Below are 135,512 nucleotides of genomic sequence, written 5' to 3' on the forward strand. Positions count from 1 at the left end.
TAGCTCAGAGAACGCGACTGATTCATCAAGAATTCTTCCTTCCAAGGCAGAAGGCATCGCATTGTGCGCCGCATTTATTTTGACATTTGTATTTATTGTTGTAGGAAACTTGCTCACCATTGTTCTGTTTGCAGTAGACAGGAGCCTTCGTAAGAGAAGTTTGTTTCTAGTCATCAATATGGCGTTTGCTGATCTGATGTTAGGAATCCTTTCGCTACTTATCTACATTTACAATGTTGGTTACAGTTTTGAACTTTGGAAAGGTGGTTGGTCGAAGTCTTTGTCAATTTTCTACGCAATCGTTGATACCTTTTTGTCGCAGGCGTCGTTAATTTCTGCAGCTTTCATATCTGGTGAGAGATTTTATGCGATTTACTGGCCGTTTAAACACCGAACACTGTCAATACGAGAATACCGTATTATTATTTTTACTGTGTGGGCACTGACTCTCGTCATCACCGCCCTCTTCAGTGCAACACATCTCTTGTTTTCATTTAAACGTTCTATGTATTATTGGACGCCATACGTCTTGATTCTAACAGTCATCATATGTGGTTGTAACATCGGCATTTGGAGAAAGTTTCGAAACGGAAATATCGCTTCACAACAGCAAAACAGAGACTCGCGAAACAAACGCTTAACAAAGACCTTGCTATTTGTGTCTGTTCTTGCTTTGCTAAGCTGGATCCCTTTAGTTATTTTGAACGGTTTAATTTTTGTGTATGATGTCCAAAAACCGTGGAAATTTTATGACCTGGTGAACGTTATAAATTACTCCAATTCTTTTGCGAATCCAGTTGTGTACGCATTAAGAATACCTGAGTTTAGAGAAGCCCTGGTTTTGTGCTGTTTAAGAAAACCAGCGGCACCAAACATGGTAAATGTTAATAGAAGAAGTAAGAAGATTTCGGCGACAGAGCTCAGAACTTTACGAACAGACAACAGTCTCCCACAGCTGAAGTTTAAACAGGAAGTTCTGGATACCAAAGTTTAGAAACTCTGAGTTGATAATGTAGATTATACGTTCTTGAATTGTAAAGCCACAGCTAAACTACAAGAAAATTTTAACTTGGTTCAGGACCATGTAACATATAAACTACTATTTAACAAATTTCTAACCAGTTTAAGGCAATAATGCATGGCATGTTAAGTGTGCGATTTCTTAACCCACAGTTATTCCGCTGAATAATTTTGCGGTTGGTAAAAATTATGTACCTCTTATTAACCGCGCAGGAGGTCTGTATGGGAGAATCTTGACCTAGGTCGTGAGTACAGACCGAACGCAGTGAAGTCTGTACACACCGGAGGTCAAGATTGGTTTATAAGATGTTTATTGTATGGCACAAACAAGGACAATTTGATTCGTTTAATGTAACTGGTTTGTACTAACTGACATTTTGCTTGCTAACGGCGATGAGCTCAATCTAATTCTGCCAAAGTCTGCTCGTCTTCTTTCCTTTTTTTTCCCATCAGGCTTTTTGGCTCTTCCAAAAATAAATATTGTTAGATGAAAATAGTCAATGATTTTGTTTTAGTTTGCATCTCTTTCACCGCAAAACATTACCGGTCTAGATGCCGGTTTAGATAGGAAAATCTACAATCATGGACAAAAGCAGTTGAGACACGCCCCGAATAAGACCTGTTTCGTCGAAGGGGTGAGTTTTTCACTCTCCAATTTTCACATTTCGACCCCCTCTCCCCTTTTCAATGTTGTAACCACATGACAGTGTCTACGGCGCGTATTTCAACATTGAAAAGGGGGAGAGAGGGGTTTGGCTGTCGACAAAAAAGATGTTTTTTGAAATTATGGAAGGACGCCGATAGAAAGTGTTTGTTTTGCTCAACTGTGTCAACACTTTTGTTAATGATTGTAGACCGCTTTCAATATCGATTTCAGCCAATCCAATTCGTGAATTTGGTAGTTCCCAGTCCTTGTGAGACAGAGCCATATAATAAATGTAAGTAAGAGAATTTGGGCTTGTGTCTCTGAACAAATCACAAACCTTGTGCTCTTCTGACATCGTCTTTCGAAAACTTATGTATGGCAATGCCTTCCGTGCAAGTGGTGTTTTTACAGCTCACCAAACAGGGCCCTCCGTTAACACAAAACTTCCCATTCTTTCGCTTGTTTCTGTCAGCTGCTGTGATGGCTGGGAGGTTTTACACACCAGTTATGACGTCAACGGTCCTAATTTGCATATTTTGACCGCCCGCGGAATGTCGCACATTTTTGATTCGAATTAGCCGACTTCGAAGCAGGAAAAAAAATTATTGCGCGCTTGTCCGAAGACCAAAATCAAAAATTACCAAGCAGAGAAACATAGACTTCAATATTTTAGGATAAAAAAGGTGGGGAAAAATTTCATTTCATTCAAAAATTATCAAATATAGTGAAATTTGATTTAGAAACAAAACTTTTTTGTATGCTATACTGAAAAGCTATCCTCCTTATGCATATTTTAATTGTATAATTTCTCAAGTAAGGAAAAGTTTACAGAGATCACATAAGTTTTAACATACAACTTATTTTTAGACAAGAAAAACTAAAGAGATCACATAAGGTTGTAACTCTTAATTTATGAAAAAAAGATCTTTATTTAAACGAAAGAATACTCGCAAGAGGAACGCTGTTCCTCATACATGTTAAGATGAAAAATCTTATTTTAAAAACCATTTCTAATATATGTATATAACTTTATTTCTACTTGTAGTCAGCATATCACTAGTACATAGAATTAAAAGTATATTTTTAAACCTTATGCATGTCAGTTTCTTGTTTTGTTTTGTTTTTTGTTTTTTTTTCTCATGCCGCCACCTTACAAATCAAAATCCCATTTCTTTAAATTTCCCGGGACATAAATTTCACTACCTAGCCAGTTTGGATCAGTCAAAGGATTGTTTTTCAATATCTAACTCGCATTCAAAGAAACTTTCGTTTATCATCTGAGTGGATCATATCTTACTTAATGGTACTTCACCAGACCTACTCACCTACCTCTCACAGCATTTTTGTACGCGCCATCATCATTCACCTGGCCTTCGACGAGTATCAAAAATAGAACGAACAATCCCACTTGTAATAAACCAACTGACTCCATCCATCATACACCGATTTCCACCTGGATATCAATTCCTCCACCTGGCCTCCTTAGAGCCTTTCGTCGAGTTTTTCTTCATATTCTAGCTTCAATCAAACCCTCCACACTTGCCTTTCTTCACTTCGTTCAACAATTCAAACGAAATGGCTGCCGCTGACCACTATTACTATAGGGTCTTACGTTACGTCATACAGATCACGCAATGATGGCGTGATCTTGTGAAAAACTTTTTACGCCTCGCAAACCACTTAGCGACTTGCGAAAAAACATTTTTTTTTCGTCAAAGTTTCGTTAGAATATTTGAAAGTAGTAAGATGAAGGAAACTACATTCCACACAAGGTATTTTTTGTTTATCCTTTTTTCCCACTAACAAGTTTTAAACTTCTTTCCTATTTATTTTTCGTAACACACATTCCCCCAAATTGTTATTTTGTTTTTTCGTCCCTTCCCCAGCTCCTTTTTATTATTCCATCGCTGATACAGCATACTTTTCTAAGAACCATTCTCTCATACGCCCAGTTTTATTATCAGTTTTTCCTTTTCATACATTTTTCTCTCATTATTCTTCCGTAATCTCCGTTGCCTCAGCGTTTCTTTTCTACAAGGACTCGGGACGAGGATGTCGGGAATTGACCTGGTGCCAGGTTAGAAACATCCTCGCTCAGTTGTGCTTTGCCCCTGACGACTCACAACCGTTAGGAGCCTTGGTGCCGATGCATCCTTCTTTCCTTTGCCCGGCCGGATGGTTTCCATTTCTCTCCATCTCTATCAGTCTTGAACCTTTTGTCGATACTTCGTTTCCTCGACCTCTACTCCTCAATCCAACTCCTTTAATAAAAAAATAATACAATTGGCTCATATTAATATGTATAAGAATTATATACCCCTATTCTTATTCCCCATTTTAAACCTCTAATGCAAAAAAGATTTTAATATTTTTATATTCCTCCTCTACAATATTTACTTTTGAAACCCGTCCCAGATCCCCAAGACAGACAACCAACTCCTTCGCCACCCTCAACCCTTATCAATAAACTAACCATAAACCGGATTTTACCTTGTCCTCTTTTTCAATATATTCCCAGGCAAATATTTTTACATTTACTACAACCTACATTTAAAGGGACACAGTCAGCTGGAGCACATGCGCATTAGATGTTATTTCGTAGCTAATTTGCCTATCACAGAGACGCGATCCATACTGTTTTTAGCCAAATATGATAAAAATAGCATCATAGAATGAGCAAAAGCACACTCAAAAACAGGCTATTCAGTAAACGATTGAAAATCAAGCAAAACACTGTGAAGATTAAAGCGGATGTACTTTGATTTCAGGTTGAGATGAACTTTTTTCAAAGTGAGAAAACTAGTGTCCAGGTTAGCGCGGTCCCAAAGCTGACTTTGTCCCTTTAAGAACGAAAATTGAAATGAAAAATAGTTCCTTTCTATTTATATGCCCAAGCAAATATCATCACATTTCCTGCAAACACCATTTAAGAACTAAAATATAAATGACATTGTTTCCTTTCTATCTCCACCCTTTTCCCTTCTAAAATATTTTCCCTTATAAACTATTTCCTGACCCCTAAACGAGGTAACCCGAACCCCAATATTTTTCCCCACTACAGATACCTCCTTTATTATTTTCCCACCCCCTTCGCACCATCCCACCCAACTTTCTAAGCTTGTACTATATAGTCCCAAGGGAAATTTTTGCTTTATCTCTTACAATTCCTTTGAATTTTAAACTTATCCCAAGGGAATTTTCTACCCAACCCTTTGGCCCTAAACTAACCCCAAAGAGGATTTTCTCTTAGCCCTTTCCTGAAAATAACCCTAAGAAATCGATTTACCCTGCTCCCAAACCCTTAACCTAACCCAAGATATATTTTTGTCCCAACTAAACGGAAAATTTTCCGACCAACCTTCAGACCTAAAACTAATCATAAGAAGATACCTGACATCAAGAAAATTTTTACCACGACCTTCAAGCAAAATTAACCCTTGGCTAGAATTTTCTTACCCTGCCTGTTAATACCCTTTTACCTTTTGTACAGCTACAACAACTTAACCTCTCATGGAACTAGATCACATCCCAACTTAACAGTTTTTTAACAACCGCATATGGTAACAATCAAGACAGCTTATTACTAATGAACGCCTGCATTTTTTCCACTCACTTAATGGAGACGTCTTCTACCCCATCCTAACCTGGTCCACCCACATTCAGCAGCTTTTCTGGAACAAACCAACAAGAGACAAAGACTCTTTCCAACTTATGTTATTTTTCATTGGCAATGGTTGTCCAACAGAATTAATAGCAAAATGGGTCCTGACCTCTCAACATTGGGCTTCACATTTCAAAGGAGAAAAGAGAACGAGGCAAATTGACTTCATTGTGCTAAACTTCACTTCTAAAGCCAACATCTGGTTCTATTTTGACATTCACCACGGTCAATGGCTATATCTGAATGGAGAAAAAAGAGATTCAATCAACCAATAATCGTTTATAAATTTGCATACATGGAACAGTCTTGTTTACTGCAATCTGCATCAGTCATATTAAATTTTGCACAGCACTGGTAACTATGCTTTTTCATTACGCTGATGGACAAGAACGATAATAATAACAACTAACTGACCAAATAAGCTGTTCCTCATACACGAAACTCACCCTCTCTAGCTATTTTGACATAATATACGCCCACTACCCAGACTATAATACCCTATTTTACATATTCACACCCTTCATACGCAAATAAAACAAACCTATATAGCTAACCCCGTTAAATAAAAATAACCATAACACAACAACCACCATAATTACCCCTTAAATTGCTGTTTTCCATGTAGAGAAAAATTCTCCTACCCTTACCCTCATAGAGATTTATTACCCCACCCCAAGGACCCATGCAAACCCCTAAAGTATTTCAACCAGACCCTTCATCAAACCTTCAGCATTTATTGCGCTATCTTTCACTCAATTTTTCTTAATTCTGCAAATGTTTTGTTTTCTATTAATTTATTTCCTATCATTATATTTTATTTATTTACTTATTTTATTTTATCTAATTTTAATTAATTAATTTTTTGTTGTTGTTGTTCTACCTTGTGGTTGACGTGGCTGCATTACAGTTTGTTGGTCCCTCAACGTTGGTGCAAGATTTAGCAACTAACCTTGACATCTTATTTTTGAATAATTTCCGCCTACACTCCCCCCCCCCTCCTCCCCCTAACCCCACCGACACACTTAACTTCAGAAATTAAACCAACCCTTCCAAACCTTGAAGTACCTTTCCACGAAACCACCAAACGTCTTCCCCACCACCACTACCTAACTTCCCTTCCATATCAATAACTTAAACTTAAGGTACTGAACATTTTTACCCCTTTCCTTACTATTTCATATGCTCATGGTTGCTTTGATTTAACATTTTTTTTCCTCTAACTATTTCATTTCTTCACCACAATTCAGCTGGAGTGTGCTGTGTTTCAGAGGTCGCTCCCTCGATTTTACCACTAACCTAAACGTTAATCTTTTGTCTATTTCATTTACATCCATAGGCATTCCCACCCTTGCATACATTTCTTTTTTCTGTTTACCCACTGATCACGAGATTTTTCATCAGTGGAGTAGGAACCCACATTCTTGGGATTCCATATATCAACACCAAAGGAAGCCACGAAGGTTGCTAGTGAAACTACTGACTAATATACTTAATACAAAATGAAAGGATTCCTTTCCCAACATAACTCAGATTTTATTACCATGCCACATTACCTTATACTTAGTATAATATAAGGTCGTGTTCTACTGGGATCAACCGTTTCGACTGGAACCGGTGTAGTTTGGGTTGATACGTGTGACGTTTCTCAATAGATCACTTTCCTAACCATTTATGGTTGAAACGCGGTAACTCCTGGAAACAGTCCTCACGCGAGCTACAATCACGTGGTATAATCACGAAAATGCTTTTTGAACTGTTTCAACCTGGTTTGAAGCCGGTTCAAAAAGCCTTGAGCAACCAAACCAGTCAAAAACGGTTTTCCCCAAATAGAAGACGAAAAAACCCACCAACCAGAAACGGTTGAACCCAATAGAACACGACCTAAATGTATTGTATATATTTTGCGTTTTTTTTTTTTTTCGCTTGGCTAGAGAGGCTAGGAGCGTGTTCCTAAGTCGCTAAAAGGACAATTACTAGCTCAAGAACAAGTTCATCACACTGTGTAACATTGAAATTTCTTTCCAAGTTTATCTTTAATGATTGGCGTATATTAAGGAAAAAGGTGACTACATGTCAATTGATGCCGTCAAACATTGTTAACTCCTTCGGCTTTGGGTATTAGCTGTTTCCTCGACACGTTTGAAAATTGAAGGCATCGCACGATACAGCACTTACACCTTGCTTTCACATAACAAACGTTCTCAAAGTTGTAATTAATTATTACTCGGGCGTCGGTAGGAAACCCCGAGTCATAAAATCCAAGCGTTTTGGTCGCCAAAAGGGAGTCATGGTCCCAGGCGTTCCATGCGTAGACCGTGGAAACTGGGGACGAGAAACGCGACATTGCTCGCTCTTCGTGACAGACTGCGGTGTTTTGCGAAGAACGTTTTAGCAAGAATCGCGCCTTATACGTTCATCTCACTTACAGAGATGTCGATCGTTTTCGGAAAGGGTCGGTCCACGAATTATATTGCTTGAAAGCCAGCCAGGTATGCAAAGTTCACGCTCGAAATATTTTAGCTATAGCGCTGTTAATTTTCACTTTCACTACAAAACTCGTAACCTCTATCGATCGATTGGTCAATGCTGCGAGGTCTCTTTTACACTCAACTTCCTGTTTAATGTTTTGGGAAATTAATTATACAGTTTTATTAAAGGGAACTATTTACACACGTTCGAGATAACCGTCAGTTCTTTACAAACTTTTCCGTAAAACCACCATGGAGTATATGAATAACAAGCTTACTCATTCACTGTTTTAGGGAAATAAAATGAAGCAAAACATCCCAACCATCATTTGAAAAAAAAAAACAGCAGATGTTTCTGTGTTGATCAACTTGTCAAATTTGAGGAACATGACATAAGCTTCGCGATGGATGACGCAACTTAGTCACGATTTATGGCAATCATTACAAAACTTTTCTGAAAAATTTTTCTTTCCCGTCTTTCAAACTAACACGGCCACTCTTTTGTTTTGTTTTATTTTTGGAACGAAAAAACAGAACAACCGATCTTAAGCGTTTTAAGCTTTTCATAATGACGTTTGTCGCAAAAAAAAAACGATTAAAATGATGATAAAATGATGAAGTGGGGAAATAAGTAAGGCTTTTATTTCATGGGCGCAATTTGCAATCACGTACAGAAAAGAACCCTGCCGTTGCTGATTCTTTGTTCCTGTCACGTTTATCTGGTTGCGTTACGATCTACGCTCATTATTAGCGACCGAAATAACACAATTCTAACAAGCGATTAATAATATCTGGAATAACTATCAAGCCCAACATTCACGAATTGAGGACCTATCTTGAAGTCCCTGTGTCGTTTTCTTTTCGCAGAAAGACCGTAGTGTCAACCTCATGTCCGTGTTGAAGCCGGTAAACATTGCAGTCATAACACGCTCGCAGACGCATTAAGTTGCACATGGGTGTTTATTAAGTCTTGACAAGTTGCGTCAGTGTAAAGTCAACTGAGACATGTCATGTGAAAGATTAGCCCACGATGATTGGTCTTAAAACGGTCAAAAAAACTACAAATTTGGTCATGATCTGTCACTCGCTCCTCTTTCTCATACATTGCGGTTTACAGAACTCCTATTTTTCCCATCAAGTAACGATACGTTATTATCGGCAAAGTTTAATCGACGTTTCAATCGTTCAGTGAAACTAAAATATGATGAGAACAGAAGCAGCTACGAATAGTTCAGAGAACGCCACTGGTTTATCAATAATTGTTCCTTCCAAGGCAGAAGGCATCGCATTGTGCGCCGCATTTATTTTGACATTTATATTTATTGTTGTAGGAAACTTGCTCACCATTGTTCTGTTTGCAATAGACAAGAGCCTTCGTAAGAGAAGTTTGTTCCTAGTCATCAATATGGCGTTTGCTGACCTGATGCTAGGAACTTTGGTTCCACCCATGTTCGTTTACGTTGTCGGGTTTGAATATCAGTTTTGGTCTGCCGGATTGCCGATGTATTTTACAGCTTTGCGCCGAATCGTTTATACCTTTTTCTCGCAGGCCTCCTTAACTTCAGCAGCTTTCATATCTTGCGAGAGATTTTACGCCACTTATTGGCCACGCAAGTATCGAAGACTATCATTACGAGCATACCGCATTGTTATTTGTTTGATCTGGGTAGTTTCTCTGGTTTTTGGCGCCATCTTCCCTGCATTGAAGCTCTTTATTTCAAGCAAACACACTATATATCCTTGGATGGTATACGCCCTGATTGTTATATTCATCATATGTGGTTGTAACATCGGCATTTGGAGAAAGTTTCAACACGGAGGGGTCGCAACACAGCAACCACGCAGAGCCTCGCAAAGCAAACGCTTAACAAAGACTTTGATGTTTGTATCTACTCTTGCTTTGTTGTCGTGGCTCCCTTTAATCATTTCGATCAATCTAAATTTAGTCTATCATGTCCAGATACCTAGCCTTTGGTATTACCCGGTGGTAGTTTTGAATATATCGAGCTCCTTTGTGAATCCAGTTTTGTACGCGTTAAGGATTCCTGAGTTCACAGAAGCCCTGGTTTTGTGCTGCTCTAAAAGGTCAGCGGCGCCGATCATTACAGCAACTAAAAGACACAGGAAAATAAGAATAGAGCCCGGTCCACTACAACTGGCGTTTGAACAGGAAGTGATGGATACCAAACTGTAGTGAAACGAGACAATAGAACGTCTAGGTTGATACTGCAGGTTTTACTTTCTAACATTTCATAACAAAACATTGTTTTGAACATTGTTAATAAATCATACTAATATTTGATTCTACGGTATGCAATGTTAAAAATATTGTGTATCGTCAGTGAACTCAACAAAAGGTTGAATAAGTGAAACTTTGGATATCAACTTTATTAGTACAGCATTAATGTACTCCCTATAAACACAGCACAAAATACAAGAGGTAATTAATTATCTTCATGCAATATCTTGTTACGATAATAGCTGGGAATTAAAATAAACCTCAAAATTAACAAGGATCCCTTAGAAAATTTTTGGGCTTGGCCAACGATTTTTTAATTCGCCTTAATACTAGGTGAACATAACTTTGTAGTTGATCAAAATATACAGGTACGAAAGAGAATTAGCAGCAGCTATGAATATTATGATAAATAAGGACGAAAATATCAAAAGATGTGTGCCCGTTTCTACATCTGTAATAGGAACCGTATTCCTTGAAGAAGTGTACTGAGTTTTCTTTAAATATAATTTTGTAGAGGCCTGAGTTGAAGTTTGGTGACTAATTTATGACCGTTGAAGCATGTAACTCCCAGAAGAAATTAAGTGAAAAGAGAACTTAATGTTTTTGTCCACACACGTCATGTGCGGACTTTTAAACTGTACTGATCATCCCGCTTCCAAAACCATTTAACTTTCTACAAAATCTCATGCAGCTTTCTAAGTAAGTTTTGTCCTTCGATTGAAAATAATGTACTTTTCTAACCATTTACGGTTGAAACGCGGTAACTCCTTGCAATAGTCCTCACGCGACCTACAATCATGCGTTTTGAACTGTTTCCCCCAGGTTTGAGGCCGGTTAAAAAAGCCTTGATCAAGCAAAGCAACAGAAAACGGTCTTCCCCCAATAGAACACGAAAAGACCCAACAGCCAGAAACGGTTGATCCCAATAGAGCACGACCTAAATGTATTCTATATATATATATATATATTTTTTTTTTTTTTTTTTTTTTTTTTTTCGCTTGGCTAGTGAGGCTAAGAGAGTGTTCCTAGGTCGCTAAAAGGACAATTACTAGCTCAAGGACAAGTTCAGCGCACTGTGCAACATTGAATTTTCATTCCAAGTCCATTTGTTTTACCGAAACTGAAATTTAAGACAAAGAGAGCGCCAATGGTTATTTGATGGTCATTATTCAAATTTGTGGGCCATAAAATGGACAACGAAAACAGATGCCGCATCTCCATCACTTCATTAACACTGGGCCGCTAACAATGTGCACTCAATTGCCAATCTAACTCCAAGTGGCATGGTAAAACCAACTCCAAATCTCTAAGTTTACTTTCCCCGTCGGAAAGGCTTATAACCATAACTTATAAACTCGAGTTAATAGAGAATTAAGCTGTAAGGTATGGTTCCTCAATGGTAAATACTTCTCGGAAATTCAATATCAAACAAGACATTGAGTTAATATGATTCTGTTCCTTATTCTTTTGTAAAGTTAGAACGGCAAATATTTCCTTTTTAAACTAAAATGTTTAATTACGTGCGCCGCCAGAGACTAAATATCGAGGATTAGCTTGTGACAGATGGCAATTCACGAACGCAGCAAAATTAGAAAGTCACAGTAGGTCTGGTGGATATATCTGCTGTTTTCGCTTATAAATCGCTCTGCACATGTAAATCACTTTATACATGTATTTTGTAAAAAGAAAAATGTCGAACACTCCTAATGTCAATGGATTGTTGAAGAACTCCATGAACTATAAAAAGTAATTATTCATGCAATATTCATGCAATATTCATACAATATTCATATTCATTCATATTTATGACGTACCCCTAGCCGAGCACCAATTTGTTGATTATTCTGTTTCGGACCAAGCTCATTGTGAATTTTAAATTCTTGCAAAAGGAATATGAAAGTCAGGATAATTTAGTACCCAGAAATGAGTGCTATTTTGATTGAGGACTTCCATTGCATTTTTTTGCAAAAATTTATTTCATAGTGAGTTTTAAAAGCAAATAGTTTCTAACCATTTGAAGAAATTCAAATTTAGTCTAGCAAGAACAGTGCATAAAAGCTGCGGACTTTTGATTGGTTAACCATTAATAATTCGCGTACATCAAGGAAAAAGTTGACAATATGCCACTTAGTGCCGTCAGACGTTGTTACGTAAACGCCCACGGTTTTGCGCATGAGCTGTTTCCTCGTCACGAGACAACACTTCAGACCTTGCTTTCTGTCAAAACTAACCTTCTTAGACTATTTTTTATGGATAACATTTTAAATTTTGAACATTTTAGCCTTAAATTTTGTTTAGAATTCTCGTGTAAACTTTCCAATGGATCTCCAATATGGTTGCAGTATCCTCATTATAATTTTGCATTGTACATATAGATCTGAATTGGAATTAGTGTTCAACAGAGCTTCAAGCCGCTCAAGCTATTGTTTTAACAAAGGATCGTTTCGCTTTCTCTTTGGTAACAGAGCAGACTTTTATTCCTACTCCAAGTTTCCTCAGCATAAATTTCCTCGATCGATCCATCGATGCTTCGCGATCTTTTTAATTATAAGCTGCCTGTTTAATCTTTGAAATAACTAATTCTATAATTTTATGGCCACTAACGTAAGCAATCCAAATTCCGAGTAACAAAAACAGTTTAAAAAGTTGATGTCACCTAAAATTAGCTTTTCACTAAATTTACTAGTTATTACAACGATGATTAGTAAATTTTAAAACGTGAAATGTCCATTCGTGTTGCCGCCTTAATTCGCTTTTTCTTTCAATCGCCTTGGGTCAAAAATTCCACTTAGCCGATAGTTATTTGCAGTGAGCACAAAATAACAAGGAGATAAACATGTTAAAGATATCGACGAGTTCCACAAAATATATAAGCACGTTTAGCCAGACAGGCTCAGTGACCCGTTAATAACTGTGCCTTAAAAAGTACCAATACAAGATATAAGCTACAATATAAGCTTTTCTTAAGAGGAATTCGTCCATCATTTCTAAGTTTTAATTTAATGATTGGCGTATATTAGGGAAAAAGGTGACTACATGTCAATTGATGCCGTCAAACATTGTTAACTCCTTCGGCTTTGGGTATAAGCTGTATCCTCGACACGTTTGAAAATTGAAGGCATCGCAAGAAACAGTACTTACACCTTGCTTTCACATAACAAACGTTCTCAAAGTTGTAATTATTTTATTTTGTAATCTTTTTTTAATACTTTAGCGCTGTTAATTTTCACTTTCCCTACAAAACCCATACTTTTGTTCCAATCAAATTACCTTATAATTAGTTAAGTTAAAATTAACCTCTATCGATCGATCGGTCGATGCTGTGAATTCTGTTTTACAATCAACTTCCTGTTTAATGTTTGGGAAATTAATTATACAGATTTATTGAAGGGAACTATTTACACGCGTTTGAGATCACCCTCAGTTCTTTACAAACTTTTCGGTAAAACCACTATGGAGTATATGAATAACAAGCTTACTCATTCACTGTTTTAAGGAAATGAAACGAAGCAAAACATCCCAACCATCATTTGAAACCTTTACTTAAATGCAAGGGGAAAAAAAACAGTACATGCTTCTGTGTTGATCACTGACTCCTCAAATTTGAGGAACATGACATAAGCATCGCAATGGATGACGCAACTTAGTCACGATTTATGGCAGTTATTGCAAAACTATTCTGAAAAATATTTTTCTTTCGCGTCTTTCAAACTAACAAGGTCACTCTTTTGTTTTGTTTTATTTTTGGAACGAAAAACCAAAACAACCGATCTTAAGCGTTTTAAGCTTTTCATAATGACGTTTGTCGCAAAAAAGTTAAAATGATGAAGTGGGGAAATAAGTAAGACTTTCATGGGCGCAATTTGAAGTCATGTACAGAAAAGAACCCTGCTGCTGCTGATTCTTTGTTCCTGTCACGTTTATCTGGCTGCGTTACAATCTACGCTCATTATTAGCGACCCAAATAATACAATTCTAACAAGCGATCAATAATATTTTGAATAACTATCAAGCCCAACATGCACGAATTGAGGACCTATCTTGAAGTCCCTGTGTCGTTTTCTTTTCGCATTAAGACCGTAGTGTCAACGTAATGTCCGTGTTGAAGCCGGTAAACATTGCAGTCATAACACGCTCGCAGACGTATTAAGTTGCACATGAGTGTCTATAAAGTCTTGACAAGTTGCGTCAGTGTAAAGTCAACTGAGACATGTCATGTGAAAGATTAGTCCACGGTGATTAGTCTTAAAACGGTAAAAAAACTACAAATTTGGTCATGATCTGTCACTCGCTCCTCTTTCTCATATATTGCGGTTTACAGAACTCCTATTTTTCCCATCAAGTAACGATACGTTATTATCGGCAAAGTTTAATCGACGTTTCAATCGTTCAGTGAAACTAAAATATGATGAGAACAGAAGCAGCTACAAATAGCTCAGAGAACGCCACTGGTTCATCAATAATTGTTCCTTCCATGGCAGAGGGCATCGCATTGTGCGCCGCATTTATTTTGATATTTGTATTTATTGTTGTAGGAAACTTGCTCACCGTTGCTCTGTTTGCGGTAGACAGGAGACTTCGTAAGAGACGTTTGCTTCTAGTCATCAATATGGCGTTTGCTGACCTGATGTTAGGAGTCCTGTCGCTACCTATCTACATTTACACTGTTGGGAGCAGGTTTCAACTTTGGAAAGGGGCTTCGCCGATGTCTTTGCCAATTTTCTACACGATCGTTGATATCTTTTTCTCGCAGGCGTCGTTAATTTCTGCAGCTTTCGTATCTGGCGAGAGATTTTACGCCATTTACTAGCCGTTTAAGCACCGAACACTGTCAATGCAAGCATACCGTATTATTGTTTTTACTGTGTGGGCACTGACTCTCTTTATCGCCGCCCTCTTCAGTGCAACACATCTCTTGTTTTCATTTAAACGTGCTATGCATTATTGGATGCCATACGTCATGATTATAACATTCATCATATGTGGCAGTAACATCGGCATTTGGAGAAAGTTTCGACGCGGAAATATCGCTTCACAACAGCAAAACAGAGACTCGCAAAACAAACGCTTAACAAAGACCTTGCTATTTGTATCTATTCTTGCTTTGCTGTGCTGGATCCCTTTAGTTATTTTGAACGGTTTAATTTTTGTGTATGATGTCCAAATACCGTGGAAATTTTATGACCTGGTGAACGTTATAAATTACTCCAATTCTTTTGCGAATCCAGTTGTGTACGCATTAAGAATACCTGAGCTTAGAGAAGCCCTGGTTTTGTGTTATTTAAGGAGACCAGCGGCGCCAAACATAGTAAATATTAATAGAAGAAGTAAGAAGACTCCGGCGACAGAGCTCAGAACTTTACGAACAGACAACAGTCTCCTACAGCTGAAGTTTAAACTGGAAGTTCTGGATACCAAAGTTTAGAAACTCTGAGTTGATGTTGTAGATTAGATGGTCTTGAATTGTAAAGCGAAACATATGTTCCGTGATCAGTGAAGCATTGCCAGTTGTGCATAAATTTGTTTACACGCATATTTTGTCTCTTAACTCCATTTGTGCACCGCCTCTAACCACAACTAAACTACAAGAAAATTTTAACTTGGTTCAGGATCATGTAACATATAAACTACTATTTAACAAATTTCCAACCAGTTTAGGACAATAATGCATGGCATGTTTAGTGTGCGATTTCTTAACCCATAATTATTCCACTGAATAATTTTAGACATCATTTTACGGTTGGTCAAAATTACATGTAAGTAAGACAATTTGGGCCGGAAACAAACATTGTGCCCTTCTGATGTCATCTTTCGGAAACATATGAATGACAATGCCTTGCGTTTAAGTGGTGTTTTTACAGCTCATCAAACCAGGTCCTCCGATAAAGCAAACCTTCCCGGCATTCTTTCGCTGGTTTCTCTCAGCTGTCGTGATTGCTAAAAGGTTTTACACACATTATGACGTCAACGGTCCTTAATTTGCATATTTTGACCGCGCGCGGAATGTCGCACATTTTTTATTCGAATTGCCCAACTTCGAAGCAGGGAAAAAATTATTGTGCGCTTGTCCGAAGCCCAAAATCGAAATTTACGAATCAGAAAAAAAATAGACTTCAATATTTTAGGGTAAAAAAAAAGTGGGCAAAAATCTCATTTCATAGGCACTTTAAGGACGTTCGCGCTAATTGTTTCTGCAAATCCTTACCACGCACGCAAATTCACAAGCCGCGTCATGCATCGAGTGCGCGCTCACTAATATCAAAGTGCTCTGTGAACAAACTCGTGAATTGAACAGATGAATTAAATTATTTTTTTTGGATTATCTGGTTAAGGGAATTTTGTGGTTGATTTTTATATTTAGAGTACGAGCAGAAGTTCAGTGTTCGCTGATATGGTACCAAAGAAACAAAGTAACATTTGGATAAGATGGTATCACAACAGACCTATTTCGCTTGGGCAGTTTGTTGTCCCATTACAGACCACGTGATATTCTCTAGAGAATTGTTCTTTTATCCATCTAAAAATTATTTATTCATACGCACGCGACTATTTGAAAATTTGAAAGGAAGAATTCTCAAGAGTATCATCACATGGTCTGAAATGGGGCAACAAACCGCCCAGTCGAAAAAGGTCTATTGGCACCATCATGTTATTACATGAAAAAATGAAGAAAATCTATCGATTAGAAGTTTGAATTTTTTGCAAAATGCACCATCGAATTTCGTTCTTTTTAGCTCTTCGTTCATCTGTGCGGCAGTTTCAACTGCCTTTTAAAGTGTTACGTTTTGTGAGAATTATCAACGCAACGGATTCACTTGTACAAAATATTGCTAGGGAACTTTGTCTCCGTTGATTCATCTTTGATGTTTTAAGCTAAAAACCCTGGGGACCAGGCTGATTTACATGCGCCAATTTTTCAAAATCAGACTAGTTTTCCACATGCTTTATCTCTGAAACGAAGTCCGTGAACCCCAATGTTTCTTCATTTATGAAACAAGTAATTCATGATCTGTCCGCAGTAGAAGTTTGAAGAAAATCTTTCGAGTAGAACATTTTCGCGCGAACGTCCTTAATTTAGCGTTTAATGTTTCAGCATTTGGTTTTCGGATTTTGGAGGTAAGCAAAGCGTTCGTCCATTTCCTGGACCTCTTTATTTCACCTCGGTACTGATCCGTGCAAGTTTATGAGGTTTGTTATATAGATGCTTCAACCGAAAGCTGAAGGCTAGCTAGATTGGGCGTCAAACCTCTTCAGTTCGCTCTCTCAATAGCTAACTGTAAAGCGAACACGTTTTATTTGGGGGTTCGCGACAGGCTAATAACGGGGAAAACCGGGAATAATTGACTTGGGGACTAGGAAGACAAACAGTCATTTGCTTTACATGAATTAGAAAACAAATTTTGATTTGCAGATTAGAATCATTTACTCTATACCTCGAAGTGGAAGGAAATGTTAGTTTGCCTGCTCAAAACAATTAACAGGGTTTTGTTGAAGATAGGCATTTATAACCTTGAATTGCCTTTGTAGGGAAAAAAATCTCGCAGGCGTGAGGCATTAACACTAACCTAAAAAGGTATAGTAGGGCAATGATTTCAAATGAAAATGTCTTGATCCCTCAAAAAATGAAAAGTACACATCTTTCTTGCTGTATCAAGCTAACTGTATTCAAGTTTGTGAAATGTAGATTCCATCATTATGCTCGGCGGTTTGCCGGTTTTGAGTGACTTTTTTTTTTAGCGGTTTTCAAGAAATTTTGAGAGGTTTCAGTCTGGTTTCTCGTAGGCCCAATGCCCCCTATATCGACGAGTTTTTTATTACTGAATTACACATGTCCGATTGTGTGTTACGTTTAATGCTAATTATAAAAGCACTCGTGCTAGTTAGGTATGAGATGGTTATAGCCAACTCAGATCCAAAACGCGCGCTGGTGAAAAAATTGTCTGATATAACGCTAGGATGATCTGCGACTAGACATTGCATGCGTACATGTATTTTGACATCGTTTGTCTATATTTTCATTGAGTATTTGAATTTGTTTTCCTACATTTTTATTAGTTCGAAGAAGCGAATTTTTCATCAACAATTTTCGAAACCAGATGAAGCGTTTTGGCACAACCGTCGCTCAACTTTTTGTGGCGTGTTTTTAACCAGTCAAAAGGATCCTTTGTTTTCCATCGCCGTGCACTGTGAGAACTTTGCAGTCAATCAAAATAAAACATGTCTTAGTGCTCAAGTTGTTGTCGCTACGTTATAAATGAATTGGCTCATGCTTTTAGCTTTGCGAATATCGAGTTATGGATGCACTTTGGAAGTTTGGAGAGTACTCAAGAAGCTACACTTCTCTCTTACTCTCCAAACTTCCCGCGTGCATCCATAACTCGATATACCCTGCACGCTAAGTATGAACCAATTCTCCAATACGTGTCAAAAAGTCTTTTTTTAACCACACATGAAAACCGCAGAATTTAGCGCGGTGAATATGTAAGAAATAATTCATGATCTTAAAAAAAAAAAAAGAAAAAGAAAAAAAGAAAACCATCGCCTTTCCACGAGCAAATGTAAATTGGTAGAGACTCCTAGCATGAAGTCAACACACGCCATATTGCTGAATAGAAACAGACTTCCCTTTCAAAGTCTCGGCCTGTCTGCAGCGAACGGAATTATGGTGTGCAAGTCTCCTACGACAATAAAAACAAACTCTAACCTACTAACGGAGCACAATGCAATGCCTTATGCCTTGAAAGGCGCAATTCTTGATGAAACCGTTGCGTACTCGGAACTTTTGTTTGAAAGCCAATAATCTGAAGCATTTTGCATCTCTAATGGAACATATTGTTGAATTAATCAACGATGATTGTCCCAGAAAAAGCAAAAAAACTACAAAGTCGACCGTGATGTGCCACTTGGTCACCCTTTAAATTTCTCCGGCTGCAACTGAACTTAGAAACCAATAAAAATTTAATCTTCGTAATTTATTCCTCCTCAAAGTTTCATTCCTCCGGCATGTCAAGTTATTTCATATCGCACGGTCCATTTGAAATACAATTATCAATCAAAAATGAAAAACACATTTACCGTTTTGTCAAGGTTGAACACACGTATACGTACATCTTGACAAAGTGCGTCAACTTTGAAAGTATGGTAGACCTAAAGCATAGCGTCTTAATGGAACATTATTCATTTAGTCCTCAGTGATCGGTCTTCAAAAACTGAAAAAGCTACACATTTAACACTTAATGACTGGTCCTGAGAGGAACAGTGCATTTTGTTTCCAGAGAATCTCAATGTGTCCCGAGACGAAGTCGAGAGAAACAAAATTCACTGTTCCCCAAGGGACCAGTCACTAAGTGATTTGTTGTATAGCAAAACCAAACAAAAGCAAATTTTGAAAAACGCGTTGAGATTCCAGCGACAAGATCAGGCCACCCTCGACCAACTGCACGCTCTGATCACGTGCAACAGCGGTCAACTTTTCGTGGTTAACAGTGAACTGTTTCTTGTTTGACGTCATCGTTTTTCTTGTTGCCCGCTCATGGCATTTGGCAGTAACCAGTTTCATTGTTAGATGAATGGGCGCGCTGTAGCAGGAAAAACGCCAGCTATACAACAACTGGCCTTGATGCCACTTGGTCTTCGATTCACTCGTATAAAGTGTGGATTATATAACTCCTATTTCCTGGTCTCATCTACACGTAGTCATCGGCTGAGTTTATTCAGCGTTTCAATCGTTCTGTCAAAACTAAAAAAAAAAAATTAATATTACAGCAGCAGCTAACACTTGCTCAGAGAACGCGACTGGTTCAACCAGAATTGTTCCTTCCGAAGCAGAAGGAATGGCATTGTGCACCGGTTTTATTTTCGAGCTTGCCTTTATTATTGTGGGAAACTTGCTCACCATTGTTCTTTTTGCAGTAAACAGGAGACTTCGAAAGGGAAGTTTGTTTCTGGTAATCAATATGGCGTTTGCTGACCCGATGTTTACTTTAAATTGTCGGGGCTGTTTATCTGTTTTGGCCGACTGAATTCGAATGGATATCTTTGTATATTTTCTCCATAGTCGCTAATCCATTTTTTATATTTGCCTCGATAATTTCTGCGGCTTTTATTTCTGCCGAAAGACGTTACGCCACGTATCGGCCACTAAAACACCGAACACTGTCAACGTGAGCATACCACATTGTTATATTTATGATCTGGACACTTCGTGTCGTTTTTGTCGCTATCGGCACTGCTTTGAATCTCTTTATTTCAGCTAAACACTCTACATACCTTTGGACGCTATACATCCGAGTCTAATATTCACCATGTGTGACTCTAACATCGTCATTCGTAACAAGTTTCAACAGAAAGCTGTAGCCACACGATAGCCAAGAAGATCTTCATAAAACAAGCCCTTAACAAAGACCTTGCTGTTTGTATCTATTCTTGCTTTGCTGTCGTTCTCACTGTAATTGTCATGCAATATATAATTTTTGCTTACCAAGGCCAGATACCTTGGAAATTTTGCCTTGACGCTTGCGCTGCACTTATTCCGCTCGTCCTGATCTCGAGCCAAATATCTCCCTATCCGGCCCTTCCACTCCGTCAATAAGTATTTTATCACATGACCATTTTGTGGCTTCTTCAATTGTGAGGAGTTTTGACTTTCCTTCTTCTCTCGAGGTAACGTGGCAACTGAAAACCTCCGTAGTTCTGCGTCGGACAGTTCTCCAGGACAGCATCGATTTTGCGGGGCGTACGTGTTCTAATAGGGCGTGCGCGTTTTTCAGACCCTCTTACTTCGACGAGTACGGCCCTGACACGGGACCTTTCGTTATGGTTTTGCAAAGAAATAGCGCACGGGGCTGCACGGGTCATATGATAAAAACCTACCATTTAACATACAGTCGAACCTCCCGTAAGCGACCAGCCAAAATGTCAAGCCTAGGAGGTCGCTTAGGGAGGGGGTAGCTTACGAGGGAATATTGGGCGAAAATTTTGCCTCATTAGCATATGGTAACTGCAGAGACTTACCCCATGTTTTAAATGTTTTTCAAAAGTCAATTTCGAGAAAAAAATACTCTACTTATCATTGAGAAATATCCGTCTCTTGTACTACCCAGTATTGCGCTAATGTTACAACAACTTATTATCCAATTTCTGCTCTATTATCTGTCAAGCTGTCGCTTACGGAAGGTCAAAAACAAAAGATAATTTCAAACTATTAGCTCTAAAAGTGGTCGCGGTCGCTTACGAGAGGTGGTCGCTTACAAGAGCTTCTAAATATAGTGATTTTTAAAAACTGTTGGTATTTTGGAAAACTGGTCGCTGAAAAGAGGTGGTCACACGTTTGACTGTAATCCTAAAATGTTTCAAGGCAATAAGGCCTTCTTGGCATGTTTTCTAAGTTTTCGCAACAGATACTTTTTTCTTTCCACAAAAAAACCATCAACAACAACACAGTAGCTTGAATAATGGGTGATTTCCAAAAACAGTAAAACTATAACTCGACACCTAAAACAAATATTCTGTAGTACGCTTTTAAATTTAATTTGAGGTAAGAGGTAATCCTAAGCTAAAAGGAATTTGAGAAAATTGCTTAGCAGCCACCTGCTTTTTCTAATACGCAAAATGACATTCATTATGTCGCGTGATGTTTAAAAGATATGTTATTACTGACATTAAGATTACATGTTTTACGCACCATTTGTAAGCTTCTAACGTGAAACTAATAACATTTCAGTTCTATACGCTGAAAGAGAAACTTAAAAAGGTTTTGTTAAGAATGCCCTACATTTTCCGTGGCGGACCAAAGTCTTAATAGCGTTTTTGTTATTTTATGGCTATGGAATTGAGCTCATATTACTGCTCGTTTACTATTTTTAATGCAGGTTTGTGTCAGATGAATGCCTTTTAAAAGAGAAACACTCTGGAAATGCGGTTTGATATCAACCACCTGGAATAAACCGAGAATTAAGCCACGCATCGTTTAGCTTTACTGGAACACTTCGGCGATATCACGCTCTTCCGATTTTTCATTTAACCACAAAAAATCCTCATCATTTGATTTATAATGCTGAATTTAGAAAATTATTCATGCATTCTGATTACCTTTTATCTATGGTCTATTAGAGGATAGACGTATAGATGACCTGATTGAAATTTTCTTTCGTTTCTTTGTTATATAAAAGAATTTAAAGGGACGATAGCGTCGTCATGTGATGTTCTTTTAAAAGATCAAATAACAGCAGCATCGAGAATCAGAATCAGATTTATGTACAATGTTCTAGTTCTGCAATTCAATTCATATCCTTCAACGTGAATGCTACAGTTTGGTGTCCATCTCTTCCTGTTCAAACGACAATTGAAGGTGACTAGGATCTGTTCGCAATGTTCTTAGCTGTGTCTCCAAAGTCGAAGTGGGAGCCATCTTATTTCTTCTTTTAATGTCTTCGATGTTGACTGCTGCTTGCCTTGCAAAACAGCACGAAAGAAAGGCTTGTTTCAACTCAGGAATTTTAAATGCATACACAATTGGATTTACAAAAGAGTTCGAAAAATTTTGAATGTTGGCGATAGTAAAATATCTCCAAGGTATCGAGATAGTTAACGCGTGTAAACAGCTCAAAACAATTAAAGGTGTCCATGACAGCAAAGCAAGAGTAGATACAAACATCAAAGTCTTTGTTAAGCGTTTGTTTTGCAAGGCTTTGCTTTCCTGTTGCGAAGCGACCCTTCCATGTCGAAACTTTCTCCAGATGCCGATATGACAACCACATATGACAAGTATTAGAATTAAAGTGTATGGTGTCCAAACAAACACGGAATGTTTGAACGAAATTAAATTGAATAACGCGTTGAACACTGCGGAGATAAGGACGGCTAGTGCCCATACCATACCAAGAACAATGCGGTATTTTTGCACAGTTAGTGTTCGGTGCTTAAACGGCCAATATATGGCGTAAAATCTCTCGGCGGAGATGAAGACCGCAGAAATAAGCGCCACCTGTGAGAAAACGGTGTCGATGATTCTGTTGACAGTTAGAAACTCTGTACTAGCTTCTGTCCATAGTTGATAATCATTACCGATAACGAAAATGTAGCCTGGTCGAGAAAACGCTCCTAACATAAGGTCAGCAAATGCCATATTGATGACGAGCAATAAACTTTTCTTACGAAGATTCTTGTTGAGTACAAAGAGAACAATGGTGAGCAAGTTTCCTGCGACAATGAAGATGGATATCAAAATAAGCGCGCTACACCATGCAATGCCTTCTGCTTTGGAAGGATCAAGCATTGATGAACTAGTCGCATTCTCCGGGCTCCTGTTAGCTGCCAATGTGCGGCTCATTTTTGGCGTTTTAGATGAACGATGAAAACGTTTCCACTCAGAAAAAGACCTGTGGCTTTACTAATGAGGGTCTAGGATCCCCTATTGAGTAGCCTGAAAGGGCGACAGACGGAGTACTCTGTTTGTTCTTTTTTGCCTGTATGGAGGCCGATCATCGGCAAATGTCCACAACGGAAACGTTTGGAGTTTCAATACCACATAGGGATAAGAAAACAGCTGTTCACTTGCGTTTTTCGTTCTTTCAAGGCCAATCATCGTGCCGGACTAATTCAACAATGATGCATCAATGACAAGCAATGCCGCAGTTGAATGTCTACCTTAATGTCAACGTTGATACAGTCTCTTAGAATATTAGCATACGCATCTACAATATAAATAAAGCTGCAAGTCTAATGTCCACACTTCTAAGAGTGGGCGGAAAGAATACGTCCTGTTCGACCTACCCTTTTAAACTGTTTTTGCGTGGAAAACATTATTATAGACTAGAAAATGAGACGAAAAAACAGGTAATAAATCTAAATAGGAAATAAAAGAAATGCCTACACTATTTGTTTGTAATAAAACAACCCTGTAGTTATAGATAACAGTACGTGATATTTACATATAAAAATAAAAATATGGAAACTATCTACGACATTGAGTGTTTAAATCATGGCAGGCAGAGGTCACCGAGACCACTATTATTCTCTGACAGCATTCTTGAAGGATTGAAGGCTAGTAGGTTATTGCTTTACTTAATCCTTTATCCATACTTGTAGAACAGAAATGGCATACAATAACTCCTGATAAAGTGTTGTCCCTTCTGTTCATCGTTTACTTTATGACAGTAAGTTTGGCTTTCATAATTTAAAAAAAGGCTTTACACTTTCATTTAGCAATAATCGCGTTCGAGAGAACGCAGTTCTAATCGGGTAATGCGGAAAAATTCAACATTTTGTGTATGTATCTTTCTATAGCCTCTTCCAGGTGTTCAGTTAGTTGGGGCGCAGCGCGAAATTCAGCGCGCGAAAAAAAAAAAAAGAAAAAAAGTGCGGTGAGAGGAAGCGAAAGAACTTTCTTTCGTTTCCTCTCGCCGCGCCCTTTATATTTTTTCGCGCATTGATTTTCGCCCGCTGTTTTCTGCGCCGAGCCCCAACTAACTTAACGCCTGGAAGAGGCTAATCTTTACATGGACACCAATTTGGCAGCCCAGAAAAATTCTTTAGGGGCGAATGAAGTCATGTCCATGTTTGTCCATGTGCTTTCTTTCGAGTGTTGTGCAATATTGCGGACTTTCGAGTGTCCAGGCAGCTTATTGAAGACTGTAGCGGATAAGTTGTTTATTTAAAGTTTGAAGTCAGTGTTAATGGCATTTAAAAACTTTGCAGACATGTCTTCATAAAATGTGTACGACTTTTCGTACGAACAGAAAGCTGTAGTTTGGTTGCGTGTTGTGTACCCTCTTCTCTTCGACCAAAACCAACGCTGCTTTCTGCTGAATAAACCAAAGGAGAAAATGTGTAGTTTCACTTCACTGGCCTAGATTTCTGTGCGCAAAATGTGTAATATAAACCCAGCAAAAGTGTTTTCATAGGACAAGAGTTCAACTCCCACAGGATTGCTTTGGTACACCAACATGTTCTCCGTTTCATTGTTTCGGAAGTAAAAATGCCCTGTAGCTGTTCCCCCAATGCCAAGGCGATTCAAAGTTGTGTTCGTAAATAGAATATAATTGTCCTAGTTTTGGTAATAAAAGCAGGTTGTCTCGCATACCGAAGGAACAGGCATCGTTGGTGTCGATTTACGTGGTCAGAATAAAACATGGACTACGGACTGCAGATTGCGGACTGCGGACTACGGTTTGGGTATAAGACACGGAGTTAGGTGTAAAACGCGGACTAAGCATTGCGGAATGGGTACAAAACACGGACTCAGGTATAAAACGCGCAGTGCGGACTAAATGTGACCTACCGACTACAGTCCGTGTTTTTTATTGACCGGTCGTAACTAATAATACGTAATACATGTACAAACGAGAACAAACCCTCTCGTATGCACTTGCTTTGCGATCAATGCATTTGTTCTCACCACTACTGGAGGGAGGCCAATTTCACGCCTACCTAACAGCTCACGCACAAAATGCTGTTCCCAAAATTTTTGCTTTTTTAACATACCAAACCTACCAAAACTCAAACGCACTCTTTAATCTACAATTACTACTTAACAATTAGACTATGAGCTCGAGATTTCTACGAGGTGAAAGTTGATTCGGCCTTCGGTCTCATCAACTATCGCCTCGATCATAGAAATCGAGAGCGAATAATCTACTTGTTTTAGTAGAATTCTAACTGAAATTTCCTTCGAAAAACGATTCCAATTATTTCTGGTCTGAGTATTAAACTTTACGCTTTAGACTATTCGCGCGGACTGAATTAATTGTCAATTTGACATTTGCAATTGTGTACGCGCGCTTATCAGTTTCTTTCAAAACTTTCGAGCTTCTTTAATTCAAGGAACCGTAAATGCCCTCCTTTTAGTCTTCTCGGGAATTTTGTTTATTCATTTGTTTCTAATTTTTTTTTCAAAACGTCAGAGAAACGTGGAAACGTTACAATTTTGTCGACTACACCAAGCCACTGCACCCAAATGGCTGATAGTGTGCAATGGCCTAAGCAATCAGCATTTGCATTAGTATACTAGTGGAATTCTACTAATAGTTATTAGTATAAATCTACTAGCGTTCTATCACGAATGCCGTTCTCTGATTGGCTACGCTACTCACTATCTATCCTGTGATAGATAGTGAGTAGCGTAGCAGCGTGCCCTTGTTAGCAAAATGACGGACGTTTCTTGGCATTTTCGAAGTGTCTGTGAAGAGAATCTAGATAAAGTTTTGAACGACTAGTAGATTTATACTAAAGCAATTAGATTATTCGCTCTCAATGTTTATGAAAAACGAGCTCCAACTAAAGTGAAGTAGTTATTACCCGTCTGCCAAATTGTATGGAATTTCACCGAAGGAAACGCGAGAAAATTCACTATCAGTTTTGCTTTTTGTGCTCATGTTGACGTCATAAAATATCAAAGATCTCTGACGTTTTCCTTTGAGCGCGGGCAGATTACTTGAGCCTTCGTCCTAAGCGCACGTGCGATCGTAAAACTATAGGGAGTCACCTTAAGGTGATTCCCTAGTAAAAGAACCCGCCATAGATTTCCCATGAAACTTGGTATGCTGTTGTTACAGGACAAGGAGTTATTAAAAACGTAATAAAAGGAAGGATCACCGTGCTTGTTTTCATGCCACAATGCTGAAAAATATGGTTATTTAGATGACTTTTGGTAATCTCCGTGCGCAACAAATAAGCTCGATTATTTTTCAATGCAGCGCGTTATATCACACAGAGTTTGGCTTTCTTTGATTGTTCATTCATCTACGTCCCAGAAAAAATGTCTTCAAATACCCTGCATTTTTTATCCTTTATTGGAAACATAATTTGGACATGCGCTGTTGGGCCCGTTATGTGTCCCTCTGTAGAATTTATTTCATTTGCCAAAAAAGTAGCCATAGATTTCTGCTAATTTTTTAAAATGCTGTTGCTGACCGTACATTCCTAATTGCACAATAATTCAACTTGAAATTGAAATAGGGCATTACTGCAGTGCACAGGTCAGGTGTGCCTCTTCCTGCCCTGCCATTCTTATGATGCTATGCTTCAATGATTTCTGAAGGTCCATAATGGATTATGGCTTTAACCTCTCATTTCAGGGGCGGATCTAGGGGGAGGATTGAGGGAGTGCACACCTACCCCCCCCCCCCCCTCCATCCCCTCCGAGATGAAGTCTTCTCAGGGGCTAGGGTTAGATCTTCCTTTATTATGTTTTATCTTACGGTAAATAATAAATACAAAATCAGAGTTAAGAAAAAGAGCAAAGGTCAGGTTTGCATCACCACTGACAACTTGAACAGAATACGCAATGTTCTTTTTATTGGGAATCTGATGAAGAATGACAGACTCTTCCATCTCCAAGGCTTAAATGGTTTTGTCTTTGGCTTTCTTAGTTGCTTTTGTGGTGAGCACAACAACAACTGAAAAGCACCTTTACAAACTTAATCAGCTGTCAATTTTTTGATGGGAAGAATTATTTTTGAAGGGCCAGTTAATAGTTTGATATCTGTATTTAATAGAAATTACATAAAGCCATAAAGAATGCTAAAAGGACTGACTGATCGCAAAGAAAAATAATTGTCACAACTAAATAAACTGTGTTGAACTAAAATGAGACATAATATAAGAATAGTATTGAATAATTTTGATTGTATTGTTAAAGAAGTTATTAAAGGCCCAAAACTGATGTACAGTTCTAACATATATTTGTCATTTATATATCTCTGCAATATCAAAAGACAATACAAACATTAAAATCAATGAGCCGATATTTTGAACCAGGAGAAGGTGTTACACAATTATGTTAAGTGTTTTACATTGTGGCGAGCGGTCAGAACTTGCCTTGACAAAACCCACATTTCATATACACTGTTTTCTTAAGATTAATTTGGAATAAACTACGAGATACACAGTGTCGGATACAATGGGCTTCATTAATGGGACTCGGCCGAAGCCTTTTCCTATAAGTTGCACTTGTAAATATGGATCGCCATCGGTTAAATCCATAAACGACTCCGGGGTCCCTAGCACGACTTGAAATAAACCGCCCTCAACTCCTTTTTTGCGTGTAACGTCCATCCCCAATAAAAGCTGCTTGTACACCTAGTGAAGTAAGGACCCTGGCTCGGTCCTGCATAAGCGAGTTAAACAGAGAGGTAGCCAAAGCACAACTAGTAAGCTTAAATCGGACTCATCCACGCAACATCGACGACACATGATCGGGAAAGACTGAAAACTTCCGAATTTTGCTGAGGCCATTTGTTGTGAAACTAAAACATCTTTCCCTTTTCACAAATTCAAAATAGCTGCCTGCTGTGTTTCCCTAAATTTGTTGATGTGAGAGAGATTTCAAACACACTTTAAAGCAAAAAAGAAAACCCATTAGAACTTCCATTAGAACTAACATCCACCATGTTGGATATACAAAACACTTCAACTGCTCACTCTCGGTTTCTATCGGCTTCAATGGCGAGTGTGAAGCCCCAAAGCAACTATCAGCTGGTAAATACCTATCGCAAGCACTCCCGCTGGCGAAAATAGCAGAATAAATAGCATAAATTAGCATTCGCGTAAATGTCTTTGTGTAAGCAAAAAAACCTACATCATCGGGAAGAAAGAAAATAATTTAGAAGGAGTATTTGACACTTTATTTATGCTCATTTTTTGGTTTTAGATGATGCTTCTTGCTTCGGGAAAACACATCCTTTGATAAGGTTTCACCACAGTCTCAGCAAATCGAGTTGCACCTCATAATTACAAACCGACTATTCGATATGTGACCATTGTTCAATCGGGCTCGTTTTTTGGCTATAATGTGTCTAATTGGGCTAGGTTTTTAAGCCATCACTTTGTAAAACGCCTTGGAAAATTGAGTAGTTTCACTAAAATTTGAACTAATTAGCATATTCCCGACACTTGACACTTTTAGCGCAAACACGTAATTAAGCCGAAAACACAGGTTTTGAATGAAATTATTGCGCTATACTCTGCTGCACAGCTTAAAAAGGATGACTTACTTTTACATGCCGCCCAGCTATGCTCCATTTTATGCTGCGGTCCAGATTCTGTAAGGATCAGTTCATTCGGTCAAGGGTCACGACTTGAAGCACACAAGGTAACGTCAGTCCGTGACGCTCCTTCACAATTGACTATAACGCACAGCAATGGAAATGAAATTTTCAAGATCAGGAAATGCATTATTGTCCCACGACAAATTTATTTCATCAATTTGTGGCCTCGCGGGAAACTCGAATTTAATGTGCTTTTGTACTCTTCTTGTTCGATGGCGGCTATTACAAGGTGTGGAAATACCATAATGAATGATTCGATTTAGCGCCCCGGGCGCTTATTTACTTTTGGTACCTCAAGGGAGGGCGCTTATTTCCTTTTTGAGAAACAACGGAATGTTCAAACGGATCGACTTGATGTCCATGGATCCGTCCTGGCCAGAACGACCAGCCGAGCAATCGCCACAAACTTTGACGTAGAGGTCACTCTTGTGAAGGAATTATGCACTCACATGGCCATAGTAGTTGAGAAACTCAGACGAAGACCAGCACCGTTGGTGTGGGAGGTGAACCTCCGTTGAGACAAACTCTGACAGCGCTGTTATTAATATTATAATCTAAGGAAAGGGTCGCTTATAAGAATGGAGGCGCTTATTGGAACAGGGGCGCTTATAAGAATGGGGGCGCTTATTGGAATGGAGGCGCTTATTGGAATGGAGGCGCTTATTGGAATAGGGGCGCTTATTAATAAAAACACATTCGAAGGGGAGGGACGCTTTTTCGAAAGGAGGTGCTTATTGGAAGGAAGCGCTAAATCGAATCATTACGATTAAGTTTTTTTTTTTTTTTTACTATTGCATGCAATACTAACATTACTTAGACTACTAAGCCTTCTTATAATACTAACATTACCTACAATACTTACATTACCTACAATACTAATATCACTTACGCCACTACTGACATTACTTACAATACGACCGTTACTTACACCACGATTACTACCAACACTACGATTACACACTACAACTACTACAGATACTCTGCCTACACAACTGATAATACAAATCTTGCTCTACATTGTACTCTAATTATACAATGACTTTTTGTGTTAACAAGATACTTTATATAAAATTACAATACAGGTATTTGAATTGTCATAAATGTACATATAAATGTACATAATTTACATAGTTCCATATGATAGAAAGAAAAGAAAACAAACAAACAAGCAGCACTTACTCCTTTACAAAAAAAATTGGATTGTTATTCCAAACTAGGTTTCATTTTGCTTGAAAATGTTTTAAGCTTAAGATGCTTTGAGTGGCTATAAGCTTTTCAATTTCATATTTTCTCTTGACCACATCTTCGAAAGGCAAAAAGAGAGGGATTTGTTTATTTTTGCGGCAATTCCATAGATAAATTTTACCTAAAATGATAAAGTAGTTGAGCAGGTTAGATCTCTGATCTAATATTCCTAATATAATGTTGATATATTCCAGTTTTATTTGCTCCCTGGTTACTGTCAACCAAAGGTTTTCAAATTTAGTCCAGAATTCTGTTGAGGAGCATCGATAAAAGAAATGTTCTAATGTTTCTCGAGAGGTTTGACAAAACGTACAAAGATCACTTTGAATCCTTCCGATTTTTGCTAATCGGGTATTCAAAAACAAAACGTCGTTTAAAATTTTGAACTGAAAACATTGTACAATATTTCAAGAGCAACTGATTTTGCCAGTACAAACGCTTTTCGAGTCTCTTCTTCACTTAGGTTAAAATCTGACCTTAGTTTATAGAACCTCTTAAATGTTTGGCTTTTTCTTGAATGAGAAAAGCATAAAAGTTTCTACGAAATTATTGGTTCTTAATAGTTTTGATAGTTTATGATAAAATTGAACAACTTCTGCATCTTTGTTGAGCCCGTAGATATTTGCAATTGTATAATTTTCCTCTTTGATCAAAGCTTCGAACAACAAAAGTCTTTCACTCGAATCTGTCTGAGACAACATTATATCAATGTCAAAGTCGTTCTTTATAAGCACCGCGACACCTCTGGCGTTTGTTCTCCCATGAGAAAATAATATCTCTGCACCCCATTCTTTTTTTCCACTGAGCCTCACGCTCCTTGCTTGAATGCGTTTCTTGTAAAAATATCAAATCGGCTTTTTGCTTTCTGCACCGGGAAAATATTGCTCTTCTTTTTTTTTTAATTACTTAGGCCTCTCGCGTTAAAGGATAATAATTTAATTGTATCAGGCTTCGAGTTTTGTTTACTCAGCATTTTAAACTATATACGGGAGGTTGTTTCATTGCCTGGAGTAACTGCCACTTTTTTAAATACAATGATGCTAGAGATAAAAATTGGTAAAAAAGGAAAGGAATTAAAAGGTTGTCACTGGCTAAAAATATGGTTATCGGACGTTTCGGCCACTACTGTTGCCTTCTTCAGCAAAAGATGGAAAATGCAAATGTTAAACGGCGTCCTGCTAGAATATGTAATAGATGTGTGATAAAACTAAATGAGCAATAGTCTCTAGAGTATTCTTAATGAGTGTAAAAATTCTTAATGCCATTGTACACGTTCGGTAGCGCTATGTGTTCGTTTATAGCGTTCCTGTCTCGCACGGAATGCCAAGCTTCAAGAATTAGTCTTTGTTTCCATACTGATGATCTGTCGACAATTTCAACGTTCTCCAAATCTATTTGGTGACCGTTGAGCATATGGTGTTTGGCCAATAAAGAGTTTTTGTCCAATGTTGCTATAGCCTTTGCGTGTTCTTTCATACGTGTTTTTAACGCGCGTGATGACTGACCAACATAAACACAGTCACAATCTTTACATTTGATCTTGTAAACAATGCCTCTGGAGGCCTCTTTCTCGATCTTGTCTTAAGGTTTTTTGAGTATGTTCGAGATGGTACGAATAGGTTTATGGGCGACCGTGATATTGAAACCTCGAAGAACGTTTGCGACTCTTTCGGAAAAACCTTTGGCGTAGGGGAGGATGACAAAACCACGATGGTCGGTAACATTCGTTTCTTGTTGTCTACTCAGTTGGCGGCCATTGTGAATGAAATTTGCAGGGTAGTTATTAGTGGCAAGGGCTTTCGTTACTCATTTAGTTTCCCGTGAAACTTCCTCCTCCGTGGAAGGAATGTTCCTTGCGCGATCCATGAGAGTGCGCACGACTGAGTGTTTATGCTGAGGATGGTGGTGTGATTTGAAATCAAGGTAACGGTCGGTGTTAGTAGCTTTCCTGTAAACAGACACAGCGATCGAGCCATCTTCTTGTCTGGTTGTTTTTGTGTCGAGAAAGGCAATGGAACCATCTGATTCTATCTCGATTGTAAATTTGATGTGAGGGTTGATGAATTGAGATGTGAGTGGAATTCATCTACGTGCTCTCTTTTAACACATACGTGGCTGTCATCTACGTATCTAAACCACCATTTAGGAGGGTTAGGGGTCGATGAGAGAGCCTTTTCTTCGACATGCCCCATGACGAGATTGGCCAAAATGGCGCTGACTGGGGATCCCATCGGACAACCGAAAATTTGTTGGTAATGGTTGCCTTGGAATATGAAAAAATTGTTGTCGAGGACAAACTGTAGAAGTGTCATGATATTTTGGATAGACAAGTTGGTTCTTTCCGGTAGTGATTGGTCAACGTCCAGTCTCTCTTTAACCACTTTGATTGTTAGGTGGGTTGGAATGCAAGTAAACAGTGACACGACGTCAAAAGATACTAGAATCTCGTCGGGATCTACTGACAAGGTGCGGATCTTTTCGACGAAAGATGCACTGTTTTTAACTGTGTATTCATTATTCTGAAGTGGCGCCAAGATGTTGGCGAGGTATTTGGATAGTTCATACGCGGGAGATCCAATGGCACTCATAATTGGTCTAATAGGGACGTTCTCCTTATGGATTTTAGGAAGGCCATAAAAAGACGCTGGTGTGGAATCGGTGCTGTGAAGTTTGTAGTAGAGCTTCGGTTCCAGCTGTTTCTTGTTGCTGTCATGCGAGGCTGGCTGATCTTTAATTTGTAGGAGAAGTTTGTTGAGGGATTTTTCGGTGCTCGATGTTGGGTTCCTTCTTTTGTCTGTTATCTTGTGGTAGGTTTGGTCGTCGTTAGAAGGTTGTTTATTTTGTATAACCCTAACCTTAACCCTAACCCTCCTAAATGGTGGTTTAGATACGTAGATGACAGCCACGTATGTGTTAAAAGAGAGCACGTAGATGAATGCCACTCACATCTCAATTCATCAACTCTCACATCAAATTTACAATCGAGATAGAATCAGAAGGTTCCATTGCCTTTCTCGACACAAAAACAACCAGACAAGAAGATGGCTCGATCGCTGTGTCTGTTTACAGGAAAGCTACTAACACCGACCGTTACCTTGATTTCAAATCACACCACCATCCTCAGCATAAACACTCGGTCGTGCGCACTCTCATGGATCGCGCAAGGAACATTCCTTCCACGGAGGAGGAAGTTTCACGGGAAACTAAATGAGTAACGAAAGCCCTTGCCACTAATAACTACCCTGCAGATTTCATTCACAATGGCCGCCAACTGAGTAGACAACAAGAAACGAATGTTACCGACCATCGTGGTTTTGTCATCCTCCCCTACGCCAAAGGTTTTTCCGAAAGAGTCGCAAACGTTCTTCGAGGTTTCAATATCACGGTCGCCCATAAACCTATTCGTACCATCTCGAACATACTCAAAAAACCTTAAGACAAGATCGAGAAAGAGGCCTCCAGAGGCATTGTTTACAAGATCAAATGTAAAGATTGTGACTGTGTTTATGTTGGTCAGTCATCACGCGCGTTAAAAACCCGTATGAAAGAACACGCAAAGGCTATAGCAACATTGGACAAAAACTCTTTATTGGCCAAACACCATATGCTCAACGGTCACCAAATAGATTTGGAGAACGTTGAAATTGTCGACAGATCATCAGTATGGAAACAAAGACTAATTCTTGAAGCTTGGCATTCCGTGCGAGACAGGAACGCTATAAACGAACACATAGCGCTACCGAACGTGTACAATGGCATTAAGAATTTTTACACTCATTAAGAATACTCTAGAGACTATTGCTCATTTAGTTTTATCACACATCTATTACATATTCTAGCAGGACGCCGTTTAACATTTGCATTTTCCATCTTTTGCTGAAGAAGGCAACAGTAGTGGCCGAAACGTCCGATAACCATATTTTTAGCCAGTGACAACCTTTTAATTCCTTTCCTTTTTTACCAATTTTTAACATGCCTGGCTACACACCGAACATTTTTATGCTAGAGATAATTTTTTCAATATGCATGGTATCAGTTTAAAAGTAGAGATTATTGCATCCAACAGTAAAGTGTTCCGCGCAGTGCAAGCAAGAACAAAAATCAACACACACACAATGACAAAAACTCACATACATGCAAACGAAAGCGCACTTACCATCCTGTGGCTGCAATGCACTCCCGTCGGGATCTCCACATAAAGGCGATTATCACTCGAATTGAACTAGCGTACTTATACTCAATCTTATACTTAAAGAAGAAAACTAAAATAAAGCCAAAAGAGTATTCTAGCTCTCAGAGCTTGACATACACCGAAGTGGTACCCTGGTAATGTTCTTACAATAACTATACATGATATGTCATTATCGGTGTTAATAAATGTGAACTCGAATTAATAACTAGCGTAACGAACAAACTCACCATTCAATATCAGAATGTTAACAGCGAGATAATCTAGATCAATATCAATCGAAGATATTTAAGCTAAATATTAATAAACGTCAAAGCGTAGACATGTTCCTCCGTCAGTAGATCGATTTCAAAAACAGAAAAATAAGAAAGTTGAACGTATTTGCTCATCGGGGAGCTTGAAAGATTTCAATTTTGAGCAGTTTCAATCCTTGAACAAAATTTGTAACGGTACCGACCAAGGTATGAAGGCAAATTTGACATCACTTCTTTCTTTAATCCCCTTGAGATACTCTTTTCGAAGCTTTGCTCGGTCTTTACGGACGTTCTTTGAGACATCATCAGAAATAGGAATCTGACTGTCCAGAAAGGGATTGTCCTTCAAAGCATTCGAGGCGACTTTAAGAATTTGAACTTTGTCAGAATACCTCAAAAGATAGATATGAATCGGCCTAACCGTAGAGGTGTTCCCTCCGTGGCTCGTTGGTTGACATTCGTTCGATGGGCCCTCATCACCTCAACGTTTTGAAGTTGCATGTGTCTCTCGAAGAATTCAACCCTCAGGAAATCTTCTAAGGAATTGTGTGCGGCTTCTGCACCTTCCTTGAGACCCCAGATAACAATGTTATTTCTCTTCGACCTATTTTCCAGGTCCTCCATCCTTTTATAAACTGACGCTAATTCTTCACGGCTCGCTTTGCGAGTCAGCTCATTATCTACATCTATCATTTGCGCGTCCAGTGAGCGGTAGTCTTTCAGGGCATCAACGTCGGCAGTGGCTTTTCTCTGTGAACTCTCTAAACTAGATAATTTCTCAAGGATACTATATAACTTTGTTTCCTGTAAGTCTCCTGACTTGAGTAAGTCGTCCATTTTGGCAAGGACGGCGTCCAGCTTGTTTGAGGTTGAGTCAGTATTGGACATTTGTGAGGTTTTAGATCCGGTTCTCACATTTATATAGAACGTTTATTGAGCTTAGAAGATCGTCATCCGTCGAGAAAATGAGATTGACCAACTTCAAAGTGAGAGCTCGTGCGTCCTACCTGCGTCGCGTCATCACGTGACCTCGCCCATTACGATTAAATTAATACAGGATCAAAATCTCTTGGTTTATGTCGTTAAGTTGGGAGGGAAAGGCTTTAACATAACCGGAACATCATTTGGTTCGTGATCAATCAATCAATGGATCGATCGATCGATCGAACGATTGATCAATCAATCAATCGCTTTATTAACGTAGTATTTAAATGGGCCTTTACCCTGGAGCTTGTCAATGGCAGTTTATCGTACCCTTTCTGTGTTATTTGTATTTTGCGGTCTCAGTGTGACCGCGCCATCTTTATGCTTAAATCCAAAAATTCTTGACATAATACGATGACCACATTCCAAAGCGAGAAAGCATTTATGATGGACAGCAGTTACACTTCTTCACAAAATCTTCAATCCGACTCAGGTAGACTTGTGTCTTGAAATATCTCGATCACAGCTAAGCAAAGGAACCATTTTCGCTGACTCCGGCAGTTCGTATCGGAACCGCAATGGCCGCCAACAATGGCACGAAACGAACATGTACTGCTCTCCATGACGTTTCTATTCTAAGACGAACGATTAAATTACGCCAAAAAATAGATCTATTGATCAAGAGTTGCTGATTTCACCTCTTTTTTTTCCATGCAAGGAGCCGGTCACGCATTGTAATGACAGCGCGTGACCAATTCACTGGATCAGAAACTCTGGAAATAGTATTCTTTTCAGATTCAGGAGATGGGTAGTTAAATACTTCGGAAAATATTCAGCACATAGTTATTATGAGCTGTTACCTTTCTGTGCAAGATTGCCATTAGACACGGCGAACGTGGAGCGAGGACGATCCAGGCCTCCAAACCTGCCCCACCCCCCCCCCCCCCCCGCCGCACCCCCTTTAATGACGCATTTTTTTCGTACCTTCTAAAACATCTGTTCCTTGCAAAACAACAGACATATTGTAGTGATTATTGTATATAGGCCAAACTCTTTTCTGACACTTCTGTTTGCTCAGTGTTGGACAATCTACCGAACAAGTTTCTATGTCCAATGTAAAATTTCGTGATATTTTCCTTGAAAATCGAAGCTAATTCCATTTAAGTATTTCAGTTTGAATGTTTACTCAAGTGTAATGATGCACCGATTTTCTGAGATAAATGTGTATTTGGACTGCGAATTTCCTTCCTTATACCTTTTTTAACCCAGACTCAAAGATCAGTAATCGGCTAGTTTTATATTTGTTTTAATGCATAAAAGTGCACCCATGTCTGTATAGTGCTAACGGGCTCACAGACATATTTCGGGAAACCCGGTCACAGACTTAGGCCATCGCCAAAATGTTTCGCTTCCCATCGCCCAAGCGAAAGGCTATTTTTTGGATAAATTTGAAATAAAAAACTTTTTAGGCGCATTGCCTTCTGCCTTTTCCTGGTGTTGCCATGTTTAGTACCTTTCATAAACATCTTCAAGTGACTCTGACATCTAAATCAGATCTCATAACGACGTCTTCGGACACCTGTGAAAGTGAGAGTGGCAAAATAGAACTCATGGCCGTGAAAATATAATCACGACTTGCTTGAAATAATTTATTTGCTAATTTTTCAAAATTTTCTTAGGAATTGCATGTCATTTCCTTCATCAGCTAACAAACACTTTACACGTGGAAAAATCATTGATCCCGACATGCGTTAAAGGCTGAAAAAAAAGGTCGTGATACTGGCAGTATAGTTATTTCTGAGAGGCTTACGGATATATTCAGGAACTTTACACAGTTAATGTTCTCATAGAAGAGCATCCATTTCAGGTTCAAGGGATTCAAGATTCTGTTTTAAGATTCAAGATTCTGTTTATGTGTCTTTTTACCTAATATATGAAAAGGTTTTTGCGATATACCGAATGGGCAAAATGGGTATGTAGTTTTTATCAGTCCAACTTAAAATCAAACATTGTTTTAAACAAAATAATGAGTAACATACTGTTGCACAGTAGGCTGTGTTCAGCCGTCCGCTCTCCTGAAGAAGAACTAATACTGCAGAGGGGCGTCTGTGGGTTACTGTTCATAACAGGTTCTCTCGCGTAATTAGTAGTAACAATCTTTTATTAGGAAGCTCCATCACTAAAAGTGGTTTACATAGAGGTCCTAATGAGAAATGTGAATTGACATTGCTCATCCATAAAAACATTTCAGTTTCACAGCATCTGACGTGCCAAGTGGAAACGTAACAAAAACGAAATTCTTGTGTTCACGTGGTTTTGTCAAAAGGCCGTTTATGGCATTTGAGCATGTTCACAGATATTCACGCAATAATTGCACAACTAGAAACTGAAATAATAGTGAGTTACCTCCCTTGCGACTAGAGGAAAAAATCTTTTACGACGTGTTACATCTTTTCCTATCTGACATGCTTTAAAGACAGACAGGGCAACTTTAGAAGAACTTAGCCTGCGAGCAGGCTCACCTTTGAATCACGTGCACGAGCGGCGAAGAACAACGCGATACGGCGGGAAGGAGTCTGGTGAAGAGGCGCAAAGAAAGTGAACTCACTTTCTTGTCCCGCGGCTACGCCGCGCGCGCTTGTGCTCCAACCACGTGAGCCTGCTCGCAGGTTAAGAAGAACTTAGCTGATGTCGCTCGATCTTTTGTAATTGCTCATGCACATTATCAAGACACGAGAGAATGTGAATTTATTATTCATGTCAGTCACTTCAGAATAAACTTTCCACGATGCGATCAATGACATTCTTTCTCATTTCCATTGTAACAGACCATGACATCACAGAATCAAACAGCCTCGAGTTTACCATTAATCTTCGTTTTCGGTTTTTATGAATGTCATAGCTCTACATTATTCTCAACTGAGAGGGTAAACAATACCAGTTTAGCTACTTACTACAGTAGGTTCCCTTTGAAAAGTGAAAAGTAAGAATTGCAGATTCGGGTGTTTCAAGAAATTCCAAGAAAACAGACAATCATAAAATGCGCTCCGAGAAATTAGTTTAGAAATACGATGAAGTTCCCAGAGGACGCATCCCGCCATTACCTTATTTAAAATCTCCCGCATCCCGCCTCCCGAGGATGCTTAGGGTATTTTCACGCATGCTTGATGGGTAGGCCTTGAAATGCCCTACAAACTAAAGCAATTTCGATTTCAATCGTCGTTATCCTCAGTGCCTCCCTCCCCTAGTATGGCAACTTGGTAAACGCGACTGTAAATTATTTGATGCGCCTTTCGAAATTGGAACGAAGTTTTACTGGAGCTACTGTCAATCAAGCTATATCAGAACGATTAAATTTGAGTTTGATGGGTATGTAATGCTACTTCTACAAAATATCCCCCAATTGTTGTTGTTTTTCCTAGTACAATAAGGCTAGTAAAAATATAAACATTTGTTTGTGGTAGAGAATTGTTTTCGTTACGGGATAGAGTGAAGTTCTACTGACACAATTTTCTTCCACCATCACCATGGTGTGTGCGATTCATTGCAGTCCATTCTCACACAAAGTTTCGGCAGGAATATAAAGCATGTGCCAGAGCAGGTCAGTAATAGATTTCTAGCATATTACCGGCCTATTATAGCAGGTTTTTGTAGTATCCGGAATATTAATGGCAAATGTTATCATTAAAAGCCCGTATTTTATGGCTAGGTACTCATTAGGCAAATCCCAGCGTTCTCATTGGTTCTTTCTGGGTCGGGATTTTGCTAAAAGAAACGTTTCCATGGAAACGGTCATAAGCCGTGTATATCCTATTAATTACCGTTGTGGAAAATACAATATAGAAAACTTTTTTCATTTTTCTGTGTGCAAATATACAAGATGCTCAGACAGCGCGCGTGAACTCCCGAAAATCATGCACTTGATCCCGGCATGCATTTACTTAGCTGCTGCAGATTAGTGACGACAAACCACGAATGCATGGTTTTCAGTGTGGACTACAGCTCTGAACCGATAAGAAAGGGGATAGGGAGTAAACTGTGTGATGATAAAAATGATCTCACTTTATTTACAAGAGGTCCTAGAACACACATCAAAAACTATCTAGTGCTAAATTTAAATTGAATTAAATTTCAAACGCATTAATATAACTATAGAGACAGTAACTACCCTAAAGTCATCATCAGTTCTCGAGGCGCCAGTAGGCGCGTAGTCTAAAGTCATACAAGATATTTGCTTGAGGCAAATTAAATTAAATGGTATTATAAGGAGATCAATATCATTTATCAAGTATTCAAACACAGCTTTCTTAACTGGACTACCTAAACTCAGTGATTGATGCGTTTTGCAAATGAACAGAATCTGCAAACAATCCAATACGCTTCAGCAAAGTACTTTTCCTGCTCAGTTGTGTTTTTGTTTGTTGAGTTCCTGGACATTAGTAAAAGTCAAAAAACTGAGTGACGAAAACACAAAGAGAAAACTCATCCCCACTAACAATTTTAAAAAATGGAACTTTTAATATGATACCATAAACGACACTTTCTAAAAGTAATGGCGCACTGTTCAAATCGCTAGTCAGAAGTTGTGTCGTGCGCGAGGTGACTCCTTGGTGAAAAACAACTGGAATCAAACAAACACTTATCCTGAAGGACAAGGCAAATTCTGAACTTGTCAGAAGGAAATTTTAATTTTTCATACATTATAATCGCTCGGTAACAGTGGGTCGCGGGAGGGGTGAGTGGGAAACATTCTCAACAGGGACAACTTTTCACCATGTAAGTAGGCCCTTAACTTGCAACCGACGCTGAACCACCAGTCGCTTAGCGGCGATAGTGGGTTAAATCGAAGAGATTTAGGCTTAAAAAACACTCAGAGAAAATTAATTCTCTCTACTCAATTACCATATAGTTTTTGTTGACGTAGTTCTGAGAATTTAGAGTCACATCAAGACGATTGGTCTGTACTCATCACCTGTCTCCCGGACAATGTGTTGATGATCTTTAACTAATGGCTACTCACTTTCTGATCTCTAGCTATGACTTTCCTTTCTCGTTCATAAGACTTGCCACGGAGTTATTTCTTGAAAAACGTAACTCGTCCATTTGATTCAAAATTGTCTGTATTCGAAGGACATCTCACACGGAGAAAAAGTGGCAGCGAATTTAAACAGTGTTTATTTGATGCATGTGAGCGCAATCTTTAATTACAACGCTTAAAAGCCTGGAAACGTAGCTGTTACCATGCGTCTCTGTAAGGACAGGAAAATAACCCTTGGCTACACAGACACTCACGATCAGAGTGCGCACTCAGTTGTTAGAGGTTATTGCTGAAAAGTATCAAACAAAAGCGTCTATAAATCACATTGTTTGTCCAGTTGATGATTTACATGGTTAGCATAAACACTCACGCTTCATTGGCGAGGGCGAGGCTTCGAGAGAACTACCAACAGATCAAATCGTTGCGCGAGTGTTCTAAATGCAAACGATTTCAAGAACCGTTGTTGACATGTCTAGCAGGATTTGGATCTCGTAACTTATGACATGCAATGGCGACAGTTTCGTTAACGTTTATTAGCTTGCCCCTCCCCTCCGACCGCCAAAAAAACGTTTTGTTTCTAAAAAATACTTACCATTATATCCCAAAGTCAAATGTCACGTTGTCTCCAATCAGCATAAACGGCGCCCAATCGCGAACGTTGTTAAAGCCGTTACCTCTCATCCATTTCATGGCCTGGTGAAGAGATTCACTGGCACTCTCCCCACGAACAAGATGCTCGTAGAAACGACACATTAGCTGCTCTGTTGCTTCTTGTTACTTTCTTTTTTCATAATATTTTCAATACCAATCCACGATTGCGGATCAGCTGAGATTTCGCTTTTAAGAGAATACTGAGTCGCCATCAAGTCTGCTAATGCTCTAGCCCGAGCCAGCTCTAAAACATAAAGTGCATGGTTCGGATTTCCCGAAAAACAAAGCAATGCACTAAGATTCCGGTAGAGAAAATCGCGATCATCTGAAGACGATACCTTAAAATCGTCGTTGTCCCCTAACAAACTTCGTTAAGTTTCGCTTCTGTTCATACTCAAAAACAGACATTCAAACGCTTCCTGGATCTTGTCTTGGCATAACTTCACCAGTGAGAGCTTAAAAATTCATTAGAACTCTTTGTTTAAGTCTTCAATGTCTCGACTAATTGACAATGCCCTCTCAATATAATCTTCAGCAATGACATATTTACCAAGAGATTGATACAATGCTCCTAAGTTTCCGTAATCTGCTGCTTCTCCCCGTTTGTCACCAATTTGTATTTTGATGGCAAGAGCTTTCTCAATATATTCTTTGGCTTTGTGATATTCACCAAGAGATTCAAACACAGTTCCTAAGTTTCCGTAATCTGCTGCTTCTCCTTCTTTGTCACCAATTTGTATTGTAATGGCAAGTGCTTTCTCAAGATATTCTTTGGCTTTGTGATATTCACCAAGACATTGAAAGACAGTTCCTAAGTTTCCGTTTAAAGTGGCTTCTCCCCGTTTGTCACCAACTTGTATTTTGATGGCGAGAGCCTTCTCAAGATATTCTTTGGCTTTGTGATATTCACCAAGAGATTGAAACACAGTTCCTAAGTTTCCGTAATCTGCTGCTTCTCCTTCTTTGTCAGCAATTTGTATTCTAATGGCAAGTGCTTTCTGATGATATTCTTTTGCTTTGTGATATTCACCAAGACATTGAAAGACAGTTCCTAAGTTTCCGTTTGAAGTGGCTTCTCCCCGTTTGTCACCAATTTGTATTCTAATGGCAAGAGCTTTCTCAAGATATTCTTTAGCCTTGTCATATTCACCAAGAGATTGAAACACAGTTCCTAAGTTTCCGTAATCTGCTGCTTCTCCTTCTTTGTCACCAATTTGTATTCTAATGGCAAGTGCTTTCTGATGATATTCTTTTGCTTTGTGATATTCACCAAGACATTGAAACACAGTTCTTAAGTTTCCGTTTGAAGTGGCTTCTCCCCGTTTGTCACCAATTTGTATTCTAATGGCAAGTGCTTTCTCAAGATATTCTTTGGCTTTGTGATATTCACCAAGACATTCAAAGACAGTTCCTAAATTTCCGTTTAAAGTGGCTTCTCCCCGTTTGTCACCAACTTGTATTTTGATGGCGAGAGCTTTCTCAAGATATTCTTTGGCTTTGTGATATTCGCCAAGAGAGTGAAACACAGTTCCTAAGTTTCTGTTTGAAGTAGCTTCTCCCCGTTTGTCACCAACTTGTATTTTGATGGCGAGAGCTTTCTCAAGATATTCTTTGGCTTTGTGATATTCACCAAGAGAGTGAAACACAGTTCCTAAGTTTCTGTTTGAAGTAGCTTCTCCCCGTTTGTCACCAACTTGTATTTTGATGGCGAGAGCTTTCTCAAGATATTCTTTGGCTTGGTCATATTCACCAAGAGAGTGAAACACAGTTCCTAAGTTTCCGTAATCTGCTGCTTCTCCTTCTTTGTGACCAATTTGTATTCTGATAGCAAGTGCTTTCTCAAGGTATTCTTTAGCTTTGCCATATTTACAAAGAGATAAGAACAGAGTTCCCAAGTTTCCGTACGAAGTGGCTTCTCCCTTTTTGTCACCCATTTCCTTCATGATTTTTATGACTTTCTCATAAAGTTCCTTTGCTTCTTTGTATCTATATTGCTGGTTACATATTTTAGCCATTGCTATTGTTAGATTCCTTTCCTCGTCTTTTTTACTACACTTGCGGTAAATTTCAAGAAGTTCCCTGCCGTAGATTAAGGCTTTTGTATAATCAGGGATACGACAATACGCATTGAAAAAAGTTTGATAAATGTAAATGTTGAATAAATTGGAAAGTTCTCCCGCTTTTAGTACTTCGTTATTTAGGCAGATCAAACATTCTTGGAGACCTCAATGGCCTTTAGACCACGATCAGTGTTGACAAGGAAAGTAGCAACCACCAAGCCAATAGAGATGGCTTGTAAAATGTCTGTTATGATGCCCATGGCGTCACTTTCTATAGGCCTTGTCAAGCGGATAACACGAATCAAGATTTGTAGCTATTTAGAGTAATAATATATTTTTGTACGTCTTTCTACCTGGTTGTCTAAGTGGGTAATGGCGAATTCAAAGCTGGGGGTAATCCTGTTATGGACTTGCATTTTGTCATAGGGGAGCAGAAATAGTCCCAATCTAAACAAAAGAAAACTGATGAAAATACGAGACCGTTGGTTGAATGCAGTTAGTTGTCTTGGCGTGTGTGAAAACCGTCGTGTTGATCACTTCAGGGCAATGCGTTTTTTTCTTAGAGTTGCATTTGCCTTTTTGTTTTTCTTTTTTTTCCAGCAAAAATCACCGTTAAAGTTCAGGCTGCTTACTAGTCCTTTTTTTAGCTAAGTATTGTTGTGACTTTTTATCGATCCCAAAATTATTTTATCAGTGTTGAGTCCTTCAAAATCTCTACTCTAGCCTATTAATAAAGATGTGGCCGAGTAGATTGCGTCCGATCAGTAAAAGAAAAACACACTGAACATAGGCGAGCTCAGTCTCATTCATATTTTTTAAAAATATATAATAAAACTATGTATCTGGTGTGCGACTGCTAATTCCAGTTCTGGCTACTCTACTCAAATGACGGTGATAATTTAACTGTTTAATGTTTCCCGTTTTCTCCAACCATTGAGCTCGCGAAAGTCTCCTTTTTTTTCATGGAAAAGGCAGAGCGACTGAACAGTTAACGTGATGATTTCAATCCTACATGAATAACAAACTAAATCTGATTTGCACTCACCACTTTTGCTGAGTCACTAGAATGAAACAAAAACCAATATGCGCTGACAACGATAATATTTCCTTTAAAAATTGTTAACAGGGAAAAGTTAAAGATATTTTTACTCGACAACGGTACCTCCAAACAATAATTCGCTTGATTTATTTCTCCGCGTGACTGACAGCACTCAAAAACTGAAGAAAATCAGTCACGCGATTCATGAAAAATCTCTTTCAGTGTAAATTGAAATTATTAAACATTGCTTTCAAATACACGTTATATGTGTATGAAACGGTATCAATCACGAACAGCTTAAAGTTTACAAACTTACCGTGTTCAGTCTCTCGATCCTCGGACGAAACTAAATCAAAAGTGATCGAGACTGAAGAACAAAAACAAATGCAAATTAAATAGAGGAATTAATTACTGTTGGCAAACTCCAATGCCTTTTAAAGCATATTGCGTTGTTGACTATAGTTAATAGACTGAAATGATTATTAAGCCCAACAAAGTTCTTTTTGTATGTTTTTGTTTTCATTTCGGTCTTGACCGTGCTTTAAACACAATAGGTAATTATTTCATTTTCACACTCAGACTATATAACTCAACTGAAAAGTTTCGGTTACGTGGTTTATGCCTATTATATATAATCTCAAAACGAAAGACTGTTTACTGTGTGGACCTTCCAACATAAATCGTGGCATCTTTGTTTGCTCTTTTGAAGTGTTTCAAGTTTTGAAACTATATACCCCTCTACTAACTATGAGTTGATTAATGGATAAAGTTTACATTCCTCGCCTTCCTTTCATAGAAACTAACTGACTTGCTCACAAGACAAATACGGCAACTAAAGACGAATGGCTTTTGCCATCGTTCTGTTGTAATTCTTCATATTTGTTATATGCGAGTGCTCATTTTATAATTTACTTTGCACGATCTCATTGAGCTCCTTCTGCCGCCGTCTCATGGTAACAATATCAATTGACAGAACTAAAAACTTTCTCTTTCTTACAGCAAACAATTGAGTTTGGAATTTATTATCACTGCATGATTGGCTGAAGGTCGTGGCTATCATAATTGAGCTCTATATTATTCTAACTGGTTAAGAAACCAGACGATGCAAAGTGAAAGTACGTAAAGCACTCGAGTGGTTCTCGATATTTCGAGGAAACACTGATTATCCTAATACGTCATGCATGGAAGATCTATTTCGAAGTTTCTGGAGTGTCAAAACGTAAACTTGGCAGGATATGCGAGATAACAGGGCTCGAAATTAACTTTTTCGTTCGGGAGCCAACTGGCGACTAACGGAAAAATTTTGGTCGCCAGATCGTAAATTTTGGTCGCCAACTTATTTTATATAATTATAATTTACACAACAACACGATTTTATACGTTACTTTGCATGTAAGAAAAGTCATAATTGAAGAGCGAAAGCAATTAAAAACAACACGAGTAAAAAAGTTATAAAGCTACTGTTGTTCTCAGGTGATATGTCTCTGGTCCGAAGGTGATGGTTGTCTCCATATAGTCATTTTAAATGAAGCGAAGCATAAAACGTGTTAAGTCCGTGGTTTTCATTGTCAGACAAACACGGGTCCTTGCGTATTTTCCCTTTGCTACTTCTTCGAAGTGCCGTTCTTTATTTTCGACTTGCTTTCCTCGCCGCCTTTCGCTGCCGACGAACAACGCCATGCTTGAATCTTCATTCCCCGCACGTAAAAACTCACGTATATTCCTTCAACTGATTGGTATCTGCCATCCGCCGCCATTTTCGCGGCAAATGAAAAGCACGTGGCGTTGAAGTGCGCCTGCGACCCCAATTTCGGAAGAAGCCGCTGAAACAATATGGCGCGCCGTGAACGCAGTATCGACGAAATACATTTTTTCTATCATCTTGTACTATTCAGACATTATTTTACTGGGGACGGAAAGGTGAGTTGTATATTAGCTACCATATCCGATTGATTTCCTAATAAAAAGATTTAAAAACAAAGTTGTGTCGTGGTTTTCTTTAGTTATCGGACAAAACGCGAGTCGCCAGCTGGCGACCAGTTCTGAAAATTTAGTCGCCAGTGCTCAATTTGTGGTCGCATTGGCGACCAGTGAGTCGCAATTTCGAGCCCTGGATAACCTAAAAATCATGGCGGGATGTGGAATGCGGGATGTAGGATTCGGGATAAAAATATCTTGGCCTGAGCAGCATGTACTCATTTCAACCAGGAAGTGCGGGATAAATTTGATATTGAGGGGCGGGATGTGGGATAAAAAACAGCAAATCACAGTTATTCAATGCCTGGAGAAATACATTTACCTTTCGAAAGTGTTTGGAAACACTAATGTGTTTGTAAAACAGTTTTCCAATCGCGTTTCGGTCACACCAGCGTCATTAACTATAACTGGTTCAAATTAGTCTTTAATAACATGACGTTAAAGTTAAAAGTAGTTCTTGATTACGGTCGATGCTACAGCAACAAATTCTCTCAGGTTCTTTCTTTGTATTCAAAAATTAGATCGACTGCAAACAGTTTACTTAATGATTTCAGTCTACTATGGATAACAAAGCTATTAAAATAGTGATTTATACTCACTGGTTTTGGTGAGTCGACCACAATGAAACCAAAATGACTACGCGTCAATAACAGGACCTTTTCCTCTGAAATGTAGAAGAGAAGGAAAAGTTTAGCAAATTATTACTGCGCAAACGATGCTTCCAAACAATTATTCGCGTGACGTAATTTTCGCGTGACTCACTAATAACTCTTACAAGAAAAAGAAAATCAGCCACGCGATTCATGCAAACCTCTCCCAGTGTAAATTTAAAGTATTAAAAATCAGCTGTACTTATTATATGTGCACCCAACGCTATCAGTCATGTACACACAGCTTACAGTTTATATACTTACCGTGTTCAGGTTCTCAATCTTCTGACGAAAGTGAAACAAAAGTGATAGAAACTGGAACAACACTGGAGCAACACTGGGGGGTTTCCCTGCAAGACAGTAGGAGATCCTATAGGAAGTCAAAATGATTTAAAATTGAAATATGTTTCAAACGTTAAGCAAAACAATTAAATAAAAATATTCGAAAGTATGTTACATTTTTTTCCTATCTGCGTTCTTTGTTGAATACTCAATACTGACCGTAGAGTCCAATAGCTTTCGAAGTGCATTGAGGTTTTTTACCATAGCTAATAATTAGTGAAATAGTTATCAAGCTAGACAAAGTTCTTTGTTGTCTGTTGTTTTCCGCTCTTTGGTTTAACCGTAGATAAAACACAATAGGTGTTAACTCAGTTCTGACTTATTGGTTAACCAACATAACTGTTTCGATTAACCCTTGGAATACCAAACTTTCGCCAAAAAATACCGTTTTTAACCGTTTAGCTATAGTCAGGTTTTTTAGCTGCCATGACGCTAAATAAGCCTAAGTTTTGCTAAAAAAGCTTTTTTTACTAAAAGGAGAGCTTTTTCGAGGATTAGGTACAAAATTGAGCAGAACTTCAATTCTGGGCATGCGCATAAGCCTAAATTTGGACTAATGACGTTAACTACGGGCGAAGCCTAGAAATGGACCTTGACCAATCATAGGCGTAGTGGACCATTTTACCACCGTTTTTGCACCAAAACTGATAACGTTGTTTTTCGATTTGCGACGTCGGAATGTTGTCAATATCTAAACCTGACCATTGTGCGGAAAGGCCTAGCCTAGTACTACTATCTGCTTATCAGGAATATCTGATTACATTTAAATTGATGATGTCACAAGTGGTACAAAGACACGACAATTAAATACGCATGTATGCGTAGTTGGTATTCAAAGGGTTAATTAATTTTAAATGAACTGTTTATGATCGCAAAGCGAAAGATTTTTTGCAGTCCTTGGCCATCCAGAATAAATCGCATGAATCTCTTGTGAAAGCTGCTTTTGCCATCGTTCTGTTGTAAAATATGGAAGACCGCGAATTAACTTTTCATCAGTTTGCACTTTATAACATACCTTGTGCGATTTGGGCGAATTCATACTTTCGTTTTCCCATGGTAACAGACATATCAGATCTGACAGAGCTAAAAACTTTGTTATCTACTAGAAAGCGGTAGAGCTTACAAGTAATCCTCTCTTTATGATTGTCTGAATATGGTCGTTATCGTAATCGAGCTATATATTATTCTAACTGGTTAAGATAAAAGCCAGACAATGGAAAGTTAGCACTGGCCGAAAAGCTGTAGTTACCACGGCGGAACTTGCTTTGGAAAGTGAAACTACGAAAACCGCTCGAGGGGTTCTAGATATTTCGATGAAACACTGATTGTCATAGTACGTCATGCACGGGAGATGTATTTCGAAGTTTTTAGAGTGTCAAAACATAAGCTTGGCGGGAGACGAGAAAAAGCTGAAAATGACCACGCGGGATGTGGCCTGAGCGACAGGTGCTCATTTCAGCGAGGAAATGCGAGATAAATTTGATATTGAGGGACTATGAATAACAAAGATGAACTTTTTTTGCGTTCGCAGGACGCAGTTCATAATCTGGGGTCTACTGTGGTTTCAAGGGTGACCTATTTAGACATTTTTTCATCGAACGTCTGCATTTTCTGCGCCATTTTGAATGACGTCACACGTCATATGCGCAAAGACTACCACGCATCTCAAGGTTTTCGTTGTGGTCTGAGCAAGTCTGAGCATCTAAAGACTACCTCGTGGTTTATAGTTTATTTTATATGTTCATGAACACGACTTTGAATCGCCATGGCTTTGGGATGTTTACCGTGGGAACAGCTATGTTTCATTGGCTGTAGTTTGATGTGGTTAGTGCAGGTTGCACAGAGCTGGTACGCTTTCGCGAGCTAAAATTTATCGGCCTGAATGTTCGGCGCGGGTTGCCCTATAGAGCGAAAGGAGTCATTGTACTTTTGCAAGCCAACATTTATATGGCCTTGAACTGATTGATGTAGGAAGCATTTCAAAGTTAAGCATATTGTCAGGGATTGTCAGAAACTAAAAACGACTGTATTGCACTTGCATGGTACTTGAATTGTTAGAAATACACTTGAACAGGGTTAAAAACACCCTGTTGTTGCTTTGTCAAGATCAAAAGTTAGTATGCGAACAATACCGGTCAAGAATCGGCTTTCATAACCATTTCGTGAATGCACAGGAAGTCTTATCACGTTTTAAGGAACAGTTATGAAATATGATGTGCGTGGCCTCAATGACGAAAAACGATGTCGTATTGTGGAGAATTTGCTACAATTCTCGGAGCCAAGGCGTTAATTCTCATGCCAGAATTAAAGCATATCGTTACCCAATAAAAAAAAATTGGAATTAATGAGGTGATGCTTTGGTTGACACAAATGATGTGCTACAAAGTGTATATAGGGAAAACGAATGATGTGGAGGAAAATCTAGACCCTACAATTTTTGATTTCATTGATTCCATCGTCATTTTCTTGGAATTAGAGCATGCGTGAAACGATACAAAATGACGTAATAGTGGCGCTAACGGACTCACGTAAGTAGACTACCTATTGTCTAAACACACCAACAAATATAGTCTATGTTGCGGGCGTAAACGGGGACGTGGTAGGGATCAGGAGGCAAAAAAACGCGAGAAAGAAAGGGAACGGCACCCTCTCCCAATAAAGACGCTTGTTTCCAATAAGCATCCCAGTTTAATTTCCTCGACCCGTAAAATTCAAAATAAGCAAAAAGGACGTTAAACAGGTACGCAGTGCGGACCTATTTCTTTCTTAGAAGCGAAAATAGCTCCTTCGAATGTTTACGATAAACCAGTTCGCGATTGCAAATGTTTGCTTACATTTGTGCTTGTAGCTTAAAATCATGTACGTAAAAAATACACTTTTACAAATTAGCTTTGACGCTTAAACCGATTACCAGTTAATGTGAAAATATTTAGCACGAAATTAGAAGGCTTATGTAAATATTTTTGTGAGTCTACGGAATCAGGCGCCGTCACGCAACGTATCAACAAATCGTATTTTTTACCGCGGACCTCAAAATAAAAATATTTCTGTCTGTAAAACCTCGATTGCTGATGAAAAATGTTGATTTTAGCAATAGCCAGGGGTTGAAAGTCAGCAAGTGAAATCATTTAAGGTATATATATTAGTGACGACGTTGAACGCATTCATAATCTTTGATTTCCACTAGCTTACTCACTAGTTTTGGTGAGTCAACGGAGTGAAACCAAAGCTAACGCGTCAGTAACAGGACCTGCTCCTCTGAAAATAAGCAAAAGGGAAATATTTTAGCGAATTATTACTGCACAAAACGTGCTCCCACGCAGTCATTCTTGCTACTTAATAATTCGCGTGACACACTATTGGCGCTTAAAGCAGGAAGAAAATCAGTCACGCGATTCATGAAGTCTCTTCCAGTGTAGGCTCTAGATCTTGTCCGCATGCACGCTACTAGTCACAAATAGCTTACAGTTTCTAAACTTACCGTGTTCAGTTTGTCAGTCTTCTGATAAAAGTGGAACCTAAAGTAATAAAAACTGAAACAGCACTGAGGGAGTTTATCTGCAAGACAATAGGAGGTCAAAAGAAATTAAAATTGAAATAAGTTTCAAACGTTGCGCAAAACAATCAAAGGAAACATTCGAAAGCAAGTTACATTTTTCTATTCCCATTCCTTGCTAAACACTGACGGTAAAGTCTAATAGCTTTTAGAGCATATTGGGTCTTTGACCATAGCTAATAATCAGCGAAATGGTTATCAGGCTAGACAAAGTTCTTTGTTGTTTGCTCTTTGGCTTAACTGTGCATAAAACACAATAGGTTTTAACTCAGTTCTGTCTTATAGATTAACGAACAAAAACGTTTCGGTTATGCAATTAATACACTGTTGAAAGATTACGCCCAATCCTGGACCTTCCAACTTAAATCTTGGCATCTGTGTTCGCTCTTTCGAAGTGTCTTGGGTTAATTAAAAGCCACTCCAGTCTATTATCAAATTAATACGTGATGCATGGAGGATGTATTTTGAATTTTCTGGAGTTTCAAAATAACCTTGGCGGGATGCGAGAAAAGCTGAAAATCCAGGCAGGATGCGGGATGTGGGACTCGGGATGAAAATATCTCGGCCTGAGAAGCATGTTCTCGTTTCAACCAGGAAATCCGGGATAAATTTGATATTGAGGGACGGAATGTGGAGTGAAAAACAGCAATTCACGGTTACTTAGTGACTGAAGAAATATATTTACATTTTTGTCATATAGCTATCTGCATTCTTTGTTAAATAGAGACGGTAAAGTCTAATAGCTTTCAAAGTATATTGGGTTTTTAATAATCAGTGACCTGGTTATCAAGCTAGACAAAGTTCTCTCTTGTATGTTGTTCGCTCTTCGGCTTAACCATGCATAAAACACAATAAGCCAATGTTAACTCAGTTCTGTCTTATTGATTAACCAACAGAAATGTTATGCTTATGTAATTAACGCACTGTGTATGATCGAAAAACGAAAGATTGCTCACAGTTCTGGACCCTTCAGTATAAATCTTGGCATCTTTGTTTGCTCTTTTGAAGTTTCTCGGGCTTAAAAACCACTCCAGTTTAGTATTAAACTCTGTGTTGGTTTATTAATAAAATTTACATTCCACGCTGGTTCCTGTCATAGACAGACTGACTTGCTCTGAAGAGAAATAAGGCAACTAATGAAAGCTACTTTTGCCATCATTCTGTTGCAAAATATGGAAGATCGTGAATTAACTTTTCGTCAGTTTTCACTCTATAAAGTACTGAAGCACTTTGTACGATTTGATCGATTTCAAACTCTCGTTTTCCCATGGTAATAGACATTAGAAATAACAGAGCCAAAAGCTTTGTTGTTTACTAGCAAACGATGGAACTTGGAATTGATCATCATTTTATGATGGTCTGAATGTCATGGCTATTTTAATCGAGCTATATATTATTCTAACTGGTTGAGATAGAAACCAGACGATGCAAAGTTAGCTTGAGCTGTACTTACCACGGCGGAACTTGCTTTGGAAAGTGAAACTACGAAAACCGCTTGAAGGGTTCTCGATCAGTTTCGAGAAAACACTGATTATCATAACTCGTCATGCATGGAAGTTTCATTTCGACGCGGAATGTCAACATATTAGTTTGTTGGGAGGCGAGATAAGTCAGGCGGGAAGCGGAATGCGGGATTCAGGATAAAATATCCTGTCCTGGCCTGAGAAGACATGATGTGCTCATTTTAACCAGAAAATTGTGGGATAAATTTGATATTAGGGACCTTAGGCATATACGACGGCGACGGTGAGGACGACGCCTAGTAAAAAAAAATGTGTTTCTATTTTACTTTGGAGTTAATTTTCTGGTTTATTTATTAGATCTATCCAGTGTGTCTGTCGGTATTAAAACTTGCCCCTACTGAATATGCTACAAATGTGTTCAGTTCCAAATAGAAATACGAAAAATTAGCCGTTGTGGTTCGTGTTCTCCAGACAACGCAGAATTTGGTCATTTCACGATGTTGATTTGCAGAGGACGGCAAAGAAATGTATCAAGAATTATAACGCGCGAGAACAGCCATTCAGCCAGGTTTGCTGATTAAACCTTTTGTTTGGTGACGTTCTCGTTGCCGTTGCCGTCGTGTTTTGTGTAAGATCCCTATTGAGGGACGGGATGCATGATGAATACCAGCAAATCACTCTGAACACATAAATATAACTGAACACATTAATATACCTTAATTGTAATCTCTGACGAGACACGAAGGACGCGTTTTCGACTTCTCAATCGCGCTTCATCTATGGTCACAACAGCGTCATACAGTAAATATGATTAGAAACTGGGTCTGACTGTGAACATAAAGTTTCCAAAGCAGGATCAAAATTTTGGTCTGAATTCTTTCTTCGTGTTGAAAAAGTAGATCGAATGAAACAGTTTACTAGATGATTATAAGCCTACTATGAATAACAAAGCTATACTCGTTTTATACTCACTAGTTTTGGTGAGTCAAAAGAGTGAAACCAAAACTAACACGCGTCAGTAACAGGACCTTTTCCTCTGAAAACTAGAGGCTCTAAGAGCGTTTACTCGGGTTTCGTACCACAGTATCAAATTGTACTTTACGAAAACGCGTAATTGACACAATAAAAGCAAATCAAAGAATCAGGATATTTTAGCACAAGAGTTCCGCTTAGATATCTACTATTCAAGTTGCTTCGTTGAGTATCCTCCTCATCCTATCGCAAGTTGTGAGTTTAAACCATTTTGGTTCAAGAATGAAGTACAACTGCCTTCGCATTGATGGAGAGGTTGTTTGCATAGAATTTTCGAGGTCTTTTTACAACTTATGGTTATTACTTTGTACATGCTGGCAGAAATTGTCCGAAGTTTGTTTGCTGGTCGTGGCGATCCGTGTAAATTGTGTAGCTGAACTGACATCTTTGCCGTGTTTCGATCTTAAACCCTTTTCAAAAGTCATATCTCCTTTGGAGAGCGAATAATCTTTTCGAGAGAGCCAAAATGAATCATGATAAGCTCCTTCGCGAAAACAACAGTCCTGTGACTAAGCTCAAGTTGCATTACATATAATTTGCATAAACTTTCAAGTTGTGTATGAAAGTATAAGGCGCGATTCTTGCCAAAACTTTCTTCCCAAAACACCGCATTCTGTCACGAAGAGCGAGCAATGTCGGGTTTCTCGTCCCCAGTTTTTATGGTCTACGCATGGAACGCCTGAGACCATGACCCCCCTTTTGGCGACCAAAACGCTAGCATTTTAAGACTCGGGCTCTCCTACGGAAGCCCAGGCAATAAGCAAAAGGGAAGAAGTTAAGCGAATTATTACTGCACAGAACGGTGCTTCGAAGCAATCATTCGTGTTACTTTTAATAATAATTCGCGTGACTCACTATTGGCGCTTACAGCAGGAAGAAAATCAGTCACGCGATTCACGAAGTCTCTTCTAGTGTAAACTCTCGATCTCGTGTATAAACATGCTATTAGTCACAAATAGCTTGCAGTTTATAAACTTACCGTGTATAGTTTTTCAGTCTTCTTATAAAGTGGAACCCAGAGTGGTAAAAACTGAAACAGCTCTTAGGGAGTTTCCTTGCAAGACAATAGGAGGTCTAATAGGAATTCAAAACAAATCAAAATTGAAACAAGTTTCAAACATTGTGCAAAACAATCAAATAAAATCATTCGAAAGTAGGTTACATTTTTTCCATTCCCATTCTTTGTTAAACAGTGACGGTAAAGTCCAATAGATTTCAAAATATATTGGGTTTTTGAGCATAGCTAATAATCAGTGAAATGGTTATCAAGTTAGACAAAGTTCTTTGTTGCATATTGTTGTTCGCTCTTTAGCTTAACCGTGCATAAAACACAGGACGTGTTAACTCAGTTCTGATTTAGAGATTTACCAACAGAAACGTTTCGGTTATGTAACTAATGCATAGTGCATGATCGCAAAGCGATCTCGGACCTTTCAACAAAAATCTTGGCATCTTTGTTTGCTATTTTGAAGTTTCTCGGGCTAAAGAACCGCTCCAGTCTACTATTTAATTATTTGTTGGCTGACAAATAGAATTTACATTCCAAGCCTTCCTCTCATAGACAGACTGACTTGCTCTAAAGAGAAATAAAGCAACTAATGAAAGCTACTTTTGCCATCGTTCTGTTGTAAAATATGGAAGACCGTGAATTAAGTTTTCCTCAGTTTTCGCTTTATAATGCACTTTGCGCGATTTGGTCGATTTCAAACTCTCGTTTTCTCATGGTAACAGACATCAGAACTGAGAGAGCCAAAAACTTTGCTATGTAACAGCAAACGATGGAGCTTGTAATTAATCATCACTTTGTGATTTTACGAATGCCCTGGCTATCAGAATCCAGCTATATATTATTCTAACTGATCGATAGAAGCCAGAGGATGCAAAGTTAATTAGAGTTGTACTTAACACGGCCGGCAGAACTTGCTTTGAAAGTGAAACTGCGAAAAACCGATTGAGGGGTTCTAAATATTTCGAGAAAACATTGATTATCATACTACGTCATGCATGGAAGCTTTATTTCGACGTTTTTGGAGTATCATAACATAAGCTTGGTGGGAAGCGAGATCAACTGAAAATCAAGGCGGGATGTGCAAAGCGGAATGCGGGGTGCGACATTCAGGATAACATATCTTGGCTTAAGCAGCATGTGTTCATTTCAACCAGGGAATGCGGGATAAATTTGATATTAGGGGACGGGATGTGAGATGAAAAACAGAAATTCACGTTACACAGTGACTAAGGAAATTGATTTATCTTTCGGGAATGTTTGGAAACACTAACGAGTTAAAGAGTAGGGGTTTATAAAACATGCCAATCGCATCATATATTAACACCGGTTCAAATCAGTCTTTAACTACATGACGTCAGAGTTGAAAGTAGTTGGTGATTACAATCGACATTACGGCTACAAAATCTGCCAGTTTTTTCTTTTTGTCCAAAAAGTAGATCAACTGTGAACAGTTTACTTAATGATTTCAGTCTACTATGAATAACAAAGCTATAAAAAATATTGATTTATACCCATTGGTTTTGGTGGGTCGACCACAATGAAACCAAAATGAATACGTGTCAATAACAGGACCTTTTCGACTGAAAAGTAAAATAGAAGGAAAAGTTAAGCCAATTATTGCTGGGCAAACGATGCTTCCAAACAATCATTCGCGTGACTTTATTTTTCGCGTGACTCAATAACAACTCTTACAACAAGAAGAATAACAGTCACGCAATTCATGCAAACCTCTCCCAGTGTAAATTTAAAGTATTAAGAAATCGGCTATGCTTGTTAAATGCGCAGACAACGCTTTCAGTCATGCACAGACAGTTTACAGTTTATAAACTTACCGTGTCTAGTTTCTCAGTCTTCTGACGAAAATGAAACCAAAATTGATGGAAACTGAAACAACAGCGGGGATTTCCCTGCAGGACAATAGGAGGTCCAATAGAAAGTTAAAACAATTTGAAATTGAAATATGTTTCAAACGTTCTGCAAAATAATCAAATAAAAAAAAATTGAAAGGAAATTATATCTTTTTAGTCCCCATTTTTCGTTATAGCTTTCAAAGCAGATTGGGTTTTTGACCATTGCTAATAATCAGTGAAATATTTATCAAGGTACTGAGACTAAGTTCTTTCTCGTTTGTTGTTCGTTCTTTGTCTTAACCATGGATAAAACACAATAGGTGTTAAGTCAGTTGTGTCTTATAGATTAAACAACAGAAACGTTTCGGTTATCTAATTAATGCACTATTGAAGGATTGTTCACAGTCCTGGACCTTTCAACACAAATCTTGGCATCATTGTTTGCTCTTTTGAAGTTTCTCAGGCTTAGAAACCACTCCAGTTTACTATTAATTTAACTCCGTGTGGGCTGATTAATAGAATTTACATTCCACGCCGGTTCCTGTCATAGACAGACTGACTTGCTCTGAAGAGAAATAAGACAACTAATGAAAGCTACTTTTGCCATCGTTTTGTTGTAAAATATGGAAGGCCTTGAATTAACTTTTCGTCAGTAATTACTTTATAATGTACTTTGTACGATTTGATTGATTTCCAACTCCTTTTTTCGGTGGCAACAGACATCAGAACTGACAGAGCCACAAACTTTTTTGTTTACTAGCAAACAATGGAGTTTGCAATTGATCATCACTTTATGATTGCTTGAATTTCGTGGCTATCATAATATAGCTTATAATAGTATTCCAACTGGTTAAGATAGAAACTAGACGATGCAAAGTTAGCTAGAATTGAACTTACCACGTCGGAACTTGCTTTGGAAAGTGAAACTACGAAAACCGCTAGAGGCGTTCTAGAAATGTCGAGAAAACACTGATTATCATAGTACGCCAAGCATGGAAAATGTATTTTAAAGTTTCTGGAGTGTCAAAACGTATGCTTGACAGGATGCGAGATAAGCTGAAAATCGTAGCGGGATGTGGAAAGCGGGATGCGGGATGAGAGCAGCATGTGTTGAGTTCAACCAGGAAATGCGGGATAAATTTGAAATTGATGGACGGGATGCGGGATGAAATAAAAGTTACGGTTACAAAGTGACTGGAGGAATTAATTTACCTTTTGTGAGTGCTCCGAAACACTAATGAGTTGAAAAGGAAGAGTTTTTTTTAAACAGATTGCCAATCGTGTTTCGGTCACACGAACGTCGCTACTTATAAGTCGATTCGATTAGTCTTTAAATACATGACTCAGAGTTAAAAGTAGTTAGTGATTAGCTTCGACGTTGCGGTCACTAATTCTCTCAGGTTCTGACTTTGCATTGAAAAATGAAATTGACTGTGAACAGTTTACATCACTATTTCAGTCTGCTGTGAATATGTTATAACTAAGCTAAAATCATCATTTATACTCACTAGCTTTGGTGAGTCACCAGAGTGAAAGCAAAACCAATACGCGTCAATAACAGGACCTTTTCCCCTGAAAAGTAAGCAAAGAGGGAAAGTTGAGCAAATTGTTACTACTGAAAAACGGTGATTCCAAACAATCATTTCTGTGACTAAATTTTTCGCGTGACTCACTTTTGGCGCTTACAGCAGGAAGAAAATCAGTCACGCGATTCGTGACGTCTCTTCCAGTGTAAACTCTAGATCTTGTATATGTGCACGCAGCTAGTCACAAATAGCTTACAGTTTATAAACTTACTGTGTTCGGTTTGTCAGTCTTCTCCTAAAAGCGGAGCGACTGTGAACAGTTAACGTGATGATTTCAGTCCAATATGTATAACAAAGCTAAGTCTGATTTGCACTAACCACTTTTGTTGAGTCACTAGAATGAAACTACAACCAATATGCGCCGACAACGATAATATTTCCTGTAAAAATTGTTAAGAAGGAAAAGTTAAGCAGATTTTTACTCCACAACGGTACCTCCAAACAATAATTCGTTTGATTTGTTTGTCCGCGTGACTTACAGCGCTCAAAAACTGAAAAAACTCAGTCACGCGCGCGATTCATGAAAAATCTCTTTCAGTGTAAACTGAAACTATTAAACATCGCTTTGAAATACACGTTGTATGTGTATGAAACGGTATCAATCACGAACAGCTTAAAGTTTACAAACATACCGTGTTCAGTCTCTCGATCCTCGGACGAAATTAAATGAAAAGTGATAGAGACTGAAGAACAAAAACAAATGCAAATTATTAACAGTGGAATTAATTACTGACGGCAAAATCCAATGTTTATTAAAACATATTGCGTTGTTGACTATAGTTAATAGATTGAAATGATTATTAAGCCCGACAAAGTTCTTTGTTGTATGTTTTTGTTTTCATTTCGGTCTTGACCGTGCATTAAACACAATAAGTGATTATTTCTGTTTCACAGACTATATAACTCGAGTAAAAAGTTTCGGTTATGTGATTTATGCCTACTTAATGTCGTTGTTCCTAGCGAAAGTAAGTTAACCGTGGCGACTTGCAATTGAACCGGAACTATTACTCAAATACAAACAACTTGTGATGGCGTTAATGGGGGAACACTGCCTTGCGTTTGATTAGCCCATACAACTTCCGGCGATAGCGTGACAAAACAACCTCACTTATCTCCCCAGCACCACGAGCTGAATGACAGACAGCATGTGCTGGATCGGACAAGAGTATCGGTTAGCAAGCGATGTTCAAAGGCGATGAAAAAAACAACAAGCTTGGGGGAAGTCGCTGCGCAGACTTAACCGCACCACACAGGAGTGACCCTTTGTTTATTATGCAGGAATACATGACCAACCTCTTCTCCAAAGGGAGGGAGGGAAAATTAAACGATAGATTTACAATAAGTAATAGCTACGTTGCTTAGACGAACTCAGAATGGACTCTGAACAATTTTCCGAGCTTTTATATGGAGACGCTCGTCTGCTTGTAAGCCAGTAGGAAAGGCGGTACTACCGAACAGCTTACCCTAACACGTGTAACATCTTAAACATGAATAGTGCTTTAATGCTTTGTGCCAATGCTATGGTACGTTATAACGTTCAGAAGGTAACGAAACTACAATGTTTTAGGTTTAGCTACAATAAGGCTCACAGTTTACTGACCTTTGAAATATAACTGCTCAATAGCTCTATAGAAAGTGATGCCGCCATGAACGGCTCATTGAGAACGTACGTCACGATCCATTAACTATATTTTACTGGCGTGACAGTAAAATCTCATTATATATGATCGCAAAACGAAAGACTGTTGTGGACCTTCCAACATAAATCGTGGCATCTTTGTTTGCTCTTTAGAAGTTTGGCAAGTTTCTCCTCTTCTAACTATGAGTTGATTAATGAATAAAGTTTACATTCCTCGCCTTCTTTTCATAGAAACTAACTGACTTGCTCACAAGACAAATACGACAACTAAAGACGAATGGCTTTTGCCATCGTTCTGTTGTAATTCCTCATATTTGTTATCCGCGAGCACTCATTTCATAATTTAGTTTGCACAATCTCATTGATTTCCTTCTGCCGCCATCTCCTGGCAACAATATCAATTCACAGAGCTAAAAACTTTCCGTTTCTTACAGCAAACAATTGACTTTGGGGTTAATTATCACTGCATGATTGTTTGAAGGTCGTGGATATCATAATCGAGCTCTATATTATTCTAACTGGTTAAGATAGAAACCAGACGATGCAAAATGAAACCCCGAAAACCACTTGAAGAGTTCTCGATGTTTCGAGAAAACACTGATTGTCATAATACGTCATCCACGGAAGATCTATTTCGAAGTTTCTGGAGTGTCAAATCATAAACTTGGCGGAATATGCGAGATAAGCTGAAAATCATGGCGGGATGTGGGATTCGGGACAAAAATATTCAGTTTTGGCTTGAGCAGCATGTGCCCATTTCAACTAGGAAGTGCGTTTAAATTTGATATTGAGGGACGGGATGCGGGATGAAAAACGGCAAATCACAGTTACTCAATGCCTAGAGAAATAAATTTACCTTTCGGGAGTGTTTGGAACACTAATGTTTCTAAAACATTTTTTCAATCGTGTTTCAGTCACACCAGCGTCATTAACTATAGCTGGTTCAAATTAGCCTTTAATAACATGACGTTAGAGTTAAGAGTAGTCAGTGATTATGGTCGACGCCACAGCAACAAATTCTCTCAGGTTCTTTCTTTACATTCAAAAATTAGATCGACTGCAAACAGCTTACTTAATGTTTCAGTCTAGTATGAATAACAAAGCTATTAAAATAATGATATCTACTCACTAGTTTTGGTGAGTCGACCACAATGAAACCAAAATGACTATGCGTCAATAACAGGACCTTTTCCTCTGAAAAGTAGAAGAGAGAGAAAAGTTAATCGAATTATTACTGCGCAAACGATGCTTCCAAACAACAAACAATTATTCGCGTGACTCAGTAATTGCTCTTACAAGAAAAAGAAATCAGCCACGCGATTCATGCAAACCTCTCCAAGTGTAAATTTAAAGTATTAAAAATCAGCTCTACTTATTATATGTGCTCACAACGCTATCGGTCATAGACAGTTTACAGTTTACAAACTTACCGTGTTCAGTTTCTTAATCTTCTGGTGAAAAGAAAACCAAAAGTGATACAAACTGAAATAAAACTAAGGGAGTTTCCTTGCAAGACAATAGGAGTTCAAACATTGATCATAACAATCAAATAAAATCACTCGAAAACAAGTTGCATGTTTCTATTCCCATTCTTTGTTAAATACTGACAGTAAAGTCCAATAGCTTTGAAAGTGTACTGGGTTTCTGAGCATTGATAATAAATGGAAATGGTTATTAAGCAAGACAAAGTTCTTTGTTGTATGTTGTTGTTCGCTCTTTGGAAGAGAAAGTAAAGTTAAACCAATTAGCACTGCGCAGACGATTCTTGCAAACAATTATTCGCTGACTCACTAATACTTCTTACAATATGAAGAAAATCAGTCACGTGATTCATAATTTGTTCTATGTACATCTAACTCTATCAGTCACAGACAGCTTGCTGTTTATAAACTTACCGTATTCAGTTTCTCGATCTTGTGATGAAAGTGAAAGCAAAAGTGAAAGAAACTGAAAAGACACTGTAAGAGTTTCCCTGCAAAGCAAGTGGAAGTCAAGGAAAAATGCAAATTAAATTTTGTATTATTTTCAAACGCGGCTCAAACCAGTTGAACTAAAACACTTCTTCTAAAGTGTGTTATTAATCTTTTTGCTATCTCCATTTTTTGTCAACATACTAATGGGAAAGTCCAATAGCTTTAAAGGCAAATTGAACGTGCATCACTTCGTTTACAGAGGGATAAATGTTTCTGCCAAAATTGTTTCCAGTACATGGGAACCCCGCATTACGATCGCCTCTTTATGACGGCCACCTTTTTTGCCTCGGTGAAACGCCCATACTTTTCTTTATAAGAAAACCCCGTTAATGCGGCCACCCCGTTAATACGGCCAACGACCACATTCTGATATTCCAATCGGTATAATCCTTGATAATTTTATCCCGTTTATACTGCCACTCAAACCAGTTATGTTCATCTTTCCATTGTTAATATGGTATGTAATGATTAAAGAACAGTTCTTTTTACAAGTGCAATTGTGATACATATGTTAAGACCTCACTCAATTTAGACCAGCCATGAAATTTGACCCTACCCGTTAATACAGCCAAATTTCCATGGACCGTTGATGACCGTATTAACAGAGTTCCACTGTAAAATAGCAAGAAATAAAAGAAATTCCGTAGTGTCTTCGGAATTTCTTTTCTTTCTCGTAATTACGATAACTAAGCTCACCTGAACGTGTCACCCATTACAAAAAGAGGAACAGTGGAAAGCTTTAATTTAATAATGTTGACAGTCTCATGGCTAACAATGTTGTTTTGGAAGACCTGAACCATACTGCTAATCTGTGTCTAATCTGTGTCTAATCTGTGCAGTGGCTGTCGAATCGACTTTGTAGAAAGTTCGCTTGTCTTATTCTACGAAACAGCATTTACAGTGAAACCTGTATTAAGCGGACCCCATATCAAGTGGAAACCCTCTATTAAGTCGACAGCGGCTGAAGTCCCAAAATTTTCATCCCACATTCACTGCAAAAAAACCCTGCATTCAGCGGACACTTCTGTTAAGCGGACGCGGACACCAAGTTGTACAAAACCAGCAATAAGCGGACACTTCAAGAGCTATTTACTTCTAAAGGTCTAGCTGAGACTCCTTTAACATTGTTCAGCGATGTCGTTTTAAAGCTAAGCGATTATTCCAGATTAATGCATTTACTGACTGAACATTGTTCTATGAGCAATGTTTGATCTTACACTGTGGTACACTGTGCTATAAAAGAGTTACTAGTTAACTATTATCGCACGACACATTAGACCCTGTTTTGAACGGACACCCTGTATTAAGCGGACACTAATGAGGGTCCTAACGGTGTCCACTAAATACAGGTTTCACTGCAGTTAATTTCACTTCCAAAAAAATTGTAAATCGTAAACCGTTTTAATTCGTACAGAAGTACGGTAAATTAATTAAGCCCAGGTTAGGGAATGCAGCACCTTCCACAATAAACAAAGTTTTGCTTCTTGCACACAAGTTATGAAGAACTTTTAAATGATATCCTCCTACTGTAAAGTAATTTGTATTCACCAGTCTGTTCAGAACAACAGGATGAATCGAAAATCAAACCGCGTCAACAACAGTAACTGTTTCAATAATAAAAAAGAAGAAGTTAAGCAGATTGTATATCGAAAAGCGTTACTTCTAGCGAGCATTCATTCGCGCGACTATATTTTCTTGCGTGACTCATTGTTAGAGCTCGCAACCCAAATAACACGCTATACATGCAGATTTCTTCCAGAGGAAATGATTTAATAGTATTTAATATTGACTTTTCTGGCAGAGTTAAAGCTCATGTTTTGAAGGACGATGTAAATTTACGGTTTTCAGTTACACTATCTTGACATCAAAGGGAAACCACCACTAAGAAACTGAAATAAGAGTGAGGGAATTCCCCTGCAAGATAAAGGCAGACAATGACCAACACAAATAAAATAGCTGGAAGACAGCTAAATAAAAGAGTAATTCTAATAAGTATTACATTCTTTGCTCTCTTTAGTTTTCATATGCAGACGAGATAGCCCAAATTTCAAGGAAACAGATGATCGTATCACGCATGCGTTTGTGGGTATCCGGGATGTGAGTTTAAAAAAGGGTACGGGGTAAAAATACCTTGGTGGAAAGATAATATCCTCTTTTCGGCGAGCTGGAGGCGCGACTCTTTTAGAGTTCATGGTAAGATACAGAAGAATAATATAGAAAACAGAAAATTGCATTTTCTCTGTTAACTCTAAAGTTTCAGTGAAGTGATTTCCAAGGAGCGCGCATTAGCTCAATGACCACGAAATACCCCTCTAGAGGCCACAAAAAAACAAAGATACAAACAATCAAACAAACAAAACAAAACAAAACAAAAATATTACTACTACTACTACTACTGTTCAGAGTTCATTCGTTATCCTACGTTGCCTCGTTTGATTTGTTGCGACCCCCAAATTATCAATCGAAGAAAATCCAACTTATATTTGTCGAGCTCATTCAAGATATATGCGAACGATTTAATTCGAGGTTGATTGGTTCGTGATGTTGCTAGAGCAAAACATGCCAAATTTGTATTAGTTATCGTCCTTACAGTGAGGCCAGTATGTGTACAGCATTTCGTAACTGAAAGAAGCCCGTTCTGTGACAGAGTTAGGTTCTACTTTAAGGGCGTAGCTTAGGGAGGGGGGTTCTAAGGTGTCCGTGACTCCCCCTTTTGTAAGCCTTTTTTAAGGAAACAACCTACAACAGGTGGCAAAAACGACATGACAATCTGGTGAGTACTGTCACTTTGACACAGTGTGACTTCCCCCCACCCCCCATTTGAAAAATCCTGGTGGAGATGATCAACGTCTTTGTAAAGTGACTATCATAGAGGTGTGTTCTTGATCCATTGCAGTCTTATCTCAACCCTAAATGTATTCCATAACAGGTTGGTAGGGACATGAGGCATTAGCTAAAGCAGGTCACTAATAGAGCACTAGCAGTGCTGGCAAAAGCATTTGATTCGGGATATCGAGACCATAAACACTAGGCCATACAATTATATGAGGAGGTTTTCGGGATATCCCGAATAAGCGAGATCGATATGGTAACTGTTAACAGTGGAAGCCGAAATTATACAATGTTAGAAACAAAATATAATTACGACTAACTTACCGTTGCGCAGCAGACTGTGTACAGCCGTTTGCTCTCCTTAAGAAAAATTGCAGAGGGGCGTCTAGGTGACATTGTTACAGTATAGCGTGCTGTCGCATAAATTATGGTTCCACAAAAATATTTCAGTTTCAAATTATCTGACATCACAAGAGGAAAGAGAAACAAAATACGAAAAAGACATTGCCGTATGCACGTGCACTTTGACTGATAAAGCCATTTATGACCTCTGCTAAGGAAATCACAGAACAAACAAGCTTCAAGTTCGAATTCAGCCTTCCCTGTGTTTTCTTTTTATGAATGTGGTAACGAGTTATTATTGTCAAGTGAGAGGACAAACAATACAAGATTAGCTGCTTACCATAGTGGAACTTCCTTTGAAAACTGAAAACTACGAAGCATTCCCGTGAGAAACGTATTTTGTACTTTTGTGCGAGCGAAACTGATCTCTTAGGGAATACGTTATTAGCTCACGAAACACAAAATGCACCTAAAGAGCCCAAACAAAATAAAACTGACTGGTCAGATTTTATTCCTCGTAGTTCTAAGTGCCTCCCCCACCCCCTCCAGGAAGGTATTGGAAGGAGAACTCAGTGTATTGTCCTCTTGGGTCGGGAAATGGACAATTTCTTCCTTACCTAACTATAATAAAAGGTGTGTTATCGATTTATTGCAGTCTATTGGCTCAAGCCTGAAGTCGGGAAGGATGTGTAGTAATAACTTAAGCTAGCGAAGGCAGCTCAAATATCCTCTTCTGGCAGATTACTGCTAGGAAAGGTTTTCGTTCGAGACCTTCCTGCTTTAACCAAGACGCAATAAAATTAACTGGGACGTTTTCGTGATATCCCGAATAAACACGATGGATATGGTAAAATGTCATTAGCCGAAGCCGACAACAATGACTTACTTACCGTTGCGCAGTGGTTTGTATACAGCCGTCCGTTCTCCTCAAGAAAACTGCAGAAGCGTGTTTGTGTGTTGCTGTTAATAATTCTGTTGCTCACTCAAATTATTCATCCGTAAAACTATTTCAGTTTCCCAGCATCTGACGTCATAAGCGGAACAACAAAATAAATGATATTGCTGTCTGCACGTGATTTTTGCTTTCGGCCGTTTATGACCTTTTCTATGTTTACCGATATAAAAAACCAGACCGCTCGGAATAATTTCGTCATGACCAATATGGTTTGATACTTCAGTTAATCAATCTTTTAAATGCCAAAGTATTAAAAGACAATCTCATATACAGGGTCACCGCCAGTAAATTTACTATTTGTGTCAGTCTGTTGATGATATCCGTCGTCATTCCTGTTGTAACAGGCCTTGAAGTCACAGAACCAAACAGCTTGGAGTTTGCTATTAGTCTCGAGTACATTCAATTGATAATTGGTTAAGAAAAGACCAAAAAATAAAGGATAACTTTTACCTACCACAGGGAATTTCACATCGGAAAGGGTCGACAGTGAATTCTATGAAACACTCAGGAAAAAGGATGATATATATTTCGCAGGGGTTTGGTGGAATGCGCGATGGGTTTGAACAAGAGGCGAGATCCGAAATATGACACTTCTTCGTAAAAACATAGTATGCACTCTTTAATAATTAATGGCGGGATACGCATTGACAAACAGCAAATTGCGAATCGTTTCTTAATTCCACGGTGTTACTAAAATGAACTGTGAGGAGTGGATTTTGTCTAAAGCGGCAGGAAATACGCCTCGAGAGGCCGTCTAAAGAAATTGTCCTGATATTTTTTCTTCTCGTCATATTTAGTATTTTCGTCCTTCCGGCAGCTTAATGTAATACGCGGTTTTGAAGTTATCAAGATCGAACAAAATCGAAAGAAGTTTTAATGGAGCTAAATCAAACTATATAAGAACGATTCAATTCGTGTTTGCGGTACGTAATATTGTTTTTGTTTTTGTTTTTGTTTTTTTTTTTGTTCTTCCGTACAGGAAGGACAGTATTTATAGAACATCTGTTTGTGGCGAAGAGAAACCTCTGTCCAGGATCAACCTGTTATGATTAAGGTGTTCACTTCTACTTGGGGTGGATTGATTCATTGCAGTCTACTCCCAACTCTGAATGTGGTAAATTCGAAAAACTGGTTAAGAGGGAAATAAAGCATTTGCTTATGTGGGTCACTGGAACAATCTGCTACCAAATTATTGGTGCCAAGAGCATTTGATTTAGGACCTCAAGGTAATAGCCACTAGGCCATACAACTATACGAGGAGGCTTTTTTCGATATCCCGAATGAGCAAAATTGGTATGGTAATTTTTATCAGTCGAACTTGTAATCAAATATTGTTTTAAACAAAATAATGAGTAACTTACCGTTGCACAGTGGTCTGTGTTCAGCCGTCCGCTTTCCTCAAGAAAAATTGCACAGAGACTTCCGCGTGTCACTGTTCATAATAGGGTCGCTCGTGTAATTAACATTCATAAAAAAATATCAGTTTCACAGCATCTGACGTGCCAAGTGAAGACAAAAACGAAATTGTTGGGTTCACGTGATTTTGTCATAAGGCCGTTTGTGACATTTGAGCATGTTCACAGATATTCACGCAATGATTGCTCAACAAGAAACTGAAATGATATTGAGTTACTTCCCCTGCGACTAGAGGAAAAAAACTATCTAGGGTGTGTTACATCTTTTCCTATCTGACATGCTTTAAAGACAGAGGGCGACCTTAGAAGAACTTAGCCTGCGAGCAATGCGAGCAATGCGATCCGGCTGGTGAAGAGGCGCAAAGTTTACTTTCTCGTGTCGCGGCTTCGCTTCCGGATTTCTCGCTCGCTGCTATGCCACGCGCCCTTGTGCTCCAACGTGAGCTCGCTCGCAGGCTAAGAAGAATTTAGCTGATGTCGTTCGATCTTTTTTAATTCTTCATGCGCATGATTAAGACGCGAGAGAATGTGAATTTACCAACTATGTCAGTCACTTTATAATAAACTCTCCACGATCGATGCGATCGATGCATTCTTCCTAATTTCCATTGTAACAGACCACGACATCACAGACTCAAACAGCTTCGAGTTAGCCATAAGTCTTCGTTTTCGGTTTTTATGAATGTCACAGCTCTACATTATTGTCAACGGAGAGGGTAAACAATGCCATTTTAGCTACTTACTACAGTAGGTTCCCTTTGAAAAGTGAAAAGTACGAATTGCAGGTTCGGGTGTTTCCAGAAATTCCAAGAAAACAGCTGATCATAAAGTGCGGTTTAAAAAATTTGTTTAGAGAGTTTGTGAAGTTTACAGAGGAAGAACGTTTTTCAGTTTTCTCTTCCGCATTCCGCCATTAACTTATTTAAAATCTCCCGCATCCCGCCTGCGTAATGTATTTTCACGCATGCTTGATGGGTACGCCTGGAAATGCCCTACAAAATAAAGCAATTCCGATTTCATTCGTCGCTATCCTCAGTGCCTCCCTCCCCTGGTAGGGTAACTTGGTACTCGCGAGTGTAAAATCTTTGATGCACTTTGGAAAACCAAGTTATCAATCGAGGAAATTCGAACGAAGTTTTACTGGAGCTACTGTCAATCAAGCTATATCAGAACGATTGAATTTGACTTTGATTGGTATGTAATGCTTCTCCTACAAAACATCCCACCAACTGTTGTTGTTTTTCTTTGTACAATAAGGCTAGTATAAATATACACATTTGTTTGTATTAGAGAGTTGTTTTCGTTATGGGATAGCGTAAAGTCCTACTTCGACAATTTCGGCAGGAGTATGACGCATGTGCTAAAGCAGGTCAGTAATAGAATTCTAGCAGATTACTCCTGGCAGGAGTTTTGATTCTTGGACTTACCGGCCTATTAGAGGAGGTTTTTGTAGTATCCGGAATAATTAATGACAAATGTTATCAGTAGCAGTTTATATTTTATGGCAAGGTAGTTATTAAGCAGATCTCAGCGTTCTGTTTCGTTCTTTCTGGGTCGGGATTTTGCCATAAGAACCGTGTCCATGGAAACGGTCATAACACGTGTATTTTCTGTTTTTTGAAAGAACGTCCCGGTGGTCATATAATAAACTACTTAATGTCGAGGAAAGGTTGTTGTTATTCATCGTGGTAGATGCAATAATAAAGTGTATTATCGTTTGTCTCACGTTGTAGTCACTTGAGATGTAGATCGCGACGTTTCGACTGCTTACTGCTAGTCTTCTTCAGGCGATAAGGTCGACTGATTGCACGGTACCATTTATATCACAAAGGTCGGCTGTGATTGGTGCATTTCGATCCTCCTATTGTTCCATTGTTCCGGCGAGTAGCTGTTCCGTCAGCGGTCCGCTGTTGTACCGTTCTCCTGTTGTTGTGTTTCTTGATCGTGGGTATCCATGCTTCAGGAATTTCAATTCCACTATCCCTGTTGATGTTATTAGGGTGAAGTCTTATGTGAATAGCTTCCTTCACCCTACGTGTGTACCAGTGAGGATCTCGATCAATAAACTTGACATCATTGCAGATAGGATAGTGGCCGGTCTCGTGGGTGTGTTCAGAAACGTTGGAGGTCTGGGTACGGGCGAGTCGTATATCCCTGTCGTGTTCTTTGATGCTCTCCTGCATAGATCTCCCTGTTTCCCCGATGTAGACTTTGCCGCACTCACAGGGAATCCTGTAGACAACACCATCTTGTTTAGCCGGGTTGACAGTGTCCTTTGGTCGCACTAAGTGTGACCGAGGTGTCGTGTCGGACTTAAAGACGGTGCGAATGCCTTGTTGTTCTAGGCAACAAAGGTGTCAACACCTTTACATAGGACCTGTCTGCTTTCTTGGCTAACGTATTATCTCCTCTTGCAGGTAACTCGAACTTCGCAGTGAAGAACTCAACTGACTTCGCCTCCACTATCGCCAGTGAAGAGATTCAGGACCACAAGATCATGGTGTCTTTCGACGTAGAGTCACTGTTTACCAACGTACTGATCGAGGGCGCCGTACAAGCCGCGCTACAAAAAATGGAGAACGACGCAGGCCTGGCTGACCGCACGACACTTACACCAGTTCAAATCGCGGACCTCTTGGATTTCGTATTAAGATCTACGTACTTCCAGTACAACGGATCGATTTACGAACAACGAGACGGCGCAGCCATGGGGAGCCCTGTATCCGCTGTTATTGCTAATCTCTACATGGAGATATTTGAAGAACAAGCAATAGAGTCCGCACCTTGCAAGCCTAAGATCTGGAAACGCTACGTAGACGATACTTTCACCATCCTGGATCGGGATAGAGTTGATGTCTTCCTGCAACACCTGAACAGTCAATAACCATCAATCCTTTTCACCATGGAGATCAAGAACAACAGCAAGATCGCCTTTCTCGACACGTCAGTTTACAGAGAACCTGATAGCCGCCTTACCACCAGTGTCCACAGGAAACCAACACATACTGATCAGTACCTAGCGTATGATTCACACCACCCTCAGTCAGTAAAGCGCGGTATTGTGAAGTGTCTGTACGACCGGGTTAAACGTCTCGTGACCAAACCATCAGTAATCGCTGGAGAGAAGAAACATCTGTCATCTGTACTTGTTTCTAACGGATATCCCTCCTCTTTTGTACAGAAGATCACAAAGGCGCGAAGAACCCCAAGAAGAGAGCCTGTCGCGGAATTTAAATCCACCGCCGTTTTACCTTATGTCCAAGGAGTTTCGGAGTCTCTCCGCCGCTGCCTAGAACAATAAGGCATTCGCACCGTCTTTAAGTCCGACACGACACTTCGGTCACACTTAGTGCGACCAAAGGACACTGTCAACCCGGCTAAACAAGATGGTGTTGTCTACAGGATTCCCTGTGAGTGCGGCAAAGTCTACATCGGGGAAACAGGGAGATCTATGCAGGAGAGCATCAAAGAACACGACAGGGATATACAACTCGCCCGTACCCAGACCTCCAACGTTTCTGAACACACCCACGAGACCGGCCACTATCCTATCTGCAATGATGTCAAGTTTATTGATTGAGATCCTCACTGGTACACACGTAGGGTGAAGGAAGCTATTCACATAAGACTTCACCCTAATAACATCAACAGGGATAGTGGAATTGAAATTCCTGAAGCATGGATACCCACGATCAAGAAACACAACAACAGGAGAACGGTACAACAGCGGACCGCTGACGGAACAGCTACTCGCCGGAACAATGGAACAATAGGAGGATCGAAATGCACCAATCACAGCCGACCTTTGTGATATAAATGGTACCGTGCAATCAGTCGACCTTATCGCCTGAAGAAGACTAGCAGTAAGCAGTCGAAACGTCGCGATCTACATCTCAAGTGACTGCATCGTGAGACAAACGATAATACACTTTATTAATAAACTACTTACTAACCTAGCTTGCTCGAGCCGTACTGGGGAATATTGGCCTTCGCGCGGTCGTTATCGTATGGACCTCGCTTCGCTCTGTCCGTAATGCAACGACCTTGGGCCATTATTCCCCAGTACGGTGTAAGTAAGCTAGGTTAGTAACAGGTTAATAGTTTACATTGTTTCTAAGAAATGATCCTCTTAATTACCGTTGCGGAAAATACAATATAGAAAAATTTATAATTTTTTGTGTGCAAATATACAAGATACTCAGATACCGCGCGTTAACTCCCTGAAATCATGCCCTTGATCCCGGCATGCATTTACTTAGCTGCTGCAGATTAGTGAAGGCAAACCAGGAATGCATGGTTTCCAGTCTGGACTACAGCTCTGAACCGATAAGAAAGGGGATAGTGAGTAAACTGTGTGCTGTTAAAAATGATCTCACTTTATTTACAAGAGGCACTAGAACACACATCAAAAACTATCTAGTGCTAAATTTAGATTCAATTAAATTTCAAACGCATTAATATAACTATAGAGACAGTAACTACCCTAATGTCATCATCAGTTCTCGAGGCGCCAGTAGGCGCATATTCTAAAGTAATACAAGATATTTGCGTGAGGCAAATTAAATTAAATGGTATTACAAGGAGATCAGTATCATTTATCAAGCATTCAAACACAGCTTTCTTAACTGGACTACTTAAACTCAGTGATTGATGCGTTTTGCAAATGAACAGAATCTGCAAACAATCCAATACGCTTCAGCAAAGTACTTTTCCTGCTCAGTTGTGTTTTTGTTTGTTGAGTTCCTGGACATTAATAAAAGTCAAAAAACTGAGTGACGAAAACACAAAGAGAAAACTCATCCCCACGAACAATTTAAAAAATGGAACTTTTAATATGATACCATAAACGACACTTTTTAAAAGTAATGGCGCACTGTTTAAATCGCTAGTCAGAAGTTGTGTCGTGCGCGAGGTGACTTCGAGGTGAAAAACAACTGGAATCAAGCAAACACTTATCCTGAAGGAGAAGGCAAATTCTAGGCTTGGTAAGAAGGAAATTTTAATTTTTCATACATTATAATCGCTCGGTAACAGTGGGTCGCGGGAGGGGTGAGTGGGAAACATTCTCAACAGGGACAACTTTTCACCATGTAAGTAGGCCCTTAACGTGCAACCGACACTGAACCACAGGTCGCTTAGCGGCGACAGTGGGTTAAATCGAAGAGATTTAGGCTTAAAAAAACACTCAGAGAAAATTAATTCTCTCTACTCAATTACCATATAGTTTTGTTAACGTAAGTTCTGAGAATTTAGTGTCACATCAAGACGATTGGTCTATACTCATTACCTGTCTTCCGGACAATGTGTTGATGATCTTTAACTAATGGCTACTCACTTTCTGATCTCTAGCTATGACTTTCCTTTCTCGTTCCTTGCCACGGAGTTATTTCTTGAAAAACGTAACTCGTCCATTTGATTCAAAATTGTCTGTATTCGAAGGACATCTCACACGGAGAAAAAGTGGCAAGAATTTAAACAGTGTTTATTTGATGCATGTGAGCGCAATCTTAAATTACAACGCTTAAAAGCCTGGAAACGTAGCTGTTACCATGCGTTTCTGTAAGGACAGGAAAATAATCCTTGGCTACACAGACACTCATGATCAGAGTGCGCACTCAGTTGTTAGAGGTTATTGCTGAAAAGTATCAAACAAAAACGTCTGTAAATTCCACTGTTTGTCCAGTTGATGATCTACATGGTTAGCATAAACACTCACGCTTCATTGGCGAGGGCGAGGCTGTGAGAGAACTACCAACACATGAAATCGTTGCGCGAGTGTTCTAAATGCAAACGATTTCAAAAACCGTTGTTGACATGTCTAGCAGGATTTGGATCTCGTAACTTATGACATGAAATGGCGACAGTTTCGCTAACGTTTATTAGCTTGCCCCTCCCCTCCCTCCGCCAAAAAAGCGTTTTGGTTCTAAAAAATACTTACCGTTTATGTCCCAAAGTCAAATGTCACGTTGTCTCCAATCAGCATAAAGGGCGCCCAATCGAGAACGTTGTTAAAGCCGTTACCTCTCATCCATTTCATGGCCTGGTGAAGAGATTCACTGGCACTCTCCCCACGAACAAGATGCTCGTAGAAACGACACATTAGCTGCTCTGTTGCTTCGTCACTTATGGCCCATAGAGCCACCAAAACGGACCGTGCACCGGATCCTAAGAACGCTCGAGCGATCCCAACGACTCCTTCGGCTCTAATCTGCCCACGTGCACTATGACAGTAGCTAATTACCACCAGTCTAGCTTGCAGTTGAACTTTTGCAATGTCAGAAATCGTCAATAGGTAATCTTCTTCTTCTGGAACCCTGTTAGGAGGTCCTACTGGAGAAAGGGCAATTTCTCCTCTTTCGGCATTACCATGGGCTGCAAAATGTATAAGACTCACTGAATGTAGCCCGTCAAGTACCGCCTGCTTTGTTGCCTGCCGTCCCAACAAAGGTTGAACACCTAGCAGTCGTCCAATCCTGGCTGCTTCATTTCCTGCACAGGGTAACCTAGAAACCCAGGTTTTCGTTCCTTTGTAACGCACCGTACCGACAACTGGATCCCCCACTATCAGAGCACCAGTCTGACTGTGATAGTATACAGGACTGTCCTGAATGAGCTTGAGAGTCGTCAAAGAAGGAACGATGCGGATTCTGAATTTCTCTGATAAATACCTCCCGCCTTCATCTGTTAACGCTGGAAATGGAACTTGGTTTAAGAAGCGATCAGGAACAACAATGAGCTCGGGCTCCTCAAGTAGATCAGCTACCGGACGGATTAACGCTCTGTAGTACAAAGAAACGCTCGATTCGGAGTTTTGACTTTCTTCATCTTCTTCCTCTATAAGTCTTAATGCTGCGAGGTTCTCAACGTCACTTAAAGATCGATCTTCGCAATCTTCCTCGGATAAAACAGCAAAGCTCCGAAAGCTTTTTGCGAAGAAATCATGTAACTTGTCAACTGGTCCGGCACCAACTAGTTTCTCATCCACTGTTATTCTTCGGAACTGAATGATTCCTCTTGTCTTAAGAATCCAGAAAAACAGATCATTATTATAATAAGAAATGTACAGACAAGAGGAGTTACTTTCTTTTTTCATAATATTTTCAACACCAATCCACGATTGCGGATCAGCTGAAACTTGGCTTTTAAGAGAATACTGAGTTGCCATCAAGTCTGCTAATGCTCTAGCCCGAGCCCGCTCTAAAACATAAAGTGCATGGTTCGGATTTCCCGAAAAACAAAGGAATGCACTAAGATCCCGGTAGAGAAAATAGCGACCATCTGAAGACGATACCTTAAAATCGTCGTTGTCCCCTAACAAACTTCGTAAAGTTTCGCTTCTGTTCATACTCAAAAACAGACAGTCAAACGCTTCCTGGATCTTATATCGGCATAACTTCACCAATGAAAGATGAGAGAGACATGGGAACTCTTTTTCTAAGTCTTCAATGTCTCGACTAATTGACAATGCCCTCTCAATATAATCTTCAGCCATGACATATTCACCAACAGATTGATACAATACTCCTACGTTTCCGTAATCTGCTGCTTCTCCTTCTTTGTCACCAATTTGTATTTTAATGGCAAGTGCTTTCTCAAGATATTTTCGCGCTTAGTCATATTCACCAAGATATTTAAACACAGTTCCTAAGTTTCCGTAATCTGCTGCCTCTCCTTCTTTGACACCAATTTGTATTCCAATGGCAAGTGCTTTCTCAAGATATCCTTTGGCTTTTTGATATTGACCAAGAGATTCAAACACAGTTCCTAAGTTTCCGTAATCTGCTGCCTCTCCTTGTTTGTCACCAATTTGTATTCTAATGGCAAGTGCTTTCTCAAGATATTCTTTGGCTTTGTGATATTCACCAAGAGATTTAAACACAGTTCCTAAGCTTCCGTAATCTGCTGCTTCTCCTTCTTTGTCACCAATTTGTATTGTAATGGCAAGTGCTCTCTCAAGATATTCTTTGGCTTTGTGATATTGACCAAGAGATTCAAACACAGTTCTAAGTTTCCGTAATCTGCTGCTACTCCTTTTTTGTGACCAATTTGTATTCTGATGGCAAGTGCTTTCTCAAGATATTCTTTGGCTTTGTGATATTCACCAAGAGATTGAAACACAGTTCCCAAGTTTCCGTAATCTGCTGCTTCTCCTTGTTTGTCACCAATTTGTATTCTAATGGCAAGTGCTTTCTCAAGATATTCTTTGGCTTTGTGATATTCACCAAGAAATTGAAACACAGTTCCTAAGCTTCCGTAACCTGCTGCTTCTCCTTGTTTGTCACCAATTTGTATTGTAATGGCAAGTGCTCTCGCAAGATATTCTTTGGCTTTGTGATATTGACCAAGAGATTCAAACACAGTTCCTAAGTTTCCGTAATCTGCTGCTTCTCCTTGTTTGTCACCAATTTGTATTGTAATGGCAAGTGCTTTCTCAAGATATTCTTTAACTTTGTGATATTGACCAAGAGATTCAAACACAGTTCCTAAGTTTCCGTTTGAAGTGGCTTCTCCTTCTTTGTCACCAATTTGTATTGTAATGGCAAGAGCTTTCTCAAAATATTCTTTAACCTTGTCATATTCACCAAGAGATTGAAACACAATTCCTAAGTTTCCGTAATCTGCTGCTTCTCCTTGTTTGTCACCAATTTGTATTCTAATGGCAAGTGCTTTCTCAAGATATTTTTTGGCTTTGTGATATTCACCAAGAGATTGAAACACAGTTCCTTAGTTTCCGTAATCTGCTGCTTCTCCTTCTTTGTCACCAATTTGTATTCTAATGGCAAGTGCTTTTTCCAGATATTCTTTGGCTTTGTGATATTCAGCAAGAGATTTAAACACAGTTCCTAAGTTTCCGTAATCTGCTGCTTCTCCTTCTTTGTCACCAATTTGTATTCTAATGGCAAGTGCTTTTTCCAGATATTCTTTGGCTTTGTGATATTCAGCAAGAGATTTAAACACAGTTCCTAAGTTTCCGTAATCTGCTGCTTCTCCTTGTTTGTCACCAATTTGTATTGTAATGGCAAGTGCTTTCTCAAGATATTCTTTGGCTTTGTGATATTGACCAAGAGATTGAAACACAGTTTCTAAGTTTCCGTTTGAAGTGGCCTCACCCCGTTTGTCACCAATTTGTATTTTGATGGCAAGAGCTTTCTCAAGATATTGTTTGGCCTTGTCATATTCACGAAGAGAGTTAAACACAGATCCCAAATTTCCGTAATCTGCTGCTTCTCCTTCTTTGTCACCAATTTGTATTCTAATGGCAAGTGCTTTCTCAAGATATTCTTTGGCCTTGTGATATTCACCAAGAGAGTTAAACACAGATCCCAAATTTCCGTAATCTGCTGCTTCTCCTTCTTTGTCACCAATTTGTATTCTAATGGCAAGTGCGTTCTCAAGATATTCTTTGGCTTTGTGATATTCACCAAGAAATGTAAACACAGTTCCTAAGTTTCCGTAATGTGCTGCTTCTCCTTGTTTGTCACCAATTTGTATTCTAATGGCAAGTGCTTTCTCAAGATATTCCTTAGCCTTGTAATATTCACCAAGAGAGTGAAACACAGTTCCTAAGTTTCCGTAAACTGCTGCTTCTCCTTGTTTGTCACCAATTTGTATTCTAATGGCAAGTGCTTTTTCCAGATGTTCTTTGGCTTTGTGATATTGACCAAGAGATTCAAACACAGTTCCTAAGTTTCCGTAATCTGCTGCTTCTCCTTCTTTGTCACCAATTTGCATTCTAATGGAAAGTGCTTTGTCAAGATATTCTTTGGCTTTGTGATATTCACCAAGAGATAAAAACACAGTTCCCAAGTTTCCGTTTGAAGTGGCTTCTCCCCGTTTGTCACCAATTTGTATTTTGATGGCAAGAGCTTTCTCAAGATATTCTTTAGCCTTGTCATACTTACCAAGAGAGTGAAACACACTTCCTAAGTTTCCGTAAACTGCTGCTTCTCCTTCTTTGTCTCCAATTTGTATTCTAATGGCAAGTGCTTTCTCAAGATATTCTTTGGCTTTGTGATATTCACCAAGAGAGTCAAACACAGTTCCTAAGTTTCCGTAATCTGCTGCCTCTCCTTCTTTGTCACCAATTTCTATTCCAATGGCAAGTGCTTTCTCAAGATATTCTTTGGCTTTTTGATATTGACCAAGAAATTCAAACACAGTTCCTAAGTTTCCGTAATCTGCTGCTTCTCCTTGTTTGTCACCAATTTGTATTCTAATGGCAAGTGCTTTCTCAAGATATTCTTTGGCTTTGTGATATTCACCAAGAGATTTAAACACAGTTCCTAAGCTTCCGTAATCTGCTGCTTCTCCTTCTTTGTCACCGATTTGTATTCTAATGGCAAGTGCTTTCTCAAGATATTCTTTGGCTTTGTGATATTCACCAAGAGAGTCAAACACAGTTCCTAAGTTTCCGTAAAATGCTGCTTCTCCTTGTTTGTCACCAATTTGTATTGTAATGAGAAGTGCGTTCTCAAGATATTCTTTGGCTTTGTGATATTCACCAAGAGATTTAAACACAGTTCCTAAGCTTCCGTAATCTGCTGCTTCTCCTTCTTTGTCACCGATTTGTATTCTAATGGCAAGTGCTTTCTCAAGATATTCTTTGGCTTTGTGATATTGACCAAGAGATTCAAACACAGTTCCTAAGTTTCCGTAAAATGCTGCTTCTCCTTGTTTGTCACCAATTTGTATTGTAATGGGAAGTGCGTTCTCAAGATATTCTTTGGCTTTGTGATATTCACCAAGAGATTGAAACACAGTTCCTAAGTTTCCGTAAGCTGCTGCTTCTCCTTCTTTGTCACCAATTTGTATTGTAATGGCAAGTGCTTTCTCAAGATATTCTTTGGCTTTGTGATATTCACCAAGAGATTGAAACACAGTTCCTAAGTTTCCATAATCTGCTACTTCTCCTTCTTTGTCGCCAATTTGTATTCTGATGGCAGGTGCTCTGTCAAGATATTTTTTAGCTTTGTCGTATTTAGAAAGAGATAATAACAGAGTTCCCAAGTTTCCGTACGAAGTGGCTTCTCCCTTTTTGTCACCCATTTCCCTCATGATTTTTATGGCTTTCTCATAAAGTTCCTTTGCTTCTTTGTATCTATATTGCTGTTTACATATTTCAGCCATTGTTATTGTTAGATTCCTTTCCTCGTCTTTTTTACTACACTTGCGGTAAATTTCAAGAAGTTCCCTGCCGTAGATTAAGGCTTTTGTATAATCAGGGATATGACAATACGCAATGAAAAAAGTTTGATAAATGCAAATGTTGATTAAATTGAAAAGTTCTCCCGCTTTTAGTACTTCGTGATTTAGGCAGATCAAACATTCTTGGCAGACCTCAATGGCCTTTAGACCACGATCAGTGTTGGGAAGGAAAGTAGCAACCACCAAGCCAATAGAGATGGCTTGTAAAATGTCTGTTATGATGCCCATGGCGTCCCTTTCTATAGGCCCTATCAAGCGGATAACAGGAATCAAGATTTGTAGCTATTTCGAGTAATAATATATTTGTGTACGTCTTTGTACCTGGTTGTCTAAGTAGGTAATGGTGAATTCAAAGCTGGGGGTAGTCCTGTTATGGATTTTTTCATAGGGGAGCAGAAATAGTCCCAATCTAAACAAAAGAAAACTGATGAAGATACGAGGCCGTTGGTTGAATGCAGTTAGTTGTCTTGGCGTGTGTGAAAACCGTCGTGTTGATCATTTCAGGGTAATGCGTTTTTTTCTTAGAGTTGCATTTGCCTTTTTGTTTTTCATTTTTTTTTTTCCAGCAAAAATCACCGTTAAAGTTGAGGCTGCTTACTTGTCTTTCTTTTTTTTTAGCTAAGTATTGTTATGACTTTTTATCGATCCCAAAATTATTTTATCAGTCTTGAGTCCTTCAAAATCTCTACTCTAGCCTATTAATAAAAATGTGGTCGTGCAGATTGCGTCCGATCAGTAAAAGAAAATCACACTGAACATAGCCGACCTCAGTCACATTCATATTTTTTTAAAAAAATATATAATAAAACTATGTATCTGGTGTGCGACTGCTAATTCCAGTTCTGGCTACTCTACTCAAATGACGGTGATAATTTAACTGTTTAATGTTTCCCGTTTTCTCCAGTCATTGAGCTCGCGAAAGTCCCCCTTTTTTTCCTCGAAAGTGCAGAGCGACTGTGAAAGTTAACGTGATGATTTCAGTCCAATATGAATAACAAAGCTAAATCTGATTTGCACTCACCACTTTTGCTGAGTCACTAGTATGGAACAAAAACCAATATGCGCCGAAAACGATAATATTTCCTGTAAAAATTGTCAAGTGGGAAAAGTTAAGCAGATTTTTACTCCAAAACAGTACCTCCAAAAAAGAATTCGTTTGATTTATTTCTTCGCGTGACTTACAGCACTCAAAAACTGAAGAAAATCAGTCACGCGATTCATAAAAAATCTCTTTCAGTGTAAATTGAAACTATTAAGCATCGCTTTCAAATACACGTTTTATGTGTATGAAACAGTATCAATCACGAACAGCTTAAAGTTTACAAACTTACCGTGTGCAGTCTCTCGATCCTTGGACGAAATTAAATCAAAAGTGATAGAGACTGAAGAGCAAAAACAAATGCAAATTAAATAGTGGAATTAATTACTGATGGCAAAATCCAATGCCTTTTAAAGCATATTGCGTTGTTGACTATAGTTAATAGATTGAAATGATTATTAAGCCCAACAAAGTCCTTTGTTGTATGGTTTTGTTTTCATTTCGGTCTTGATCGTGCTTTAAACACAATAGGTAATTATTTCTGTTCACAGACTTTATAATTCAACTGAAAAGTTTCGGTTACGTGGTTTATGCCTATTATATACAATCTCAAAACGAAAGACTGTTTACTGTGTGGACCTTCCAACATAAATCGTGGCATCTTTGTTTGCTCTTTTGAAGTTTGTCAAGTTTTAAAACTATATGCCCCTCTACTAACTATGAGTTGATTAATGAATAAAGTTTACATTCCTCGCCTTCCTTTCATGGAAACTAACTGACTTGCTCACAAGACAAATACGACAACTAAAGACGAATGGCTTTTGCCATCGTTCTGTTGTAATTCTTCATGTTTGTTATATGCGAGTCCTCATTTCATAAGTTACTTTGCACGATTTCATTGAGTTCCTTCTGCCGCCGTCTCATGGTAACAATATCAATTGACAGAACTAAAAACTTTCTCTTTCTCACAACAAACAATTGAGTTTGGGATTTATTATCACTGCATGATTGGCTGAAGGTCGTGGCTATTATAATCGAGCTCTATATTATTCTAACTGGTTAAGACACCAGACGATGCAAAGTGAAACTACGAAAACCACTTGATGGGTTCTCGATATCTCGAGATAACACTGATTATCCTAATACGTCATGCATGGAAGATCTATTTTGAAGTTGGCGGAATATGCCATTTTGAAGTTGGCGTAGACTTGGCGGGATATGCAAGATAAGCTGAAAATCACGGCGGGATGTTGAATGCGGGATGTAGGATTCGGGATAAAAATATCTTGGCCTGAGCAGCATGTGCTCATTTCAACCAGGAAATGCGGGATGAATTTGATATTGAGGGGCGGGATGTGGGATAAAAAACAGCAAATCTCAGTCACTCAATGCCTGGAGAAGTAAATTTACCTTTCGGCAGTGTTTGGAAACACTAATTAGTTTGTAAGACAGTTTTCCAATCGCGTTTCGGTCACAGCAGCGTCATTAACTATAACTGGTTCAAATTAGTCTTTAATAACATGACGTTAAAGTTAAAAGTGATTCCTGATTACGGTCGATGCTACGGCAACAAATTCTCCCAGGTTCTTTCTTTGCATTCAAAAATTAGATCGACTGCAAACAGTTTACTTAATGATTTCCGTCTACTATGGATAACAAGGCTATCAAAATAGTGATTTATACTCACTGGTTTTGGTGAGTCGACCACAATGAAACCAAAATGACTAGGCGTCAATAACAGGACCTTTTTCTCTGAAACGTAGAAGAGGGGGAAAAGTTTAGCAAATTATTACTGCGCAAACGATGCTTCCAAACAATTATTCGCGTGACGTAATGTTCGCGTTTCTCACTAATAACTCTTACAAGAAAAAGAAAAGCAGCCACGCGATTCATGCAAACCTCTCCTAGTGTAAATTTAAAGTACTAAAAATCAGCTGTACTTATTATATGCGCACTCAACGCTATCAGTCATGCACAGACAGCTTACAGTTTATAAACTTACCGTGTTCAGTTTCTCGGTCTTGTGATGAAAGTGAAACAACGGTGATAGAAACTGAAACAACACTGGGGGGTTTTCCTGCAAGACAATGAGAGGTCCAATAGGAAGTCAAAACAATATAAAATTGAAATATATTTTAAACGTTGAGCAAAACAATTAAATAAAAACATTCGAAAATATGTTACATTTTGTCTTTCCTATCTGCACTCTTTGTCAAATACTGACCGTTAAGTCTAATAGCTTTCAAAGTACATTGAGTGTTTGACTATATCTAATAATCAGTGTAATGGTTATCAAGCTAGACAAATTTCTTTGTTGTCTGTTGTTCTTCGCTGTTTGGTTTAACCGTGCATAAAACACTATAGGTGTTAACTCAGTTCTGACTTATTGGTTAACCAACGTAACTGTTTCTCTTAAGTAATTTTAAATGAACTGTTCATGATCGCAAAGCGAAAGATTTTTCACAGTCCTAGACCATCCAGCATAAATCGCATGAATCTCTCGTGAAAGCTGCTTTTGCCATCGATCTGCTGTAAAATATGGAAGACCGTGAATTAACTTTTCATCAGTTTGCACTTTATAATATACTTTGTGCGATTTGGACGAATTCATACTTTCGTTTTCCCAATGGTAACAGAAATCAGATCTGACAGAGCCATAAACTTTGTTATCTACTAGAAAGCGGTAGAGCTTGTAATTAATCCCCTCTTTATGATTGTCTGAATATGGGCGATATCGTAATCGAGCTATATTTTATTCTAACTGGTTAAGATAGAAACCAGACGATGAAAAGTTAGCACTGAAGAGCTGTACTTACCACGGCGAAACTTAGCTTTTTAAAGTGAAAATACGAAAACCGCTGGAGGGAGTTTTAGATATTTCTATGAAACACTGATTATCATACTACGTCATGCATGGACGGATGTATGTCGAAGGTTTTAGAGTGTCAAAACATAAGCTTTGCGGGAGGCGAGAAAAGCTGAAAATAAGCAGGCGGGATGTGGCCTGAGCAACAGGTGCTCATTTCAAGCAGGAAATGCGAGATAAATTTGATATCGAGGGACTATGAATGACAAAGCTGAACTTTTTTGCGTTCGCAGGACGCAGTTCATAATCTCGGGTATACTGGGGTTTCAAGGTGACCTATTTAGACATTTTTTCTTCGAACGTCTACGTTTTCTGCCTCATTTTGAATGACGTCACATGTCATATGGGCAAAGACTATCACACACCTCAAGGTTTTCGTTGTGGTGAGAGTAAGTCTGAGCATCTAAAGACTACCTCGTGGTTTATTGCTGGTTTTCAGTTTCACGCAATTCAAAATAGATCAAAATAAAAATCAAAACCGGTCAATAGATAAAGTCCAGAATCTGGGATATGAAAGAAGGCAAATATGCAAAGACTCTCGCCAAAATTCTGGTCACAGCAATTTTTCTTATGCGAGATATGCGAAGAAATTTTTTACCCAAATTTATAGAGATTTGTATGGAGACGCCATGCTGGTGCCCATCCATATAGGCACCAACATGGCGGCCGGAAACCAACAGAAACATCTGTCACCGAGTTTCGCTACAAAAGCGTGAATTTATCCCTCGAGGAACTCTAAAACATTAACATGAACTGTTCAGATAGCCAAGTTCCCCGAAATAAGTCACTTTTTTAACCATCATGACAGCTCTCTAGGCCGTCATGTAAATGCCGCGTCACGCAAAAGCTTAGAAATTCAGGCGTAATGTATCACAAAACTAAGAACCCATTCGGAGCGAAAATTTGTATGAATATTAGTTTTCAGCTGCTCTTATACATCATTTAAGTAAAATCTCAGGAAGATCAATAGTTTTGTAGTTCGAATTTTAGTGACGTCATGTGAAAACCAGCTATAGTTTATTTTTTATGTTCATGAACACGATTTTGAATCGCCATGGCTTTGGGGTGTTTACCGTGGGAACAGCTATGTTTCATTGGCTGTAGTTTGATGTGGTTAGTGCAGGTTGCACAGGGGCTGGTACGCTTTCGCGAGCTAAAATTTATCGGCCTGAATGTTCGGCGCGGGTTGCTCTATAGAGCGAAGGGTGTCATTGTAATTTCGCTAGCCAGCATTTATATGGGCTTGAACAGATTGATGTAGGAAGCATTTCAAAGTCAAGCATGTTGTCAGGGATTGTCAGAAACTAAAAACGACTGTATTGCACTTGCATTGTACTTGAATTGTTAGAAATACACTTGAATAGGGTTAACAGACACCCTGTTGTTGCTTTTTCAAGACCAAAAGTTAGTATACGAACAATACCGGTCAAGAATCGGCTTTCAGAAGCATTTCGTGAATGCACAGGAAGCCTTATCACGTTTTAAGGATCCGTTATGAAATATGATGTGCGTGGCCTCAATTACGGATAACAATGTCGTATTGTGGAGAATTTTCTACAGTTCTCGGAGTCAAGACGTTAATTCTCATGCCAAAATTGAAACATGTCGTTACCCAATTAAAAAATGTGAAATTAATGAGGTGATGCTTTGGTTGACACAAATGATGTGCTACAAAGTGTATACAGGGAAAACGAGTGATGTGGAGGAAAATCTAGACCCTACACTTTTTGATGTCATTGATTCGATCGTCATTTTCTGGGAATTAGAGCATGCATGACACGATACAACGTGACGTAATAGTGGCGCTAACGGACTAACGTAAGTAGACTAACTATTATCTAAACATACCAACAAATCAGTACCCTATGTTGCGGGCGTAAACGGGGACGTGGTAGGGATCGGGAGGCAAAAAAAAAAAAGCGAAAAAGAAAGGGAACAGCACCCTATCCCGATAAAGACGCTCGTTTCCAATAAGCATCCCAGTTTAATTTCCTCAACCCGTAATATTCAAAAAAAGAAAAAAGGACGTTACGCACACACAAGTACGCAGTGCGGAGCTATTTTTTTCATAGACGCGATAATCGCTCCTTCGAATGTTTACGATAAACCAGTTCGCGATTGCAAATGTTTGCTTACATTTGTGCTTCAAGCTTAAAATAATGTACGTTAAAAACGCACTTTTACAAATTAGCTTTGACGCTGAAACCGATTACCAGTTAATGTGAAAATCTTTAGCGCGAAATTAGAAGGCTTATGTAAATATTTTTGTGAGTCTACGGAAACAGGCGCCGTCACGCAACGTATCAACAAATCGTATTTTATACGGCGGACCTCAAAATAAAAATATATCTGTCTGTAAAACCTCGATTGCTGATGAAAAATGTTGATTTTAGTAATAGCCAGAGGTTGAAAGTCAGCAAGTGAAATCATTTTAAGTATATATATTAGTTGTTGTAAATGAGAAAAGACGATTGCCTGCAGAAATACTAGGCTTTAATCACCAAATCTCTGTCCTTACAAAACATGGCGGCCAACTGTAGGACTCTATTAACCACGAGGCAACCACAATCATTGCAGGCTCGCACAAGAAAGCTGAACATACTACATGTATGACACAATGAATTATAATGTAACGCAAAAACTCGCAGTGTTCAAGTCACGCAAAACTTGCAGTGTTCAAGTGTCTACAGGGCCTTCAAGAGGGCCTTTTGCAATGTCATTTACACCACATTCACCCTGTCCTTTAAAGATTAAGTCTAACTACAGGACGACGAACTCGTTGGGAGCGACGTACAGGTTCTGAATTCAGTACTGGTGTAAGTTCAGGTTCAAGTTCAGGTTCGGGCACAGACGATGGTTCTGCATCAGGCGTAACACTCACATGTGTGTCAAGGGGCAAGTTCTCTGCTTCCTCTGGCATACATTCTGGTGCTGGCTGGGCCTCGACAACTTCCATGTGGCCGTTGGGTGCAAGGTGCTTTGTGGCCACTGTCGTCTCCCTACCGTCAGGATAGCGCACATGCGCATAGTGAGGGTTTGCCTGGAGTAGTTCCACTTCATCGACCAAAGGGTCCATCTTACTTGTGCGTACCTGGCGTTTAATGTACACTGGGCCAGGTGTAGCTACCCAGGTGGGAATGGAGGCGCCAGCTGACGATCGGCGTGAGAAACCAAAGAATCGCTCATGTGGAGTTTCATTGGTGGCAGTACACAAAAGAGAACGAACAGAGTGTAGCACATCGGGGAGGACATCCTGCCAGTTCTTGAATGGTAGGTTCTTGGATTTCAAACTCATAGTAACTGCTTTCCATATCACACCATTGCATCTCTCTGCTTGCCCATTTCCTTCTGGATTGTAACTGGTAGTTCGGCTTGAAGCTACTCCTTTTGAAGACAGGAATTCCCGTAACTCTCTGCTCATGAATGAAGCTCCGCGGTCTGAATTCACTGCCTTGAAGAGTTCGCGAGAAGAAGGCGACAGGTTTTCCATTCTGGTTGAGAGTGGCTGCTAGCGCTACTTCGGACGCATCAGTTTCGAATTCAAAGGGAATGGTCTCATCAATAGCGGTGACAACAGCTTCTTCTATCGTCTTCTTGAGACTTTCAAATGCTTCAACAGCTGGCGGAGGCAGAGGGAACGACCTGCAAGAAGCAATTAGCTTGATTCGATCCGAGAACCTTGGGATCCATTGTGAATAATAGGAGAATAACCCGAGACACCTGCTCATGGACTTTGAGTCATGTGGAACGGGGAGTTCACGCAGGGGCCGTAGACGATCAGGATCCGGCCGTATGGTACCCTCTTCGATGATGTATGCGAAGACGGGGAGACGCCGGGTTGAGAAGATACACTTTTCAGTGTTATAACAGAGGTTCTTGCGTTTGGCAGCTTCAAGAAAATGTTCCATGTTAGTGTCATGGTCCTCTTGGTCCTTGCCGCAAATAGTAACGTTGTCAAGGTAAGGGAAGCTGGCCTCAAGATCATTCTCATCTACAAACTTCATCATCTCTCTCTGAAAACAGGCTACTCCATTGGTGACCCCAAAAGGCAGGCGAGTGAACTGATAGAGATTTCCTCGAGCTTCAAAGGCTGTGTAAGGCTTGTCTTCCTTCTTAAGCGGTACTTGGTGGTACGCACTACGTAGGTCGATTGTGCTAAATACTCTGTACTGGGCCATCTTGTTGACCATGTCGCTTATTCTGGGTAATGGGAAAGCATCTAGAAGTGTGAACCTGTTAATTGTTTGCGAGTAGTCGATCGCTAGCCTCTTCCTGTGATTCTCGTCTTTAGTCACTACGATTTGTGCCCGCCATGGTGAAAGGCTTGGTTCAACGATGCCTTCTTTGAGTAATGTTTTCACTTCCTCGTCAATAAAAGCGGAATCCTCTTGGCTGTATCTTCGAGACTTTGAGGCAATTGGATGGCAGTCTGCAGTCAGATTCGCAAATGGCTCAGGTGGGTCTATATTCAGTTTACTAAAACCACAGACGGCCAAAGGTGGTTCAGAGCCCCCGTAATGGAAAGTGACGCTTGAATGCTGGGATTGGAAATCAAGACCAAGGATTAGGTCAGCACAAAGTCCAGGCAAGACGGACAGTTTGTAATCTGCATATTTACGTCCTTGGTAGGAGAGATCAGCGACACAGGTACCGGTGATACTAACTGTACGAGATGCTGATGTAGCCATGGATACTGTACCAGATGAAGGATGAACGGTACGAGCTACCCTCTCTACCAACCTTGGATGAATAAAGCTTTCAGTGCTACCACTATCAAAGAGGGCTTTGACCTCCAGTCCTTGGATGATTACAGTTCCTGAAGACTTTGAAAGGGATTCAGGGGCACCAACTGTGGCAAGTGTAGGAGACCAGGCTGCAGCTGAAACTTTATTCTTGCTCATCTTCTTTCCACGGCAAACTTTTGCAAAATGGCCCTTCTTCTGACAATTAGAGCAAACTGCATCACGGGCAGGACATTTTGAACGAGGATGGTTGCTGTTTCCACAGAAGAAACAAGTAGTCGCTTGAGGTGAGCCATTTGATCCTAACGCAGCTAGCGTGCTGGGATCTATCTGTTCCTGATCCACCGTAGTGGTGGGTGGAATGGCTGCATTGACAGATGAAGGAGGACCAGAGTAGGACTCGGAATTACGCATAGCCAATTCCAGAGAACGAGCTTGATCAAATATGGCCTTCAAATCTAGCGTATTATTCTACAGTAACCTCTGGCGGATTGAAGGTGACCGTAAACCAGTGATAAAAGCGTCACGGATGCTTTCTTCGCAATATTTAGAAGCAGTGACACTTTGGAAGTTGCAATCCCTGGTAAGTGTTTTCAGAGCTTGGAGGAATTCGTCCAAAGTTTCGTGAGGTTGCTGGCACCTCGTGGCAAGGATATGGCGGGCAAAGATTTCATTCCGAGGTTTCACAAAAACAGCTTGTAATATTTCTACGGCTGCCTCATAGTCGGTGCACTCCTCGATGTGTTGAAAGATTGAGGGAGAAACGTAATTCGCCAGTACCGAGAGCTTGTCGAGGTCTCTTTGTGGTAGGACAGCCAAAAAGTTATCGAAGGTTCGTTTCCAATGAAGCCATTCTTTCGAAGCTTCGCCACTGCTAGGGTCCGTTTCCAGGCGCTCCGGACGGAGTACTTTGTCCATCGAGACTGGTGATTAAATTGTTGTAAATGAGAAAAGACGATTGCCTGCAGAAATACTAGGCTTTAATCACCAAATCTCTGTCCTTACAAAACATGGCGGCCAACTGTAGGACTCTATTAACCACGAGGCAACCACAATCATTGCAGGCTCGCACAAGAAAGCTGAACATACTACATGTATGACACAATGAATTATAATGTAACGCAAAAACTCGCAGTGTTCAAGTCACGCAAAACTCGCAGTGTTCAAGTGTCTACAGGGCCTTCAAGAGGGCCTTTTGCAATGTCGTTTACACCACATTAGTGACGGCGTCGAAAGCATTTATAATCTTTGATTACTACTACCTTACTCACTAGTTTCCGTGAGTCAACAGAGTGAAACCAAAACTAACACGTCAGTAACAGGACCTGCTCCTCTGAAAATAAGCAAAAGGGAGATATTTTAGCGAATTATTACTACACAAAACGTGCTCCCACGCAGTCATTCGTGCTACTTAATAATTCGCGTGACTCACTATTGGCTATTCACTATTAGTCTCTTCCAGTGTAAACTCTAGATCTTGGGTATGTGCACGCTACTAGTCACAAATAGCTTACAGTTTATAAACTTACCGTGTTCAGTTTGTCAGTCTTCTGATAAAAGTGGAACCTAAAGTAATAGAAACTGAAACAGCACCGAGGGAGTTTCCCTGCAAGACAATAGGAGGCCAAAACAAATTAAAATTGAAATAAGTTTCAAACGGTCGGCAAAATAATCAGATGAAACATTCGAAAGCAAGTTACATTTTTTCTATTCTCATTCCTTGCTAAACACTGACGGTAAAGTCGAATAGCTTTTAGAGCATATTGGGTCTTTGACCATGGCTAATAATCAGCGAAATGGTTATCAAGCTAGACAAAGTTCTTTGTTGTTCGCTCTTTGGCTCAACTGTGCATAAAACACAATAGGTTTTAAACTCAGTTCTGTCTTATAGATTAACGATGCTTTGCTATGTAAAGGCAAACGATGCAGCTCGCAATTAATCATCACTTTATGACTGTCTAAATGTCGTGGCCATCATAATCGAGCTATACATTAATCTAACTGGTAAAGATAAAAACCAGACGATACAAAGTTAACTAGAGCTGTACTTACCAAGGCGGAACTTGCTTTGGAAAGTGACACTACGAAAATTGCTTGAGGGGTTCTAGACATTTCAAGGAAACACGGATCATCATAATACGTCATGCATGGAGGATGTATTTTTAAAGTTTCTGGAGTTTGAAAACATAACCTTGGCGGGATGCGGGAAAAGCTTAAAATCCAGGCAGGATGCAGGATGTGGGATTCGGGATGAAAATATCTCGGCCTGAGAAGCATGTTCTCATTTCAACCAGGAAATGCGGGATAAATTTGATATTGAGGGACGGGATGTGAGATGAAAAACGGCAATTCACGGTTACTTAGTGACTGAAGAAATACATTTACATTTTTGTCCTATCTGCATTCTTTTTTAAATAGAGACAGTAAAGTCTAATAGCTTTCAAAGTATACTGGGTTTTTAATAATCAGTGACCTGGTTATCAAGCTAGACAAAGTTCTTTGTTGTATGTTGTTCGCTCTTCGGCTTAACCATGCATAAAACACAATAGGCCAATGTTAACTCAGTTCTGTCTTATTGATTAACCAACAGAAATGTGTATGTGTACGCACTGTGTATGATCGAAAAACGAAACATTGTTGACAATCCTGGACCTTTTAGTATAAATCTTGGCATCTTTGTTTGCTCTTTTGAAGCTTCTTGGGCTTAAAAACCATTCCTGTTTACCATTAAACCGGCTGTGTTCGCTGATTAATATAATTTACATTCCACGCTGGTTCCTGTCATAGACAGACTGACTTGCTCTGAAGAGAAACAAGGCAACTAATGAAAGTTACTTTTGCCATCATTCTGTTGCAAAATATGGAAGACCGTGAATCAACTTTTCGTCAGTTTTCACTCCATAAAGTACTAAAGTACTACGATTTGATCGATTTCAAACTGTCGTTTTCCCATGGAAACAGACATCAGAAATAACAGAGCCAAAAGCTTTGTTGTTTACTAGCAAACGATGGAACTTGGAATTGATCATCATTTTATGATTGTCTGAATGTCATGGCTATTTTAATCGAGCTATATATTATTCTAACTGGTTAAGATAGAAACCAGACGATGCAAAGTTAGCTAGAGCTGTACTTACCACGGTGGAACTTGCTTTGGAAAGTGAAACTACGAAAACCGCTTGAGGTTTCTAAATATTTCGAGAAGATACTGAGTATCGCAACACGTCATGCATGGAAGGTTCATTTCGATGTGAAATGTCAACACATGTTGGGAGGCGAGATAAGTCAGTTTAAAATCTAGGCGGGATGCGGAATGCGGGATTCAGGATAAAATATACTGGCTTGGCCTGAGAAGACATGATGTGCTTATTTCAACCAGAAAATGAGGGATAAATTTGATATTGGGGACCTTACGCATATACGACGGCTACGGCGAGGACGACGCCTGGTAAAAAAATGTGTTTCTATTTTACTTTGGAATTAATGTTCTCATTTATTTAATTAGATCTATCCAGTGTGTCTGTCGGTATTAAAACTTGCCCCTACTGAATATGCTACAAACGTGTTCAGTTCCAAATAGAAATACGAAAAATTAGCCGTTGTGGTTCACGTTCTCCAGACAACGCAGAATTTGGTCATTTCATGATCACGTCGTAGATTTGCAGGGGACGGCAAAGAAATGTACCAAGAATTATAACGCACGTGAGCAGCCATTGTTTTGCTCATTAAAACTTTTATTGGGTGACGTTCTCGTTGTTGTTGCCGTCGTGTTTTGCGTAAGATCCCTATTGAGGGACGGGATGCATGATGAATACCAGCAAATCACGCCTACTCAGTGACTGAATTCATCAATATACCTTAATTGGAATCCCCGATGAGACACGAAGGACGCATTTTCGACTTCTCAATCGCGCTTCACCTATAGTCACAACAGCGTCATACAGTAAATATGATTAGAAACTGGCTCTGATTGTTAACATAAAGTTTCCAAAGCAGGATCAAAATGATGGTCTGAGTTCTTTCTTTGTGTTGAAAAAGTAGATCGAATGAGAACAGTTTACTTGATGATTTAAGCCTACAATGAATAACAAAGCTAAACTCGTTTTATACTGACTAGTTTTGGTGAGTCAACAGAGTGAAACCAAAAACTAACACGCGTCAGTAACAGGACGTTTTCCTCTGAAAATAAGCAAAAGGGAAGAAGTTAAGCGAATTATTACTGCACAGAACGATGCTTCCAAGTAATCATTCGTGTTACTTAATAATTCGCGTGACTCACTGTTGGCGCTTACAGCAGGAAGAAAATCAGTCACGCGATTCATGAAGTCTCTTCCAGTGTAAACTCTACATCTTGTGTACATGCACGCTATTAGTCACAAATAGCTTAATACAGTTTATAAACTTACCGTGTTCAGTTTGTCAGTCTTCTCATGAAGTGGAACCCGGAGTGATAAAAACTGAAACAGCTCTTAGGGAGTTTCCCTGCAAGACAATAGGAGGTCCAATAGGAATTCAAAACAAATCAAAATTGAAATAAGTTTCAAACATTGTGCAAAACAATCAAATAAAATCATTCGAAAGTAGGTTACATTTTTTCCATTCCCATTCTTTCTTAAACATTGACGGTAAAGTCCAATAGATTTCAAAATATATTGGGTTTTTTGAACATAGCTAATAATCAGTGAAATGGTTATCAAGCTAGACAAAGTTCTTTTTTGCATATTGTTGTTCGCTCTTTGGCTTAACCGTGCATAAAACACAGTAGGTGTTAACTCAGTTGTGATTTATAGATTTACCAACAGAAACGTTTCGGTTATGTAACTAATGCATAGTGCATGATCGCAAAGCGATCTTGGACCTTTCAATAAAAATCTTGGCATCTTTGTTTGCTATTTTGAAGTTTCTCGGGCTAAAGAACCGCTCCAGTCTACTATTTAAGTATTTGTTGGCTGATAAATACAATTTACATTCCAAGCCTTCCTATCATAGACAGACTGACTTGCTCTAAAGAGAAATAAAGCAACTAATGAAAGCTACTTTTGCCATCGTTCTGTTGTAAAATATGGAAGAAAGTGAATTAAGTTTTCCTCAGTTTTCGCTTTATAATGCACTTTGCACGATTTGGTCGATTTGAAACTCTCGTTTTCTCATGGTAACAGACATCAGAACTGACAGAGCCAAAAACTTTGCTATGTAACAGCAAACGATGGAGCTTGTAATTAATCATCACTTTGTGATTTTACGAATGCCCTGGCTATCAGAATCCAGCTATATATTATTCTAACTGATCGATAGAAGCCAGAGGATGCAAAGTTAATTAGAGTTGTACTTAACACGGCCGGCAGAACTTGCTTTGAAAGTGAAACTGCGAAAAACCGACTGAGGGGTTCTAAATATTTCGAGAAGACACTTATTATCATACTACGTCATGCATGGAAGCTTTATTTCGAAGTTTTTGGAGTATCATAACATAAGCTTGGTGGGAAGCGAGATAAACTGAAAATCAAGGCGGGATGTGCGATGCGGAATGCGGGGTGCGACATTCAGGATAAAATATCTTGGCTTGAGCAGCATGTGTTCATTTCAACCAGGGAATGCGGGATAAATTTGATATTAGGGGACGGGATGTGAGATGAAAAACAGAAATTCACGTTACACAGTGACCAAGGAAATTAATTTATCTTTCGGGAATGTTTGGAAACACTAATGAGTTAAAGAGTAGGGGTTTATAAAACATGCCAATCGCATCATATATTAACACCGATTCAAATCAGTCTTTAACTACATGACGTCAGAGTTAAAAGTAGTTGGTGATTACAGTCGACATCACGGCTACAAAATCTGCCAGTTTTTTCTTTTTGTTCAAAAAGTAGATCAACTGTGAACAGTTTACTTAATGATTTCAGTCTACTATGAATAACAAAGCTATAAAAAATATTGATTTATACTCACTGGTTTTGGTGGGTCGACCACAATGAAACCAAAATGAATACGCGTCAATAACAGGACCTTTTCCTCTGAAAAGTAGAAGAGAAGGAAAAGTTAAGCCAATTATTGCTGGGCAAACGATGCTTCCAAACAATTATTCGCGTGACTTTATTTTTCGCGTGACTCAATAACAACTCTTACAACAAGAAGAATAACAGTCACGCAATTCATGCAAATCTCTCCCAGTGTAAATTTAAAGTATTAAGAAATCGGCTATGCTTGTTAAATGCGCAGAAAACGCTTTCAGTCATGCACAGACAGTTTACAGTTTATAAACTTACCGTGTCTAGTTTCTCAGTCTTCTGACGAAAATGAAACCAAAATTGATGGAAACTGAAACAACACTGGGGGTTTCCCTGCAGGACAATAGTAGGTCCAATAGAAAGTTAAAACAATTTGAAATTTTAATATGTTTCAAACGTTCTGCAAAATAATCAAATAAAAAAAATTGAAAGCTTTCAAAGTAGATTGGGTTTTTGACCATAGCTAATAATCAGTGAAATATTTATCAAGGTACTGAGACTAAGTTCTTTCTCGTATGTTGTTCGTTCTTTGTCTTAACCATGGATAAAACACAATAGATGTTAAGTCAGTTTTTTCTTATAGATTAAACAACAGAAACGTTTCGGTTATCTAATTAATACACTATTGAAGGATTGTTCACAGTCCTGGACCTTTCAACATAAATCTTGGCATCATTGTTTGCTCTTTTGAAGTTTCTCAGGCTTAGAAACCACTCCAGTTTACTATTAATTTAACTCCGTGTGGGCTGATTAATAGAATCTACATTCCACGCCGGTTCCTGTCACAGACAGACTGACTTGCTCTGAAGAGAAATAAGACAACTAATGAAAGCTACTTTTGCCATCGTTTTGTTGTAAAATATGGAAGGCCTTGAATTAACTTTTCGTCAGTAATTACTTTATAATCTACTTTGTACGATTTGATTGATTTCCAACTCCTTTTTTCGGTGGCAACAGACATCAGAACTGACAGAGCCACAAACCTTTTTGTTTACTAGCAAACAATGGAGTTTGCAATTGATCATCACTTTATGATTATGCTTGAATTTCGTGGCTATCATAATAAAGCTTATAATAGTATTCCAACTGGTTAAGATAGAAACTAGACGATGCAAAGTTAGCTAGAATTGTACTTACCACGTCGGAACTTGCTTTGGAAAGTGAAACTACAAAAACCGCTAGAGGCGTTCTAGAAATTTCGAGAAAACACTGATTATCATAGTACGCCAAGCATGGAAGATGTATTTTGAAGTTTCTGGAGTGTCAAAACGTAAGCTTGACAGGATGCGAGATAAGCTGAAAATCCTAGCGGGATGTGGCAAGCGGGATGCGGGATGAGAGCAGCATGTGTTGAGTTCAACCAGGAAATGCGGGATAAATTTGGAATTGATGGACGGGATGCGGGATGAAAAAAAAGTTACGGTTACAAAGTGACTGGAGGAATTAATTTACCTTTTGTGAGTGCTCCGAGACACTAATGAGTTGAAAAGGAAGAGTTTTTTTTAAACAGATTGCCAATCGTGTTTCGGTCACACGAACGTCGCCACTTATAACTGGATTTGATTAGTCTTTAAATACATGACTCAGAGTTAAAAGTAGTTAGTGATTAGCTTCGACGTTGCGGTCACTAATTCTCTCAGGTTCTGACTTTGCATTGAAAAATGAAATTGACTGTGAACAGTTTACATCACTATTTCAGTCTGCTATGAATATATTATAACTAGGCTAAAATCATCATTTATACTCACTAGCTTTGGTGAGTCACCAGAGTGAAACCAAAACCAATACGCGTCAATAACAGGACCTTTTCCCCTGAAAAGTAAGCAAAGAGGGAAAGTTGAGCAAATTGTTACTACTAAAAAACGGTGATTCCAAACAATCATTTGTGTTATTAGGTTTTTCGCGTGACTCACTTTTGGCGCTTACAGCAGGTAGAAAATCAGTCACGCGATTCGTGACGTCTCTTCCAGTGTAAACTCTAGATCTTGTGTTTGTGCACGCTACTAGTCACAAACAGCTTACAGTTTATAAACTTACTGTGTTCAGTTTGTAAGTCTTCTCCTAAAAGCGGAACACAAAGTGATAGAAACTGAAACAGCACTGAGGGAGTTTCCCTGCAAGACAATAGGAAGTCCAATAAGAAGTCAAATCAAATTAAAATTAAAATAAGTTTCAAACGTTGAACAAAACAATCGAATAAAAACATTCGAAAGTAAGTTACATTTTTCTATCCACATACTTTGTTGAATACTGACGGTAAAGACCAATAGCTTTCAGAGCATATTGGGTTTTTTTGAACATAGTTAATATTAAGTACAATCGATTTCTAGCTAGACAAAGTTCTTTCAATTGTTGTCTGTTGTTATTCGCTCTTTGGCTTACCCATGCATAAAACACAATAGGTGTTAAGTCAGTTCTGTTTTATAAGCCAACAGAAACATTTCGGTTATTTAATTAATACACTATTGAAAGATTTGTCACAATCCTGGACCTTCCCATATAAACCTTAGCATCTTTGTTTGCTCTTTTAAAACCTCTAGGGCTCAGTGACCACTCCAGTTTTTTTTATATTATTATTAAACTCTTTGTCGGTGATTAATATAATTTACATTTTTCGATGAAACAAATAGTAGATTGACTGTGAACAGTTTACTTAATGAAAATAACAAAGCTATTAGAATATTCTACATATTGATATATACTCACTGGTTTTTGGTGAGTCGACCAGAATGAAACCAAAATGAATACGCGTCAATGACAGGACCTTTTCCTCTGAAAAGTAGAAGAGAACGAAAAGTTGAGAGATTATTACTGCGCAAACGATGCTTCCAAACAATTATTCATGTAGATTAACCAACGGAAATGTTATGCTTATGTAATTAACGCACTGTGTATGATCAAAAACGAAAGATTGTTGACAATCCTGGACCTTCCAACATAAATCTTAGCATCTTTGTTTGCTCTTTTGAAGCTTCTTGGGCTTAGAAACCATTCCTGTTTACTATTAAACTCTATGTCCGCTAATTGATAAAATTTACATTCCACGCTGGTTCCTGTCATAGACAGACCGACTTGCTCTGAAGAGAAATAAGCCAACCAATGAAAGCTACTTTTTCCATCGTTCTATTGTAAAATTTGGAAGGCATTTAATTAACTTTTCCGCAGCTTTTACTTCATAATTTACGTTGTACGATTTAGTCGATTTCAAACTCTTGTTTTCTCATGGTAACAGACATCAGAACTGACAAAGCTAAAAACTTTGTTGTTAACTAGCAAACGGTGGACTGAGCATACAATTAACCGTCACTTAATGATGGCCTGAATGTTCTGGCGATCATAATCCAGCTCTATATTATTCTACCTCGTAAAGATAAAAACCAGACGATGCAAAGTTAGCTAGAGCTGTACTTACCACGGCGGAACTTGTTTTGAGAAGTGAAAATACGAAAATCGCTTGAGGGGTTCTCAACTTTTCGAGGAAATACTGATTATATAATACGTCATGCATGGAAGTTTCGAAATTTACGGAGTGTCAAAAAGTAAGCTTCAGGGAATGCGAGATAAGCTGAAAGTTCAGTTATAGATGCGATATTGAACGCGGGATACAGGATTAAAATACGGCTTGGCGGGAGCAGCATGCGCTTATTTCAACCAAGAAATGCGGGATAGATTTGATACTGAGGGGCGGCGTGCGGGATGAAAAAAAGCAAACCACGGTTACTCAGTGACTAGAGAAATTAACTTAGCTTTCGGTAATGTTTGTAAACACTGATGAGTTAAAGAGTGGGGGTTTTTAAAACAGCTTGCCAATCGCGTTTCGATCACACCGGCGTCATATATTAACTACAACTGACTCAAATTAGTCCGTAACTACATGTTTGTGGTAGGCGTTACTGTTACAAATTCTCCCGGGTTCTTTCTTTGCGTTCAAAAAGTTTATTGACTTAATGATTGGAGTCTACCATGAATAACAAAGCAATTAGAATATTGATTTCTACTCACTGGTCTTGGTGAGTCGACCAGAATGAAACCAAAGGGAATACGCGTCAATGACAGGACCTTAATTTTCCTCTGAAAAGTAGAAGAGAGGGAAAAGTTGGGCGAATTACTACTGCGCAAACGATGCTTCCAAACAATTATTTGCGTGACTTAACTTTTCGCGTGACTCCCGAAGAACTCTTATAAAAAGAAGAAAATCACTCACGCGATTCATGCAAACCTCTCCCAGTGTAAATTTAAAGTATTTAGCATCAGCTATACTTGTTAGATATGTACCCAACGCTATCAGTCAAAAACAGCCAATGCGACAGTTTATAAACTTACTGTGTTCAGTTTCTCAGATGAAAATGAAAACAAAAGTGAGACAATAGGAGGTCCAATATTAAGTCAAAACAAATTGAAAATAATATATGTTTCAAAAGACAATCCAATAAAAACATTGGGAAGTAAACTACATTTTTTTCTACTTCCAGTCTCTGTTAAATACTGACGGCTTGAAGTCCAATAGTTTTCAAAGCACACTTGGGTGACCATAGCTTGTAACCAGTGAAATGGTTATCAAGATAGACAAAGTTCTTTGTCTGGTTTTCGTTCTCTGGCTTAGCCATGCATAAAACACAATAGCTGTTAACGTATTGTGTTTTATGTTTCTCATAGATTAACCAACAGAAACGTTTTGGTTATGCAATTAACGCACTGTGTATGATCGCAAAACGAAAGATTAATCACAGTCCTGGATCTTCCAATATAAATCTTGGCATCTTTGTTCGCTTTTTCGAAGTGTCTTGGGTTAATAAAAAGCCACTCCGGTCTACTATGAAATTCTCTGTCGGCTGAGATAATAGAATTTACATTCCAAACCTTCCTGTCATAGACAGACTAAATTACTCTGAAGAGAAATAAGACAACCAATGATAGCTACTTTTGCCATCGTTCTGTTGTAAAATGTGGAAGGCGGCCGTGGATTCACATTTCGTTAGTTTTCACTTTATGATGAACTTTGTGCGATTTGGTCGATTTAAACTCTCGTTTTCCCATGCTAACGTACACAAGATCTGACAGAGCCAAAAACTTTGCAATATAAAAGCAAACTATGGAGCTTGCAATTTTTCATCACTTCAAAATTATCTGAATTTCGGAAATTATTTGCTTTGGAAAGTGAAACTACGAAAACCGCTTGAGGGGTTTTAGATATTTTAAGGAGACACTGATTATCATAATGCGTCAAGCATGGAAGATGTATTTTGAAGATTCTGGAGTGTCAAAACATAAGCCTGGCGGGATGCGAGAATACGCGATACGGGTAAAAAATATCTTAGGCTGTGCAAAATGTGTTCATTTCAACCAGGAAATGCGGAATAAATGTGATATCTACGGGCGGGATGCGAGATAAAGAAAACAAAAACAAAAACCAGACCCGCTATGAGAGAAAGACCCGCGAAAGACCCGCGATGAGATGAGCAAGAGGATTTAAAACAACTTCCCAATCGCCCTCACAACAGCGTTATTAACCACAACTGGTTTTGACTTAATGATAATCTTTGTAGAAATTGTTACCTACGAATTTCTGACTGCCGCATGTCAAGTGTTTTCAAGCACTGTCGCCCTGAGTAGAGATTTTCATAGATGAGACACGGAACATGAGTCTTTTAAAACGGCTTCCCAATCGCGCGCCCAGCTATTGGTTTTAGTAACACCAGCATTATTAACTACCACTAGTTTTCATTTGTTTTTAACCACATGACGTCAGAGTGAAAAGCAGCTAGTGATTACAATTACAAATTTTCCCAGGTTCTTTCTTTACGCTCAAAAAGGAGAACGACTGGTAGTGATTTCAGTCTACTACGGGCAAAGTTATTACAATTTTGATTTACACATATACTCACTGGTTTTGGTGAGTCCGCCAGAATGAAACCAAAATGAATGCGCGTCAATAACAGGACCTTTTCTTCTGAAAAGTAGAAGAGAAACGCGAAAAGTGAAAAGCGCGAAAAGTGAAAGCGTGAAAAGTTGATCATAAAATGGATGTCCAATATTAAAGAAGTACACGTTAAACCAAGGCTGCATGTCTCTGTCAACGTGTTATTTGGAGTATGGCCGCCATGTTGCGCAACTCCGTCGTCGCCGCTGCCGTCGTGCGTGCGCGCCCCCGAGCAATACCGCTAGCCATGATAACCATGAGAAAATCAACTCATGAGTTTCTTTCTCTTTCCTATTTGAGTATGGGGCTCCGCTTGGCGGCAATTGCCCCCCCCCCCCCTCCCCGAGCTCCGCCAATATTTAGTGTTAAAAGCTAATTCGTAGCATGATATAGACAATAACAATGAACTAGTTTACCCCGGGGGGGGGGGGGTGGCTTGAAATTTTTTTCACCCCTAAGAGGTACCCATATTCTAAAAAAACACATCATCTCTAGCCTGCGCAGCTTGGCGGTTTTTAAGTGATTTGAGCGCGCTAAGAAAGCGGCGAAGCCGAGATAACGAGTGGCGAAACAAGCTACACAGGCTACTTTATCGCCTGTCGTAATTTTTTCGGCTCAGTACCTTAAAGGGAACCGCAAAAGCTCCCGCTGTGGACCTTTTGAGGCTGAACAACCGAGGTACAAAAACTGGTTTTTTAACCTCTAATAGGTACGACGAGCAAACCCCCGTCCTTTCATGGGAGTCCCCCACCCCCGAGGGAGTTCCCGTGCAAGAATCTGCCAGATAAAGGGGCAAACAAAATGGCACATCTAAATAAATCATAGAGGGTCTCAATAGGTTTAACCGTCAGACGCCAAACAGCCTAAAATTCAACCGTAAGCTGCCAAAAAGGGCAATTTTTATCGTAAACCGTCAAAAAAAGGCAGTTCAATGTTAACCTTCAAATGGTTTCATGGTCTTTCAAATCTCACTATTTTGGCGGCTCATCATGGACCTCTGGCTCTCAAGGATCTTTAAACTTGAAAACCAGTTTCTGGCTCAGATATTCTCACCCTGTAGTTTTCTCCACGATTAAATTTGTACCTACACTGAGATCGCAACGAGTGAAAAAGAAAATGGTGTCAAACATCGGCCATGTTACTCTAATATGGTCGCCATTTTAAAACGAAGTTCAACATCTCAGGTCTAATAACGTTTTTCCTAGTACCTTGCTAGTTTTTTGTCTTTACATCAAGACAGTCTACTCTCGCCTGGGACTTTATCTCTCGATATTAGAATCCCATTTCGTTTAGGGGTTAAAAAGAGAATGATGTCAAACAACAGCCATGTAAGTCTAATATGGCCGCCATCTTGAAACGAAGTGTAACGCTTTCGGTCTAATAGCTTTTTGTGTCGGAGCTTGGTAGTTTCTTTGTGGATATCAGGATAGAAAACTTTTACGTGAGACTTCATCTGTCGATGATAGAATCTCATCTCTTCAACGGGTGAAAAATAGAATGATGTCAAACGTCGGCCATGTTACCCTAAACTGGCCGCCATTTTAAAACGAAGTCCAACATCTCAGGTCTAATAACGTTTCTCCTAGTACCTTGCTAGTTTTTGTCTTTACATCAAGACAGCCTACTCTCGCCTGGGACTTTATTTCTCGATATTAGAATCCCATCTCTTTTAGGGGTTAAAAAGAGGATGATGTCAAAGAACAGCCATGTAAGTCTAATATGGCCGCCATCTTGAAACGAAGTGTAACGCTTTCGGTCTAATAGCTTTTTATGTCGGAGCTTGGTAGTTTCTTTGTGGATATCAAGATATAAAACTTTCATCAGGTAAAACTTCATCTCTCGATGATAGAATCTCATCTTTTTAAGGGGTGAAGAAGAGAATGATGTCAAACATCCGCTATGTTACTCTAAAATGGCCGCCATTTTAAAACTCTCGATATTAGAATCCCATCTCTTTTAGGGGTTAAAAAGAGGATGACGTCAAACAACAGCCTTGTAAGTCTAATTTGGCCGCCATCTTGAAACGAAGTGTAACGTTTTCGGTCTTATGACTTTTTATGTTAGAGCTTGGTAGTTTTTTTGTGGATATCAAGATATTAAACTTTCACGTAAAGCTTCATCTCTCGATGGTGGAATCTCATCTCTTTAACGGCCATACTTGATCAATTTTACTTTCTAAAGCGAAAATTAAACAAAGGGTTGGTTACATCCTGTGTAGGATAATTCTGCAATCTTTCTAAGAAAAATTTCTCCCTGTGAGCCAGTGAGTGAATATTATCATCAAACACTTTGTTACTTTAATGACGAGATAATTTGGTTTTATCATCTGGATCGATAAAGTGAATTGGCCACCGTAAAGAGATTAGAAAGCTGACGTTTCGAGCGTTAGCCCTTCGTCGGAGCGAATCGAGGAATTGTAGGTTGTATGTGGTTTATATTCAGAAAGATGGAGCTACGCTATTGGTTGGTGCATGGTAACGTGAAAAACAACAGAATAAATTAGATGAATGAAAAGCGTTCGTTGATACCGTGAGGATTAAGAGTGCCGATTTGAAAAATAAATTTTTGTTCTAGAGTTTTGCGGCTTTTCGCGCTTCCTTAATGTAGGGAAAGACTGCAGACTGCCATATGCTGCTTAGAATGATTGGGGAGATTAAAGTGTCTCGCGACCGGTTTAGATGTGTTTTTGTCGTCTTTCTCTACGTCACCACAGTTAGTAGGAATCGGTCGCCTAGTCGTCTCCCTGTTTCGCCGATGTATAACTTTTTACAAAGAGTGCAAGTTATGCAGTAGATGACATTGGCTGAGGTACAGGTGAAATGATCAGCGATTAACCAAATTATCTTGTTATACTCCCCACCGACGCAGCACCACAGTTTCTTTAGAAACTTACCCCTCTACTTAACTTTAATGACGGTTTCATCCAGTTGATTAAAACATCCTGAACTCTTACTTAACCATTGCGGATTAAACTCCTCCAGAGTCTCTGGTTCATTATTTCCTTCCAGCCTCCCCGCCTTACCAGCTTGTATGTTGGCCTTAAGACGTGCGCATGATCTGGGAATCCTGGCTTCTTTAGGTTTTTCACGGATTAATAAAGAACAACTCCTATCAGACGGACTCATGAGGTGCCACATATGTCTAGTTACGACGTAAGGAAAAACTATGTTGGAAACAGTGGGATGGGGGAGGGGGGGGGGGGAATAGGGGTATTGAACATAACTCGCGCGAATAAAAATTGTTGGTCACAGATGCAAGATGATTTAGCCTGTGAAGTTGCGTTAATTCACCAAGCCGTGAGAGCACGCGCGATCAGAATAGTGCAAATACACTCGGTAAATCGAGATCAAAATTTCGAATCTACGAAAGCACGAAGTGAGATATAAAACCTAAAAAAAGTATAAAGATAACTTCAACGTCCAAATATGTCAGTAGATAATCCCTTGTCTTATTTTTCTTTCAGCTGTAATAACAGCGATGCTACTAAGTCGGTCTTGTCATATTGGATCTAAAAAATGTCTTAATGCGCGGATGGGCGCTGAAAGACCTTACAGCAGAGCGCGAGGTTGCAGGAACTGTGGCCAGGATGGAGGTAAATCTAACTCTAAATGGAGATCATTTTGATGCATGGTTTTTACCAACACGGCTGTTCTTTTTTTTTTCCTCTGGCATTGGTCTCTCCAGTCGTAGTTTTCAAAGATCAGTTGACTTCACAAGCGATAGCATTTCACTATCCACGCCGTATAAATGTGATACAATTTGCGTGTTGCTGCGGCTTGGAGAACAGATGTCTTCAACATTGCGCAAAAAAATTTTAACGCGCGCAACAATTACGACTTGTCTTAGCTATCTGCAACATTCTGTACAATAAGGGTAGCATAAAAGTAACGTGTTTTTACTATCTAAAACATTGTGCGACACATTTTAAACTTGCGTCAACTGTTTAAACTACATTGCAGGACACATCCTCGGCGTGTACTCTATCTTCAATATTGCATGCGATACTTTTAGCTTGTCTTGATTATGTGCAACTTCTCAAGCGGGTTTTCCATCTGTTGTCAATTATCTGTAACATTGCCCGAAGAGGCCTTCCACAATTTTCAGCTATTTCATTTTTCCTTGTTAAAACGTAGTTTAATCTCAAACGAAACTCGCCAGTTATTTCTTAGTATAGAGCAGTTATTTCTTAGTATAGAGGCTAAGGCAACATTTTTATACGCGTGTTAAAAACAAAACTGGCGTTTACCCCTTTCCCTCCCCGTTTCTCCAGCTAAGTTTTTGTGGGCCTATGCATAAGGCCCGCTAAGTCAAAGCAAATATGTATGTATACGGGATGACACGTAACAGACCTCCCGGAGCATATTTTGCCCTATAGGTAGACTGGGTACTAGCATTCGCCGGGTCCTTCGAGGGCGGCCATTGCCAGCGCTGATTTGCAGCGTTTTGCAACCTTCGTTGGGTGTAGCGTTTCATATCGTGTTGTCTGCGCCCTTATTTTAAGTTAAGTAATTCTCGTACAGCTTACTTTTATCTTTCTAGTAGTTGCCTACTCGTAAGACTAGAATACGTCAACCCAATGCAGTGCTGGACATAATTTTTCCTCCTTAACGGGTCATGTGTCCTTTCAAATCTTCATTAGGCCGGATACGCTAAATGCCGGACTTGGTCGGTCCTTGTTCTTGTGCTCAAGATCTCGAGCACAGCTTTTCCCAATACGGAACGACCAAGGCTGGCAAATAACATATATATGGTTAGCTATGATTCATCGCTAAAATGAACGTTATTTCGCGTTAGTTCCCGCGTGAAACAGTGTTCCCCCAAATTTTCCGTGACGCGTCCGTTTCGACCCAAAGAAACTGGGAACGGAAGAGAATCCAACATGGCGGGATACATGGCAGTGGATAATTCTGAGCAGATTTTAATAATATGAACATATGTTGACGCTGAAGCTGCGAGGAAGAGGCCTTTTATGATATCAGTTGAGTTTTGAAAGGTATTTCCCTTCGCATGGATTTGAGTGCAAAGAAAAATAGCTGCAGGGGCTGCAAAACTGAACCAGAAACCACGCTTACAAACGCTGAACGCCGACAACAGCCTGGCAATTCCTAGTTAATGAAAAACTCCTACCTGAGGTAAACTAAAACATAATAGGGTACTGTTTAAGAAAGTTTCTCTACGGGTCTTTTCTCACTTGTTATTGCGTGGGTAAGCAATTTAACTTGGCTGAATAAAATTCTCCTTGGAAATGCTTTTCTCCATACCAGGACGTAACATGTCGATCATAGTCTAGCCTGCAGTGCAGGCGTCTTATTGGGGCGAGTTAGCGTTACAACCTTGCGACCGCCATGTTAGACGGTGGGGGAGGGGGGAGGGGAAAAATGAAAAATTTTCTTCGCCCCACTCCCTCCCCTATCCTTCCTCTTGCCTATCATTCAACCCCTTGGTAAAACTTTCTTTCTCTCTCCAGTCTTCCACTGCATGAAAAATTCAAGATGGCGGCTAAACTTTTTACGATGTGAGCGCTCGCTCGAAAAAATCTCGCCTGCTCTCCAGGCTAATCAAAGTCGATCATCGTAAACGTAGTCGATGAGTCGATAGTACTCGATATTTGTCGATAACTGTCAATCGTCAAGTAACATTTGTCAATAAAAGTCGATAATCACAAGATTTTCAACTGATTATCGATTTTATCGACAAAAATGCATACAAATGTTTCAATCAGCTACGAAATTCAAGTAACCAAGCCAATAATAGCTGCATTGACTTTTTTTTATGGAAGTGTAAACAGCTCTAAAGTAAACCTGTATGGCAATACAGTTAAATAAAACCTGAACAACCAAGTGGTATGTTATTCATTACAGAATAGAATGTTTAAATTACCGCGAGAAATGATCGATTGACAGTTTCAGGTGAACTAAATCGCGATCTGTAACATAACTCAAACCAACCTAGTTCCCAGGGTCTCTCTAGGCAGGGAAGATGAGAGATCCTAGGAACTCGAAGTCTTGTTTCTTCGGGGAGGCAGAACGGGCCAAAGTTTAGACTAGATGTGGGAAAAAATCGAGGCCAGCAAAGTAATTAAAAAGTAAAGTAAATTGACAATTTATTTTCATCAGTGTTTTACTCAGTTCAACATCTGACAAATACAAGCTGCTACGACTCTCCTCCCTCTCCGCTAGGTTGGCTAAATTTGCCATACATCGTTTTTTGTATTTCCGATACTTGTTGATTGAAATCGATCAAAATCGATCAAAATCAATTATAATTGAACAAACTCGATAATCACAATGAATTGTGTGATCGACTTTTATCGATTTCTAATATTTGTTGATTGTTTAGTATTGACAATAACGGACAAAAATCAATTTTTATCGACTATCGAAATTATCGACATGTTACGTCCTGTCCATACCCGCAGGAAATTTAAATTTCTAACGTTTAGCACGGGCGCTGTTGCTTTGAACAGGAATATCGGACAGTAGGCTTAATGCCTGCAGGAGTCTTAATTGCACAAAAGTAATTCCTAAAAGATGCCTGAAGGTGCTAAAATTATTGGGACTGCGTGTAATTTGCATGGTATTATAGATGACAAAAAACTTCTTATTTGGGTACGAAATTTTATATGGCATAAATTTATAATTTCACATGTGAAATTCAAATTTGCCATGGCAATGTTTGGCACAAGATTTCTCAATACAATAAGCAAGAAAAAACCCAGAATCGTAAGCGTAATTAATTATTTAATTATTTATTTGTCACCCATAATATTAATACATAATCAAATGGTATACTCATCAAATTAAGAAAATTAGTATTGGTAATCAAATGATCTGACAAGTGAGATTAGGAAATAATTTCATGTGTGTTTTTTCAAAATTATTCTTACAATTTCCCTTGATTGAAGGCTCGCAAAATTATTAGGATTTTGCCAAAACACGTGTGAAATTAGTTCTTAATCTCTCTTTTCATCATCGGTGCAATAGATATATATTTTTTTGTAAAAAAATCTCATTATAGGGTCAGTGGGTTTTGTGCAGAAACAAGTTGACTGACGTGTCCCTTCAGTTTAAACTGCTCTGTTTCAAGTTTTGCAAAGTCTTTTATTTTTGTGAAAAATAAAATGCTTGGGGTATCTGGCTTTTAAAAAGGTTGTTTCTATTGTTTTGACGTAGAACATGAGTAATGCAATTTCATTTCTAAATGCAGGATACCTCAATTGTTGTATTTCTCACACAGTGTACAGTTTTCTGGAAGATTCACCCAACGATGACAAGTGTAAGAAGATTTTCCTCAAATTTTTTCCTGCCGCAAAAATGAAAGACTTTGCCAAACCTTTATCTCCAAGCTGAACAATTTCTTATTTCACGGGATTCAAATAGAATTTCATTGTCCATTCTGATTGGTAGACAAGACAAATAAAAAGTCTTTTCAACCTCAAGAACAAAAAACATTCACAGCTCGCACATGATCTATGATTGCATTGGTGAAGCCATGAGAAATGTAGAGATGTGAAATGATGAACATTCAAGCCCTTGTAAAAGTTAATGTAATCACTCTGAACCTGCCAATCGGGCTCGTCACGGTAACTAATTAGCCACAGACTAGTAGAAATTTAGTTTTGGCTAGTAGGTTGTTGATTTCCACTAACCACCTTGGCTAGTCAACAGAATGAAATTGGCTGAACTAGTTTCTGTCTCCTTCAAGGAAGACAAACACAAAATTTACACTTTTCTCGGAAACAAGGTCAGAATTTCCTTGTGGACATATCATGGTACCGGGCATGTGCTGTTCAGCACATACATGTATGCAAATTTAAGTTTGTCTACTTTTCGCTGGGTGGTATGTAAACGGGGAACTGAACATGTTACTTTTGCTGAAAGAAGCATTTGACAAACAAGACAGCATTTTCTTAAAGCACACACCAATGCTTTTTTTGTTATGAATTTTTTTTCATGCGCAAAATATTGCGGAACTGCAAAGGGATAACATTTCATTTAGCGTAACAATACATGGGTGATTTTGCTTTTGAAACATTTCTACAGCGCCTGTCTGTGAAGAAGCCTCCACAGTTTTTACCGTGACGTCTTGGGGGTCTCGATATTTCCCAAAGAAGTCTCACAGAAAGACAGAGTCCTGAAAGTCTTTTCGGTAACTGGAACTTTTTTGAAACTAGTTTAAGTACAGTATAATTACCAACATTATGTATTAAAGAGAGTCACTTGTGTTGTGCTTTCAAGTCTTGCTAGTAATACTGTTGTTATTGTACTTACCTGAAATTTTTGCGACCAATAATTTTGCGAATTTCGCGATCTAAAAAAAAATTACAAAATTAAAGTGATGCAAATAAGTAAGTATCGGGAACATAACACATTATGTTACTGTTGACATATAATACCGCCATTGTGTTTTTGTTACTTTTGATTTTATTGTACCTTTGATACAGTCAGTTTACTAAACTCAAAGACATGTTTAAGTAACATTGCCAAGGAAATACATTTTGTATTACTCAAACACGCGAAGTCGAAGTGATTCAAAATACAATTTTTTTTTTGCAAAATCACCGAACTAAAGTGTTGCAAAATATGCACACCCCCAAATGGCGAAATAAACGTGTCGCAAAAATTTCATGTAATAAGGTAGCCGACCACAATGCTTGGCTAGTAAAAAAAGGTTTTGGCCAGTAGCATCTAGATTTTCACTAGCCACTAGGCTGGTAAGTTGAAAAGTTGTCGAGCCCTGAACCTGTCCCATTTTTCTGGTTGGCGAATACTTGGTAAGGCCCAATCTTTTCCTGAGTGCAGAATCATTGAAGAGCTATATTGTAATGATCGAATAATGGAGCCCCAGCTTGAACATTCACGCTTTTGGAGCAAAACTGTTCTCATTGGAAATCACCTAAACATATAAAATATACCTGTAGCAGATGGCCTTTTACCCCGAAGATGACCTAATCAGTCTAAAACCTTTGGTTTTTGGTTTCTGGAAACAATTTTGTCTGGTGAATCAAAGTGACAACTTTACTCACACCATGAGCATGTGTTATTGGGTTACGATGTATGCTAAAGTATACTGAGACTGATAGGGAGACTTTGCTACAATCATATGACTGTATTTTTTAAGCAAAATATGGCAACATAGAAATTACATTTTACAGCGCTCCTGTAAGCAGCTTTTTAACTATTCTTTATGTCTAAATTACCTCTCCAGGCTGAAATCAATGTCAACTGCAATGGCTGAAAATGATAGACCACACGTTTGGCCTCTGAAAACATGTATGTCTCATACTCATTGCCCTGAGGTTGTCTGGTAAAAGGTTGGTCAGCTTGATGAACTTTCTGTTGTTGATTTAGATGAGCACCAACTTGTGCAGGATGGGAGAGTAGCTTGTGCCAGTTACAAAATCTTTTCTGATCACACACATAGCTAAAGCTGAAATGGCTGGAATCAAGGACACGGCACCGCCCCCAGCACTCGATGAATGCGAGCCTGCCAATAGCAAAATAAGGCGGCAAAGAAACAGTACGGAAAGTAGACATGAATGAAGGAACTGTGATGCTGCCTGACATCAATGACCTGACTAGGGGAAGCTTGTGTTTGTGAAGGAAGTGTCAACATTGATATGGGACTCGTTTTTGATGGGGTGTTCTGCATGGGACCGAGTCGTGTTTGTGGATTGTGGCAAGAAATTCAGGTAAGCAACATTGCCTGAAACTTTCCTTGGTACTGTGGGCTGTCCTGCAGTGGAAATGACGCTGGCTACGCTTGATAGCACGGTAATTCACTTTCTGCGAAATTTCAAACTGACTCGGGAAGCTTGAATGATGCAAGACTATTGTTCATTGAACAGCTGGCTTTAAAAAGTCAATACCTTGGGAGAAAAACAAAAAGCACTTTGTTGATGCCAAGTGATGGAAAATTTTACTTTGAAGACCAGAAAAAAACGAGGTGACAATAGCAGAAAAAGACGGGGCAAAATAGGTAGCTTCACTTAAAAATCACTGAACTGCATGCACATGTATATGACGCTTGGACATGCTTCTGTAATGGGGTGCACTGCTTCCGCATTAACATCGAAGAACCCCTGACCAGAACTGCTCAAAAAGAGAATCTCAATACTGCAGTGGCAAGTGGGGGGAGGGGAGGGGGAAAATGCGCAGGGGGGGGGGTGAGATTGGGGGATTGCTTGCTACAGCAGATCTGCTGTATACATGTAGCTCGGTAGAAGTAATCTCAGTTGGTAACTAAGTTTTAAAAAGTAATGTAATGTCATACCTCATGAGGTAAAAATTAAATGATCTTTTTGCATCTTTAAGGTCCTGATGGACAAACAACATCAAAAATGATAAATTAATAAAGATGGTGAATTTTAAGCTCGGTAATGAAAGGTGAAGGTGAATTAATCAACATGACACGAGTGTGGGACAGAAAAATTCTTGGTCCCCGACAGGAATCGATCCCATGACCTCCCGAACACCGGGCGGGCGCTCTATCCACTGAGCTACGAGAACTCACGGAGAGCAAGGTCATTTAACTGAGTTCATATATGACAGGTGTCCTGCATACTGCTAGGATCAACGCTATCGAAGTCATCGCGAATAGTAATAAATTAATAAAGATGGTGAATTTTAGGCTCGGTAATAAAATGTGAAGGTGAATTCCTGTCGGGGACTCAGAATTTTTCTGTCCCACGCTCGTGTCATGTTGATTAATTCACCTTCACATTTCATTACCGAGCTTAAAATTCACCATCTTTATTAATTTATCACTACTCACGACGACTTCGATAGCGTTGATCCTAGCAGTATGCAGGACACCTGTCATATATGAACTCAGTTAAATGATCTCGCTCTCCATGAGTTCTCGTAACTCAGTGGATAGAGCGCCCGCCCGGTGTTCGGGAGGTCATGGGTTCGATTCCTGTCGGGGACTCAGAATTTTTCTGTCCCACGCTCGTGTCATGTTGATTAACTCACCTTCACAAGATCAAAAATGATATAAACTCACTCAAAATTAATGGAGGATGTGTCCAAATGAGGCTCAGATTTAGCCAGACAAGAACGTGAATGAGTTACAGGAGAGTTAAAAGTCATGGTAAGTCGATTTGGCAGCAAGATCATTCTTGGAGATCATAAGCTCATCTGAAGTGTGCTAGTCATAGAATCTAAGTAGCCTTCCTCACTTTTTTTCTTGCTTCGTATACGTGTAGCGTAACACAAAAGAATACAGGAGAGTAAGAGAGCACCTAAAAAGAAGGATGACCAACTAATTACGAGAATGACCTTCCACAACCAAGTGATTTTGCAGTGTGAATTTCACATAATAATTTGTATTATGGCTTTAATGTTTACTGTATCCAGTGACATTGTGCAACTGTATGAGGCATTGAGAAAACAATGTTATTAACTTGTCACGTCAATAGAACAAGATGAAATAAAGTGATAAGGTCCAGGAGCTCTGCTCTTCTAAAGGCTTGCCTAAATCTATATAATTATATTTATTTATGTTTTCTAGAGCAGAACATAATATGATTCCTGTCATTCTCAGTAAGGGGAGCACTGTTCAGGGGGAGAGGGGGGAGAGGGATGGAGGGATTTCTGCTGTAGGTCCAGTTCTGTAGGTACTATCAGTAACTGCTGGACTTGTTGTTTTAAATACATGCAAGCTCCTGTGCCCTTTGATACTGAGAGGCTAACTGGCTTGTTTATTTTTATTATTGTCTGTTATAAAGGAACTGACCAAGACATTAAAAATCCAAACCAAATAGAAGGTTAGAAGGTCTAAGACCAGACTCAAGTCAGATGGAATGTGATTGAGAGACAGAAAAGTTAAGAGTCGTGGTGAGTGATATGAATTAACGTTCTTCTTTGAATGTTTGAATAGTACCTAATAGGTTGCTTAATTAATTAGTGACTTGTGGGAATTGTTCTGATACCTGGATGCTTCATAGCAACATTGTGTGCCAGCTACTTGTAGATGGCAAGCTATCCACCATCAGTTAATCAAAAAAGGAAATGCTGTTCATGAAGAGATGTAGCCCCTGATGTTTGACCTGGTGTTTGAGTTTGAAAACACAAAAGTACAGTATATACAATGTATTTAAACATGTATGAGAGTTTGCGAAGGTAACTTGAAAATCTTGGGTGACACAGTCTAACTTTTGATTTGATCTCAAAATCTTGGAACCCTCATTTCAGTGTGAATCCTCTTGTCTCAGAGCCAGCTTTTAGCCAGATTAGTCCAGATTAGTCTAGATGTCCTGTGGATGCCAACTTTTTCTTGAAAGAAAAGTAATAACCTCGATTTTAAAATTGTTATTTTTTACATGTTGCATTATAAATTATTGTCCATTTGAGCAGACCCTATAGCACTTACCCTGCATCAAATTTTTAAACAATGTTTGAGTTTTAGTATTGTTTTTAATAAGCCGGCCTTGTGACAATGGTCAACATGACTATCATAATTCAGGTAAAGCCCTGTGTTTGTTGGCTTTCTGTATACACTTGTACTGAGTTTAGTGCCGTTCTTTGCAATGTTCATTCCCAGAAAAGGAAGGGTGTTGTCCATAGCAGTTTTCATGGTGGAATTTAAGGAGGGGTGTTTTGAGTTCAAAACATCAAGAAAGGAGGTAGCCGTTTGGGGGTTAGGCATGACTGTAAATGTGTCGTCAACGTAATATTATTGTTTGTAGTAGTCAGGTATTTGGCCATCGTCTTGTAAGAGTTTTAGTATCTGGACGAATTGCGGTTTTTTTGCCAACGAATTGTTTAGCCAACGACTCGGATGTTGGCGAAGTGACTTAGGACGTTGGCCAATCGACCTAAAATGCTGGTGAATGAGACATTGGCTAAACAACTCATTGGCAAAACAACCGGATACCATCTGGACAATTCTTGGATTTTAGCAGTTTTTACACCTTGTACAATGTACATGACTGTGCATTATTTCATTAGAAATAAGTATTCTTAAGAGTGTTGACAGTTATACCATGGAGGCATCGGACCGTGTACAACATGTATCTGGTGGTTATACTTCTGCAGGGTACATTACTTGTATATATTTACCAAGGCTCCTTACACTGCGTGCACTAGACAATACATGTCTTTGCAAGTTAGCAACATAGGTAATTTCCTATAGCCATACATGTACATCAACACAAGCAGGATCAGTGGTTTCAATAATTTGTAAAGAGGAGTGTTTCTTATAGTATGTCATTTGAACAGTACATGTGATCATTGTGATTAATTTGCTAGTGAACTAAAATGTGTCTTTTATCTTTAAGGATATATATATATTTCGGCAACATGCCTTGACATGAACATGCACACCAGAAAGTGAACAGACCAATATTATTAAGGCAGACTTAACCAAATGGAGGATAAGGTTCACACTCTAGATGCACATGGTTAGTATATGTCTCCCCCAGGCCTCCCTTCTGTGTGGGATGCTGCCAGTTCATGATTGTATGAAATCCATTCAAGGTTACTCCCTAGATTTCCTGGGTAGTCTAACCACTAGGTTTAACCTGTTTATACACCTGGGTGGAAAGAGTTACTGTGAGTCAAAGTAAACTTTCCTACCCAGGATCATGTCATTTGGGCAATGACATTGAGGAGTAAAATCCTTAGCATCGAGATACAGAGTCTAATGCACATACCATTCTAAGGCCACTGCTTAATGTTATGTGTAAGCTACAGTGTACATTGTAACAACTGTGGTTAATTGACTAGTGAACTAGAACACATTAATAACATGTATGTTTTTTATCTTTTAGAATCTGTATCCTGACAAGATGAGAACACATACATCCACACCAGCAGACTGGACTATATGGAAGATTTAGTTTGCACTTTATGCCAGCATGGTTAGTATGATTATAATTATTTCCTTTTCCATCAGAATCATGCACAGGCATCCCAAACTCACGATTCGATTAATTGATCAAATATTAATGATTTATGTACGCGTATCGAGTAAATAAATCATTGATTGATTCCTCGAATGTGAGTTTGGGACGCGTGTGAATCATGACTAGTTGACAATGTTTTGCTGTTTCAAATGTCATTCCAAGAAAGAGGTTTTGTTGAGTTTTTAATATGGAAGTTTGGATATTAAACATACTGTGTAACTCATCCCTATTTTTCAAAGGTACTGTATTACTTGCACAAAAAATTTGCACGTTAACATTATTTTCGGACATTTTATTTTGGGACACTTGGCTGGAACATAGCTTAATAGGCAAATTTTTGCCTTCAAAACTTGAATTAGACTGGAAATTTTATGGAATTGATCTGTATTATGTTCTCATAAAAGAAACAAAAATTTTCCTCTCCAGTGATATTAAGAACAGGGAAATCCTAATCCAAGTTCTAGCTTTATCATGCAAGAAGAAAGTATATAGTCCATGGGCCAAGACCCCCAAAAGTGGTTTTTTTGTACCATGTGGAGGGACCAGTGCTATCACGTATTTTCTCAATCTGCAATAACTGAAGTCTATTTTAAGGTATGATAGCAAGCTTCTATCAGTAGCTTTCTTGCTCTAAACATGTGATAAAATGACGTCATCTAAACTGCCTAATGACCACGGATCCGGTTAACAGCTTCAGATTCTGAGCGATCTCCATTGTACAATTCTCTTCAAACAACATTTTATACATTTTAGGCCTAGCAGAATATGACATTGATTCAATTGCAAAAGAAGGAAATTTTTTTAAGGTTGTCTCGTTGCCATGGAGACGGAAATGGTCAATGAGTCCACAACGGAAATAAAAGTCACTGAAAATAAGGCTTTTCACTTCCTAATTTTAAAAAAATAACAACTGCAATATACGTTGTCAAAAAGTTCAGTCATGTGTAGATCACTCTAGCACTGGCTTGAATTAACTATTCAGCTAATGAGTTTTAAAGAGCTCCCTTAACGAGTCTCCTTTGTCCTGATATCATCCATTCTGAAGCCATACCAGTACCAAACACATTGGAGACTTGTCCTTTTCGCGTCAGTCAAGCATCATTTTCACTTAAATGTAAACAAAGACTCATGTTTAATGTCAGACAAAAATAACAGCTAAGTTATTTTAAAGCATTTAGCGGTTGCCATGACAACCACAAACGGTTACTCGATACATTAAAAAGAGTACATCATTCGAAACTAAACCTTACGAATTTAAGAGTATGTATAAGGAAAGTTATTTCATATTTTTCCTATGGTTATGAGATTAATTCTTACCTTTCGCTTTCGTCATCGTCATTGTCGTCAACGGATAAAACATCGTCGTCATCATCTGGCCTGTTTGTGCAATCTTGAAGCCGGCACATATCAGTACATTTCAGCCCATTGACAATGCAGGAGCACGATGGAAGTTTGCAGGACCTACTGCACTGGCAAGATAGTAGTTCTAGAACAGCTTGCGGAGCTGGCTGACCACCCATCCAGTCTACGACCAGCTTGTCGTCCTCACTACACCAGCCAAATCCCACTGGTGATGGGATGGCTGGACATCTTTGTAAACTTCGTCTCCAGACAGCAGCCTGGTAGTTTGCTCGTAGCGAGTGTTTGTGCAGCGTATCATTGCAGGGTGGCAGCTGGTTGGAATCAACGTCTCCTCTCTTCAAACAGAACAGTCGATATCGCAGCTCATTGATGTCGCTTGTCCCAGGGTTGCTGCAGTACATGGCACATGTAAATTTCTGAAGACTATGGTACAGGTGATCAGACATATTCCAGAACATACCCAAATGCTGGAACATCTCTTGAAATTCAGCATTTTGCTTTGCAATTCGATAACCTGCAGCCTTTCCCCGTCCGGCAAAAGCACTAACAGTGTCGCACCCTGTGAATGCATGAAAGCCCGGCAGTGATCTGCATACACTTGCTCCAACCCTCTCAACTACTCTTGAGATAACGATGTACTTGACTCTGGTCTGTGAACCACTTTTAATGAATACTGAAGAAGGAATAAAGCTCTTGAAGGCCAAAAGAAGTACCAACACATCAGTGTCTTCTGATACTATGACGACCGAAGCAAACCTCGATTTAGCTGCATGGGCTGTATGTAAGAGGATTCGGGTGTCAGCCTCCTCTTGGGTGGATTCGAGCTCACTGATAGGTTGCATTATTCCAGACGATAATTGGTAACATGTTTCGCCACACGTGACAACCAGAGTATTTCCAGATAGCTGCTCTGTGTACTTTTCTTTCTTCCCCTCGCTGGTTACAAACACTATGAAAGCTTGTTTGTTCTTTGAGCTACACAGGAATCTTCTCCACTGTTTAACCTTGTGTTCGGCTTGAATATTGCGGTATTCGCTTCCTAAACCGTCACCCCTGCTCTCTCTTTCGGCGTTCTTTATGGATTCTTCTCTGTAATCATCGAAGACGACATCAATCCTGTCACTTGTTCCACCTTCGTTTAGAACTCTGCAAAGAAGAGTTTCAGCAACTGCCGCAAATGTCTTCTTATCACCTTTCAAACACTGGACAAGAGCCTTCCCATCTATTACACATGCTGAGGGTTGGGGAATGGCATCTGCTGCTTCGACATTTTTACGCAGTTCTTTAGCCAAGGACGCTTTGTTCGTGTTACGCATCAAGCCATCTGCGCTAGCTAATGACCAAGGGAGTGGTCCGAGAGGATGGGATAACACTTCTCTCATCTGTAAGTCTGTGCTCTCTGCGATGACAATCATTTGAGCAAACAGTCTTCTGTCGGCCTTGATGATCACTTCTTGGTTCTTACCAGCTTTAACTGATACCTCCTTGTTCAAGTGAGTAAAAGTCTTCAGCTTAGCTTTCGTGATTGAATCATGGAACTTGACTTTGGGTGGATTAGACTGAAGTCGTTGCTCTCGGAATGCTTTGTAGGCTTCCTCTCCTTTATCTTTAGCTTGTAGCAAGTCGTGCTCTACATCAGGAGTGGCAACTTTTCCTGTGGAAATACAGACGAGGTCTTGAAGGTCAGGGCTGAATGGGTCGAGCCAAGTGTTTTGAAGAATTGACACTATGGATTGAACATCAGCTTCATCTCTTTGTATTCTTGTTGGTTGTAGATCTTTGTGTTGGGAACAAGAACTACTGATGTGCAATATATCTTTGAGTTGCCTCAGGAAGGTGCTCCGGTATTCAGCGACCAGGTAGAATTTGTAGGATTTCACGTGCGAATTTTTAGTTTTGCTTGCCATTTATGTATGCAAATTACTACTATTCAAACGCTACGGTTTCCTAGGGCGCCAATCTTTTCAACGTTTTCTCTAGCTTCAAGTTAATATCGTTGTGGAATCTATTCTACCTAGCTTCACCGTCTTCGCTACAGTCAGGAAACATTTGTAAGTCTTTATATTCTGTCCTGTATTTCTCATATCGCTCGGCTCTTCTTCACATGTATTTTTATTTATTTTTCTAGTCGAACCTCGCTCGCTCTATCTTTCAATTCTCAACGGGCTCCTCGAGTCTCTTCAACAGAGCGTGAGTTCGAAATCTCTAGACGTAGCGTCAACAAGAACTGTAAGCTACAGAATTTGCTCACTGCATTAGGCCTTAGACTGAAACCTTTAGTTCCTCCTGACGTTTGAGTGTCTTTGTTGACAGTCTCCTCGCACGTCTGATCAACATGTATTCTCCCAGAAGGGTTGTCTTCGCCAATCTGAACAGAAAATCCTCCGGATCGCAAGTATTCCAGGGTGTCCGGATGCTCTGCTGGTAGATGTGACATTTCATGCAGATATGCTGAAAGGTACCTGGCGTAGTTAAGGTTATCATATGCGAAACACCACGGGACAATTTCACTGATATATGAAAGGTGAAGATCTCAATCTCCCTCCCGAGATCCTCTTAACAGACCAAGTAATATTTCCACCATGTCAACATAAGACATCCAGAACTTCGATAGCTTCCCATTATCATGTCGGAGATAGCTTGTATACAAGCAGAACAGTTGCGATACTTCTTCAAATAAGGGACTTTCCACTGCGTCTTTGAATTCTTGTTCACATGTGTTATCACAGAGCGCTTTCAGTCCTTTTAAAAACGCATCAACAGTAGGCTTCTTCTCTTTATGATGTTCCGCAATCCATGAGTTAAATCCCATCCATGCTAGCCTGTTAAGAGCTTCATACATGAGCTTGTGAAATCGTTCGACACGATTATATGTACGGCCTTCTAGAACACCAGCCACAGATCCTTCAGCAATTACTCCAGACTCGACAATTACGACTCGTAAACCAGCATCTTGGAAACGCTTTCCGATCACTGACAAGAAAGTGCAAATGGTATGGAACACACCCATTCTCAACACAAGGTCATTAAACTGTGCCCTGTGTTTCCACTTTATCTCAGTAGCTTTAGCATACAGTGCATGATCAAACACAACAACCATGCTTTGGAGGTTTTAAGTTTCCTTAATCTGTAGGGACTTGATGAGGACTTGGTACACAGCTGACATGTTCGTCGCTGGGGCATTGATTGTTGGAAGATAGCCCACGTTATCCTTGGCAACTTCTTGGTTATTACGCACCAAAATATTGAAACCAGTCCAACCAGATTGCTTCTGACTTGCATGAATGCGTACTAAAACCCATAGCAAGTTCTTTCTCCATGCACATTCCATGATTTCATTTAACTTGACCTCCACATATCCTCTAGTATGGGGCCCACAGCGCTCGCCGGCATTATAGATAGGTACAGTTTCATCATCCACAGACTCGATACTTCTCCTCTTCGATTTCACAATTTCACGATTTCACAAGACAACCATCAAAATGCTGATTGTTTAGTTATGTAGCTACTTGTTATAGCTTTTATTGAGTTTTAAACACATACCGGCTTACAAACGATGAGAATTAATGATTAAGGCAACACAGTGCTGGGCTGTCGAGTCCATGTAGATCTCGAAGGACTGTAAGTTTTTATATAATTTGAGGTTCTAAATATCACTATATCGTCATAAAAATGCTTATTGTTTAGTTATACAGCTAATATTTTGTATATATTGTTGATTTCTAATCAGATCTCTACTTAAAGATTATCGAAATCAGTGAATAAGTCAAACGTACTTACCTGCCGTGAAGGTCGCCATCTTGAATTTCCCCATAATGCATTGCAACAGTTGAAGTAATCCATAACTTACTATATCATCGCTTTTAAAGAGGTAAATTGAAATTTGGTTCTTAAAAAATGATTTGTGTTCTTTCTTGTTGTATTTATATGTGTGAAGACTATTTTTTTGATCCAGCTTAATATTTTTAATATGACTTTTGAAAACAAGCCTCGTTTTCATGCAAAAGTGAATTTTGGTGATATTTCAGCCAATAAAATATACAAGAAAGCTACTCTTTAGGAGTTGCTATCATAACATCTTGTAATCACCCCCAACTTAGCTTCAAATTTGTCACACTCTCAGCTGGTCCCTCTGAGTGGTACATCTGAGAGGGTCTGGCCCATGGACTAATATACTTTATACTGTAACGTAAATATTTTGGATGCTTAAAATTTCAGGTGCTCACAAATTTCGGACGATTATATTTCTGGACACTTTTTTTGTCCGAAATTAATGTTGTTTGAATTTTTTTGCAAGTAATGTATATGTAAACTATTTAAATTTTATGTTGTCATAATAAGGAGAGTAATGAGAAGAGCGGAGTCTTCATTTCATTGCCATTCTCGCCCCCACCCCACCCCAGTTCAGAGCATCTTAAGTTGCTCATTTTAAGCTTATTTATTCCTGGGTCAATAGTGTTCCTTGGAATGATTCAGAATTTGTTACCTCTGGCTTCAGAGTTAATGTCTGGTTTATCATTTATCCCAACAACGAACACCATTACGTGGCTCAAAGCTAACACTCTGCTGCAAAAACATTGATCTATTGCTTAAATAAGGAATTAGTTTTTTTGGTGCGGTAGAAATGTTTGGGTAATCCTTTAGGAGGTTGTGAAGCAAAAAGCAAAATTTTAGGAGAAAAGAATTATTTGCACATTGTTTTTATGCAAGTTTAGCAAACGTCATATACAAAATACTTACTAGTTACATATTGAATTTGTAGGCAAGTTGTTAGAGACGAGACATAGATCACAGGATCAAGGACCTGGGACCCAGGACAGAGCGGGACAGAGGACAGAGGACCCAGGAGAGAGGACCCAGGACTCAGAACAGAGGATGAAGGAGCAAGGATAGGACTGAAGAAATCATTGTTTTAATGTACTAATTACTAAATATCTGCTTATTGTAACCATTTCAGGGTTCAAAATAGCGATTCTGTGGTCATCAATGACATCCAAAATCGAGTTTTTGCGACCAGATATTATACCTATGCAGGATAGAAAAGAAATGATTTTTCTCAAACTTTGTCAGGAAGAATGTTTTCAGTAACTTGTTTCAAAACTGTAACTTTGAGGTTGTTTGAATATTATTTTCTTGTTGAGACAGCTTTACATTTACATATTTTAACCTGCAAAAAGCAAAACACAACCCTAAAATTACACTTTCTGAGTTATTTTTTTGTGAAAAAAAAAACCTCTTAGTCGGCGCGTCGGGGTATGTCATGGACGGGTCAATGGATGAGTGAGTCAGTGAGTCAGTGAGTGAGAGAGTGGGTGAGTGAGTGAGTGAGTGAGTGAGTGAGAGATGTATGTATGTATGTCACACCAATCAGATTGGATCTACTATAAACAGCCAATAAAATTTCTTGTTGTAAAGGTAAATGGTTTGTGAGAGATCCCGATACAGTTCAGAACGGCCATATTTATTCTCCGGCTTCTATAAAAGAGGAGGAAGTATTCATACATTGGGCGTCCTTCGACATTTTCTGTGGGTTAGTCTGAGGATTATGTGGGTGGGTTTGATTATCATTTGCAACTGGACAATCAGTCAAAGAAACATAGTGTTTGGCATATAACTACGACTATGCGATGAAGGGTGAGCTTTTCCCACTTGATAAGTTTTTAAATTGAGTTTTAGCCGCTCTATTACTAGGTTTAAGATGTGAATGAAAAACAAGTTGATGTGGTTTCTATGATAGGATCTATTGTATTTTAGGGGGGTGGAATGCACTACTGGGAATATGAAGAGATTGTGACCAGGTTCAAATCGTTTGCGTGTTGTATATTGAAACCTAAGTATTGCTGCAGAGTTCGTAATGAGTGTTCCGGGCGTGTCGTTAATTTCAGCATCCATTGATAAGTTTCAATGTGAAAAGCGAAGAGACTACGATTAACTTGGTCAACAGAACAAAAAGATGTTATTCTGTGACGATTTTACAATTTTAATGAGTCTTGTTTACTACTGGAATTAGAAGATACGTTTTAATGAAACTAAATCTTTTCTCTTCAATGTTATCAGGGTTTTCGCTTATTCTCATTAATAACCAACACGAATTGTAATTAAAGAAAAAGGAAATTATTTTTGTTCAAGATAACTTAAGTGTATGAAGTCTTTAGCGTTTTATTGTATTAAACACAAGGACTTCGGTAATTGAAAAATAAAGACCGATGTGTATGTTGCCGGTTTGTGATTTTTAGTCCGGTTTGGAGCGGAGTGTGACAGTTACATTCATACATTGAGTTGTTTTAGAGTGCATAATGTTCAGTGTAATGGTGGCTGGTTATGAACGAGATGAGCCTTGAGTTTTGAAACAGTTCATGAGTAAGTAGTATGCAAATGGCACGACATATTTTTATTTTTAGTTACAAAGGTAACTTGATACTTTTGTTTTTCACAAGAAGTAAATTCAATTAGAGGTCACGAATCGTCGCTTCTAGTTCTTAGTACATGTTTTAGAGGAGACGAGGCTATTTAGATTTGAAACAGTTCTAACTTTTACCATAGTAAGTGCAGGTAATGATTGTTTCGTTCTTGTTGCATGCAAATATAACGAGATATTTTTATTTTTTAGTTACAAAGGGTAATTTGACACTCTTGTGTTTCACAAGGGAGTAAATTCAGTTAGAGCTGACCAATCGTCACCACTTGTTCCCACGAGATGTTTGCTATATTTAGTTGCAAATGGTAACTTAACACCTTTGTTTTTATATGGGGTAAATTCAATTAGAGCTGACAAGTTATCGGCTATTGTTCCCTGGATATTAAACAAAAAAGAAGCTTTCATTTCTGGACGGTTTTTACGTCTCTGCAGTAGCAGTTTAATATTTTTATTTGATGGGCATTTTATGACATTCTTTTTAGTCGGATATTTTTAAAGGTAAAAAGTATGAAAACTGTTCAAATGTTCTTTGAAGACTGTGTGGCACCAAGTTAAAGTGCAATTTAATTAAATCAGACTTTCAACGTGTCAGAGAGGTTTTTTCTCTTTCAATTTTCGGTGAAGTGGTGTTGTGTTGTGTAAAAAGGGTAAACTTACGACTCGTATAAAATGCGAAAAGTTCTCTTAACTTGAGTACTTATGAGCAAAACTTCCTCTTGGGGTTTGGAAGGGCTCCCGAGGGGGTACTCCCAGAAGAATTGGGTGGGGGTGTGCGGCCCGCTTCCCAAAACCCTAACCCTATTTATGACCAAAATCTGCGATATTCCTACCCTATTTATGACCTGACCAAAAATTTGAAACCCTGTTTACGACCTGACCCTTAAATCAAAACCCTGTTTCAGACCTGCGTTATAATTAGCTCCCTACTTCAAACCAACGTTAAATAGCCGTAGACGTATAAATTTGTTAAGGGCTTATGTTGATTTCTTTTCGATAATGATGAAAAAGTGGCTTCTTAAAGTATACCCATATCAAGGCTAGAGTGCAAACGGCTATACTCTATTTATGACCAAAATGGCCAAAATCAGCTAAAATCGATACCCTATTTATGACCAAAACGGCTGAAAAACCATACCGTTCGGGGCCGCACGTACCTATATAGCCCATATAAGGGAGTACCCCCCCCCCCCCGGGGAAGGGCTACATGATCGGTGAGTGAGGGAGTTATGCATGTGTGCGTGTCACACCGATCACAGTGTGGGTTGTGTCAAAGAACGAATCAAATTGCCTGTTAGAAAATAAGATGGTATCTACATTGATCTGGAGACGTGTCAGATTACTGTAGTTTGTTCAGTTAAACATTTTATGGCTTACTATTTAGTTATCTTACCATTACCGATGCAACATCGTATGTACATCATAAATTCCCAGTTTCTTTCTTGCTGTACATCACAACCAAAAAAACTTGTCAAATCAACCAAATCATTACTGTAAACAGTTCCATAAATGCTCCAATCTCCGAGACTTATAGTTCACAAAAAACTCTTGCACGCCTTGCGTGCCTATGTTAACCTGTGTCTTCTCTCTGATATATGCGCGCAACAATTTTTACGTTGTCCACAATGTCCAATATTGCGCTCAGTAATTTCAACATGTGTCTGCTATCCAGAGCATCGAGCTCTATAATTTCTAAAACTTTGCGCCAGACAATGTCAAAGTGTGTCCACTCTAAAAATATGCGCGCAAGAATTTTTATTTTTTCCATCATGTAAAACGTGCTCAACAATTTTTGCGTCTTCTGTCCAAAACATTGCGCGCAAATATATCTCTGAAACATTGCGCCAAACAATGTCAAAGTGCGTCTACTCTTTGAAATATTGCACGCAAAAATTTCAAGGTATGGTCAGTGACCGTAGTATCGTGGATGGATAAAGCTTCCTAATTTTTGAAGTCATTTTGATTTCATAGTTAAACAGTCACAACGCAGTCAATAGGGCATTTCCGAATAACCTTTAGCCTCTTCCCCAAAGCGAGTCTTGGTGCCCATCCTTTCATATGAAAATGCCTTCATTCTCATGCAAGTCAAACTCATTTTCATTTGAATGGTTGAGCACCAGTCCTCGCTTTGATAGAAAGGATTAACGCAATTCGGAAATGAGCTCAGTATTACTCTAAATTTTTTTTCGCTGTAGGAACTGGCTATACATGTATTTTCCTTACACCCTAAAAGAAACTGCAAGGACTTTAATTGACGACATGCTGGGCAAAGAACACCCTTAGTGTTGCCAACCGTTAACTTTCAAATGTTAGCCCCGGAATTCAAGTAAGATAAGCATTTCCAGCAGTCTCGAGTTAGGCCCCGTCAACACTAGGCGAGAGGACTTTATTTCCACGGTTAGGCCTACCGTCCACACTAATCCGTCACGAAAACGGAGCTTTTCGAAAACGCTTTTCAAACCGGAGAAATTTGAAAACACCGGCTTTTCGTTTTCGTGTGCACGGAGAACATTTTGAAAACGAAGCGTTTCGAAAACGATGACATCGCGGTAATCATGTGATTTCTCTGACCGAGTTTTCCTCAAACATAAATCCAAAATGACCGGTAATGGTTGCGTTTTAAAATTCCTCCAGCGTAGTGTGGACGGAAAACATGTGATGCGTTTTCAGAGTGAAACTTCCGTTTTCAAATTCCTGATCAAGGCCTTGACTTCATTTAATGAAATTGGAAAACCTTGATACCCTGCGTGGAAATGCACTGAAAACATTTTCGCCATTGAGGAAATTCTTAAATTCTTAAGTTCTCACTCTATTCAGTAAACGATTCTACTAAAAGCCAAAATGGTCAATTTTCTTGTTTCGAAAATTTATTTTCCTTTCCTAGCGCGAACGATGCTAGAAAGGACATTTTAGATATTTTAAATACCCGCCCGTAATTACAATGAGAATTCCTGTCAATTAAATGGCGACAATAATTATTCAGTGCGTGGTCGCAAACTCTTGGAAATCTAAATTGCAAATTATTCAAATTTGTCGATTTGCACTCTTCGTGTCGAACTTTAAGCGGCCATGTTTAAAATTTAAACCCGTACAGCTTCAACTTTGGCTTCGCTTGTTACTACGAAAACTGTATCAAACTTCAGTTCGGGATTGTCTTTGAGTGTTCAGAACTGTTGTGAGGCATAAATACGTGTAACAAGAGCTGTACTTCAAGCAAACTTGGAAAGCACGTGCTTCAGCCGAAATGGAAACTTTCTTTGCTAAGTCGTCCTCAAGGTATAAGTGTCCACGAAAGTAATACTGTATTTTGTAGAGGCAACGTAGCTCAGTTACTACGAAAACTTTGCACAAAATGCTTTAGGAAATAGTCAAGTGACAATTGTTTGTAGATATATTTGTGGGTTATATTAATAACTTTTAGCGTTCCACTAGGCACTAGAGATGCTCTAAAGAATATGTTATATGGGTCTAATTTTCTGCCACTTGGTATGAATTTAAAACTGTTTCAATCAGTTGTAGAATTAAAATCACAAAATGGTATCAGGAGTTAACTATGAAAACTTTGAAACTATAAGATTTTTATAGAGGCCTAATAGGTCAAAAAAATTCATTTAATTTTAATAAATGCTACATTTTGCTTCATTATTTTTCTTCCAGGAAAGCAGAAGGATCAGGTTTAAACGGGTATCCCAATGATCGAGGCCAACCATTACAAAATTACTCAGGTAATTATTTAATTTATTTACCCAAACTTGATATTTCAATTCTCCTTACTAATAAGCATACATTTCTTTCATGCTTGTTCTAAGAATTTCATAGTTTTATCACGACGATATCCCTTGTTGATGCTTTTCTTTATTCTCTTAACCTGTGTACTTTACAATCTATTGATCATGTAGTCAGTAATTAGAACTTGATCAGGATGTAACGTAAGTTAAGTGTATAGGAGAGGGGGGGGGGGGGGGCGGGGGGAGAGAAATGCCGGTGTTGATTTCACTGAATGCAGTGTAACGTAGAAGAACATATGGAGACCAAAAACAAAAACAGAAAGACAAATAAAAAATTTGACCATTTTTTAGTCCTAAACTTGATCTGGAGACTTTTCGATGTATCAACATTTTGTTTCCATGCCAATCATGCATTAATGGGCTGCTATGACCAAATTTCTTGGTTTTATTTTCTCGTTTAGCTGTTACTTTTCACGATGCTTTGTCAAGTCTCTTCCAAAACCTTTGCAGCCTTAGATTTCTTGCATCACTTTCCACATTTAGCTTTCCAAGATTTCCTAGGATTTTTTTGGGCAAATTTTGTGATTTAAGATGGCAATACTCCAAGCTGTTTGTTTGTTTGTTTGTTTGTTAACTTGTTTACTTGTTTGTTTGTTTGTTTTTCGTAATATAGCGCTTTTTCTATTTCTTAGATAATGTCTCATATTGTTTTCTTGATTATTTTGTAGATAGGACGGAATTACTGAGCTGAGATGTCTGCATTCCTGTCGAGTTGGAACATAACTTGATATTAAGGAACAGTGGTACGTTAATGCTTTCAATTCACATTTTGTTTAACTTAAATCAGTAGTCATACAACTGAAATCTTTGATATCTTTTAGGCACCCATTTTCAAGGCGATTTTGTGGTATCAAAGTGTTGTACCCTGGAAATTCTATAACTCTTCAGTTAATTTAACTTTGTTTGGTTTGAATAACATAGATAAATGAAAATATCGAGGGATCGCAGCCAGGGTCAATCATAATAAAAAAAAAAAAAAAATTAAAAATTTTCGCTTGCTAAAAATATTATAGCAACACAATCTTTCGGGCCGGGCTTTCGGATAATATTGGCCGTGTACTCCCACGCAAAGAAGTAAAGAAGTCGCCTTTTGTAATTTCATAGTTGTGAAACATGCATTTTTGCATAGACATCAAAATATATTTATTTGTTGCACACATAGGAACAGCGACAATAAATCACGTTTGATAATGGATATTTGATATTTGCAAGGGGTAGACATTTGGTAATTAGTTGAGGTTAATACATTTATGCATGTTTTAGTGCCTGATAAATCGGCAATCAAATTGTAAAGCGAACCAGCCTGTTGACAACTTCAGAACTTGTTTATTAAATCGATTTCTTTTTATTTGTTTATTTTTTCATGATTTCTCAAGTGAATACACTCTGTGAAAGCAATGCATTGAAGAAAAGGACGAATGCCCAGGCGTTGGAGGCAAGATATGGGAGGAAGGAATAAAGAAGGCAAAACTTTGGATGCAACATATTGGAGCTGGAAATAATACAAAAGCGAGCGAAGTAAGACAGACTATTAGATTAAATGCGAGCGGCAGAATTATGGAAAGTCGAAAGACAAGATTCAAAAGACAAGATTCAATTTATTAGGTGCCATCTACAAGGCCAAAGTTACTCGCTTGTTTAAATGCAGGGCTGTTCTCCAATTCTAATTGTCTTGTTTACAAAATTATAAAGCCCTAATTTGACTTGGAAAAATCTTTATTGGAGCGATTCTTCGTGTTTATCGCTCGGTAAACAGAGTCTGTGAGCTCGCGTTTTCGGAAGCAATTTTTTTTTATTTTACTAGTGTAATTAATTAAGCGGATTGGTTCTCTGTTTGCCAAAACATCGCAACCAGAATCTATCTCTATAGGCAAATTACGAATGTACGGGTGTGTTACTTTTATACTGGACTGTTCACTAATTCTAATTGTCTTGTTTACAAAATTGAAATTCACGTCCAAATTCGACGAGGTAAAATTATTTTTGTAGCAAGCCTCTGTGCTTATTCACCAAAAGCTTATTCTTCTTGACAAAGATAACTCGAGGACGTATATATTTTCCAGGTTGTTTTCTTTATTCTGCCACATAATTTTACAGGGATGAATTGTATTTCCCAAAATATTGCAACCAAAAATGAATTTCAGAGAATTTTTTGAATAGAATACGTACAATTTTCGAGCTCACAGAGTCATTTACGAGGGAGATAAGCTTTACATTTTTTCAAAGTCACAATTTATTCAAGTATTGCTTCAAAGTTTTTTGCAGTTCACATACACGCTCGTCTCGCGTTGTTTTCGAAAGTTTTGTTAAGAAGAGTAAACATTGTCTTGAAACTCAAATTTACGTTCGTGGTTGCTTTCCAAAGAAATAATTCCAGGAAACTTTTCTGTAGTATAGTGTCAATGTTTTTCCGTAATCTCGTTCGTTTAATTCTTCGTTTCTAAAACGTTTTTTAAACTAAGATGATAAAAAATATTCTTGAAATGTTCAAATTTGTGTAAGAAGCCCATGATTACTCCTCTAGAAAAGATATTTAGCTGTATGCAAGATTAAAATTGTTTTTGCAAAATTGTGTCGAGATTTGCTTTCATGGTAACCCTTGTCAAAATGTTTTAATTTTCCCGCCAAAAGACTTAGAAAAAAATACGGGCGCTTATAATACGCATGCGCCAAATTTTTTAAAAAAAATTCCTTCTTGTTAACATGTTTAAATTTTTTTAATTTTCCCGCCAAAAGAACAAATACGGCGCCTAAAATACGCATGCGCCAATTATTTTTTTGAAAACTGTAATTAACTCTAAATTTAGACTTAATTTAATAGTCGGTAAATGTAATATTTTATTCCAATGTGTATTTCTTTTGTAATCTTTATGAAGTAAATAAAATATTTCAAACATTTAAGTACTCACAACAAGTGTTTCATTTCAATTGTTTTATTCATCTTTAATTTTCTACTTACAATAATTAATTAGTTAAGTGAAATTCAATTAAATTAATTACAAAGGTGTCATCAAAAAATTTGCCCTATATATACTAAGACTTTTGGCGGGAAAATTGGAAAAAAATTTGCACAGCGTTTCCCCTGACAACTTTTTTTCAAAACTCTTAAGGGGCTACCCCCTTGAATTTTTCCCGCCAAAAAATGTTTGAACACAAACTAACGGAAAAGTTTTGATTCTAATCTTTCGAGTTTACCAAAAAAGAAAATTTTAATCCAGTGAACATTTGTTTGTGTTCAAAATGGTATATTCCATGATGACATCTTGTTAAATAGTCAGCCGTAAGCCAACGAGCAGCTAGAAACCTATTTACAGAAATGTCAAGAACAAGTTAAAATTTGTACGACAGCAAAGTTTCTACACAACATCGAGAGGGTGAAAACAAACATTTCTAAATCGAAATAATTAAGAAGACTTATATAGCCGGGTAAATTGAGCCCCAACTATATAAACTCTCCTAACTATAGCGATTCCAAAATGTCGCCACCTTCTCAATGTTGTGTAGAAACGTTGCAGTGGTACAAATTTTAACTTGCTATTCCCGTTTCTGTATATAGATTTCCAGCTGCCCGTCATCCACAGCGTAACTATTTAACGTGATATCATCATGCAATATATTTCAAGAAGATAGCAAAGGCAAGCCATGAATCCGATTACTCCAACGAAATTATTAAAAGAAAAACGCGAAAACTTCAATCTAATCCTAGTATTTGAAAATTTTTAGAACTTCCGTAACTTTTAGCCGAGATGAAAAACCACTACCCGACAAATTATAGGCCAGTTTAAGATAAACTGTTAATTCATGGCTTGCTTAGTTGTCTTCTTGAAATTACTTCCAGCGAGGTGTCAAATGTTAATGTCTGGTTATTAAGCTTTAACATGTATCTCTACATATCCTATGGCTTCTGTTGTAAAACTTTGTCATGTACGAACGAAAACAATAACATTTTAGATGAATCCGAAAATTAAACTACAGCCTTGAAACTGAAATAGAGCTAATAGCAAGTGTTTGGAAAACTTTTGTCCGTAGCAAACGATAGAAGTAAGATTTTAGAAGAATAAGACAATTGGAACTAAGTTTACAAAATCAAAGATGAAATTGTGAATATTTGTAGTAAAAATGTCTGTCAGTTGCGGACGAAAGCAATAACATTTCAGAACAATCAGTCAATTAAAGCCAGTTTTGAGAATCAATAGAGCTAATAGCGAGTGTTTGGAAACATCTTGTCCGCAGCAAACGATAGCGATAAAATTTTAGAAGCATCAGACGATTGGAGCTACGTTCGTGATGATAAATGTAACAGCAATAAACTTTTTACAGAATAAACAATTGGGAACAAGTTTAGAAAATTGAAGACGAAATAGCGAACACTTTTAGTAAAAATGTCTGCCACTTGCGGACGAAAGCAATAACATTTTAGAACAATCAAACAATTGGAGCTGCATTTTTGAAAAGCAGCAGATCAAATCGTGAAAATTTTCAATATAAATGTTTGGCAGTCCAAATGATAGCTTTAAAATATCCCGAAAATTAAAGCTACATTTCAAAAATGTAATAGATCTGATAGTAATAAAAGCAAAAAAATTGGAAAATCAGACAATTAGACCTACATTTTTCGAAAAGTGCTAATGAAAAGAGTTGCTCGATACCAGACATAATAACAGCCTCGCTGGAAGTTAGATAAGAGGATATATTTGGTTTCTGGTTGATTTTTATACGTTTAGTTCCCTTCCGAAGAAATAATTTAAATCGACCGTTTTCCGTACGGAAATGTATACAACAATATTTGCCGATAAATCAAGTACTTTCTTGATACAAAGATCAATGCAGAAACCAAATATCCCCTACTAAAATTATTTATTCAAGGTGGCCCTGCATGTCAATACACAACAAACGTCAAAAGAAATGTTCACGCATTTTACTGCAAGTGCATAAAAAACCGAAAAAAAAAAAAAACTACAAAATAAGTGAAATAAGGAAAAAAGTGTTCAATAATTTGTGATCATGTCAACAAATTTTGCAAAAATTCAGAAAAATCACATTTACTAACGAATAGTCAACTATTCCTTGATTAAGTTGGTGTTTCAAAATTACAAATGAAACGATAGAAATTGTTTTGATATTTGTACTGAGCACTTTTAATGAGCATCAAGCTGCAGTATTTTCAGAGGAATTGGTTGATTAATAAATTTTAAGCAAGGAAGCTGCTCTTTCAACATTTACAATTCACACCATAAATTAATAGCAGTGTGTTTGTTTCTTTTTTAGAGGCTCGTTGACCCTCCGGAGAAAAAGGAAAATCTTAATACTAAAAATTCGTCTGCAAAGCGAAGAATATTGAAACAGACTTTTTAATTTCTTGTCTGAAAATGCCAAGATTTGAGACTTAGAAATAATTCTTCGATTACTTAAAGCGTTTGATAGTTAAACAGAGTAAGATAAGCTTCAAAAATGAAACATTTTTTATTGAACAGTCATGAGATATTGTTTTTGAGCAAGGGCACTGCCCTCCAACAGACATTTCGCATTCTTAATTGAAACTAGGCCTTCGTAAAACTTCAGTGCTTTATGCGATTTTGGAGAACAAGAAAAATTAAAATTCATTGAATTGTTTGCCCAATTTATATGACAACAGAATTTGTTATGATTGACATGATCACGTAACTAATAGTTACAAAAGTCCAATTGCTCTCTCGGTTTGATTTTAACATGCAGAGCTACATTACAATATTCAACAAACGTTATCTCGAAATAACGTGTTTTCAAACTTAGGAGAGTTGAGCGATTGTAAAACAATTTGGAATTTTTAAAAGAAAAAAAAAAGCAAAATGCTCGAATCTGACAAGATAAATAAAGTAAGCATGCAAATACCGACCGATAAAATTTACTTCAATCAAACTGATGATCGCTCGATCCAAGAAATAAAACTCCCCACAATTTGAAAACATGTACTAAATGATAACTCGAAAGTAGTTGAAACCTTTCCGGCGAAAATGGCAGAAGTAGTTAACAATCACTACCGAACTGAAAGATTTTCCGCGCCCGAATGTCACTCGAATGAAAACATTTCAGCCGAGAAAAAAAAACATCAAACAATGACAATGATTTTAGACTACGACGTTTTGAACTCGAATATAACTTTTCTAGTTACCAGACTGCCATTTCTTATCGGAAAGATTTCAATTGAACCAAATTCTAAAGTAATATTCTCAACTTCGTCTTCATCCTCCCTGCTTAAATTCTTTTGATCTACTCCTGTCTTGCTGACAATCCCTGAAAATAGAAGAGATGAAAATTGGGTAAGGAACAAACGTGAGTGTCGAAACTGAAAACAATAAACGAGGAATAAAAGAATTCACAGCGAATTGTTGAACACGAGTACGCGTTGACAAGTACAAGGCAAAGTTTGACAAAGAAACGCTAATTTCGTGAAGAAAGCCAAACTCTCGTAAAAATATCAGCTACAGACTTAAGCGTCTGGTATGGTTCCTGAACTAACTTCTAACGTACGTTTTACTCCGTTACGTTACTTAAGCCATGAGGTTGTTCTAACGTTCGACACGAAACGTAAACCGAGTCCGGCAAGCGCACGTGGTAGGACTTGCAGCCGGTATTTTTGGTTGAAATATTTCTTACGAAAGGTAGAGTCGGAAAAACTGATACTAACTATTGACAGAAATGGGTATCAACCGACTATCCTTCCCCAAATGTGGACGCCATTTCTTTTTTAAAGAAAAAAATTGCTTCTCGTGTAGAAAGGAGCAGTTCACATCTTACTCCGACGGCAAACATCTTAAAATGACAAACAAGCACCTCAGGTCAGCAATAGTCATCATGAATATGGAAAATAAAATTAGACCAATCAGCTAACAGACACGTCACGAGTTTTAATGACAAACACCCTTTGCACGTTTCACTCTGAGAAAGTTTTGCATTTCTTTTTGTTCATAGGGAGCTCACGTGAACCTGCATGAGCTAGCTAAATACAGTACGTAATTTTTCAAAAATTATTCACATTTTTACAGTTCTTGATCAATGTTTAAGCCTTTCCTTCGTTTTTAAAATGAATTCTGTAGCGTTCATTTAAACATTCAAACATACATTGACTTACGGTTACATTTTTTTATCACACGATTCTCTCATCCTTGTACCAGACTAAAAGCTACGACAAATAATTTTGTGCCAACTGAAATTTTTTTATTAGTCTTGTATCTTAAATAAAGTTTTTTATAAAGCCCACTGTTGACTCGATCTTCGCGAAGATTTGTGCTCAATTTTCTCCTGTCTGTACAAAGTCATCTATGCTTGCTTAACGTTTTCACATATTGGTTACTGGCTTAAATAGATTAAGGGGGCTTAAGAAGACCAAACGGATGGCATTTCTGCTCAACTATCACAGAAACTAACAAGCTAACACATCAGGGCACTTGCCTGGCGAATTATGAAATTTAGAATGCTGGAATGGACTTACTTGGGAACTCACCAGGAACTCGCTGGGAACGTGGGGTGGGGGAAGGACACGCCCGGAAGGAACTCGGGGTAAAAAGACGGGAACCCGCAGCGAACGTAGAGTGTAGTAGAAGAGCTCGGGGATAGCAGAAACTACAGCGATTGTACGGGGGAGTAAGTAGTCATCCCAGGAGGTACCCACGATGAAACACACGACGCGGACTTACGCGATTACGACATACCCGCGGTAAAACGCACCGCAAACACAATAAAACGCACGGGTAAAACGATTGACGGCAAACGTATGGGAACTCACAACGGTTACACGGGAAAAATATGAGAAAAATTGCCTTACCCGTGCATTTGCTGTGGTCTTCCCGATGCCTGAAATCGAGGTTCCATTTCCTAGTGAGTTCCCCGCGTGTATTCCTCGCGCGTTCCTTGTTCTCGAAAATGAGAAATAAGACATTCGTTCATTCATATTACAACGATGTCACAAATTAAGGGATACCTGGTCACAATACTTCCTATGGTGAAAAATACCAAAAAACTTCATGATAAATCTAAGACGGATTACGAACAAACTAGTGAGACAATCTCAGATAGTGCAGAGTGTAATGTATAGCTCTGGCGCAGTACTCATGACACAGATCCTATATAACCCCTGCTATTCACTCCTGGTTTGTATTGACCTTGCCAGTAAGCTAGGGATTTTGATGAGACATAATCTTAGCAGTGTGTATGTTTGATGTGTGTATTTTCATTCACAGTCCAGGAATAACTTACAATTAATTACCGTTTGTCAAGACAGCTCTCGAATTTTACTGTAGTGTTTTACGCTGATTTTTGCTCATTTTAAATTAAATAATACATTTAAGTGGCGAACGTTACAATTTTACTCTTCACGAAAACGTTTGTAACTTGATACTTTTGTTTTCCTCGCAAAGGTATGTAACCTTAAACTCTTGCTTTCTCGAGAACACACGGAAGATGTGCTAGTATTCTTTTCACAGCTGGAGATAAATGGAAGAAAGTTGAATGTCGGATGAAGAAATGCAAGTGGATCGATTTGCTTTATTTAAAACGCAAATTTTCTTTTGACCGATAAACAGGAACTAATCTAATTATCAAATTGTCACGGAACAGCACGTTCTATTGCCACCTTTGGCGTTAACAATAAAACCACTTAAATTTAAAATACACACTGATATCGATTAATACAACTGAGGAGGGTTTCAACGATAGGTATTGAAAGTAAACAACGCTACTTGACCGAGATTATATCCTTCATCGGTGAACGATTCCCCTCAGAGACTGATAAAATTTATTCTTTTAGTAGGTGCCACTGAGTCTACAGCAATATTTGAGCAGTTTCCTGGGTTTATTGTTCAATTTGAAAAGTTTTAATACCACTTTCTCGGGAGAGTTTCGGCTGCGGGTATGAAAATTTTGGTCTCTTTGACAGAGACAATTGAAGGATGAAATAAACGCACTAGTGTAGTTTGGAAACAACAGAAGATATTTCTTGAACCAAGTTAGGCGTATATCAAAAGACACGCAGTCACAGTAACATCCTTGTATCGTGCTAACGATGCTAGAACGCATACGTATGACTTATTAGGGTTCTACCACAAAGAAAAGGGCTCAACGTTAGTGTGTGGTCTTGTATGAAATGTATCTTCCACCTGATATATGTAGTTGACAGTAACGCTTATTAATCTGCGCATGCGTTTAGAGCAAAAATTGGCTTTGTTCTAAAGAGAAAAGTACCAGAAGGAGAGTAAGGGGCTTTCTGAAACAAATATATAGCTTTTTGAAATGATCAAAGAAGTAAGGCAGGTAAACATGCACTACCCATTTTACGTAGTGCTCACAGGTACCTACCCCTGCTGCAAGCCTAATTAATTAATTGAAATTATTTAATTAAACAAACATTAAAGTTTACACCTTATGTCCATAATGCCTTATAGCCATAGTGCCTTAGTCCAATAGTGCTTTAGCGACATCAACCCCCAAACCATCCCAATAGTGCACTCTGCACTAAAAAGGACCCCACCCCCGTTATTTTTACGCCCTGGTTCAGCCTCGTAACCATGTTTTCAGGAGTTGCTCGACTCGATCATACATACATACATACTTTATTTGCAACTCCCCAAAGGGGCTTTTCAGTTACAAAAGGAATAAAAAAGATAAAAATACGTCAATTAAAATGAATAAACAAACTAGGTAAGGAGTCTAAAATTAATTACAGTATTAAAGATTTAAAAATTTACAAAGTTTAAAATTGAATATTAAGAATTTACATTATTAACAGCCTCGCTCCTGTCGTCCTGTTTTTTGTTATATTTTTGTAAAAAAATACCTCTTAGTCGGCGCGTCGGGGTATGTTAAGGACGGGTCAATGGATGAGTGAGTGAGTGAGTGAGTGAGAGATGTATGTATGTCACACCAATCAGATTGGCTTTACTATAAACAGCCAATCAAATTCCTTGTTGTAAAGGTACATGGTATGTGAGAAGATTTGATCCCGATACAGTTTAGTACGGCCATATTTATTCTTTTATAAAAGGTGAGCAAGTATTCATATATTGGGCTTACTTGGACATTTTCTGTGGGTTAGGCTGAGGAGTTTCGTTATGAACGAGATCAGTCTTGAGTTTTGAAACAGTTCATGAGCTAGTAGTATGCAAATGGAACGAGATATTTTTATTTTTAGTTACAAAGGTAACTCGATATTTTTGTTTTTCACAAGGAGTAAATTCAATTAGAGGTCACGAATAGTCGCTTCTAGTTCTTAGGACATGTTCAAGAGGAGATGAGACTATTTAGATTTGAGACAGTTCTAATGTTTACAATAGTAAGTGCAGGTAACGATTGTTTTGTTATTGTTGCATGCAAGCAAATATAACGAGATATTTTTATTTTTTAGTTAGAGAGGTTAATTTGACACTCTTGTTTCTCACAAGGGAGTAAATTCAATTAGAGCTGACGAATCGTCACCAGTTGTTCCCACGAGATGTTTGTTATCATTAGTTACGAATGCTAACTTAACACTTTTGTTTTTTATATGGGAGTAAATTCAATTAGAGCTGACAAGTTATCGGCTATTGTTCCCAGGAAATTAAACGAAAAAGAAGCTTTCATTTCTGGGCGGTTTTTACGTCTCTGCAATGGCAGTTTAATATTTTTATTTGATAGGCATTTTATGACATTCTTTTAAAGGTAGAATTATGAAAAGTGTTCAAATGTTCTTTGAAGACTGCGTGGCACCAAGTTAAAGTGCAATTTAATTAAATCAGACTTTCAACGTGTCAGGGAGGTTTTTTTCTCTTTCTTTCAATTTTCGGTGAAGTAGTGTTGTTGTGTTGTGTTGTGTAAAAAGGGTAAATTTACGACTTGTATAAAATGCGAAAAGTTCTCTTAACTTGAGTATTTTTTAGCAAAAATTACTCTTGGGGGTTGGAAGGGTTATGTGATCATTACTGTAAACAGTTCCATGAATGCTGCTATCTCCGAGAATTCACAAAAAAATAACTTTTGCACGCCTTGCGTGCCAATGTTTACAAATGCTAGCAAGCCAAAATAATAAGTGTGGAAAAGCTAACCCATAGTACTAAAATATAATCTTTTAGCAGCTATTCATTAGTATCAGATTTGTAAGTAATTTAAGACTGAATTTTCATCAAAGTTTCAAAATTATATGCTTTG

At 38.7% G+C, this 135,512-nt stretch overlaps 9 protein-coding genes, 1 long non-coding RNA gene and 3 pseudogenes across 12 annotated transcripts in view; 2 read left to right on the top strand and 11 right to left on the bottom strand.

Annotated features, from left to right (window-relative positions):
• Window positions 1–994, top strand: part of LOC149107866 (adenosine receptor A3-like) — a 1,020-nt gene extending 26 nt beyond the window's left edge. Inside the window, exon 1 of the mRNA XM_089296152.1 lies at window positions 1–994. This exon is cut by the window's left edge and continues 26 nt beyond it. Within this exon, the coding sequence (XP_089152278.1) occupies window positions 1–994 (994 nt within the window).
• Window positions 995–14,313: 13,319 nt separating this feature from the next.
• On the top strand, window positions 14,314–15,567 carry LOC149107867 (adenosine receptor A3-like; annotated as a pseudogene).
• Window positions 15,568–18,987: 3,420 nt separating this feature from the next.
• On the bottom strand, window positions 18,988–25,568 carry LOC149107868 (adenosine receptor A3-like). The gene has a single exon (XM_089295962.1). It carries the CDS (start codon window positions 23,362–23,364, stop codon window positions 22,339–22,341), a length of 1,026 nt encoding a protein of 341 aa, XP_089152088.1. The 5' UTR covers window positions 23,365–25,568; the 3' UTR covers window positions 18,988–22,338.
• A 5,545-nt stretch (window positions 25,569–31,113) lies between these two features.
• On the bottom strand, window positions 31,114–33,252 carry LOC149107869 (uncharacterized; annotated as a pseudogene).
• Window positions 33,253–34,954: 1,702 nt separating this feature from the next.
• Window positions 34,955–36,354, bottom strand: LOC149107870 (uncharacterized). The gene has a single exon (XM_089295981.1). It carries the CDS (start codon window positions 35,654–35,656, stop codon window positions 35,162–35,164), a length of 495 nt encoding a protein of 164 aa, XP_089152107.1. The 5' UTR covers window positions 35,657–36,354; the 3' UTR covers window positions 34,955–35,161.
• Window positions 36,355–39,733: 3,379 nt separating this feature from the next.
• On the bottom strand, window positions 39,734–74,596 carry LOC149107871 (tetratricopeptide repeat protein 28-like). Of its 3 annotated transcripts, none has more exons than XM_089295921.1 (2): window positions 73,040–74,596; window positions 39,734–41,019 (listed from the first exon to the last, which is right to left on the bottom strand). In XM_089295921.1, the coding sequence occupies exon 1, from the start codon at window positions 74,591–74,593 to the stop codon at window positions 73,043–73,045; it is 1,551 nt and encodes a 516-aa protein (XP_089152047.1). In that variant the 5' UTR covers window positions 74,594–74,596; the 3' UTR covers window positions 39,734–41,019; window positions 73,040–73,042. The 3 variants fall into 3 exon arrangements, with proteins under 3 accessions (XP_089152047.1, XP_089152046.1, XP_089152045.1); XM_089295920.1 differs by lacking the exon at window positions 39,734–41,019 and adding an exon at window positions 67,932–70,319; XM_089295919.1 differs by lacking the exon at window positions 39,734–41,019 and adding an exon at window positions 71,457–72,736.
• Window positions 41,499–56,502, bottom strand: LOC149107872 (uncharacterized). The gene is made up of 6 exons (XM_089295955.1): window positions 56,342–56,502; window positions 54,480–54,574; window positions 50,931–51,007; window positions 47,372–50,707; window positions 47,057–47,121; window positions 41,499–44,847 (listed from the first exon to the last, which is right to left on the bottom strand). The coding sequence occupies exon 6, from the start codon at window positions 43,394–43,396 to the stop codon at window positions 41,849–41,851; it is 1,548 nt and encodes a 515-aa protein (XP_089152081.1). The 5' UTR covers window positions 43,397–44,847; window positions 47,057–47,121; window positions 47,372–50,707; window positions 50,931–51,007; window positions 54,480–54,574; window positions 56,342–56,502; the 3' UTR covers window positions 41,499–41,848.
• A 465-nt stretch (window positions 74,597–75,061) lies between the features above and the next one.
• Window positions 75,062–78,534, bottom strand: LOC149107873 (uncharacterized). Its single transcript, XM_089295946.1, has one exon. The coding sequence runs from the start codon at window positions 78,532–78,534 to the stop codon at window positions 75,826–75,828; it is 2,709 nt and encodes a 902-aa protein (XP_089152072.1). The 3' UTR covers window positions 75,062–75,825.
• A 6,148-nt stretch (window positions 78,535–84,682) lies between these two features.
• LOC149107874 (uncharacterized) lies at window positions 84,683–85,403 on the bottom strand. The gene has a single exon (XM_089295986.1). It carries the CDS (start codon window positions 85,285–85,287, stop codon window positions 84,955–84,957), a length of 333 nt encoding a protein of 110 aa, XP_089152112.1. The 5' UTR covers window positions 85,288–85,403; the 3' UTR covers window positions 84,683–84,954.
• A 2,021-nt stretch (window positions 85,404–87,424) lies between these two features.
• LOC149107875 (uncharacterized) lies at window positions 87,425–87,871 on the bottom strand. The gene has a single exon (XM_089296153.1). It carries the CDS (start codon window positions 87,869–87,871, stop codon window positions 87,425–87,427), a length of 447 nt encoding a protein of 148 aa, XP_089152279.1.
• A 26,156-nt stretch (window positions 87,872–114,027) lies between these two features.
• Window positions 114,028–116,135, bottom strand: LOC149107876 (uncharacterized). Its single transcript, XM_089295949.1, has one exon. It carries the CDS (start codon window positions 116,057–116,059, stop codon window positions 114,104–114,106), a length of 1,956 nt encoding a protein of 651 aa, XP_089152075.1. The 5' UTR covers window positions 116,060–116,135; the 3' UTR covers window positions 114,028–114,103.
• Window positions 116,136–116,261: 126 nt separating this feature from the next.
• LOC149107877 (uncharacterized) lies at window positions 116,262–117,483 on the bottom strand (annotated as a pseudogene).
• A 10,836-nt stretch (window positions 117,484–128,319) lies between these two features.
• Window positions 128,320–132,623, bottom strand: LOC149107878 (uncharacterized). The gene is made up of 3 exons (XR_016209157.1): window positions 132,160–132,623; window positions 131,023–131,147; window positions 128,320–130,628 (listed from the first exon to the last, which is right to left on the bottom strand). It is a non-coding gene; the product is annotated as an uncharacterized LOC149107878 (long non-coding RNA).
• Between the last annotated feature and the right edge of the window lie 2,889 nt (window positions 132,624–135,512).

This window comes from Orbicella faveolata, unplaced genomic scaffold, assembly GCF_042242905.1.
Source record: "Orbicella faveolata isolate gen_17 unplaced genomic scaffold, um_ofav_v1 contig_26, whole genome shotgun sequence".
Lineage (NCBI taxonomy): Eukaryota > Metazoa > Cnidaria > Anthozoa > Scleractinia > Merulinidae > Orbicella > Orbicella faveolata.

Excerpts from the sequence above, each read along its gene's own strand:
- LOC149107871 (XM_089295921.1), bottom strand. The coding sequence starts at position 74,593 with ATGGCTGAAGATTATATTGAGAGGGCATTGTCAATTAGTCGAGACATT.
- LOC149107870 (XM_089295981.1), bottom strand. The coding sequence starts at position 35,656 with ATGTCCAATACTGACTCAACCTCAAACAAGCTGGACGCCGTCCTTGCC.
- LOC149107873 (XM_089295946.1), bottom strand. The coding sequence starts at position 78,534 with ATGGGCATCATAACAGACATTTTACAAGCCATCTCTATTGGCTTGGTG.
- LOC149107872 (XM_089295955.1), bottom strand. The coding sequence starts at position 43,396 with ATGGCTAAAATATGTAACCAGCAATATAGATACAAAGAAGCAAAGGAA.
- LOC149107875 (XM_089296153.1), bottom strand. The coding sequence starts at position 87,871 with ATGGACAAAGTACTCCGTCCGGAGCGCCTGGAAACGGACCCTAGCAGT.
- LOC149107874 (XM_089295986.1), bottom strand. The coding sequence starts at position 85,287 with ATGGACCCTTTGGTCGATGAAGTGGAACTACTCCAGGCAAACCCTCAC.
- LOC149107876 (XM_089295949.1), bottom strand. The coding sequence starts at position 116,059 with ATGGCAAGCAAAACTAAAAATTCGCACGTGAAATCCTACAAATTCTAC.
- LOC149107868 (XM_089295962.1), bottom strand. The coding sequence starts at position 23,364 with ATGAGCCGCACATTGGCAGCTAACAGGAGCCCGGAGAATGCGACTAGT.